The sequence below is a fragment of the Bombina bombina genome, chromosome 5 (assembly GCF_027579735.1).
Source record: "Bombina bombina isolate aBomBom1 chromosome 5, aBomBom1.pri, whole genome shotgun sequence".
Lineage (NCBI taxonomy): Eukaryota > Metazoa > Chordata > Amphibia > Anura > Bombinatoridae > Bombina > Bombina bombina.
The window spans coordinates 88,289,247-88,433,425 of NC_069503.1; the positions used below are offsets into that span (position 1 = coordinate 88,289,247).

Genomic DNA, 144,179 nt, shown 5'->3' on the forward strand with positions numbered 1-144,179 from the left:
TCACTAATTATGTAATGACTGATACCCACACAAACATAGCTGAATGTCACTAATTATGTACTGACTGATACCCCACAAACATAGCTGAATGTCACTAATTATGTACTGACTGATACCCACACAAACATAGCTGAATGTCACTAATTATGTACTGACTGATACCCACACAAACATAGCTGAATGTCACTAATTATGTACTGACTGATACCCACACAAACATAGCTGAATGTCACTAATTATGTACTGACTGATACCCACACAAACATAGCTGAATGTCACTAATTATGTACTGACTGATACCCACACAAACATAGCTGAATGTCACTAATTATGTAATGACTGATACCCACACAAACATAGCTGAATGTCACTAATTATGTACTGACTGATACCCACACAAACATAGCTGAATGTCACTAATTATGTACTGACTGATACCCACACAAACATAGCTGAATGTCACTAATTATGTACTGACTGATACCCACACAAACATAGCTGAATGTCACTAATTATGTACTGACTGATACCCACACAAACATAGCTGAATGTCACTAATTATGTACTGACTGATACCCACACAAACATAGCTGAATGTCACTAATTATGTACTGACTGATACCCACACAAACATAGCTGAATGTCACTAATTATGTACTGACTGATACCCACACAAACATAGCTGAATGTCACTAATTATGTACTGACTGATACCCCACAAACATAGCTGAATGTCACTAATTATGTACTGACTGATACCCACACAAACATAGCTGAATGTCACTAATTATGTACTGACTGATACCCACACAAACATAGCTGAATGTCACTAATTATGTACTGACTGATACCCACACAAACATAGCTGAATGTCACTAATTATGTAATGACTGATACCCACACAAACATAGCTGAATGTCACTAATTATGTACTGACTGATACCCACACAAACATAGCTGAATGTCACTAATTATGTACTGACTGATACCCACACAAACATAGCTGAATGTCACTAATTATGTACTGACTGATACCCACACAAACATAGCTGAATGTCACTAATTATGTACTGACTGATACCCACACAAACATAGCTGAATGTCACTAATTATGTACTGACTGATACCCACACAAACATAGCTGAATGTCACTAATTATGTACTGACTGATACCCACACAAACATAGCTGAATGTCACTAATTATGTACTGACTGATACCCACACAAACATAGCTGAATGTCACTAATTATGTACTGACTGATACCCACACAAACATAGCTGAATGTCACTAATTATGTACTGACTGATACCCACACAAACATAGCTGAATGTCACTAATTATGTACTGACTGATACCCACACAAACATAGCTGAATGTCACTAATTATGTACTGACTGATACCCACACAAACATAGCTGAATGTCACTAATTATGTACTGACTGATACCCACACAAACATAGCTGAATGTCACTAATTATGTACTGACTGATACCCACACAAACATAGCTGAATGTCACTAATTATGTACTGACTGATACCCACACAAACATAGCTGAATGTCACTAATTATGTACTGACTGATACCCCACAAACATAGCTGAATGTCACTAATTATGTACTGACTGATACCCACACAAACATAGCTGAATGTCACTAATTATGTACTGACTGATACCCACACAAACATAGCTGAATGTCACTAATTATGTACTGACTGATACCCCACACAAACATAGCTGAATGTCACTAATTATGTACTGACTGATACCCACACAAACATAGCTGAATGTCACTAATTATGTACTGACTGATACCCACACAAACATAGCTGAATGTCACTAATTATGTACTGACTGATACCCACACAAACATAACTGAATGTCACTAATTATGTACTGACTGATACCCACACAAACATAGCTGAATGTCACTAATTATGTACTGACTGATACCCACACAAACATAGCTGAATGTCACTAATTATGTACTGACTGATACCCACACAAACATAGCTGAATGTCACTAATTATGTACTGACTGATACCCACACAAACATAGCTGAATGTCACTAATTATGTACTGACTGATACCCACACAAACATAGCTGAATGTCACTAATTATGTACTGACTGATACCCACACAAACATAGCTGAATGTCACTAATTATGTACTGACTGATACCCACACAAACATAGCTGAATGTCACTAATTATGTACTGACTGATACCCACACAAACATAGCTGAATGTCACTAATTATGTACTGACTGATACCCACACAAACATAGCTGAATGTCACTAATTATGTACTGACTGATACCCACACAAACATAGCTGAATGTCACTAATTATGTACTGACTGATACCCACAAACATAGCTGAATGTCACTAATTATGTACTGACTGATACCCACACAAACATAGCTGAATGTCACTAATTATGTACTGACTGATACCCACACAAACATAGCTGAATGTCACTAATTATGTACTGACTGATACCCACACAAACATAGCTGAATGTCACTAATTATGTACTGACTGATACCCACACAAACATAGCTGAATGTCACTAATTATGTACTGACTGATACCCACACAAACATAGCTGAATGTCACTAATTATGTACTGACTGATACCCACACAAACATAGCTGAATGTCACTAATTATGTACTGACTGATACCCACACAAACATAGCTGAATGTCACTAATTATGTACTGACTGATACCCACACAAACATAGCTGAATGTCACTAATTATGTAATGACTGATACCCACACAAACATAGCTGAATGTCACTAATTATGTACTGACTGATACCCCACAAACATAGCTGAATGTCACTAATTATGTACTGACTGATACCCCACAAACATAGCTGAATGTCACTAATTATGTACTGACTGATACCCACACAAACATAGCTGAATGTCACTAATTATGTACTGACTGATACCCACACAAACATAGCTGAATGTCACTAATTATGTACTGACTGATACCCCCACAAACATAGCTGAATGTCACTAATTATGTACTGACTGATACCCACACAAACATAGCTGACTGTCACTAATTATGTAATGACTGATACCCACACAAACATAGCTGAATGTCACTAATTATGTACTGACTGATACCCACACAAACATAGCTGAATGTCACTAATTATGTACTGACTGATACCCACACAAACATAGCTGAATGTCACTAATTATGTACTGACTGATACCTCACACAAACATAGCTGAATGTCACTAATTATGTACTGACTGATACCCACACAAACATAGCTGAATGTCACTAATTATGTACTGACTGATACCACACAAACATAGCTGAATGTCACTAATTATGTACTGACTGATACCCACACAAACATAGCTGAATGTCACTAATTATGTAATGACTGATACCCACACAAACATAGCTGAATGTCACTAATTATGTAATGACTGATACCCCACACAAACATAGCTGAATGTCACTAATTATGTACTGACTGATACCCACACAAACATAGCTGAATGTCACTAATTATGTACTGACTGATACCCACACAAACATAGCTGAATGTCACTAATTATGTACTGACTGATACCCACACAAACATAGCTGAATGTCACTAATTATGTACTGACTGATACCCCCACAAACATAGCTGAATGTCACTAATTATGTACTGACTGATACCCACACAAACATAGCTGAATGTCACTAATTATGTACTGACTGATACCCACACAAACATAGCTGAATGTCACTAATTATGTACTGACTGATACCCACACAAACATAGCTGAATGTCACTAATTATGTACTGACTGATACCCACACAAACATAGCTGAATGTCACTAATTATGTACTGACTGATACCACACAAACATAGCTGAATGTCACTAATTATGTACTGACTGATACCACACAAACATAGCTGAATGTCACTAATTATGTACTGACTGATACCCACACAAACATAGCTGAATGTCACTAATTATGTACTGACTGATACCCACACAAACATAGCTGAATGTCACTAATTATGTACTGACTGATACCTCACACAAACATAGCTGAATGTCACTAATTATGTAATGACTGATACCCACACAAACATAGCTGAATGTCACTAATTATGTACTGACTGATACCCACACAAACATAGCTGAATGTCACTAATTATGTACTGACTGATACCCACACAAACATAGCTGAATGTCACTAATTATGTACTGACTGATACCCACACAAACATAGCTGAATGTCACTAATTATGTACTGACTGATACCCACACAAACATAGCTGAATGTCACTAATTATGTACTGACTGATACCCACACAAACATAGCTGAATGTCACTAATTATGTACTGACTGATACCCACACACACATAGCTGAATGTCACTAATTATGTACTGACTGATACCCCACAAACATAGCTGAATGTCACTAATTATGTACTGACTGATACCCACACAAACATAGCTGAATGTCACTAATTATGTACTGACTGATACCCCACAAACATAGCTGAATGTCACTAATTATGTACTGACTGATACCCCACAAACATAGCTGAATGTCACTAATTATGTACTGACTGATACCCACACAAACATAGCTGAATGTCACTAATTATGTACTGACTGATACCCACACAAACATAGCTGAATGTCACTAATTATGTACTGACTGATACCCACAAACATAGCTGAATGTCACTAATTATGTACTGACTGATACCCACACAAACATAGCTGAATGTCACTAATTATGTACTGACTGATACCCACACAAACATAGCTGAATGTCACTAATTATGTAATGACTGATACCCCACACAAACATAGCTGAATGTCACTAATTATGTACTGACTGATACCCACACAAACATAGCTGAATGTCACTAATTATGTAATGACTGATACCCACACAAACATAGCTGAATGTCACTAATTATGTACTGACTGATACCCACACAAACATAGCTGAATGTCACTAATTATGTACTGACTGATACCCCACAAACATAGCTGAATGTCACTAATTATGTACTGACTGATACCCACACAAACATAGCTGAATGTCACTAATAATGTACTGACTGATACCCACACAAACATAGCTGAATGTCACTAATTATGTACTGACTGATACCCACACAAACATAGCTGTATGTCACTAATTATGTACTGACTGATACCCACACAAACATAGCTGAATGTCACTAATTATGTACTGACTGATACCCACACAAACATAGCTGAATGTCACTAATTATGTACTGACTGATACCCACACAAACATAGCTGAATGTCACTAATTATGTACTGACTGATACCTCACAAACATAGCTGAATGTCACTAATTATGTACTGACTGATACCACACAAACATAGCTGAATGTCACTAATTATGTACTGACTGATACCCACAAACATAGCTGAATGTCACTAATTATGTAATGACTGATACCACACAAACATAGCTGAATGTCACTAATTATGTACTGACTGATACCCACACAAACATAGCTGAATGTCACTAATTATGTAATGACTGATACCCACACAAACATAGCTGAATGTCACTAATTATGTACTGACTGATACCCCACAAACATAGCTGAATGTCACTAATTATGTACTGACTGATACCCACACAAACATAGCTGAATGTCACTAATTATGTACTGACTGATACCCACACAAACATAGCTGAATGTCACTAATTATGTACTGACTGATACCCCCACAAACATAGCTGAATGTCACTAATTATGTACTGACTGATACCCCACACAAACATAGCTGAATGTCACTAATTATGTACTGACTGATACCCACACAAACATAGCTGAATGTCACTAATTATGTAATGACTGATACCCACACAAACATAGCTGAATGTCACTAATTATGTACTGACTGATACCCACACAAACATAGCTGAATGTCACTAATTATGTACTGACTGATACCCCACAAACATAGCTGAATGTCACTAATTATGTACTGACTGATACCCTACAAACATAGCTGAATGTCACTAATTATGTACTGACTGATACCCACACAAACATAGCTGAATGTCACTAATTATGTACTGACTGATACCCACACAAACATAGCTGAATGTCACTAATTATGTACTGACTGATACCCCCCACAAACATAGCTGAATGTCACTAATTATGTACTGACTGATACCCCCCACAAACATAGCTGAATGTCACTAATTATGTACTGACTGATACCACACAAACATAGCTGAATGTCACTAATTATGTACTGACTGATACCCACACAAACATAGCTGAATGTCACTAATTATGTACTGACTGATACCCACACAAACATAGCTGAATGTCACTAATTATGTACTGACTGATACCCCCCACAAACATAGCTGAATGTCACTAATTATGTACTGACTGATACCACACAAACATAGCTGAATGTCACTAATTATGTACTGACTGATACCCACACAAACATAGCTGAATGTCACTAATTATGTACTGACTGATACCCACACAAACATAGCTGAATGTCACTAATTATGTACTGACTGATACCCACACAAACATAGCTGAATGTCACTAATTATGTACTGACTGATACCCACACAAACATAGCTGAATGTCACTAATTATGTAATGACTGATACCCACACAAACATAGCTGAATGTCACTAATTATGTACTGACTGATACCCCACAAACATAGCTGAATGTCACTAATTATGTACTGACTGATACCCCACAAACATAGCTGAATGTCACTAATTATGTACTGACTGATACCCACACAAACATAGCTGAATGTCACTAATTATGTACTGACTGATACCCCACACAAACATAGCTGAATGTCACTAATTATGTACTGACTGATACCCACACAAACATAGCTGAATGTCACTAATTATGTACTGACTGATACCCACACAAACATAGCTGAATGTCACTAATTATGTACTGACTGATACCCACACAAACATAGCTGAATGTCACTAATTATGTACTGACTGATACCCACACAAACATAGCTGAATGTCACTAATTATGTAATGACTGATACCCACACAAACATAGCTGACTGTCACTAATTATGTAATGACTGATACCCACACAAACATAGCTGAATGTCACTAATTATGTACTGACTGATACCCACACAAACATAGCTGAATGTCACTAATTATGTACTGACTGATACCCACACAAACATAGCTGTATGTCACTAATTATGTACTGACTGATACCCACACAAACATAGCTGAATGTCACTAATTATGTAATGACTGATACCACACAAACATAGCTGAATGTCACTAATTATGTAATGACTGATACCCACACAAACATAGCTGAATGTCACTAATTATGTACTGACTGATACCCACACAAACATAGCTGAATGTCACTAATTATGTACTGACTGATACCCACAAACATAGCTGAATGTCATTAATTATGTACTGACTGATACCCACACAAACATAGCTGAATGTCACTAATTATGTACTGACTGATACCCACACAAACATAGCTGAATGTCACTAATTATGTACTGACTGATACCCCACAAACATAGCTGAATGTCACTAATTATGTACTGACTGATACCCACACAAACATAGCTGAATGTCACTAATTATGTACTGACTGATACCACACAAACATAGCTGAATGTCACTAATTATGTACTGACTGATACCCACACAAACATAGCTGAATGTCACTAATTATGTACTGACTGATACCCACACAAACATAGCTGAATGTCACTAATTATGTACTGACTGATACCCACACAAACATAGCTGAATGTCACTAATTATGTAATGACTGATACCCACACAAACATAGCTGTATGTCACTAATTATGTAATGACTGATACCCACACAAACATAGCTGAATGTCACTAATTATGTACTGACTGATACCCACACAAACATAGCTGAATGTCACTAATTATGTACTGACTGATACCCACACAAACATAGCTGAATGTCACTAATTATGTACTGACTGATACCCACACAAACATAGCTGAATGTCACTAATTATGTAATGACTGATACCCCACAAACATAGCTGAATGTCACTAATTATGTACTGACTGATACCCACACAAACATAGCTGAATGTCACTAATTATGTAATGACTGATACCCACAAACATAGCTGAATGTCACTAATTATGTACTGACTGATACCCACACAAACATAGCTGAATGTCACTAATTATGTACTGACTGATACCCCCACAAACATAGCTGAATGTCACTAATTATGTACTGACTGATACCCACACAAACATAGCTGACTGTCACTAATTATGTAATGACTGATACCCACACAAACATAGCTGAATGTCACTAATTATGTACTGACTGATACCCACACAAACATAGCTGAATGTCACTAATTATGTACTGACTGATACCTCACACAAACATAGCTGAATGTCACTAATTATGTACTGACTGATACCCACACAAACATAGCTGAATGTCACTAATTATGTAATGACTGATACCCACACAAACATAAACAAGACACCAAGTGCAGTTTTATTTATCTTAGTGCTTTCCCATTGCTCATCTGCAGTCCCAGATAGCAGCTTCTCTCCTAGAAAATAAAGAATAAAAGAAAATGTTGGGCCCCATGTGTAATATTTTACCACAACCAGTTCTTCCTGTTTCTAACACAAATCCTAGGCACAGATGAGGTTCCCATTATTCAGAGTTGAAAAAAAGACAATGTACAAATCCCTGGCTTTCTGTATAAAGCAGCCTCTAATCAGGATCCCAGCTTCTTGCTTCATGAAAACACAAATTCTTCTCACTCCTTTATCACATTAGTGTTTCTTCCATATCCATCATTAGCCCGGATAACAACTCCTGACCAAGCTCACAGCAGCAGAAGGAAAGCAAGAAATGTCCTCCTCCTATTGATTTGAGTCTGCCGCCCTTCTGCTTCCTACTGGCTCTCTGTACCATGTGATCACTGCAGTCACGTGACTGCTGTGATGTCAGAGTGTCCTTTAGAGGCCGGAATCTAGCTGCTACCGTAGCTCGGTGAGTGAGTCAGGCTGTGTGTATTGTGTGATAAAACGTTTAGTGACTTTCTATTCTGCTTAAAAAGTTTATAAATGTTGTTCTTTTAATGCATGTTATTCATCTGCTTGTGCTAGGTAATGGGATAATAAGTGCTGTTTAACTCTTTGTGTTAGTGAAGGTTTAATACACACTGTGCTGATCTCTGTGCTAGTGAAGGGTTAATACACATTGTGCAGCTCTCTGTGCTAGTGAAGGGTTAATACAGACTGTGCAGCTCTCTGTGCTAGTGAAGGGTTAATGCACACTGTGCAGCTCTCTGTGCTAGTCTAGGGTTAATAACATTGGTCAGATATCTAAACTAGTGAAGGGGGTTAATACATAGTAGCAGATTTTTGTGCTAGTGAAGGGTTAATGCACACTACTGCTCTTTGTGCTAGTGAAGGGGCTAATACAAGCTGCACAGCTCTGTGCTAGTTAAGGGGTTAATTCACACTGGGCTGCTCTCTGTGCCAGGGAAGTAGGTTAATAAACACTGTGCTGCTCTCTGTGCTAGTGAAGGGTTAATGCACACTGCTGCTCTTTGTGCTAGTGAAGGGTTAATACACACTGTGCTGCTATTTATGATGTTGAAGAGTTAATTCAAGCTGGGCTGCTCTCTGTGCTAGTGAAGGGTTAATACACACTGTGCAGCTCTCTGTGCTAGTGAAGGGTTAATACATACTGTGCAGCTCTCTGTGCTAGTGAAGGGTTAATACATACTGTGCAGCTCTATGTGCTAGTGAAGGGTTAATACACACTGTGCTGCTCTATGTGCTAGTGAAGGGTTAATACACACTGTGCTGCTCTCTGTGCTAGTGAAGGGTTAATACACACTGTGCTGCTCTCTGTGCTAGTGAAGGGTTAATACACACTGTGCTGCTCTCTGTGCTAGTGAAGGGTTAATACACACTGTGCAGCTCTCTGTGCTAGTGAAGGGTTAATACACACTGTGCTGCTCTCTGTGCTAGTGAAGGGGTTAATACATACTGTGCAGCTCTCTGCTAGTGAAGGGTTAATACACACTGTGCAGCTCTCTGTGCTAGTGAAGGGTTAATACACACTGCAGCTCTCTGTGTTAGTGAAGAGTTAATACACACTGTGCAGCTCTGTGCTAGTGAAGGGTTAATACACACTGTGCTGCTCCCTGTGCTAGTAAGGGGTTAATACACACTGTGTAGCTCTCTGTGTTAGTGAAGAGTTAATACACACTGTGCTGCTCCCTGTGCTAGTAAGGGGTTAATACACACTGCAGCGCTGTGCTAGTGAAGGGTTAATACACACTGTGCAGCGCTGTGCTAGTGAAGGGTTAATACTGTGCAGCGCTGTGCTAGTGAAGGGTTAATACACACTGTGCAGCGCTGTGCTAGTGAAGGGTTAATACACACTGTGCAGCGCTGTGCTAGTGAAGGGTTAATACACACTGTGCAGCGCTGTGCTAGTGAAGGGTTAATACACACTGTGCTGCTCTCTGTGCTAGTGAAGGGTTAATACACACTGTGCTGCTCTCTGTGCTAGTGAAGGGTTAATACACACTGTGCTGCTCCCTGTGCTAGTGAAGGGTTAATACACTGCTGCTCTCTGTGCTAGTGAAGGGGAAATACACACTGTGCTGCTCTCTGTGCTAGTGAAGGGTTAATACACTGTGCTGCTCTCTGTGCTAGTGAAGGGTTAATACACACTGTGCTGCTCTCTGTGCTAGTGAAGGGTCAATACACACTGTGCTGCTCTCTGTGCTAGTGAAGGGTCAATACACACTGTGCTGCTCTCTGTGCTAGTGAAGGGTCAATACACACTGTGCTGCTCCCTGTGCTAGTGAAGGGTTAATACACACTGTGCTGCTCCCTGTGCTAGTAAGGGTTAATACACACTGTGCTGCTCTCTGTTGTCAGTACAGGTGGCCCTCGTTTTACAACGGTTCAATTTACACTGTTTCAGAATAACAACCTTTTTTTCCAGTCATGTGACTGCTATTGAAAAGCATTGAGAAGCAGTGCATTTATTAAAATAGCCACTAGGTGGAGCTGTCCGCTTGTGTTGCAGCAAAGCCAAGCAAGCTGAAATTATTCAGTTTAACTAGACCTGAGCTATCGAGCAGATTTCAAAGTAACAAGATCTTCCTGTCTATAAATCAGTCCAGATTGGAATGCATAGAAAGAACTGTTTGCAGAAAAATGCAAGTGAAGTCTGTGTTGTGTGATTATTTTATTAGGTTTATAATGCTGTTTAGCATTTAAAGTCTTCATTTCAAAGCTTTAAAAATAATGCATTAGGTGTTACTTATGACAATTTTGAGAGGGGCCTGGAACCTATCTCCCTCACTTCCCATCTTTTATTTGAAATCTCTGCAGAAAAGTCTAGAAATACCCTGCCTGATCAATAAAAAATGGTTGTTTGTCTATACATTCTCATCTGTATTCTCTCTCTCTCTCTCTCTCTCTCTCTCTCTCTCTCTTTTACGATGGTTCAATTTGCGCCGTTTCATCAGAATAATGCCCTTTTTTACAGTCATGTAACTGCTATTGAAAAGTATTGAGAATCAGTGCATTTATTAAAATAGCCAGTAGGTGGAGCTGTCCGCTTGTGTTGCAGCAAAGATATGCAAGCTTAGCAGACTGAAATTAATCCATGTACACAGAACAGACCTGAGCTATCGAGCAACAAGATCTAGTAGCCACTTCCCTATTATCTTCCTGCCCAGCTTCTTGAGGGTGCCTAACTGCCTATTAATAAGTCCAGATTGAAATGCATAGAATAGCTGCAGACCCAATATTATCTAACATGCTAACAATGCAGAGAACTGTTTGCAGACAAATGCAAGTAAAAAAATGTTTTTGTTCATTAAACTTAGTTTGATGATACAATCTGTTGTGTGAATATTTTATTCTGTTTATAATGTTGTTTAGCATTTAAAGTCTTCATTTCAAAGCTTTAAAAATAATGTTTTAGGTGTTACTTATGTCAATTTTTAGAGGGGCCTGGAACCTAACTCCCTCACTTCCCATTGACTTACATTATAAACTGGGTTTCAATTTACAACGGTTTCTATTTACAACCATTCCTTCTGGAACCTAACCCCGGCGTAAACTGAGGGCTACCTGTATGTATGTATACATATATATATATATATATATATTATACAATATACAGTGAGTACACCCCTCACATTTTTGTAAATATTTTATTATTTCTTTTCATGTGACAACACTGAAGAAATGACACTTTGCTACAATGTAAAGAAGTGAGTGTACAGCCTGTATAACAGTGTACATTTGCTGTCCCCTCAAAATAACTCAACATACAGCCATTAATGTCTAAACCGTTGGCAACAAAAGTGAGTACACCCCTAAGTGAAAATATCCAAATTGGGCCCAAAGTGTCAATATTTTGTGTGTCAACCATTATTTTCCAGCACTGCCTTAACCCTCTTGGGCATGAAGTTCAACAGAGCTTCACAGGTTGCCACTGGAGTCCTCTTCCGCTCCATGATGACATCAAGGAGCTGGTGGATATTACAGACCTTGCGCTCCCCCACCTTCCATTTCAGGAAATGCCCTAAAGATGCTCAATAGGGTTTAGGTCTGGAGACATGCTTGGCCAGTCCATCACCTTTACCCTCAGCTTCTTTAGCAAGGTAGTGGTCTTCTTGGAGGTGTGTTTGGGGTCGTTATCATGTTGGAAAACTGCCCTCCGGCCCAGTCTCAGAAGGGAGGTGATCATGCTCTGCTTCAGTATGTCACAGTACATGTTGTCATTCATGGTGCCCTCAATGAACTGTAGCTCCCAGTGCCGGCAGCACTCATGCAGACCCAGACCATGACACTCCCACCACCATGCTTGACTTAGGCAAGACACACTTGTCTTTATACTCCTCACCTGGTTGCCGCCACACACGCTTGACACCATCTGAAACAAATAAGTTTATCTTGGTCTGATCGGACCACAGGACATGGTTCCAGTAATCCATGTTCTCAGTCTGCTTGTCTTCAGCAAACTGTTTGTGGGCTTTCTTGTGCATCATCTTTAGAAGAGGCTTCCTTCTGGGACGACAGCCATGCAGACCAATTTTATTCAGTGTGCGGCGTATGGTCTGAGCACTGACAGACCAATGTTGGCAGCACTCATACATCTATTTCCCAAAGACAACATCAGGATATCACACTGAGCATGTACACTCAACTTCTTTGGTCGACCATGGCAAGGCCTGTTCTGAGTGGAACCTGTCCTGTGAAACCGCTGTATGGTCTTGCCCACCGTGCTGCAGCTCAGTTTCAGGGTCTTGGCAATCTTCTTATAGCCTAGGCCATCTTTATGTAGAGCAACAATTCTTTTTTTCAGATCCTCAGAGAGTTCTTTGCCATGAGGTGCCATGTTGAACTTCTAGTGACCAATATGAGAGAGTGTGAGAGTGATAACACCAAATTTAACACACCTGCTCCCCATTCACACCTGAGACCTTGTAACACTAACTAGTCACATGACACCAGGGAAGGGAAAATGTTTATCTGTATGTGTGTTTATATGTGTGTGTGTGACCCCATTCACACCTGAGACCTTGTAACACTAACTAGTCACATGACACCAGGGAAGGGAAAATGTTTATATTTGTGTGTGTGTGTGACCCCATTCACACCTGAGACCTTGTAACACTAACTAGTCACATGACACCAGGGAAGGGAAAATGTTTATATTTGTGTGTGTGTGACCCCATTCACACCTGAGACCTTGTAACACTAACTAGTCACATGACACCAGGGAAGGGAAAATGTTTATATTTGTGTGTGTGTGACCCCATTCACACCTGAGACCTTGTAACACTAACTAGTCACATGACACCAGGGAAGGGAAAATGTTTATATTTGTGTGTGTGTGTGACCCCATTCACACCTGAGACCTTGTAACACTAACTAGTCACATGACACCAGGGAAGGGAAAATGTTTATATTTGTGTGTGTGTGACCCCATTCACACCTGAGACCTTGTAACACTAACTAGTCACATGACACCAGGGAAGGGAAAATGTTTATATTTGTATGTGTGTGACCCCATTCACATCTGATACCTTGTAACACTAACTAGTCACATGACACCAGGGAAGGGAAAATGTTTATATTTGTGTGTGTGTGTGACCCCATTCACATCTGATACCTTGTAACACTAACTAGTCACATGACACCAGGGAAGGGAAAATGTTTATATTTGTGTGTGTGTGACCCCATTTACACCTGAGACCTTGTAACACTAACTAGTCACATGACACCAGGGAAGGGAAAATGTTTATATTTGTGTGTGTGTGACCCCATTCACACCTGAGACCTTGTAACACTAACTAGTCACATGACACCAGGGAAGGGAAAATGTTTATATTTGTGTGTGTGTGTGACCCCATTCACACCTGAGACCTTGTAACACTAACTAGTCACATGACACCAGGGAAGGGAAAATGTTTATATTTGTGTGTGTGTGACCCCATTCACACCTGAGACCTTGTAACACTAACTAGTCACATGACACCAGGGAAGGGAAAATGTTTATATTTGTATGTGTGTGACCCCATTCACATCTGATACCTTGTAACACTAACTAGTCACATGACACCAGGGAAGGGAAAATGTTTATATTTGTGTGTGTGTGTGACCCCATTCACATCTGATACCTTGTAACACTAACTAGTCACATGACACCAGGGAAGGGAAAATGTTTATATTTGTGTGTGTGTGACCCCATTTACACCTGAGACCTTGTAACACTAACTAGTCACATGACACCAGGGAAGGGAAAATGGCTAATTGGGCCCAATTTGGACATTTCCACTTAGGGGTGTACTCACTTTTGTTGCCAACGGTTTAGACATTAATGGTTGTGTGTTGAGTTATTTTGAGGGGACAGCAAATTTACACTGTTATACAGGCTGTACACTCACTACTTTACATTGTAGCAAAGTGTCATTTCTTCAGTGTTGTCACATGAAAAAGATATAATAAAATATTTACAAAAATGTGAGAGGTGTACTCACTCTTGTGAGATACTGTGTATGTGTATATATATATATATATATATATATATATATATATATATATATATATATATATATATATATATACATACAGTATATGTATATACAAAAACACATAAATATTCATATACATATATTTTTTTACAACAATGCAGAAATTACCCCCTGCACTGCGCTAGGTTCTTTGCTGTGTCTCATGGCATCAGAACAAGGCTCCCATTGGAGCCTATGGAATCTCGCTCTCGTGAGCGCAAGGCTTCCAGGCAATGTGAAAGGGAGGTTGCGTTCGCATTGCACCTAATTTGTCATTTGCGTATGCTGGTATTACTCATAAAAGCGCAAATTTGCGCTCCATTCATTATCTAAGCCAAAGTTGGATGCCTGGGATTCTACTTCATTAGTTTAGTGGAATTGGGATGGCTCTGCTGAGGAGGGTTGAGCTGTCATTGTAAAGGGAGCAGTGTAATTGTAATGTAACTTGTGTGTGTGATTGTGTATATGTGTTTATATTTGTGTGTGTTTGTTTATATTTGTGTGTGTGACTGTGCGTGTGTGTTTATATTTGTGCGTGTGTGATTGTGTATGTGTGTTTATCTTTGTGTGTGTGTGACTGTGTATGTGTGTTTATCTTTATGTGTGTGTGACTGTGTATGTGTGTTTATCTTTATGTGTGTGTGACTGTGTATGTGTGTGTGACTGTGTATGTGTGTTTATCTTTATGTGTGTGTGACTGTGTATGTGTGTTTATCTTTATGTGTGTGTGACTGTGTATGTGTGTTTATCTTTATGTGTGTGTGACTGTGTATGTGTGTTTATCTTTATGTGTGTGTGACTGTGTATGTGTGTTTATCTTTATGTGTGTGTGACTGTGTATGTGTGTTTATCTTTATGTGTGTGTGACTGTGTATGTGTGTTTATCTTTATGTGTGTGTGACTGTGTATGTGTGTTTATCTTTATGTGTGTGTGACTGTGTATGTGTGTTTATCTTTATGTGTGTGTGACTGTGTATGTGTGTTTATCTTTATGTGTGTGTGACTGTGTATGTGTGTTTATCTTTATGTGTGTGTGACTGTGTATGTGTGTTTATCTTTATGTGTGTGTGACTGTGTATGTGTGTTTATCTTTATGTGAGTGTGACTGTGTATGAGTGTTTATATTTGTGTGTGTGTTACTGTGTATGTGTGTTTATATTTGTGTGTGTGTGTGACTGTGTATGAGTGTTTATATGTGTGTGTGACTGTATGAGTGTTTATATGTGTGTGTGACTGTATGAGTGTTTATATGTGTGTGTGACTGTATGAGTGTTTATATGTGTGTGTGTGTGACTGTGTATGTGTGTTTATATTTGTGTGTGTGTGACTGTGTATGTGTGTTTATATTTGTGTGTGTGTGACTGTGTATGTGTGTTTATATGTGTGTGTGTGTGACTGTGTATGAGTGTTTATATGTGTGTGTGTGTGACTGTATGAGTGTTTATGTGTGTGTGTGTGTGTGTGTGACTGTGTATGTGTGTTTATATTTGTGTGTGTGACTGTGTATGAGTGTTTATATTTGTGTGTGTGACTGTGTATGAGTGTTTATATTTGTGTGTGTGTGTGACTGTGTATGAGTGTTTATATTTGTGTGTGAGTGTGACTGTGTATGTGTGTTTATATTTGTGTGTGACTGTGTATGTGTGTTTATATTTGTGTGTGTGTGTGACTGTGTATGAGTGTTTATATTTGTGTGTGTGTGACTGTGTATGTGTGTTTATATTTGTGTGTGTGACTGTGTATGTGTGTTTATATTTGTGTGTGTGACTGTGTATGTGTGTTTATATTTGTGTGTGAGTGTGACTGTGTATGTGTGTTTATATTTGTGTGTGTGTGACTATGTATGTGTTTATATTTGTGCGTGTGTGACTGTGTATGTGTGTTTATATTTGTGTAAGCATGTGTGTATATGTACATGTGTTTTTGTACATATGTGTATCTTTGTATATGTGTATGTGTGTATATATTACGTGTGTTTATATTGTAATCCAGCACCCACTCCTGGTGCCTGATTTAAAGGAAATAGCACGGTCCTCTTCTAGGGTATAAATGACACAGCCTTGATAAATTTAAACAGTCAGTTTTATTTTCACAATCCAAGTGCAGATAACAGCAATCTGTGTTTATAGCAATTTAACACACTTAATACTACAAACAAAAGCCTAGCTCAGTTTGAGCTCTTACTAACATAAGTTCACATCACTTACTGAATCAGGGTATGTTAAACTATATACAGGGTATATAAACTATATCTTTATGTGTGTGTGACTGTGTATGTGTGTTTATCTTTATGTGTGTGTGACTGTGTATGTGTGTTTATCTTTATGTGTGTGTGACTGTGTATGTGTGTTTATCTTTATGTGTGTGTGACTGTGTATGTGTGTTTATCTTTATGTGTGTGTGACTGTGTATGTGTGTTTATCTTTATGTGTGTGTGACTGTGTATGTGTGTTTATCTTTATGTGTGTGTGACTGTGTATGTGTGTTTATATTTGTGTGTGTGTTACTGTGTATGTGTGTTTATATTTGTGTGTGTGTGTGACTGTGTATGAGTGTTTATATGTGTGTGTGACTGTATGAGTGTTTATATGTGTGTGTGTGTGTGTGACTGTGTATGTGTGTTTATATTTGTGTGTGTGACTGTGTATGAGTGTTTATATGTGTGTGTGTGTGACTGTGTATGAGTGTTTATATGTGTGTGTGTGTGTGACTGTATGAGTGTTTATATGTGTGTGTGTGTGTGTGACTGTGTATGTGTGTTTATATTTGTGTGTGTGTGACTGTGTATGTGTGTTTATATTTGTGTGTGTGACTGTGTATGAGTGTTTATATTTGTGTGTGTGACTGTGTATGAGTGTTTATATTTGTGTGTGAGTGTGACTGTGTATGTGTGTTTATATTTGTGTGTGAGTGTGACTGTGTATGTGTGTTTATATTTGTGTGTGTGTGTGACTGTGTATGAGTGTTTATATTTGTGTGTGTGTGACTGTGTATGTGTGTTGATGAAGACTTCTCCCGGCTGGATGAGGATGGATGTCCGGTCTTCACAAACTGTAAGTGGATCTTCGGGGGTTAGTGTTAGTGGGGCAATGTCCCGCAAAAGGCCCTTTTAAGGGCTATTGGCAGTTTAGTGTAGGCTAGGGTTTTTTTTTTTATTTTGGGGGGTCTTTCATTTTGATAGGGCTATTAGATTAGGTGTAATTCTTTTTTATTTTTGAAACTGTGGTTTTTTATTTTTTTGTAACTTAGTTTTTTTTTGTTTGTAATTTAGTAATTTTTAATTGTAGATTTAAATAATTTGTGTATGGGTAGGTTTTTAAATATGTAAAATAGTTAATTTAATTGTTAGTTTAATGTAATTTTAGTTAGGGTAGGTTAATTAATAGTTTTAATATAGTTTAATGTAATTTTAGTATAATAGTTAGGGTAGGTTAATTAATAGTTTAATATAGTTTATTTTAATTCTAAAGGTAAGTTTTAAATTATTTTAAGATAGGGATGAGGTAGTTTTAATGTAAAGTTAGTGGGTTGTTAGGTTTAGGGGTTAATAGCTTAATTTAGTTTATGGCGATGTGGGGACTGGCGATTTAGGGGTTAATAGTTTTGGTAAGTGGTAGTGATGTGGGAGGCCAGGGGTTTAGGGGTTAATACTTTTATTACAGTTGCGGTGGGCTCCGGGAGCGGCAGGATAGGGGGTTAATAACTTTATTTAGTTGCGGTAGGCTCCGGGAGCAGCAGGATAGGGGTTAATACATTTATTTTTATATTTTATTTTTTTATTTTTAAATACAGACTTTATTTGAAAAAGTAAAGAATGATTTACAATATAGTTGGGAGACGCAGCTCCTTTATGAAACAACAAAGTCAGTACAATTTTTCCAAAAACATAGAATATATAAAAATACCCTTTTTTGTCTATTTACATATAATATGAAGTATCTATGAGGGTAAGAAGAAAAAGAGAAGGAAAAGAGTTTATGAGAGGAGAGTAGAGGAGGAAAGAGAGTATAGGGGTTTGCTCCAATGCCTAATTCAGTTCATGACGCATCCAGCCGTCAGGATCAAAGCTATATCTAAATACTATAGTGATGGATTAGCTAGGTTATGGGTTGTCTCGCTTAATATAAGATTCCCAAGTGGGGTCAATACATTTATTAAGTTGCGGCGAGAAAGGGGTTAATATATTTTATTTTGGTGGCGGCGATGTTGGGATGGCAGATTAGGGGTGTTAGGACTCGGGGTATATGTTAGGGTGTTAGGTGTAAACTTTACTGGTTTTCTACCATAAAAATCAATGGGATATCTGACAGCATCGAACATAAGCTTTCGCTGCTTTCAGACTCTCATTGATTCCTATGAAATTCGCGGCCTCCAGGGTGACAGATTGAAAACCAGGTACGCTGGGCCGGAATAGTGGCGAGCGTACCTATTAGAAATTTGATAACTAGCAAAAGTTGTCATATAGTGCCGAATTTGTATTCGGAACATCTGTATTGACGTAAGCATCGATCTGTGTCGGACTGAGACCGTCGGATCGTATATTACGTCACAAAATTCAACTTTTGCCGGTCTGTAGGCTTTGATAACTAGGTTGAATCAGGCTCGCCACAATTACGCTGCGGAATTCTGGCATATTTTTGTTTGACGACTTGATAAATATCCCCCAGTAGTTTAATTCCTAGCCACATTTTATACAACACATTTCCCTGGGGTTTAAAAACTGAATACACATTTCAAAATAGTGGGAGAAATATACACCTGATCACTCACAATTCCCTGTTCTCTGTCACATATTCTCCCCCCCCCCAGCTCAGACCTATTGGGGTGAGCGGCCTAAGACCACAAACAATGAACTCGAGAAAGACCATATGCGTTCCCTTGTTCTTTACCAGCCCTATGCTCTATAGTATAATTAAAATGTTGCAGACTAAGGAACCACCTGGTCACTCTGGCATTGTTCTCCTTATTTTGCCTCATCCATGTTAACAGAGCATGGTCAGTAATTAGTTTAAATTTCCTCCCAAGCAGGTAATATCTTAAAGTTTCTAAAGCCCATTTGATGGCTAAACATTCTTTCTCTACTACAGAGTACCGTTGTTCATGGGAATTCATTTTTCTACTTAACCCCTTAATGACCGAGGACGTGCAGGGTACGTCCTCAAAAAAAGGCAGTTAACGCCTGAGGACGTACCCTGCACGTCCTCGGTGTGGAAAGCAGCTGGAAGCGATCCTGCTCGCTTCCAGCTGCTTTCCGGTTATTGCAGTGATGCCTCGATATGGAGGCATCCTGCAATAACCTTACATGGCCATCCGATGCAGAGAGAGACACTCTGTGGCCCTCTCTGCACCGGACATCGATGGCCGGTATCGTTGGTGGGTGGGAGCTGGGTGGGAGCCGACTTGGGAGGCGGGTGGGCGGCCATCGGTGTGCCCTGTGACATCAAGGGGGGCGGGATCGGAGGCGGGACCGTTAGGGGGCGTGCGCGGGCGCGTGCACGGAGGTTGGCGGGCGGGCGCGTGCACGGGGTGGGAGCGAGTGAGAACCGCTACACTATGGAAAATATTTTTAGGAAAAAATGCCCAAATTTTGTTTGTGCAAAAGCACAAAAGAGATCGTGGAGGGGTGGGGGGTTGGTTTTGTGTGGGGGGAAGCTACACTACAGAAAATTTTAATAAAAAAACAAAAAAAAAAACATGTTTTCTTCTAAACTGGGTACTGGCAGACAGCTGCCAGTACCCAAGATGGCGCAGATTAAGTTAGAGTGGGAGGGTTATAGAGCTGTTTGGGGGGGATAGTACACAGCAGCATATGTAAATATGCTTTTTAAAAAAAAAAAAAAAAAAAAAAAATATAGCTTTTATTTTAGTACTGGCAGACTTTCTGCCAGTACTTAAGATGGCGGGGACAATTGTGGGGGAGGGAAGAGAGCTGTTTGGGAGGGATCAGGGGGTCTGATGTTTCAGGTGGGTGGCTGAGCTCTACACTAAATGTGATATTAACCCTGCAAGCTCCCTACAAGCTACCTAATTAACCCCTTCACTGCTAGCCGTAATACACGTGTGATGCGCAGCGGCATTTAGCGGCCTTCTAAATACCAAAAAGCAACGCCAAAGCCATATATGTCTGCTATTTCTGAACAAAGGGGATCCCAGAGAAGCATTTACAACCATTTGTGCCGTAACTGCACAAGCTGTTTGTAAATGATTTCAGTGAGAAACCTAAAATTGTGAAAAATTTAACGTTTTTTTTTTATTTGATCGCATTTGGCGGTGAAATGGTGGCATGAAATATACCAAAATGGGCCTAGATCAATACTTGGGGTTGTCTACTACACTACACTAAAGCTAAAATTACCCCAAAAAGCTCCCTACATGCTCCCTAATTAACCCCTTCACTGCTGGGCATAATACACGTGTGGTGCGCAGTGACATTTAGTGGCATTCTAATTACCAAAAAGCAACACCAAAGCCATATAAGTCTGCTATTTCTGAACAAAGGGGATCCCAGAGAAGAATTTACAACCATTTGTGCCATAATTGCACAAGCTGTTTGTAAATAATTTCAGTGAGAAACCTCAAGTTTGTGAAAAAGTGAACAATTTTTTTTATTTGATCGCATTTGGCGGTGAAATGGTGGCATGAAATATACCAAAATGGGCCTAGATCAATACTTTGGGTTGTCTACTAAAAAAAAAATATATACATGTCAATGGCTATTCAGGGATTCCTGAAAGATATCGGTGTTCTAATGTAACTAGTGCTAATTTTGAGAAAAAAATAAATGGTTTGGAAATAGCAAAGTGCTATTTGTATTTATGGCCCTATAACTTGCAAAAAAAGCAAAGAACATGTAAACATTGGGTATTTCTAAACTCATGACAAAATTTAGAAACTATTTAGCATAGGTGTATTTTGGTGGTTGTAGATATGTAACAGATTTTGGAGGTCAAAGTTAGAAAAAGTGTATTTTTTTTCAATTTTTCCTCATATTTTATAATTTTTTTATAGTAAATTATAAAGATATGATGAAAATAATGGTATCTTTAGAAAGTCCATTTAATGGCGAGAAAAACGGTATATAATATGTGTGGGTACAGTAAATGAGTAAGAGGAAAATTACAGCTAAACACAAACACCGCAAAAATGTAAAAATAGCCTTGGTCCCAAACGGACAGAAAATGGAAAAGTGCTGTGGTCATTAAGGGGTTAAAGGGGCACTGAACCCAATTTTTTTCTATCGTGATTCAGATAGAGCATGCAATTTTAAGCAACTTTCTAATTTACTCCTATTATCAAATTCTTTTCATTCCTTTGATATCTTTATTTGAAATGCAAGAATGTAAGTTTAAATGCCGGCCCATTTTTGGTGAACACACTGTGGTGTTCTTGCTGATTGGTGGGTAAATTCACCTACCAATAAACAAGTGCTTTCCATGGTTCTGAACCAAAAAATAGCTTAGATGCCTTCTTTCTTTTGTAAGATGTATCGAGTCCACGGATTCATCCATTACTTGTGGGATATTCTCCTTCCCTACAGGAAGTGGCAAAGAGAGCACCCACAGCAGAGCTGTCTATATAGCTCCCCCCTTAGCTCCACCCCCCCCCAGTCATTCTCTTTGCCTACTCTAAGACACTAGGAAGGGCAGAGCGAGTGTGGTGACAAAAATGTTAGTTTTTTATTTCTCAAGCAAAAGTTTGTTATTTTAAATGGTACCGGTGTGTACTATTTACTCTCTGGCAGAAAATGGATGAAGATTTCTGCAAGGAGGATTATGATCTTAGCACTTTGTAACTAAGATCCACTGCTGTTCTCACAAGGGCTGAAGAGTACAGGAAAACGTCAGTTGGGGGAACGGTTTGCATGCTAAGCTGCATATGAGGTATGTTCAGTCTATATTTTTCTAGATAGACTGTGTTAATTCTAGAAAAGGCTTCCCCCATGAGGGAAGGGTAAGCTGTATTCAGACACTTGCAATAGGAATTTCAGCTTGCTTGAAGGACTCATTAGTTACTGGTGACACTGTTAGGAAAAAACGTTTTTGTTTGTTCAGTAAATGTTGCAATTATAACGTTTTTTTGAAGGGACTGAAGGGGTCATTGTGGCTTGTTTTAGGGTTTTTTAACCCACATGGTTAATTAAGAGACACTCAGGTGTTTTTTTACTAGGCCTCAAAACATCGAGTGAGGTGGGAGGGGCCTATTTTCGCGCCTTAGTTGCGCAGTTTCTTTTCCTTTGAGACATCCAACTGCTTCTCCAGTGGTTCCTGCTGTGTTTGAGGGCTGTAAATGAGTTTTTTTCCCCCACAAATCGTTCTGAAGGGCAGGTAGGCGCCACAGCAGAGCTGTGGCAAGGTGCTGTAAGTCTTTTTTTACCGGTTTTGACGTTTTCTCAATCTGGTTTTGCCATTAAGGTGTTAATTGTTTATTTGCATAGCTGTGCAAAGTCACTAAGGCTGTAAGATACTACTATAAAAATTTCGTTAAGTTTACTGCTTTTTTACACTGTTTTGCAGAACTTATGCAGCTTTTTTTCTCTTAAAGGCACAGTACCGTCTTATTTCTAAGTGTTATTTACTTTGATTTCATTGTTTTCCAAGCTTGCTTGTTACATTGCTAGCCTGTTTAACATGTCTGACACCAAGGAAAATCCTTGTTCAATATGTTTGGAAGCCATTGTGGAAACCCCTCTTAGAATGTGTCCCAATTGTACTGATATGTCTATAAATTATAAAGAACATATATTAGCACTTAAAAATAGAGCAATAGATGATTCTCAGTCTGAAGTAAATGAGGGTTTGCCATCTAGCTCTCCCCAAGTGTCACAACCAGTAACGCCCGCACAAGTGACGCCAAGTACCTCTAGTGCATCGAATTCATTTACTTTACAAGACATGGCCACAGTTATGAATACAACCCTCACAGAGGTTTTATCCAAACTGCCTGGTTTACAAGGAAAGCGGGACAGCTCTGGGTTAAGGAAAAATGCTGAGCTGTCTCACGCTTTAGTAGCCGTATCTGATATGCCCTCACAATACTCTGAAGGGGTGAGGGATTTGTTATCTGAGGGAGAAATTTCTGATTCAGGAAAGACGCTTCCTCAGACAGATTCTGATATGACGGCCTTTAAATTTAAGCTTGAACACCTCCGCTTATTGCTTAGGGAGGTATTAGCAACTCTAGATGATTGTGACCCTATAGTGGTCCCAGAGAAATTGTGTAAAATGGATTAATACTTAGAGGTTCCTGTTTACACTGATGTTTTTCCAGTCCCTAAGAGGATTGTGAATATTATTGCTAAGGAGTGGGATAGACCAGGTATTCCGTTCTCTCCCCCTCCTGTTTTTAAGAAAATGTTTCCCATATCTGACACCATGCGGGACTCGTGGCAGACAGTTCCTAAGGTGGAGGGAGCTATTTCTACTCTGTCTAAGCATACAACTATACCTATCGAAGACAGTTGTGCTTTCAAAGATCCTATGGATAAAAAATTAGAGGGTCTCCTGAAGAAAATTTTTGTTCATCAAGGATTTTCTCTCCAACCTATTGCATGCATTGTTCCTGTAACTACTGCAGCTACTTTCTGGTTTGAGGCTCTAGAAGAGGCTCTTCAGATGGAGACTCGATTAGAGGAGATTATGGACAGAATTAAGGCCCTTAAGTTGGCTAATTCTTTTATTACAGATGTCGCTTTTCAACTGGCTAAATTAGCGGCAAAGAATTCAGGTTTTGCCATTTTAGCACGCAGGGCGTTATGGCTTAAGTCCTGGTCTGCTGATGTGTCATCTAAATCTAGACTTTTGAACATCCCTTTCAAAGGAAGGACCCTATTCGGGCCTGAGCTGAAAGACATTATTTCAGACATCACTGGAGGGAAAGGTCATGCCCTTCCTCAGGATTGATCAAATAAGATGAGGACCAAACAAAATAATTTTCATTCCTTTCGGAACTTTAAGAGTGGTCCCGCTTCAGCTGCCTCTACTGCAAAGCAAGAGGGAAATTTTGCCCAATCCAAGTCAGTCTGGAGACCTAACCAGGCTTGGAACAAGGGTAAACAAGCCAAGAAGCCTGCAGCTGCCTCTAAGACAGCATGAAGGGGTAGCCCCCGATCCGGGACTGGATCTAGTGGGGGGCAGACTCTCTCTCTTCGCTCAGGCTTGGGCAAGAGATGTTCACGATCCCTGGGCTTTAGAAATTGTGTCCCAGGGATATCTTCTGGAATTCAAAGACTCCCTTCCAAGGGGGAGATTTCACATTTCTCGATTGTCTGCACACCAGACAAAGAGAGAGGCGTTCTTACGCTGTGTAGAAGACCTACATACCATGGGGGTGATCCGCCCTGTCCCAAAAGAGGAACAGGGGCTAGGGTTTTACTGAAACCTGTTTGTGGTTCCCAAGAAAGAGGGAACTTTCAGACCAATCTTGGATCTCAAAATTCTAAACAAATTCCTCAAAGTTCCATAATTCAAGATGGAGACTATTCAGACTATTCTACCTCTGATCCAGGAGGGTCAATATATGACTACTGTGGACTTAAAGGATGCATATCTACACATCCCTATTCACAGAGATCATCATCAATTTCTCAGATTCGCCTTTCTAAACAGGCATTACCAGTTTGTGGCCCTTCGGGTTGGCCACGGCTCCCAGAATTTTCAGAAAGGTGCTAGGGTCCCTTCTGGCGGTCCTACGACCACGGGGCATAGCAGTGGCGCCTTATCTGGACGACATCTTAATTCAGGCGTCGACTTTCCAGCTAGCCAAATCTCACACAGACATTGTGCTGTCTTTTCTGAGATCTCACGGGTGCAAGGTGAACTTAAAAAAGAGTTCTCTCTTCCCTCAAACAAGAGTTTCCTTCCTAGGAACTCTGATAGACTCGGTAGAAATAAAAATATTTCTGACGGAGGTCAGAAAATCAAAACTCTTAACCACTTGCCAAGCTCTTCATTCCATTCTTCGGCCATCAGTGGCTCAGTGTATGGAGGTAATCGGACTCATGGTAGCGGCAATGGACATAGTTCCTTTTGCCCGCCTACACCTCAGACCACTGCAACTAAGCATGCTCAAACAGTGGAATGGGGATTATGCAGATTTATCTCCTCAACTGCATCTGGACCAGGAGACCAAAGATTCTCTTCTCTGGTGGTTGTCTCAGGACCACCTGTCTCAGGGAATGTATTTCCGCAGGCCAGAGTGGATCATTATAACGACAGATGCCAGCCTGCTAGGCTGGGGTGCAGTCTGGAACTCCCTGAAAGCTCAGGGCTTATGGTCTCGGGAGGAATCTCTTCTTCCGATAAACATTCTAGAACTGAGAGCGATATTCAATGCGCTTCAGGCGTGGCCTCAGCTTGCTGCGGCCAAATTCATCAGGTTTCAGTCAGACAACATCATGACTGTAGCTTATATCAATCATCAAGGAGGAACAAGGAGTTCTCTAGCGATGATGGAGGTAACCAAAATAATCCGATGGGCAGAGGATCACTCTTGCCATCTCTCAGCAATCCACATCCCAGGAGTAGAGAACTGGGAGGCGGATTTCCTAAGTCGTCAGACTTTTCATCCGGGGGAGTGGGAACTCTATCCGGAGGTATTTGCCCAGCTGATTCAGCTATGGGGCACACCAGAATTGGATCTGATGGCGTCCCGTCAGAATGCCAAACTTCCTTGTTACGGGTCCAGGTCTCGGGATCCCAAGGCGGTACTGATAGATGCTCTAGCAGTGCCTTGGTCCTTCAATCTGGCTCATGTATTTCCACCATTTCCTCTCCTCCCACGTCTGGTTGCCAGAATCAAGCAGGAGAGAGCTTCTGTGATTCTGATAGCACCTGCGTGGCCACGCAGGACTTGGTATGCAGACCTAGTGGACATGTCCTCGGTTCCACCGTGGACTCTGCCAATAAGGCGGGACCTTCTAATCCAAGGTCCGTTCACGCATCCAAATCTAATTTCTCTGCGTCTGACTGCTTGGAGATTGAACGCCTGATTTTATCAAAGCGTGGTTTCTCTGAGTCAGTCATTGATACCCTGATTCAGGCTAGAAAGCCTGTCACCAGGAAGATCTATCATAAGATTTGGCGCAAATATCTTTATTGGTGTGAATCCAAAGGTTACTCGTGGAGTAAGATTAGGATTCCTAGAATATTGTCTTTTCTCCAAAAAGGTTTGGAGAAGGGATTATTAGCTAGTTCCCTAAAGGGACAAATATCTGCTTTGTCTATTTTACTAAACAAACGCCTGGCTGATGTCCCAGACGTTCAAGCATTTAGTTAGGCTTTGGTCAGAATCAAGCCTGTATTTAAACCTGTTGCTCCGCCATGGAGCTTAAACTTAGTTCTTTAAGTTCTTCAAGGGGTTCCTTTTGAACCTATGCATTCCATAGATATTAAGCTTCTATCTTGGAAAATTTTTATTTTTAGTAGCTATCTCTTCGGCTCGAAGAGTTTCTGAGCTATCTGCTTTACAATGTGATTCCCCTTACCTTGTTTTTCATGCAGATAAGGTGGTTTTGCGTATCAAACCTGGGTTTCTTCCTAAGGTTGTTTCTAATAAGAATATCAATCAAGAGATTGTTGTTCCTTCTCTGTGTCCTAATCCTTCATCAAAGAAGTCTGTTGCACAATCTTGATGTGGTTCGTGCTTTAAAGTTCTACTTACAAGCAACTAAAGATTTCCGTCAGACATCTTCATTGTTTGTTGTTTATTCTGGTAAACGGAGAGGTCAAAGGGCTACAGCTATCTCTCTTTCCTTTTGGCTGAAAAGCATCATCCGTTTGGCCTATGAGACTGCTGGACAGCAGCCTCCTGAAAGAATTACTGCTCATTCTACTAGAGCTGTGGCTTCCACATGGGCTTTTAAAAATGACACTTTTGTAAGGCGGCGACTTGGTCTTCGCTTCATACTTTTTCCAAATTTTCCAAATTCGATACTTTTGTTCTTCGGAGGCTATTTTTGGGAGAAAGGTTTTACAAGCAGTGGTGCCTTCTGTTTAAGGTCCCTGTCTTGTCCCTCCCTTCATCCGTGTCCTAAAGCTTTGGTATTGGTATCCCACAAGTAATGGATGAATCCGTGGACTCGATACATCTTACAAGAGAAAACATAATTTATGCTTACCTGATAAATTTATTTCTCTTTTGATGTATCGAGTCCAAGGCCCGTTCTGTTTTTTTAAGACAGGCATATATATTTTTATTTTTAAAACTTTCAGTCACCACTGCACCCTATAGTTTCTCCTTTTTCTTCCTAGCCTTCAGTCGAATGACTGGGGGGGTGGAGCTAAGGGGGGGAGCCATATAGACAGCTCTGTTGTGGGTGCTCTCTTTGCCACTTCCTGTAGGGAAGGAGAATATCCCACAAGTAATGGATGAATCTGTGGACTCGATATATTATGTTTTTTCAAATAAAGAAAGCAAGAGAACGAAGAAAAATTGATAAGAATAAATTAGAAAGTTGTTTAAAATTGCATGCTCTATCTGAATCACAAAATAAAAAAATTGTGTTCAGTGTCCCTTTAAGTACATAACTGGGTACTCTTCTCCCCCATACACTTGAGAAAGTACTGCTCCCAAGCCTACATCAGATGCATCTGTCTGTACCACAAATTCTTTAGAGAAATCTGGAGCCATCAATACTGGGTCAGTGCACAATGCCTCTTTCAAAGCACAAAATGCATGCTCTGCTTCAGGGTTCCACTTCACCATTACAGAACTTTTAGCTTTAGTGAGTTCAAAGGGTTAGCAAGAGTAGCAAAATTTGGGATGAACCTGTGATAATACCAAGTTATTCCCAGAAATGCCCTTGTTTCTTGGTCACCGGACGTGGCCAACCTGAAATAGCCTCAACTTTACCCTGTTGTGGTTTAAGGAGCCCCCTACCGATTGTATAACCCAAATATTTTGCCTCTTCTAATCATAGAGAGCGATTTTCAGGATTGGTAGTTAACCCTGCAGCCCATAGGGCATCCACAACAGCCTGAACTCGGGGAAGATGTGTTTCCCAGACCGCACTGTGAATTACCACATCATCCAGATAAGCAGCTGCATATGCTCTATGAGTATTTTATCCATCATACGCTGAAAGGTGGCTGGAGCACCATGCAAACCAAATGGCAACACTTTATATTGAAATAGGCCCTCAGGTGTAGAAAAGGCTGTTTTCTCTTTTGTTCTGTCTGTCAGTGGGACCTGCCAGTAACCTTTAGTCAGATCTAAAGTGCTTAGATACCTAGATCTACCTAACCTCTCTATTAGCTCGTCCACTCGAGGCATAGGGTAAGCGTCAAATTTGGAAAGATCATTCAGTTTGCGAAAATCATTACAAAACCTTATTTCTTCTGTTAAGTGTGATCAGTCCACGGGTCATCATTACTTGTGGGATATTATCTGCTCCCCTACAGGAAGTGCAAGAGGATTCACCCAGCAGAGCTGCTATATAGCTCCTCCCCTCTACGTCACCTCCAGTCATTCTCTTGCACCCAGCAACTAGATAGGTCGTGTGAGAGGACTATGGTGATTATACTTAGTTTTATATCTTCAATCAAAAGTTTGTTATTTTAAAATAACACCGGAGTGTGTTATTACCTCTCTGGCAGAGTTTGAGGAAGAATCTACCAGAGTTTTGCTATGATTTTAGCCGGAGTAGTTAAGATCATATTGCTGTTTCTCGGCCATCTGAGGAGTGAGGTAAACTTCAGATCAGGGGACAGCGGGCAGATGAATCTGCATAGAGGTATGTAGCAGTTTTTATTTTCTGACAATGGAATTGATGAGAAAATCCTGCCATACCGATATAATGTCATGTATGTATACTTTACACTTCAGTATTCTGGGAGAATGGTAATTCACTAGAATTACACTGTAAGAAAGACATAAAGCTGTTTAATAACTAGAGATTATGTTTAATGTTTTTGCTGGAATGTAAAATCATTTTCATTTACTGAGGTACTGAGTGAATAAATGTTTGGGCACTATTTTTCCACTTGGCAGTTGCTTAAATCTGTTTTTTCTGTCAGTTTCTGTTCTCCCTCACTGCTGTGTGTGTGGGGGAGGGGCGCTTTTACTATGCATCAAATATTTTCTCTCAGCAGAGCTGTGAGAATTATAGTTTGACTGAGATAAAAACGTTTATTCTGTAATTTGTTTCCTGCTTTCAGAAATTGTTATCTTTGCTAATGGAATTAAACCTTTGCTAAAGTTGTGTTGTTTAATTGCTGAGGGGAACAATCCTTTGCTAAAACTGTATATTCTGACAAAGATTGATGCTATAACTTAATTATTTTAACTGTTATAATTTTTTTCTGTGCTTCTTAAAGGCACAGTTCGTTTTCATATTATTTGTAAATTACTTTGAAAAGTATTTTCAAGTTGCTGTTTATTTGCTAGTGTGTTAAACATGTCTGATTCAGAGGAATATCTCTGTGCTATATGTGTTAATGCCAAAGTGGAGCCCAATAGAAATTTATGTACTAAATGTATTGATGCTACTTTAAAAAACAGTCAATCTGTACAAATTGAACATATTTCACCAAACAACGAGGGGAGAGTTATGCCGACTAACTCGCCTCACGTGTCAGTACCTGCATCTCCCGCTCAGGAGGTGCGTGATATTGTAGCGCCGAGTACATCTGGGCGGCCATTACAAATCACATTACAAGATATGGCTACTGTTATGACTGAAGTTTTGGCTAAACTACCAGAACTAAGAGGTAAACGTGATCACTCTGGGGTGAGAACAGAGTGCGCTGATAATGCAAGGGCCATGTCTGATACTGCGTCACAGTTTGCAGAACGTGAAGACGGAGAGCTTCATTCTGTGGGTGACGGTTCTGATCCAAATAAACTGGACTCAGACATTTCAAATTTTAAATTTAAGCTTGAGAACCTCCGTGTGTTACTAGGGGAGGTATTAGCGGCTCTGAATGATTGTAACACAGTTGCAATCCCAGAGAAAATGTGTAGGTTGGATAAATATTTTGCAGTACCGACGAGTACTGACGTTTTTCCTATACCTAAGAGACTTACTGACATTGTTACTAAGGAGTGGGATAGACCCGGTGTGCCTTTCTCACCCCCTCCTATATTCAGAAAGATGTTTCCAATAGACGCCGCCACACGGGACTTATGGCAAATGGTCCCTAAGGTGGAGGGAGCAGTTTCTACTTTAGCTAAGCGTACCACTATCCCAGTGGAGGATAGCTGTGCTTTTTCAGATTCAATGGATAAAAAATTAGAGGGTTACCTTAAGAAAATGTTTGTTCAACAAGGGTTTATATTGCAACCTCTTGCATGTATTGCGCCTGTCACGGCTGCAGCAGCATTTTGGTTTGAGTCTCTGGAAGAGACACTTCAATCATCCACACTAGATGACATCACACACAAACTTAAATTCCTTAAGTTAGCTAATTCATTTATTTCAGATGCCGTAGTACATTTAACTAAACTTGCGGCTAAAAATTCAGGATTCGCCATTCAGGCACGCAGAGCTCTGTGGCTGAAATCCTGGTCAGCTGATGTTACGTCTAAATCTAAATTGCTTAATATTCCTTTCAAAGGGCAGACCTTATTCGGGCCCGGCTTGAAAGAGATTATTGCTGACATTACAGGAGGTAAAGGTCATGCCCTGCCTCAGGACAAGGCCAAAGCCAAGGCTAGACAGTCCAATTTTCGTTCCTTTCGTAATTTCAAAGCAGGAGCAGCATCAACTTCCTCTGCACCAAAACAGGAAGGAGCTGTTGCTCGCTACAGACAAGGCTGGAAACCTAACCAGTCCTGGAACAGGGGCAAACAGGCCAGAAAACCTGCTGCTGCCCCTAAGACAGCATGAATTGAGGGCCCCCGATCCGGGACCGGATCTAGTGGGGGGTAGACTTTCCCTCTTCGCCCAGGCTTGGGCAAGAGATGTTCAGGATCCCTGGGCGTTAGAGATCATATCTCAGGGATACCTTCTGGACTTCAAATCCTCTCCCCCAAGAGGGAGATTTCATCTGTCAAGGTTGTCAACAAACCTAACAAAGAAGGAAGCGTTTCTACGCCGCGTACAAGATCTTTTATTAATGGGAGTGATCCATCCAGTTCCGCGGTTGGAACTAGGACAAGGGTTTTACTCAAATCTGTTTGTAGTTCCCAAAAAAGAGGGAACCTTCAGGCCAATCTTGGATTTAAAGATCCTAAACAAATTCCTAAGAGTTCCATCGTTCAAGATGGAAACTATTCGAACATTTTTGCCCATGATCCAAGAGGGTCAGTACATGACCACAGTGGATTTAAAGGATGCTTACCTTCACATACCGATTCACAAAAGCCATTACCGGTATCTAAGGTTTGCCTTTTTAGACAGGCATTACCAGTTTGTAGCTCTTCCATTCGGACTGGCTACGGCTCCAAGAATCTTCACAAAGGTTCTGGGCACTCTTCTGGCGGTACTAAGACCGCGAGGAATTTCAGTAGCTCCGTACTTAGACGACATACTGATACAAGCTTCAAGCCTTCAAACTGCCAAATCTCATACAGAGATAGTACTGGCATTTCTAAGGTCGCATGGATGGAAAGTGAACGAAAAGAAAAGTTCTCTCTTTCCACTCACAAGAGTTCCCTTCCTGGGGACTCTGATAGATTCTGTAGAAATGAAGATTTACCTAACAGAGGACAGGTTAACAAAACTTCAAAGTGCATGCCGTGTCCTTCATTCTATTCAACACCCGTCAGTAGCTCAATGCATGGAGGTAATAGGACTAATGGTAGCAGCAATGGACATAGTTCCTTTTGCACGCCTACATCTCAGACCACTGCAACTGTGCATGCTAAGTCAGTGGAATGGGGATTACTCAGATTTGTCCCCCACTCTAAATCTGAATCAAGAGACCAGAAATTCTCTTCTATGGTGGCTTTATCGGCCACATCTGGCCAGGGGAATGCCATTCAGCAGGCCAGACTGGTCAATTGTAACAACAGACGCCAGCCTACTAGGTTGGGGCGCTGTCTGGAATTCTCTGAAGGCTCAGGGACTATGGAATCAGGAGGAGAGTCTTCTTCCAATAAACATTCTGGAATTGAGAGCAGTCCTCAATGCTCTTCTGGCTTGACCCCAGTTAACAACTCGGGGGTTCATCAGGTTCCGGTCGGACAACATCACGACTGTAGCTTATATCAACCATCAGGGAGGGACAAGAAGCTCCCTAGCAATGATGGAAGTATCGAAGATAATTCGCTGGGCAGAGTCTCACTCTTGCCACCTGTCTGCAATCCACATCCCGGGAGTGGAGAACTGGGAGGCGGATTTCTTAAGTCGTCAGACTTTTCATCCGGGGGAGTGGGAACTTCATCCAGAGGTCTTTGCCCAAATACTTCGACGTTGGGGCAAACCAGAGATAGATCTCATGGCGTCTCGACAGAACGCCAAGCTTCCGCGCTACGGGTCCAGATCCAGGGATCCGGGAGCGGTCCTGATAGATGCCTTGACAGCACCATGGACCTTCAGGATGGCTTATGTGTTTCCACCTTTCCCGATGCTTCCTCGATTGATTGCCAGAATCAAACAGGAGAAAGCATCAGTGATTCTAATAGCGCCTGCATGGCCACGCAGGACTTGGTATACAGATCTGGTGGACATGTCATTCTGTCCACCTTGGTCGTTACCTCTGAAACAGGACCTTCTGATTCAGGGTCCTTTCAAACATCAAAATCTAACTTCTCTGAAGCTGACTGCTTGGAAATTGAACGCTTGATCTTATCAAAGCGTGGTTTTTCTGAGTCAGTTATTGATACCTTAATACAGGCTAGGAAGCCTGTTACCAGAAAGATTTACCATAAAATATGGCGTAAATACCTATATTGGTGCGAATCCAAAGGTTACTCTTGGAGTAAGGTTAGGATTCCTAGGATATTGTCTTTTCTACAAGAAGGTTTAGAAAAGGGGTTATCCGCTAGTTCCTTAAAGGGACAGATCTCAGCTCTGTCCATTCTGTTACACAAGCGTCTGTCAGAAGTTCCAGACGTTCAGGCTTTTTGTCAGGCTTTGGCCAGGATTAAACCTGTGTTTAAAGCTGTGGCTCCACCATGGAGTTTAAACCTTGTTCCGTTTGAACCCCTTCATTCCATTGTTATAAAGTTGTTATCTTGGAAAGTTCTATTTTTAATGGCTATTTCCTCGGCTCGAAGAGTCTCTGAGTTATCAGCCTTACATTGTGATTCTCCTTATTTGATTTTTCACTCGGATAAGGTAGTTCTGCGTACTAAACCTGGGTTCTTACCTAAGGTAGTCACTAACAGGAATATCAATCAGGAGATTGTTGTTCCATCCTTGTGCCCAAATCCTTCTTCGAGGAAGGAACGTCTTTTGCACAATCTGGATGTAGTTCGTGCCCTTAAATTTTATTTACAGGCAACTAAAGATTTTCGACAAACGTCTTCCCTGTTTGTCGTTTACTCTGGTCAGAGGAGAGGTCAAAAAGCTTCTGCTACCTCTCTCTCTTTTTGGCTTCGTAGCATAATTCGTTTAGCTTATGAGACTGCTGGACAGCAGCCTCCTGAAAGAATTACAGCTCATTCCACTAGAGCTGTGGCTTCCACTTGGGCCTTTAAGAATGAGGCCTCTGTTGAACAGATTTGCAAGGCTGCAACTTGGTCTTCGCTTCATACTTTTTCCAAATTTTACAAATTTGACACTTTTGCTTCCTCGGAGGCAATTTTTGGGAGAAAGGTTCTTCAGGCAGTGGTTCCTTCTGTATAAAGAGCCTGCCTATCCCTCCCGTCATCCGTGTACTTTTGCTTTGGTATTGGTATCCCACAAGTAATGATGACCCGTGGACTGATCACACTTAACAGAAGAAAACATAATTTATGCTTACCTGATAAATTCCTTTCTTCTGTAGTGTGATCAGTCCACGGCCCGCCCTGTTTTTTAAGGCAGGTAAATATTTTTTAAATTATACTCCAGTCACCACTACACCCTTGGCTTCTCCTTTCTCGTTGGTCCTTGGTCGAATGACTGGAGGTGACGTAGAGGGGAGGAGCTATATAGCAGCTCTGCTGGGTGAATCCTCTTGCACTTCCTGTAGGGGAGCAGATAATATCCCACAAGTAATGATGACCCGTGGACTGATCACACTACAGAAGAAAGGAATTTATCAGGTAAGCATAAATTATGTTTTCACCATTCGGCTTAGGCAACAAAACAATTGGGTTGCTCCACTCACTTTGTGAAACCTCTATTACTCCCAACTTAAGCATCTTTTTCACCTCCGCACTAACTGCCTCTCTCCTGGCCTCAGGTATTCGGTATGGCTTCAAGTTAATTATTTTTCCAGGTTCTCTAATTATATCATGCATGATTACATGCAATGGGGAAATAACATCTCTGTTTCTAGGCACAAATTCTTTCACTTCCTGCTTCTGATGGGGAGCTAGCGTCTCTGCTATGTTTACCTCAGGATTTTTCTCAACTGTAGCATGAGTAAATTTATTTTTTATTATTGTCAAAACCTCTGTCTACCCACGGTTTAAGTAGATTTATGTGATAGATCTGTTCTGGTTTTCTTCTACCAGGTTGACTCACTTTATAATTAACATTATTGACCTGTTCAATAATCTCATATGAACCTTGCCAACTTGCCAGGAATTTACCTTCAACTGTAGGTACCAGAACTAGAACTCTGTCTCCAGGTTGGAAAACCCTTAGCCTTGCATTTTTATTATAACTGGCTTCCTGAGCTCTTTGTGCTTTCTGCATATTTTCCCTTACTATTGGCATTATAACTTCCATTCTTTCTTGCATTTGTGCTACATGCTCCATAACACTATGGTGAGGTGTAGATTCCTGCTCCCTTGTTTCTTTCGCAATGTCAAGTATTCCCATGAGATGCCTACGTATAACAATTCAAAAGGTGAAAAACATGTGGAAGCTTGGGGCACTTCCCTAATGGAAAACATAAGGTACGGTAACAAACAATCCCAGTTCTTTCGATCCTTCTCTACCACTTTACGCAACATGCTTTTTAGAGTTTTATTAAACCTCTCAACTAACCCATCAGTTTGGGGGTGATACACAGATGTTTTTAATTGTTTAATTTTGAGAAGTTTACATAACTCTTTCATAACTCTTCCCTGATCCGTAAGGATCTCCTTTGGTATGCCCACCCTGCTGAGCATCATCATTAACTCCTTAGCAATATTCTTAGAGGAGGTAGTCCGCAAAGGAATTGCCTCAGGATAGCGGGTAGCATAGTCAACCACAATTAAAATATGCTCATGCCCCTAGCAGACTTTAGTAAAGGCCCTACCAAATCCATTGCTATTCGCTCAAAAGGAACCTCTATAACAGGAAGAGGTATTAGTGGATTGCGGTAACCTTTAAATGGAGCCTTCAATTGACATTCTGGGTAGGATTTACAAAATCTCTCTATTGAAATAAAAATACCAGGCCAATAAAATTGTGCAAGAACTCTTTCTCTGTTCTTTTCAATACCAAGGTGCCCCCCTAGCACATGACTATGGGCTAATTTCAAAACGGTATTTCTATAAGACTTGGGAACCAATAATTGCTCCACCTCTTCAACCCCTTTCTTTTCTGCTCTATAAAGCTGGTTATTTTTCACCTTAAAATAGGGAAAACATAATTGTTTTTCAGGATCTATGACAGTGCCTTCAATTACTTTAACATTCTCCCTCGCCACTATCAGAGTCGGGTCCTCCCATTGGGCAGCTTGGAAATTACAAGAATTAATACTTAGATCCTCAAGTTATATGTCTTCTCCAGAAGCATTTCTCTGAGGGGGTTCTGCCTCATTGCCTAGACACACCAGAGGTGCCTCCTGTGCAGTGTCTGGTTCCCAATCAATATTGCAGAATGGAAAAATGGTTTCCATACCCTCCACCTCCTGTATTTACCCAGGACTAATCCCATGACCTATTGAAGGTTAATCCCACACTTGACAAAAGTGAGGAACGTCTCTCCCCAATACTATATCATAGGGCAACACAGGTACTGCCCCTACACGGCACTTAACTGTACCAATACTGTGATAATTTCAACCTCAGCTGTAGGGTATGAGTGTGTGTCCCCATGTATACAGACAATATCAAGCATTTGATCTCTATCTAACCTTTCTGGCTGAAGCAAAATACTTTTTACCAAAGTAACTTCACTCCCTGAATCCAGGAGCGCTTGTACACTCTCTTACCTTCCAGATTCACAGATCTTAAATGACTAGAACACACAGCACTGGAAACAAAAGACATTTTGGTGCAGGTTAACATTGTACTATGTCTGTCCCTTGCACCCATATTACATTGCATAGGCTCCTCCCCCTGTGCACAGTTACGTGCAATATGCCCTAACTCTTGACATTAAAAACACCTTATATGTTCATCAGTTTGGCCTCTTGGCCATAATGGTTCACTAGGGAGCAATTTCCCACCATAGTCATTTTGTTACTGGTTATGAATAGACCTCTGTGCTTCTGTTTTTCCACTTGTTTTTTTATAAGGCAGCTTTGATTTAGGTTGAGGATCATTGCTGTGAAATTCCTTAGCAGTCAAATATCTCTCAACCAGGCTCATCATTTCTTCTGGGTCTTTAGGATCCCCTTGACTGACCCACTGTCGAAGTCCAGCTGGAAGATTCCTGAGAAATCTGTCCATTACAATCATTTCTATAACTTTTGTGGCTGCATTAATGTCCAGCTGTAGCCATTTCTGAGCAAATCTCAGCAGTTCATACATTTGGGCTCTTGTAGGTTTTTCCATCTCAAACACCCAATTGTTAATTATTTGGGCGTGAATTGCAGGTGTTACTCCCAAGCGTGTAAGAATTTCAGTTTTTAGTTTCTGATAATCTTGAGCTTGGCTGTGAGACAAATCCTCATATGCTTTCTGGGCTTCTCCACTAAGACATGGTGCGAGTAGCCCTGCCCACTGTTCAGGTGGCCACTTTTCTCCGGCAGGAATCCTCTCAAAAGTTGTAAGGTAAGCCTCAATATCATCCGTCACTGACAACTTATGGAGAAAGTAATTTGCTCGGATATAGCGCCCCCTATCCACAGTGGGGGTAGCTACAGAAGGCTGTAGGACTTGCTGCAATACATTAACCAATGTAGCTCTATCCTCTCGCCGGGCATCCATCGTGCTGCTAACTTGTGTAGCGATTTGTCTCCTGCTGTACAGCAGTTGCTTGCACCAAAGCTTTCACCAGCTCCTCCATTTTGTAAAATTTCTCCTCTTAGAAGCAACAGGTAACACCAAGGCAGGTATATGTCTCAAATACACAGTGTCACTTTTATTTCCAACAGTTAAAAGCAAAAGTTTCCTTAGTGCAGCTTGCAGAAAACTTTTTATACCCACAGACCATATTTGTGCTATGCCCACATTTGCCACCATATTGTAATCCAGCACCCACTCCTGGTGCCTGATTTAAAGGAAATAGCACGGTCCTCTTCTAGGGTATAAATGACACAGCCTTGATAAATTTAAACAGTCAGTTTTATTTTCACAATCCAAGTGCAGATAACAGCAATCTGTGTTTATAGCAGTTTAACACACTTAATACTACAACAAAAGCCTAGCTCAGTTTGAACTCTTACTAACATAAGTTCACATCACTTATTGAATCAGGGTATATTAAACTAAACAAAACATGCTGATTTTAGCAAACTCACTTTTATCAGCTTTTCTCAGTTCAATTGCAATGTGTGTCTCTCTTCAAGTCAGAAACACTGGTGGCTCTCTCTCTCTCTCCACCTAGCAGTTGGATAATAAATTACCCTCCTTTAATTAAACACAGGTGAGTAAAGATCCCTTCCTGATTGCTTACTCTCAGCTTTAGAAAACTGAGGAATGGAACACTTGCCCACCCTCTCTCCAGTGTTCCACTCCAGTGACCCAAAAACACAGTAGCTTAATTCCTAGCCACATTTTATACAATACATTTCCCTGGGGTTTAAAAACTGAATACACATTTCAACATAGTAGGAGAAATATACACCTGATCACTCACAATTCCCTGTTCTCTGTCACAATATATATATATATATATATATATATATATATATATATATATATATATATATATATATATATATATATATATATATATATATATACAGGTAGCCCTCAGTTTACGCCGGGGTTAGGTTCCAGAAGGAATGGTTGTAAATCGAAACCGTTGTAAATTGAAACCCAGTTTATAATGTAAGTCAATGGGAAGTGAGGGAGATAGGTTCCAGGCCCCTCTCAAAATTGTCATAATAACACCTAATACATTAGTTTTAAAGCTTTGAAATGAAGACTTTAAATGCTAAACAGCATTATAAACCTAATAAAATAATCACACAACACAGAATATATAATTAAACTAAGTTAAATTAACAAAAACATTTGCTAATCCGCATTATAAACCTAATAAAATAATGCACAACACAGACTTCACTTGCATTTTTCTGCAAACAGTTCTTTCTATGCATTCCAATCTGGACTGATTTATAGACAGGAAGATCTGGTTCCTTTGAAATCTGCTCAATAGCTCAGGTCTGGTTAAACTGATTAATTTCAGCTTGTTTGGCTTTGCTGCAACACAAGCGGACAGCTCCACCTACTGGCTATTTTAATAATTGCACTGCTTCTCAATGCTTTTCAATAGCAGTCACATGACTGGAAAAAAAGGTTGTTATTCTGAAACGGTGTAAATTGAACCGTTGTAAAACGAGGGCCACCTGTATATATATATATATATAAAATCAGTGGAGGCTCCTCCATTGGGGCAGGGTGGGCAGTGCCCCTCCAATTAAAAAAAAAACTTTATAAAAAAAATAAAATATATATATAGGTATATATATATAAAATTATATTGCAAAGTTGGTGGCATAGTTGGGTAATAACAATTTTTTTTGGGGGGGTGGTAAAAAAAAACTCCCCATTTTAATATAATAAAAAAATAAGAGGCTAATAGCATTAATAACTAAAGATGGGGCGATTTTGCAATGTGCCCTGTTTTATAGCACTTTTACACATGTGCAGTGTGTCCCCTTGATATGTAAATTAGTTAATCCGTTTTATTTCTATACGGACGTTTAAGCATAGACGTCCATTTAAAAAAAAAAAAGGAATCATAAACTCTTATTGGCTGATACTGCGTGTGGGGCGGGTTTACACCAGAGGACATCACTTATGTTTAAAAGGCAAAGAGAAGCGCACAATTGTGAAATGAGGAAGAATAGACTGCAGATTCCTGCTATCACTTAGTAACCTGCAGTGCACAGAATCGGCAGGTTCTTGACACCTCCTCCATGTGGGCAAAGACAGCAAAGGGCAGATCGGTAAGTACTGGACTCCTTATTGTAACTCCTGTAATGATGACAGGCAGAGAGTTCACTGTAGATCTGCAGAGATGCGACCGAGTCTCTCTTTGTTATCCTCAAATGGGGATTTTATTTATATAATTCTTGCAATGATGCTGCACTGCCTGGTGGTCTAGAGGAGAGAGCGCTAACTAGCACTAGTTATATTTGGAGCGGGAGTAAGGAAGGCATGTCAGGCTACTTTTGCACAGGTGCCTCAGTTGATAACAATTAGTGAGGCATGGACGCGGTCTGAGACTTCAATGCACAGTGCAATGGCAGCCACAGCTGGGTGTATTTGGAATTCAAGTTCCTGTTCTTTGATGTATAAGCTTAATCTATGTGCTGGGCTGGCGCTGCTAAATGCTGCATAGTCTCAATGTAAAAAAAGCATTACATTACATAACGCAAATCATAAGAGCCTTGAGCCCCTCTTGATTGGCATATTTCTGTGTTTAGCAAGGTCCCTGTGGTACATTACTGCGTTATTAGAGCTGACTTTATTGCAGGGTTAAAACAGTTGTTTGTAAACATATATGTATATGTCATACTAAAAACACTCCCTCTCCTTCCTCTCTTACAAGCTGCGCACACCATTTCCTTTTAATCTGTGTCCAATATAATTAAAGATAAATACAAATACATTCTACTGTGGGTAACTTTAAAGCTAACACAGCTGTTTTGCTAGTGGGGAGGGATCTTTATATTAAGGAGAGTGTTTCAAGCAGATGTGAGGGGGTACCTGTCATTATTTGTATTTTTATCTTTGCCTGTAGGTGCTTCGACATTGTCGATATGATGTGTGCTGTTTTTTAGCTCTTTTGTCTATTTTAATAAAGAGCGACATTGGTGAAGGAGGAGCCAGTCTGGACATTTCTTTTTTTAATTTGACTAGTCCATAGGGCTCACCAACAGCAGTTGTTGAATACTCGGAGAACGCTAACCTGGACTTTGAACCGGAAGTACAAGTGCAACACTCTCGGAGCAGCGGCGGTGAAGAAGGGAGCGGCACAACTGACAGGAGCTGCATCTCGTGTAAGTCTGCTTTTAATATTCTTATATTCTAAATGAGAGTGTTGTATTCAATTTACACATACATAGGATGTGATTGTATGACAGCGTACACAGCTTGGGGTTGTGTCTGAGTGACTTGGAACCTGTTGTCGAGTGCTGGTGCTTTAGTTGTCGGTTGGAAGTTAATCTCTTGGTGTTTCAAGCACTGACTGGTTGAAATGCAAGCTTATCTATGTGAGAGCATGACTGCAGCCTTTATGAACTCAGGGCTGTGTTTTGTAGCTAAGCTTTTTTGCATTTGCCCTCTCTCCTGAGTCCTGTCGGCTTGTCAGCTCAGCTGCCTGTGCAGTGTGCGCAGTGTATCCTTAGCAAGCAGCCGTCATGAAGAAAAGAACAGGGAGAGATATTAGGTGTTTAGTTCAGTTGCTCTCTGCTTCAGTGTAGGATATCCAATTGATTTATTACAGGTATTGCTGCCCCATGCTGCTTTAGCACTTCTGTGAGGAGAGGTCACGGAGCATTCTGCAGTCTTCATAAGTAAACAGAATAAGTTATAAATTACTCTCTCAATCCCCATGGCATTAACCATTATAGTCAAGACCGCTCTAGGTAGCTCCTACACCATCCTTCTTGTGCTTCCTAGAGAACTGCATAATTTCTGTGTCTTTTAATACATAATATAATAGAGGCATAGTGAAGATTTCTTTCATGTAATTGGCAAGAGTCCATGAGCTAGTGACGTAGGGGATATACAATCCTACCGGGGGGCCAAGTTTCCTAAAACTCAAAATGCCTATAAATACACCCCTCACCACACCCACAATTCAGTTTTACAAACTTTGCCTCCCTATGGAGGTGGTGAAGTACGTTTGTGCTTGATTTTTTTCTGTGACATGCAAGGACGTGCACTCATAGGAGGCAGGGGAGGCAGTGCCTACCCTGCCATATGTGGCCAAAGCTTAATTAAATTTTAATTAAAACAAAAAAAAAGTTAAAACATTTTTTATTTCCCCCCCATGTAATGCTATGGAGAGGCAAGTACAGGAATACTTCTCTCCATTGCAGTACATGGGTCAAAGGGAAAGCTGTGCTGCAGCGCCACCTGTGTTCTGTTAATATATTAGCAGCAAAAATTGGGACCAATAGGAGGCACCCCTCTTGATGCCTCCTAGCAAGTGAAGGAGATATAGATTAATCAGAAGGAGGATGCAGTGAGCACGGTCATGTGACACAACTGAAAGCTGAGGTAACCTAAGAACAGATGACACCAAGCAGAAGAGTAAAGTAGTATTCTACATCTCTTGTGATTCACAAATTGTGTTCAGATACAGCTTATTAACAGGGGGGACAGTAAGTGAGCATAACCCAAGCAGAAGAGTAAAGTAGTATTCTACATCTCTTGTGATTCACAAATTGTGTTCAGATGCAGCTCATTAACAGGGGGGGGCAGTAAGTGAGCATAACCCAAGCAGAAGAGTAAAGTAGTATTCTACATCTCTTGTGATTCACAAATTGTGTTCAGATACAGCTCATTAACAGGGGGACAGTAAGTAAGCATAACCCAATACTGACAGGAAGTCAAAGGGTCAATTCAAATTTAAATCCATAATTTAAAACCCAGAGTTTGAAGTTAAGTGTGCAGTGTCCACATTATTTAAATTAAAGTTTTTGACATTGAATATTGCTAAGCCTCCCTATTTCATGGTTATTTGAGTTAATTAGTTACAAACTCCATATATGTTATGTCTGTTCAGTCAGAGGATGCAGTATCTATTTGTATTTTTCTCTGTGTCTCCATTTATTTAAAGACTGCTGTTAACTTGTAATTCACAAATCAATTGAAAGCTGTTGCATTGTGTTTTTAATATGTGCTGCTTTTATACAAGTTTATATTAATAAAAAGGAGATAATGAGTCATTTAAAAAATATATGTAATTATTGCAGTTAAATGTTTTTAGAAATAATGCCACTGTAAAGTAACTGGTTAAACACATAGTCAAAGGGAGACATTTAAAATTAAACTTTCATGATTGAGGTAGAGCATGCTATTTTAATAGACTTTTCTAGTTATTTATATTTTGAGAATTAGCATCAACTGTTACTGGCCCCATGTCAGCAAATCAAATTAGTTTTTGAAAGGAACATGAAAGTCATAATTACATTTCCATCATTCATACTTCATTCGTTTGGTATACTTTGGTGTCCTTTGTTGAAGAGCATACCTAAGTGGCATGTGCACGTGCATTTCTTGAACACCATATTGCAGCAACTTGTATGGTAAATTATTTCTATTTTTACAATACAGTAGTGAGTAGAGAAGAGATTGTGTATCATTCTAATTGCTTAGTAACTGGCACTGTGCCACAGAATTGTGTGAGTGTGTGTGGGTGTCAGTGAGCAGAGTATGTGTGCTTTATTCTCCAGGTAATCAATACATTTCCGATGAGCTGGTGCTTTAGTGCAGTGTTTCTCAACAATGGTCCTCAAGTACCCCCAACAGGCCAGGTTTTCATTATAGCTAATTCAGTGCACAGGTGAAGTAATCAGCTGATCAGTAACTCAGTGGTTACTAACTTGCTCTCACCCATCACCTGATTATGTCACCTGTGCACTGGTTCAGCTATCGTTTAAACCTGCCCTGTTGGGGGTACTTACGGCCCTCTGTACATGTGTTTCTCCGGCGTATCATATCTAGTGCCTCACCAGCCTCTGACCTCACTGCACGTCACGTGCTTCTCAGCATTTTGAAGCCCGATTCATCTCAGTGTACAGAGAATGTCAGAGGGATGTGAAGGGAGTATCACCTATTGAATGCATTGGTTTTCCTCACGGGAGATCTATTTCATAGGTTCTCTGTTATCGGTCGTAGAGATTCATCTCCTACCTCCCTTTTCAGATCGACGATATACTCTCATATACCATTACCTCTACTGATAACTGTTTCAGTACTGGTTTGGCTATCTGCTATATGTGGATGGGTGTCTTTCGGTAAGCATGTTTTCATTACTTAAAGGGACACTGAACCCAATTTTTTTCTTTCTTGATTCAGATAGAGCATGCAATTTTAACCCTTGGAGTGCTAAGCACTTTCCCACCTGGGTGCTAAGATTTTTTTAATGTTTTTTATTTTTTTGAACAATTATTTTTTTTACTTTTTTTTTATTTTTTTCAGACCCCCAATACTTACACTGTTGGGCGATTACCTTTCCAATGGTGGGTCTTGGGGGTCTGTAGCTGCTTAGATGCCTGAGATACAGGCTGCTAAGCAGCATGCCCCCTGCTCCTATACTTAACATTGTTAAGTATAAATAAAGTTGCGCGGTGACGTCATCACGTTATTGCGCGTGATGTCACCATGCAAAACGGGAAGCCCCGCAGATGCCTGTCACTCTACAGGCACGATCACCGGGGTAGGAGCGGGCGGGAGCCCCCAGATCTCCCTCAAGGTGGGAGAGTGCTAGTGACAGCTCTGAGCCGTCATTAGCACCAGAGTGGAAAACTCTGTGATGGCTCAGAGCCGTCATTAGCACTCAAAGGGTTAAACAACTTTCTAATTTACTCCTAGCATCAAATTTTCTTCGTTCTCTTGCTATCTTTTTTTGAGAAAGAAGGCATCTAAGTTTTTTTTTTTGGGTTCAGAAGTCTGGACAGCACTTTTTTTATTGGTGGATGAATGTATGCACCAATCATCAAGGACAACCAAATATGGGCCGGCATCTAAACTTACATTCTTGCATTTCAAATACAGATACCAAGAGAATGAAGAAAATTTGATAATAGGAGAAGATTAGAAAGTTGCTTAAAATGTCATGCTCTATCTGAATCACGAAAGAAAAAATTTGGGTACAGTGTCCCTTTAAGACTCTCTCAGCTATGGTTTGGCACTTTATGCATTAATGTAAAGTTCTAAATATATGTATTGTACTTATATTTGCCATGAGTCAGGTTTATGTATATTTCCTTTTGCAGACTATCACTTTCAAAATGGGGAAATCATATTTAGGAAGTTATTTTTTCTTACCTGTAATATAGTCTTTTCTTCAAAATTGACTGTTTTCATTAATTTTGCGGGCAAAATTAGGCTTGCGAGGCCGCAAAATGCTAATATTTATTGTGTTATTCTTGGTGCGAGAATTTTTTTGGCGCAAAGGTACGTTCGGTGACGCAAATTCGCCATTTCCGGCATCTTAGTTGACGCCAGGTTCCTTGCACAAGGTTGCGTCTGCCATGACGCGAGTTGCGACATTTCTGGATGTTGTTAGCGCCAAAAAAATTTCATTTTCCGTTGCGCGTCATACTTGGCTATGCTGTTTGCATTTTTTTCCCATTCCTGAAACTGCCATATTGTCAGGGTTTTTTCCTGCTTTGTTTGCCATGTGCTGCTGGCAGCCATTTTACTCACCTCTCTTGCTGACTCTGGTGCATACTGTGTGATGCTGCTCATTTACTGCACTTCTTTTTATGGCCAGACTGGTGTATATCATCCGTGTGAGACAGGATGCAGTCTCAGAATTGTGATGTCATCACTTATTATTTAAAGGGCCTCTGTTCAGTATGCTTTGCCCTTGCGTTGTCTCAGACCTGTTTGTGAGAGCTCCTGTGTATTACCTGGCTGTCTGACGTCCCTCCTGGTTCCTGATCCCTTGCTTGTTCCTGACTCTGCTGTTCTCCTTGTTCCTGATTCCGGCTCTTCTGACTACTCGTTTTGGCTCCCGACTCGGCTCGTCTGACTACCAGCTCTTGTTTTGATTCCTGGCTTGTTATTTGACTTGTGGACTTTTTATTAGTTTTTGCTATTAATAAAGGTGTTATTATTTTTGCACTTCTCGTCTCAGTCTGATTCCTGGCACCCTGACATTACGCAAGGGCCATGAATCCTGATGGTGCTAATAATCCACCTTCACCTGCCATAATTTCCAGGATGAATGAGCAGGATCACCGCTTGGATCAATTTGCACTAGCCCTGCAAACCCTGCTGACTCGCACTGCAAATTTGGACCAAAGAGTTCCACAAGTTATGGCTGCTCCTGTATCCGCTGCTGCACCTAGTCCTACCAGGAGCATGTCCGGTTCTGCACCTCTACCTCAGCGATGTTGAGGCGATCCTAATCAGTGCAGAGGGTTTTTGAACCAGGTGGGCATTTACTTTGAGATGTTACCTCAGGCGTTTCCCTCTGACAGAGCTAAGGTGGGATTTCTCATCTCATTACTCTCTGACACAGCTCTTGCCTGGGCTAATCTCTTGTGGGAGACTAATAAACCTGTGATTTCAAGTTACCCTGAATTTGTGGCCTCCTTTCGAAGGGTATTTGATGTTCCGGCTTGCTCCTCCTCTGCTGCTAAACGACTCATGTCCATTCAGCAAGGTACAAGATTTGTTGCTCAGTATGCCATTGAGTTCCGTACGCTTGCCGCCGAGGTAGGTTGGAACAATGAAGCCCTTGTTGCTGCCTTCTTTCATGGGCTCTCTGATGCAGTTAAAGACAAAGTTGCTGCCAGAGATTTACCAGAAGATCTCGAGGCATTGGTGTCTTTTTTGATACTAATTGACATCAGACTAAGTGAGAGGCCCTCTTTCAAGGAGCACTTGTGGAAGCCTCCTGTTCCATTGTCTCCTACGTGTTCGTTCCCACCCATGCCTCCCTCTCCTCCCATGCTTCCTGGTCCAGAGTCACCAGGTACTGCTGAGCCGATGCAGTACCTGGGCCTTTAGGAGGAGGGAGGGGCTCTGCCTCTATTGTGGTTTACAGGGCCACCTTTTGAAGTCTTGTCCTACACGGCCAGGAAACGCTCACACCTATGGTCCTGTCGGGGGCAGACCTTGAGTGGTTTATCCTCGTCCCCGGAACCGCTAAAGGAGTAACCTTTGGTCACGGTTGTCCTTTCCTGGGTGGACTCCTCCATAGTCACCAAGGCTCTTGTTGACTCCGGTGCTGCGGGCTATTTCATTGACAGTGCTTTTGTATCAAAGCACTCCATTCCTGTTTTGCCTCGGTCCGTTCCGCTTGCTATTGAGGCCATTGATGGCAGGCCCCTTCAGGCCCGCACTCGTTACTCACGAAACTGCTCCGTTATCCATGGCTGTTGGGGCTCTCCATTTTGAAACCCTCCAGTTCCAGGTGATAAACTCTCTGCATTTTCCGGTTGTTCAGGGTTATCCCTGGCTCCAAAAGCACAATCGCAGTCTCGACTGGCGCAGGTCCGAAATTTTGTCGTGGTCTCCGCAATGTATTTCCTCTTGTCTTCGGAAACCAGTTAAAGTCTTGTGCACTTCTTCGGTATCTCAATTGCCAGTGGAGTACTGAGAGTTCCTAGACGTTTTTGACAAGGTGCGTGCCGGTAAGTTGCCTCCTCACCGGTCTTACGATTGTGCCATATACCTGCAAACCGGAGCCATTCCTCCTCGGGGCCTGGTTTACCCTCTGTCTGTTGCGGAGAATTGTGCTATGGAGGAGTATGTCGCTGAGGCTCTGTCGCGAGGGATCATCCGCAAATCCTGCTCTCCTGCAGGGGCTGGCTTCTTCTTTGTGAAGAAAAAGGCTGGCGAGTTAAGACCATGCATCGATTATAGAGGTCTTAATCGTCTTACCATTAAGAATGCTTACCCTATTCCGCTCATTACGGAACTCATTGACCGCCTCAAGGGAGCTATGGTCTCTACTAAACTTGATTTGAGAGGAGCGTACAATCTAGTTAGGATCAAGGAGGGCCACAAATGGAAAATAGCATTTAACACCAGGAGCGGGCATTATGAGTATCTTGTAATGCCCTTTGGCCTATGTAATGCTCCTGCTGTTTTACAGGAATTTATTAATGATGTCCTACGAGATATGTTGCAACAGTGTGTTGTGGTGTACTTAGACGACATCCTCATACACTCACCCACACTTGAGGCTCATCGTTCTGATGTTACACGGGTTCTTCAGAGACTATGTGAGAACAGCCTGTTTTGTAAACTCGAGAAATGTGAGTTCCATCAGACTCAAGTAACCTTCCTAGGTTATGTTATCTCCGTTGCAGGGTTCTCCATGGATCCTGACAAGTTATCTGCAGTTCTGCAGTTGCCTCGCCCAGTTGGTCTTCGGTCTATTCAACGTATTTTGGGGTTCGCCAATTACTATAGAAAGTTTATTAAAAACTTTTCTTCCTTGGTCAAACCCATCACAGACATGACCCGTAAAGAGAATGATCCACTCCATTGGTCACCTACTGCCATTAAGGCCTTTGATAGTCTTAAGACTGCCTTTGCTGCCGCTCCAGTTCTGGCTCATCCTAACCCTGTCCTGCCTTTCGTTCTTGAGGTCGATTCGTCTGAGATGGGAGTAGGTGCCCTCTTGTCTCAACGTCCTACGCCTGACGGTCCCTTGCATCCGTGTGGTTTCTTCTCTATGAAATTGTCTCCAGCGGAGTGCAATTATGAAATTGGCGACAGGGAATTACTGGCCATAATTTTGGCACTCAAGAAATGGAGGCATCTTCTCGAGGGTTCTAGCGTGCCAGTGCTCATTCTTACTGACCACAAGAATTTAACTTATGTATCTGAAGCAAAATGTTTGTCGCCCCGACAGGCCAGATGGGCGCTATTTTTGTCTCGGTTTAATTATGTCTCCTACCTGCCTGGTAGTAAGAATGTTAGGGCTGATGCCCTCTCTCGACAATTTTCGCCTCTGTCCAAGGAGGAGTCTGTTTCTATTCCAGTTATACCTCCTGACCATATTTTGGATACCATACGTACTAATTTGACTTCTCTCTTGGGGAGGAGATCCTGGCTGCACAAACCAATGCACCTCCTGAGAAACCTAGTGGTAAGTGTTTTGTTCCTGAGAATCTTCGAACTAAACTTTTGCACACTTACCACTATCCTAAAGCCGCAGGTCATCCAGGCAAGAACCAAATGATTTGTTCTGTCACTCGACAATTCTGGTGGCCAGGTCTTCGTTCTGATGTTGCTGCGTATGTTGCCTCCTGCTCAGTTTGTGCACAGAATAAGACTCCTCAACGTCTTCCTGTGGGTCTACTTCAACCTATTGCTAATGGTGAGCGTCCTTGGATACATCTTTCCATGGCCTTCATTGTCGAGCTCCCTGTTTCCAGTGGCAATACTGTTATCCTTATGGTGGTTGACCGTTTTAGTAAAATGTCACATTGCATTCCCTTGAAGAAGTTACATACCACTCAGGAGCTTGCTTCAATTTTTGCCCGGGAGGTCTTCCATTTACATGGGTTACCCAAGGAGATAGTGTCAGACCTGGGTAGCCAGTTTGTCTCCAGATTTTGGCATTCCTTTTGTGCTCAAATGGGGATCCAGCTTTCCTTCTCCTTGGCATATCACCCTCAATCCAATGGGGCTGCGGAACGGTTTCAGATCACCACAATAATTGGTCTGAACTGTTACCTTGGGCAGAGTTTGCTCGTAATAGTGCTATTAATGCTTCCTCCAAGTTATCCCCGTTCATGGCGAATTATGGGTTTCAACCATCCTTGTTGTCCGATTCATTCATGTCTCAGGGTATTCCGGCTTTGGAGGAGCATCTCCGGCAACTCCGTTCCACGTGGGTGCAGATTCAGGATTGCCTTCATCGTTCTATGCAGCGCCAAAAATTCCAGGCTGATCGTAGGCGTCTGCCCGCGCCTTCCTATCAGGTTGGTGAGAGAGTTTGGCTGTCCTCCCGCAACTTGAATCTTCGTGTGCCTTCCATTAAACTGTCTCCCCGTTATGTTGGTCCTTTTTGTATTTTCCGAAAATATCAAAGCGCCAGCTATCCGGCAGGGTTCAAAATGTGAGACCAATTTCTTCACAACTTTGTAAAATGAAGTATTTTATTCAAATTATTGAACAGTTTATGAACAATTCTTCAAGCATAGTTTGTTGGACTGTTTATAAACAATCTTGAAACAGTTTGAAACAATCTTGTGGACACAGCTAGTGTTCCTAGAATAGATATTAAACAAATTTGTATATATATAGTCGATGGATCCACAAAATGTAGTTTGGATATAAAACCCAAATAGTAAAACAAACGGTCCTATAACAGTTTCACCTGCTAGAGATATCACACAATAGGAACCAGACCGGTATTAGTAACTCTAATCCGGTTATTTAAAAACACTCAATAGGACAGTAAAACAATACAGTTAATTAAAAACAATGCAGTTATTTAAAATCAATGCAGTTAATAAAACACTCGGTTAAACAGTAAGACCAGCAATCCTATAACAATTTCACCTGCTGTAGTTATCACACAGTTTAAACAGTTTAAACAGTTTACCAGACTGGTTGTTGGTAACTCTAAATAATGTATTTGGAAGCGCTCCGGATATACAATAACACAAATTAACCTATAGCAGTGTTACCTGCTATAGTATCCCGCAGAAATGCGGTTATTATAAAAGTTGCTTTTATGAAAACTGGTTAGGTTCCTACTAAAGTCCCCACATAACTAGACCATGACGTGGATGTCTTCTAGAATACTAAGCTGGTTATAATGGGGTTTAGCCCTAACCCGTGCTGATTCCTTGTGTGCTGTGGGTTGACAGAATTAGACCGATCCACTGTACCTCTCACGGGGTTCAATGACCGTCCTCCGCTAGCGGGATGGGATGGACTTGGTGCTAAATTTAATTCCTTTTTGTATTTTCCGACGGGTCAATCCTGTGGCCTACGCTCTTGACCTTCCTCCTGCAATGCGCATCTCCAATGTTTTTCATGTCTCCCTCTTGAAACCATTGGTTTGTAATCGGTTTACCACTGTGTTGCCTCGTCCCGTCCTATCTTTGTTGACAACCATGAGGAGTATGAGGTCAGCAGCATTATTGACTCTCGTATGTCCAGGGGCCGCGTACAGAATTTGGTTCACTGGAGGGGCTACGGTCTGGAGGAGCGTTCATGGGTTCCCTCCTCTGATGTTCATGCTCCTGCCCTCTTCCGGCCTTCCATGCCCGTTTCCCCAATAAGCCTTTTGTCCTCCCGCGGGGGAGGGGTTGTTGAGGGGAGGTTACTGTCAGGGTTTTTTCCTTCTTTGTTTGCGATGTGCTGCTGGCAGCCATTTTACTCACCTCTCTTTCTGACTCTGGTGCATACTGTGTGATGCTGCTCATTTCCTGCACTTCCTTTTATGGCCAGACTGGTGTGCATCATCCATGTGAGACAGGATGCAGTCTCAGAATTGTGATGTCATCACTTATTATTTAAAGGGCCTCTGTTCAGTATGCTTTGCCCTTGCGTTGTCTCAGACCTGTCTGTGAGAGCTCCTGTGTATTACCTGGCTGTCTGACGTCCCTCCTGGTTCCTGATCCCGGGCTTGTTCCTGACTCTGCTGTTCTCCTTGTTCCTGATTCCGGCTCTTCTGACTACTCGCTTTGGCTCCTGACTCGGCTTGTCTGACTACCAGCTCTGGTTTTGATTCCTGGCTTGTTATTTGACTTGTGGACTTTTTATTATTTTTTGCTATTAATAAAGGTGTTATTATTTTTGATCTTCTCGTCTCAGTCTGATTCCTGGCACCATGACACATATAAGGATATTGATAATTTTGCTTTATATGTTGTTTTTTTCTCTTACATTTGCAAGATGTCTAATCCTGTCTCAGAAACCACTGTTGGATTCCTGCTGCCTGATAACAGTTCTACCAAAGATAAGTGTATCTGTTGTAAATTAGCGGAGATTATATCTCCAGCGGTAGTATGTAACAGTTGTCATGATAAGCTTTTACATGCAGAGAATGTATCCATCAGTGCTAGTACAATGCCTGTTGTTCCTTCAACATCTAATGTACATGATATCCCTGTGAATATAAAAGATTTTATTGCTGATGCGATTCAGAAGGCTTTGTCTGCTATTCCGCCTTCTAATAAACGTAAAAGGTCTTTTAAAACTTCTCATAAAGTTGATGGAATTTCAAATGGCCGACAACATACTGATTTAGCCTCCTCTGATGAGGATCTATCTGATACAGAAGATCCTACCTCAGATATTGACACTGACAAATCTACTTATCTCTTTAAGATGGAGTATATGTGTTCCTTGTTAAAAGAGGTGTTGATTACTTTGGTGGGCATTTACTTTGAGATGTTACCTCAGGCGTTTCCCTCTGACAGAGCTCTTGCCTGGGCTAATCTCTTGTGGGAGACTAATAAACCTGTGATTTCAAATTACCCTGAATTTGTGGCCTTCTTTCGAAGGGTATTTGATGTTCCGGCTTGCTCCTCCTCTGCTGCTAAACGACTCATGTCCATTCAGCAAGGTACAAGATCTGTTGCTCAGTATGCCATTGAGTTCCGTAGGCTTGCTGCAGAGGTAGGTTGGAACAATGAAGCCCTTGTTGCCGCCTTCTTTCATGGGCTCTCTGATGCGATTAAAGACGAAGTTGCTGCCAGAGATTTACCAGAAGATCTCGAGGCATTGGTGTCTTTTTTGATCCTAATTGACATCAGACTAAGTGATAGGCCCTTGCATTGTCTCAGACCTGTTTGTGAGAGCTCTTGTGTATTACCTGGCTGTCTGACGTCCCTCCTGGTTCCTGATCCCTGGCTTGTTCCTGACTCTGCTGTTCTCCTTGTTCCTGATTCCGGCTCTTCTGACTGCTCCTGACTTGGCTCATCTGACTGCCAGCTCTGGTTTTGATTCCTGGCTTGTTACTTGACTTGTGGACTTTTTATTATTTTTTGCTATTAATAAAGGTGTGATTATTTTTGCACTTCTCGTCTCAGCCTGATTCCTGGCACCCTGACACATATAAGGAAATTGATAATTTTGCTTTATATATTGTTTTTTCTCTTACATTTGCAAGATGTCTCAATCTAATCCTGTCTCAGAAACCACTGTTGGATTCCTGCTGCTTGATAACAGTTCTACCAAAGATAAGTGTATCTGTTGTAAATTAGCGGAGATTATATCTCCAGCGGTAGTATGTAACAGTTGTCATGATAAGCTTTTACATGCAGAGAATGTATCCATCAGTGCTAGTACAATGCCTGTTGTTCCTTCAACATCTAATGTACATGATATCCCTGTGAATATAAAAGATTTTATTGCTGATGCGATTCAGAAGGCTTTGTCTGCTATTCCGCCTTCTAATAAACGTAAAAGGTCTTTTAAAACTTCTCATAAAGTTGATGGAATTTCAAATGACCGACAACATACTGATTTAGCCTCCTCTGATGAGGATCTATCTGATGCAGAAGATCCTACCTCAGATATTGACACTGACAAATCTACTTATCTCTTTAAGATGGAGTATATGTGTTCCTTGTTAAAAGAGGTGTTGATTACTTTGGATATTGAGGAAACTAGTCCTCTTAATAGTAAAACTAGTAAACGTTTAAATTCTGTTTATAAACCTCCTGTGGTTACTCCAGAGGTTTTCAGTTCCTGATGCTATTTCTGATTTGATTTCAAAGGAATTGAATAGGCCTGGTACTTCTTTTATTCCTTCTGCTAGGTTTAAAAAGTTGTATCCTTTGCCAGCAATTAGTTTGGAGTTTTGGGAAGAAATTACCCAAAGTTGATGGGGCTATCTCTACTCTTGCCAAACGTACTACTATCCCTATGGAATCTAGTACTTCCTTTAAGGACCCTTTAGATAGGAAACTTGAATCCTATCTAAGGAAAGCTTATTTATATTCTGGCTATCTTCTCAGGCCTGCCATTTCTATGGCTGATGTTGCAGCTGCATCTACTTTTTGGTTGGAAAGTTTAGCGCAACAGGAAACAGATCCTGATTTGTCTAGCATGGTTCGCTTGCTTTAACATGCTAATCATTTTATCTGTGATGCTATTTTTGATATAATCAAAATTGATGTTAAATCTATGTATTTAGCTATTTTAGATAGAAGAGCTTTGTGGCTCAAATATTGGAATGCTGACATGGTATCTAAGTCTAGATTACTATATCTTTCTTTCCAAGGTAACAATTTATTTGGTTTTCAGTTGGATTTAATTATTTCAACTGTTACTGGGGGAAGGGAGTTTTTTTACCTCAAGATAAAAGATCTAAGGGTAAATCTAAAGCTTCTAATCATTTTCATTCTTTTTGACAGAATAAGGAACAGAAATCCAAACCTTCCCCTAAAGAATCTGCTTCCAATTGGAAACCCTCTTCAAGCTGGAATAATTCCAAGCCTTTTAAGAAACCAAAGCCAGCCCCCAAGTCTGCATGAAGTTGCGGCCTCATTCTAACTCAACTGGTGGGGGGCAGATTAAAATTTTTCCAAAACATTTGGGCAGTTTCTGTCCAAAATCAATGGATTCAGAGCATTGTCTCAAAGGGTATCGAATAGGATTTAGAGTAAGACCTCCTGTGAGAAGATTTTTTCTCTCACGCGTTCCAGCAAATATAGTGAAGGCTCAGGCTTTTCTGAAGTGTGTTTGAGATCTAGAGCTTTCAGGGGTAATTATACCAGTTCCGTTTCAGGAACAGGGTCTGGGGTTTTATTCAAATCTATTCATTGTCCCAAAGAAAGAAAATTCATTCAAGCCAGTTCTGGATCTGAAAATTTTGAAGCGTTTTGTAAGAGTGCCATTTGTTCAGCAAGGTCATTATATGTCCACGATAGACTTACAGGATGCATATCTTCATATTCCGATTCATCCAGACCACTATTGGTTTCTGAGATTCTCTTTTGTAGACAAGCATTACTAATTTGTTGCTCTTCCATTTGGCTTAGCGACAGCTCCAAGAATTTTTTCAAAAGTTCTCGTGCCCTACTCTCTGTAATCAGAGAACAGGGTATTACGGTGTTTCCTTATTTGGACGATATCTTGGTACTAGCTCAGTCTTTACATTTTGCCGAATCTCACACGAATCAACTAGTGTTGTTTCTTCAAAGACATGGTTGGAGGATCAATTTACCAAACATTTCCTTGATTCCTCAGACAAGGGTCACCTTTTTAGGCTCCCAGATAGATTCAGTGTCCATGACTCTGTCTCTAACAGGAAAGAGACTAATGAAATTGGTTTCAGCCTGTCAGAACCTTCAGTCTCAATCATTCCCTTCAGTGGCTATGTGTATGGAGGTTTTAGGTCTCATGACTGCAGCATCGGACACGATCCCCTTTGCTCGTTTTCATATGAGACCTCTCCAGCTTTGTATGCTGAATCAATGGTGCAGGGATTATACACAGATATCAAAATTAATATCCTTAAATCCCAATGTTCAACTTTCTCCGACTTGGAGGTTAAATCACCACCGTATAATTCAGGTTGGGGAGCTGTCTGGGGATCTCTGACAGCACAAGGGGTTCGGAAATCTTAAGAGGCGAGGTTACCAAATCAATATTTTATCTATTTTCAGGGCTCTTCAGGTTTAGCCTCTGTTGAAGAGAGAACCATTCATTTGTTTTCAGACAGACAATATCACAACTGTGGCATATGTCAATCATCAGGGTGGGACTCTCAGTCCCCTAGCTATGAAAGAAGTATCTTGGATACTTTCTTGGGTGGAATCCAGCTCTTGTCTCATTTCTGTGGTACATATCCCAGGTGTAGACAATTGGGAAGCGGATTATCTCCGCCGTCAGACTTTACATCCGATGGAGAGGTCTCTCCATCCAGATGTGTTTTTTCAGATTGTTCAGATGTGGGGTCTTCCAGAAGTAGATCTGATGGCTTCCTATCTAAACAAGAAGCTTCCCAGGTACCTGTCCAGGTCCAGGGATCCTCAGGCAGAGTCGGTGGATGCATTAGCAGTTCCTTGGTTTTACCAACCTGCTTGTATCTTTCCGCCTCTAGTTCTTCTTCCAAGAGTGATCTCCAAGATCATCATGGAACATTTGTTTGTGTTTCTGGTAGCACCAGCATGGCCTCACAGGTTCTGGTATGCAGAGCTTGTCCGGATGTCCAGTTGTCAACCTTGGCCACTTCCTTTAAGACCAGACCTTCTGTCTCAAGGACCTTTTTTCCATCAGGATCTCAAATCATTGAATTTGAAGGTATGGAAATTGAACACTTATTGCTTAGTCATAGAGGTTTCTCTGACTCAGTGATTGATACTATGTTACAGGCTCATAAATCTGTTTCTAGGAAGAGTTATTATCGAGTTTGGAAGACTTATATTTCTTGGTGTTTTCCTCATAAATTCTCCTGGCATTCTTTTGTTTCTTTCTTTGCTGTGGTGCACTTTGCCTCCTCCTGCTGGCCAGGAGTGATATTCCCAACAGTAATTGATGATCCCGTGGACTCACCATGTCAAGAAATAAATAAATTTATAAGGTAAGCATAAATTGATTTTATTTCTAATGAGGTTATTTTATAATACATTTCTTATTCTATTAGCTGCACCTGTTTATCATCAGAACGTTTATCCCACTGATCTGTGACTGATTCTTGTTGTTAATAAAGACCTTAGTAAATGTATTCTGCACCTTCAGCTGCTGCTGTTTGTCACATGATCATAGACTTAAAAGGAAATTTAAAAGTGCAGTTACACTCATAATAACACTATCTAATAAAAAATATTTTAAAAAATTGCAATAAAAGTTATAAGTGCTGAAAGATATGAGATGTCAGTTGTTAAAAAAAAGTGCTTTTACATAGGGATCCATAGGAACACATGTATAAAAAACATAATTTATGTAAGAACTTACCTGATAAATTAATTTCTTTCATATTGGCAAGAGTCCATGAGCTAGTGACATATGGGATATACAATCCTACCAGGAGGGGCAAAGATTCCCAAACCTCAAAATGCCTATAAATACACTCCTCACCACACCCACAATTCAGTTTAACGAATAGCCAAGTAGTGGGGTGATAAAGAAAGGAGTAAAATGCATCAACAAAGAAATTTGGAAATAATTGTGCTTTATACAAAAAATCATAACCACCATAAAAAGGGTGGGCCTCATGGACTCTTGCCAATATGAAAGAAATTAATTTATCAGGTAAGTTCTTACATAAATTATGTTTTCTTTCTTGTAATTGGCAAGAGTCCATGAGCTAGTGACGTATGGGATAGCAATACCCAAGATGTGGAACTCCACGCAAGAGTCACTAGAGAGGGAGGGATAAAATAAAAACAGCCATTTTTCGCTGAAAAAAATTAATCCACAACCCAAAATATAAATTTATTCTCATAAATGAAAGGAAAAAACTTAAAACATAAGCAGAAGAATCAAACTGAAACAGATGCCTGAAGAACTTTTCTACCAAAAACTGCTTCTGAAGAAGCGAATACATCAAAACGGTAGAATTTAGTAAATGTATGCAAAGAAGACCAAGTTGCTGCTTTGCAAATCTGATCAACTGAAGCTTCATTCTTAAAAGCCCACAAAGTGGAGACTGATCTAGTAGAATGAACTATAATTCTCTGAGGCGGGGCCTGACCCAACTCAAAATAAGCTTGAAGAATTAAAAGCTTTAACCACAATGCCAAGGAAACAGCAGAAGCCTTCTGATCTTTCCTATAACCAGTAAAGATAACAAATAAACTAGAAGTCTTCCTGAAATCTTTAGTAGCTTCAAAATAATATTTCAGAGCTCTTACCACATCCAAAGAATGTAAGAATCTCTCCAAAGAATTCTTAGGCTTAGGACACAAGGAAGGGACAACAATGTCTCTATTAATGTTGTTAAAATTCACAACCTTAGGTAAGAATTTAAATGAAGTCTGCAAAACTGCCTTATCCTGATGGAAAATCAGAAAAGGAGATTCACAAGAAAGAGCAGATAATTCATAAACTCTTCTAGCAAAAGAGATGGCCAAAAGGAACAACACTTTCCAAGAAAGTAGTTTAATGTCCGAAGAATGCATAGGCTCAAACGGAGGAGCCTGTAAAGCCTTCAAAACCAAATTAAGACTCCAAGGAGGAGAGATTGATTTAATGACAGGCTTGATATGAACCAAAACCTGAACAAAACAGTGAATATCAGGAAGTTTAGCAATCTTTCTGTGAAATAAAACAGAAAGAGCAGAGATTTGTTCCTTCAAGGAACTTGCAGACAAACCCTTTTACAAACCATCCTGATGAAACTGTAATATTCTAGGAATTCTAAAAGAATGCCTAGAGAATTTATGAGAAAAACACCATGAAATATAATTCTTCCAAACTCGATAATAAATCTTCCTAGAAACAGATTTACGAGCCTGTAACATAGTATAAATCACTGAGTCAGAGAAACCTCTATGACTAAGCACTAGGCGTTCAATTTCCATACCTTCAAATTTAATGATTTGAGATCCTGATGGAAAAATGGACCTTGAGACAGAAGGTCCGGCCTTAATGGAAGTGGCCAAGGTTGGCAACTGGACATCGGAACAAGATCCGCATAACAAAACCTGTGAGGCCATGCTGGAGCCACCAGCAACACAAACGATTGCTTCATGATGATTTTGGAGATCACTCTTGGAAGAAGAACTAGAGGCGGGAAAATATAAGCAGGTTGGTAACACCAAGGAAGTGTCAGCGCATCCACTGCTTCCGCCTGAGGATCCCTGGACCTGGACAGGTACCTGGGAAGTTTCTTGTTTAGATGAGAAGCCATCAGATCTATTTCTGGAAGACCCCACATTTTAACAATCTGTGAAAACACATCTGGATGGAGAGACCACTCCCCCGGATGTAAAGTCTGACGGCTGAGATAATCCGCTTCCCAATTGTCTATACCTGGGATATGAACCGCATAACTTAGACAAGTACTGGATTCCACCCAAGCAAGTATCCTGGATACTTCTTTCATAGCTTGGGGACTGTGAGTCCCACCCTGATGATTGACATATGCCACAGTTGTGATATTGTCTGTCTGAAAACAAATGAATGGTTCTCTTTTCAACAGAGGCCAAATCTGAAGAGCCCTGAAAATCGCACAGAGTTCCAAAATATTGATTGGTAATCTAGCCTCTTGAGATTTCCAAACCCCTTGTCCTGTCAGAGATCCCCAAACAGCACCCCAACCTGAATGACTCGCATCTGTTGTGATCACAGTCCAGGTTGGACGAACAAAAGAGGCCCCTATAACTATACGATGGTGATCTAACCACCAAGTCAGATATAGTCAAACATTGGGATTTAAGGATATTAATTGTGATATCCTTGTATAATCCCTGCACCATTGGTTCAGCATACAAAGCTGGAGAGGTCTCATATGAAAACGAGCAAAGGGGATCGCGTCTGATGCTGCAATCATGAGACCTAAAACTTCCATGCACATAGCTACTGAAGGGAATGACTGAGACTGAAGGTTCCGACAAGCTGAAACCAATTTTAATCGTCTCTTGTCTGTTAGAGACAGAGTCATGGACACTGAATCTATCTGGAAACCTAAAAAGGTGATCCTTGTCTGAGGAATTAAAGAACTTTTTAGTAAATTGATCCTCCAACCATGTTTTTGAAGAAACAACACTAGTTGATTCAGGTGAGATTCTGCAGAATGTAAAGACTGAGCTAGTACCAAGATATCGTCCAAATAAGGAAACACCGCAATACCCCGTTCTCTGATTACAGAGAGTAGGGCACCGAGAACCTTTGAAAAGATTCTTGGAGCTGTCGCTAGGCCAAAAGGAAGAGCGACAAATTGGTAATGCTTGTCTAGAAAAGAGAATCTCAGAAACTGATAATGATCTGGATGAATCGGAATATGAAGATATGCATCCTGTAAGTCTATTGTGAACAGATAATGCCGTTGCTGAACAAAAGGCAGAATAGTCATTATTGTCACCATTTTGAAAGTTGGTACTCTTACATAACAATTCAACATTTTCAGATCCAGAATTGGTCTGAATTAATTTTCTTTCTTTGGGACAATGAATAGATTTGAATAAAACCCCAGACCCCGTTCCTTAAACGGAACTGGCATGATTACCCCTGAAACCTCCAGGTCTAAAACACACTTCAGGAAAGCCTGAGCCTGAGGTCTTACTCTGAATCCTATTCAATACCCCTGAGACACAATACTCAGAATCCATTGATTTTGGACAGAATTTGTCCAAATATCCTTGAAAAATCTTAATCTGCTCCCTACCAGGTGAGCTGGAATGAGGGCCGCACCTTCATGCAGACTTGGGGGCTGGCTTTGGTTTCTTAAATGGCTTGTATTAATTCCAATTTGAAGAAGGTTTCCAATTGGAAACAGATTCCTTGGGGGAAGGATTAGGTTTCTGTTCCTTAATTTGTCGAAAGAAACGAAAATGGTTAGAAGCTTTAGATTTACCCTTAGGTCTTTTATCCTTAGGCAAAAACTCCCTTCCCCCCAGTGACAGTTGAAATAATCAAATCCAACTGAGAACCAAATAATGTATTACCTTGGAAAGAAAGAGATAGCAATCTAGACTTAGAAGTCATGTCAGCATTCCAAGATTGAAGCCACAAAGCTCTCCTAGCTAAAATAGCTAAAGACATAGATTTAACATCAATTTTTATGATATCAAAAATGGCATCACAAATGAAATGATTAGCATGTGGAAGCAAGCGAACAATGCTAGACAAACAGAATCCATTTCTTATTGCGCTAAATTTTCCAACCAAAAAGTTGATGCAACTGCAACATCAGCCAAAGAAATTGCAGGCCTGAGAAGATGACCAGAATATAAATAGGCTTTCCTTAGCTAAGATTCAAGTTTCCTATCTAAAGGATCTTTAAAGGATGTACTATCTTCCATAGGAATAGTAGTACGTTTAGCAAGAGTAGAAATAGCCCCATCAACTTTGGGAATTTTTTCCCAAAACTCCAATGTAACTGCTGGCAAAGGATACAATTTTTTAAAACTTGAAGAAGGAATAAAAGAAGTACCAGGCCTATTCCATTCCTAAGAAATCATATCAGAAATAGCACCAGGAACTGGAAAAACCTCTGGAGTAACCACAGGAGGTTTATAAACAGAACATAAATGATTACTAGCTTTAATTTCAAGAGGACTAATTTGCTCAATATCCAATGTAATCAACACTTCTTTTAACAAAGAACGAATATACTCCATTTTAAATAAATAAGTAGATTTGTCAGTGTCACCATCTGAGGAAGGATCTTCTGAATCAGATAGATCTTCATCAGAGGAGGATAAATTATTAGGTTGTCGGTCATTTGAAATTTCATCAACTTTATTAGAAGTTTTAAAAGACCTCTTACGTTTATTAGAAGGCGGCATAGCAGACCTAGGGGCCTAGTTATCAAGCCGTCAACCTCAAATACGCTGGAATTCCGCAGCGTATTTGTGGCGAGGCTGATTCGCCTTAGTTATCAAAGACCGGCAAAAGTAGTTCAATCCGATTGGCTGATCCAATCAGCCAATCAGATTGAGCTCGCATTCTATTGGCTGATCGAAACAGCCAATAGAATGCAAGCTCGATCTGATTGGCTGATTGGATCAGCCAATCGGATTGAACTTGAATCTGATTGGCTGATTCAATCAGCCAATCAGATTTTTCCTACCTTAATTCCGATTGGCTGATAGAATCCTATCAGCCAATCGGAATTGAAGGGACGCCATCTTGGATGACGTCCCTTAAAGGAGCCTTCATTCGTCGGTAGTCCGTCGGTAAAGAAGGATGTTCCGCGTCGGCGGGATGAAGATTCAAGACCCGGCTTGGAAGATACCATCGCCCGGATAGAAGACTTCTTCAGCGCCTCTTGGAAGATGACATCGCCCGGATGGAAGACTTTTTCAGCGCCGCTTGGAGGATCACTTCTGCCGGTCCGGGTCTCCTCTTCAGTTCCATCGGTGGCTCGGCTGAGTGAAGACGACTAAAGGTAGGATGATCTTCAGGGGATTAGTGTTAGGTTATTTTAAGGGGGGTTTGGGTTAGATTAGGGGTATGTGGGTGGTGGGTTTTAATGTTGGGGGGGGTTGTATTTTTCTTTTACAGGCAAAAGAGCTGAATTCTTTGGGGCATGCCCCACAAATGGCCCTTTTAAGGGCTCGTAAGGTAAAAGAGCTTTGAACTTTTTTAATTTAGAATAGGGTAGGGCATTTTTTTTATTTTGGGGGGGGTTGTTATTTTATTAGGGGGCTTAGATTAGGTGTAAGTAGCTTAAAATTGTTGTAATATTTTTAAAATGTTTGTAACCTATTTTTTTTATTTTTTGTAACTTAGCTTTTTTTATTTTTTGTACTTTAGTTAGTTTATGTAATTGTATTTAATTGTAGTTATTTGTAGGTAATTTATTTAATTTATTTAATGATAGTGTAGTGTTAGGTTTAATTGTAACTTAGGTTAGGATTTATTTTACAGGTAATTTTGTATTTATTTTAGCTAGGTAGTTATTAAATAGTTAATAACTATTTAATAACTATTCTAACTAGCTAAAATAAATACAAAGTTACCTGTAAAATAAAAATAAATCCTAAGATAGCTACAATATAATTATTATTTATATTGTAGCTATATTAGGGTTTATTTTAAAGGTAAGTATTTAGTTTTAAATAGAAATAATTTATTAAAGTATAGTGTAGTGTTAGGTGTAATTGTAACTTAGGTTAGTTTTTATTTTACAGGTTAATTTCTCTTTATTTTAGCTAGGTAAGCTATTAAATAGTTAATAACTATTTAATAGCTATTGTACCTAGTTAAAATAAATTGAAATTTGCCTGTAAAATAAAAATAAATCCTAAGATAGCTACAATATAATTATTATTTATATTGTAGCTATATTAGGGTTTATTTTAAAGGTAAGTATTTAGTTTTAAATAGGATTAATTTAGTTCATAATAGAAATATTATTTAGATTTATTTAATTAATATTTAAGTTAGGGGGGTGTTAGGGTTAGTGTTAGACTAAGGTTTAGGGGTTAATAAATTTATTACAGTGGCGGCGGTGTAGTGGGGGGCAGGATAGGGGTTAATAAATTTATTATAGGTGGCGACGGTGTAGGGGGGGCAGGATAGGGGTTAATAGGTATAATGTAGGTGGCAGCGGTGTCCGGGAGCGGCGGTTTAGGGGTTAATACATTTATCAGAGTTGCGGCAGGGTCTAGGAGCGGCGGTTTAGGGGTTAATACATTTATCAGAGTTGCGGCAGGGTCTCGGAGCGGCGGTTTAGGGGTTAATAACTTTATTTAGTTGCGGGGGGCTCCGGGGGCGCCAGTATAGGGGGTAGAACAGTGTAGTTTAGTGTGGGTGCTTAGTGACAGGCTAGCAAGAAAGCTGTAAAAAAGCCGAAGAGCAGCGAGATCGGATGAGTAATAACTCTCACAGTCCGCTGCTCATCGCCCCACGGCTTTTTGACAGCTTTATTTGATAACTTAGGCGAAATTTTTCAGGTCCGCGGCGGCGATGTGAGGCGAGCTTAGGCGGGCGTATTGGGCCGGCGAAGGCAGGAAAGTTGACACGTTGATAACTACCCCCCAAAGCCTTCTGAATAGAATCAGCAATAAAATCTTTTAAATTCACAGGTATATCTTGTACATTAGATGTTGAAGGAACAACAACAGGCAATGTACTATTACTGATGGACACATTCTCTGCATGTAAAAGCTTATCATGGCAGCTATTACAAATCATGGAATGGGAAAAAAACAGCATAGCCCTCTGATAGAGAAAAAGGCAAGCGGCATATAGAAATGGGGTTTTAAATAATGAAAATATTTGGCGCCAAGTATGACGCACAACACAAACAGAAATATTTTTTTGGGCGCTAACAACATCCGGAAATGACACACTCGCGTCATTGAAGACACAACCTTGTGAAAGGACTCAGCGTCGACTAAGACGCCGGAAATTATGAATTTGTGTCATCGAACGTAACTTCACACCAAAAAATCTTGCGCCAAAAATGACGCAATATACTTTGCGAGTCTAATATACCCTCGCGAGTCTAATTTTGCCCGCAAATTTTAAGAACAGTCAATTGAAAAAAGACTATACCCCAGGTAAGAAAATGTTTTTTCCTAAAAAATGCATTTCCCAGATATGAAACTGACAGTCTGCAAAAGGAAATATACATAAACCTGACTCATGGCAAATATAAGTACAATACATATATTTAGAACTGTATATAAATACATAAAGTGCCAAACCATAGCTGAGAGTGTCTTAAGTAATGAAAACATACTTGCCAAAAGACACCCATCCACATATAGCAGATAGCCAGTACTGAAACGGTTATCAGTAGAGGTAATGGTAAATTGAGAGTATATCATCGATCTGAAAAGGGAGGTAGGAGATGAATCTCTACGACCGATAACAGAGAACCTATGAAATAGATCTCCCGTGAGGAAAACCAATGCATTCAATAGGTGATACTCCCTTCACATCCCTCTGACATTCACTGTACTCTGAGAGGAATCGGGCTTCAAAATGCTGAGAAGCGCATATCAACCTAGAAATCTTAGCACAAACTTACTTCACCACCTCCATAGGAGGCAAAGTTTGTAAAACTGAATTGTGGGTGTGGTGAGGGGTGTATTTATAGGCATTTTGAGGTTTGGGAAACTTTGCCCCTCCTGGTAGGATTGTATATCCCATACATCACTAGCTCATGGACTCTTGCCAATTACATGAAAGAAATAGGTATTTATATAAATTTAAATGCATGTGTTTCTATACATATGTATTTATCTATGTATTTACAGACATATATACACATATAAATACAGACATACATATGTATAGAAATACATAAGAGCTAGGAAAGGGAGGGCACTCTCAGGATTTATATACATCAAAGTTAGTTTATTGTTTTTAACAACAACATTAGTAAGTCATAAAGATAGGTCGACGTTTCGGCTTACATAGAAGCCTTCATCAAGACAAATGAACAACTGATATCGGCGACTTGCAGCCGCACACAACACCACCGGCAGGATAGAACATACATATATTTCACTGCATCCTGTGCTGGTAGCTTTTTTTGTTTTATTTAAAACGAAGCTTCATTTAAATCTATAGGGGAATATGATCCTGTGTTTGTAACTTCATATAGTCTTTTTTTTCTATGTGAAGATGTGACTATGAGAGAGCTAACATTTTACTTGTTCATTGTACAGATTTTTATTTGGCTTTAAAATTTGAATATCTTGTTTTTTGTAAATCATAAAATAAACCTTTTTTATTGTTTTTTCTTCCAAATAAACACCCCATGACTGATATAGGGACGATATAACACTGTTATTCTAAACTATAAAAAATACCTTAGATTTTTTTAAAAAGCCATTTCTTTCTCATTTCAGTAGCATTTTTTTGGCTTGTTTGCACAACATTTTTTTTAATATGAATGTTTTGTGCAGCTCAGTTCATTGGTTAATAAAACACAATAGTTTTCTCATTTAAAAAAAAAGTTTACAATTAAACTCAAATCACACAATTTAAATAATGAAAAAGATTAAATAGTCATCTAAATAATCATTTATAATTGTTATTAAATGGAGGAATATAGATATTAAATATGACTAATAAAAATGGCATGAAATTATTAGCTGCACATCTTATAAATTAGCAGCCTTGGGTAAGTGAATAGGCTGTATTCAGACACATTAGGGACTCTACTGACTAATACTGAATACATTATTGTCATGTTTTCCTATCCCTGTGGATGAGATTTAGTTTATTCCATGATAGACTTTAAACATATTAAAAAATCAATTGTGAAACTGTTTCTTATAAATGTTTTGTTCATGTATTTAATTAGAGTTGGCTGTAATATTGTTTTCTAATTTAAAAAACATCTGTTCTTATTGACTGGAGTTGCTGTGAAAGGGGCTCAGACTGAGATAAAAACTATAAGAAAAAGGTTTGTGGGGAGTGAAAGAGTTAAATTATAAAATATAGCTGTGGTTAATTATAACAGAGATGCACTGTGGACACAAATAATTATTTAGATTAACTTAGTTACATGAAGCAAACAAGGGACATTAAGCTAAGCTGTACAGCGATAGCGCAGGGTAAAATACGCGCTTCAGAAGCGTTTATGTGAAACACGTGTTAGGGGTGTTTTGCACTTGGAGTTCCATCTCCTTTTTATGTTTGTGTGCGCCTGAACTATAATCACATGGGGAAGTTATGGATGGGGAAATCTAGATAATGTTAAACATAATATAGCTCCCGGATTGTAGGAGTTTAGCACATAGAGGAGTTTAGTTTGTATGGGGATTATGAATGAATGTCTTCACTCTATGGTTTATTCCCATCCATTTAATACGGTATAAAACCTGCACATAGGAATATTAGTCACAATTAGGTACTGTGTTAATCCGATAGAGATTACTAACATAGTAGGTAAATCACTATAACTATTCCTTTTTAAAAAAAAATATTTGATCAAGAGTGGTAGGTGTGTAGATATTACTTGTTACTTAAAGGGACAGTATACACTCATTTTCATATAACTGCATGTAATAGACACTACTATAAAGAATAAGATGCACAGATACTGATATAAAAACCCAGTATAAAACCATTTAAAAACTTACTTAGAAGCTCTCAGTTTAGCTCTATTGAGAAGGTAGCTGGAAAGCCCACTGCAAGTGGGAATTAAGACACTCCCCCTCCCCCTTCTTTTGCATATGAAAAGACCCTTTACACAAACAGGAGCAAGCTGGAGAAGGTAGCTGACGGTATTCTCATAAAACTTTGGGGCTTGGTTAGGAGTCTGAAAATCAGAGCAATGTTATTTAAAAATAAGCAAAACTATACATTTTCAAAAAAATAAAAACTTTATGGGCTATATAAATAGATCATCTACAAAACATTTATGCAAAGAAAAAAATAGTGTATAATGTCCCTTTAAGGGAGTAATAGAATCATTAATTAACTCTGTGAACAGATAAGTTTGCCTTATACTTTAGTGTATGTGTAGGGTGATATGATTGCACACCCTTACTTAAATACGTTACAGAAGACACCTATATTTAAATAGTTATCCCTGTCCCTTTGTCTTGTCATATTGCTTAGGATTATTCCAGTAGTTATATAATTACCACTAATTATTTACCTACACTATGACAAATATTTGTGTAATTGTTAATTAGGGCTATGGCCCATTGTGACTATATTAATAAGTAAACTTGTGAATCTAATTTCCTATGATGTGATTTTAACCTGCGCTAGCCGTGTACAGCTTAGCTTAATGCCAAATAAGATATTGTAAATTTTGGAATATAAACTAAACTGTACTTTATATGGTTTCCTTTTTCTTTCTATCTTAAAGGGACAGTATACACTCATTTTCATTTAACTGCATGTAATAGACACTACTATAAAGAATAAGATCCACAGATACTAATATAAAAATCCAGTATAAAACTGTTTAAAAACGTGCTTAGAAGCTCTGAGTTTATCTCTGTTGAAAAGGTAGCTGGAAAGCCCACTGCAATTGGCAAATAAGACACTCCACCCCTCCCCACCTTCTTTTGCATATGAAAAGACCCCTTACACAAACAGGAGCAAGCTGGAGTAGGTAGCTGACGGTATTCACATAAAACTTTGGGGCTTGGTTAGGAGTCTGAAAATCAGAGCAATGTTATTTAAAAATAAGCAAAACTATACATTTTTTTAAAAAAACAACTTTATGGGCTATATAAATAGATAATCTACAAAACATTTCTGCAAACAAAAAATGAGTGTATAATGTCCCTTTAATAAAATATATAGCACTTTGTGCATTTTTTCACAGTGGACATCCGTTGTTCCTGTTGAGATAAAATGTGTTTACATACAAATTTAATTTGACTTCAATGCAGATCTATGGTTTTTTTTGTTTAAAGGAACAGTCAACACCCAAAATACGCTTACTTTATTGTAATAGTTGCCACCCAATTAATCTATACATCGTTATTCACAGGAGTAGTCCACACGGAATAGCTACTTTTTTTTGTAAAAGTTTAGTGCCATTTTTAAAAAAACATGGATCTCAAACTCCTCCTACATCTATGTCACTTTGATCATGAGTTTCTCCGCAAATCTCCTGAGTGTCGGCCACGACGACTCCTGCTCGTTCACGGTCAATTATGCATGCGCAGTTTGTTCAAATCGTCGCTCTCAGCCTTTTTATGCACGGAACTAGGGAAAGGTTCCCAATGTATGACACAAAGAAAAGAGAATGCGCATGCGTTAAGCTAAAAAGCTCGGCCTCCTGACGTCATCAACTTTGCCAGACACGAGAGCATTTAAAAAAAACGCGAAAGAAGCTGTTTCTTCAAAACGGCAATAAAATTTTACAAAAAAAGTTGCGATTTTGTGTGGAGTACTCCTGTAAATAACGATGTATGGACTAATCTGTGGCAACTATTACAATAAAGTAAGTGTATTTTGGGTGTTGACTGTCACTTTAAAAAACGGAACTAACAATCTAAAAGTACTGAGTGTGGTAACATTTAGATGTAAAAACAATTGGATAACATTATATTGGATTTTGTCTGTTTTTAAGAAGTATAAATAGTTATACATTAAAAATATAAAGCTGACCCTTTTAATTTAAATATATGCAGCTTTGCAGACATTTAACAATTTATATGTAGTTTTTTTTTTTTTACTATTTTCTTATTTTAACAAAATGCTAAATGATGCAAGTTATAACAAACACACAAAACTGCAGGTCTGTTATTTTAGAAATTCTGGTAAAATCTTACATTTTAGGCTTTTGCAAAGTATGGATTTATGTTAAAAAATGACACAGCAATATGTTTTGTGTATGTGTATATAAGTATATATTTATATGTATAGAAATAAATGTTACATATCTGATGGGAGCTTCTTTTAAATACAAAAAGTAATACAGTGACTAATTACAACATCACACAGTTAGTTGTAGAGTACAGCAATATATATATAGATATAGATAGATAATGTATGCTAGAAATATTAGAAAAAGAAACATTAGATAATACAGTTAGTGAACAAACAATAAAAGGGTCAAATTATTAGTATTTAAATACTCACCATTGTATCTCATATGTATCTAATGAAATGTTAATATTATACATCTGTTTGCAATCTAAATTGTGTTAAAATAACGATCTCCATCAATAATAACATAATATAATGTTGTATCCTGAGATATTTTGGGACACAACTGAAAAATCTCTCACATTTAAATAAACCATTTGTTTCCTCCTTACTTATCCATATGATAATAACACCCTGAGAGGGTACAGGGACTCTGTATTCATGTGACACCAGAGGGGACAATAGACATCTATATGAGAACAAAAGTCTAGGTGTGACCCTCTCATTGTCTCACAACTGTCAAGTTGTACTCATGTGAGTCACACAGAGAAAGGCGACACTCCCACATTAGTATAAATATCTGTGTAACACTCAGTGATATCACAGGAGGAACCAGAGAGCAACAGATTTTTAAGTATCAGCCAATTAGAATCCTGTATTTCCCAATAGGTTTATAATTAACTGTAGATAAACCATTTTCATTTAATATTAGTGTGAATCTGCTATTTGCTCCAGTAATAAATATCACTCAGCTTATGGCCCTGTTGTATCAGTCTCATCACATATACTGATCTAATCATAAATATCTTGTGATCTGCATATTATTTTATTTCTAATGAGGTTATTTTATAATACATTTCTTATTTCTATTAGCTGCACCTGTTTATCATTAGAACGTTTATCCCACTGATCTGTGACTGATTCTTGTTGTTAGTAAAGACCTTAGTAAGTGTATTCTGCACCTTCAGCTGCTGCTGTTTATGTCACATGATCACAGACTTAAAGGGACAGTGTCCTGTAAATTTGGTTTTCACTTAAAATAACAAGAAACCCCAAATGTATTTCATTATTTAAATAGAACATATCTTTTTTTTTTTTAATATTTCTTTGTTTTTAACAATACAAAATTCAGAAAAATACCAATTTTCGTGACAGCATACAAAATTTACATAGAAAAATTCTCCAACATACTTATTATACTGATCTTTAGCCCTAGACCTAATATTTGCCTAAGGAGTTACCTCTAAAGAACATATCATTTTAAACAACTTTCCATTTTACTCCTATTATGATATTTGCTTCATTCTCTAGATATCCTTTATTGAAGCAACTGCAATGCACTACTGGGAACTAGCTGAGCACATAAGGTGAGCCAACGACAAGAGGCTTGTATGTGCCACTAATCAGCAGCTAGCGCACCATAGTGCATTATTAGCTTTGTCACAAAGGTCCCCAAGGGAATAAAGCAGATTTGATAATAGAATGAAATTGTAAAGTTGTTTAAATTTGAATAATAAAAGTGTAATTTTGACTTTGCTGTCCCTTTAATGTGTTTTTAATGACTTGTTTTACCAGTGTATAAAATAGTATAAAGTGTATGGGAAATTTCACCTTTAGCTTTAGTTTTTATGTAAAATAACTGTTTGCTGGTTGTAATTTATTTTCATTATTAATTTGTACACAGCCTTTTAAATGACCTGAGGCTCCGGCTCCTACTTAGCATATGCAGGAGTTCACATTATATAAAAATTTGAGTCTGTTATTGGCTGATAGCTGTCACATGGTACAGGTGCAAAACTACATTTATCAGAAAACAACCTATTGCTCTTTTTAAATTCATAGTAAGTTTTATTGCATTGTATTTTTATTATGCATCTGTGGTTTTGTAATTCTATATGTTATGGTCCTTTTAAAGGGACGGTCTACACCAGAATTTTTATTGTTTAAAAAGATAGCTAATCCCTTTATTACCCATTCCCCAGTTTTGCATGACAAACACAGTTATATTAATATATGTTTTACCTCTGTGATTACCTTGTATCTAAGCCTCTGCAGACTGCCCTCCTATCTGAGTGCGTTTGACAAACATGCATTTAAGCCAATCAATGCACACTCCTAAATACAAAATTAATATAGGGGGCGCCCTTGGTATCACAGTATTTCTATAGTGTCAGTATTAACAAAAAACTAATTAATGTATTATAAGAATTAGGATAGGTATAAGTATGTTTATCCTTAATGTCACAATATACTATATATCCAATGTTTTGTAGTAAACCACTTAGAGAATCAAATATATGTAAATGTGATAAATAAATGCAATATTAAATGGCACGGTTATAATTATGCTGAAATGACAGATATAGTAATCCTAAATGGTATAATCCACAGGATAAGTATATATATATATATATGAGATATACAATATGATATCTATAGATGATTGTATCCACAATGTAAGTATATAAATAAAAGTCTCTGGTGTGAGTGTTGATGGAGGCAGCAATCTATGATGATCCAGGAACAGCGGTCTAAAAGAACAAGAAAAAACAGATGCGCCACATGGCCCAATATTATTTGATCCAAGAAAATATTGTTTCTATGTAGCAATTACACTCACATGTGTTGAAGCACCTCAGTTGGAGCTGTTAGAGCAGTCTGGGATCTATAACAGTCACCCAGAAGACCGACCTCCTGAGATTATTATAGGGTCTTTTTGTAGTGGAGAAAATTATATTGTCTGACACGTGTCAGCCAATGAGAGGAGTAAATTGTAAGGTCTGGACTTTCCTGATTGCCTTGAAACTAAGTCTGCTGGGTGACTGAATTGACCCCAGCCTGCTCTATTAGCATCAATGGAGATGCTACAACAAATGTGAGTGCAAACCTTTATATCCGTCTGCATATAACTTTGGCTAAACAGTACTAGGCCATATTGGCACTTTGTGTCTTTTATATTTCTTCACTACAGACCCTATAATAATTTCAGGAGGTCGGTCTTCTGGGTGACTGTTATAGATCCCAGACTGCTCTAACAGTTCCAACTGAGGTGCTTCAACACATGTGAGTGTAATTGCTACATACAAACAATATTTTCTTGGATCAAACAATATTGGGCCATGTGGCGCATCTGTTTTTCCTTGTTCTTCTAGAACACTCCTAAATAACTCTACGGGAGTGAGCACAATGTGATCTATATGACACACATGAACTAGTACTGTCCAACTGTGAAAAACTTTCAAAATGCTCTGAATTAGAGGGCAGTTTTCAATGGTTTAGAAATCAGTTTGAGCCTTCCTAGGTTTAGCTTTTAAAAAAATACCACCAAGGGAACAAAGCAAATTTGATGATAAAAGTAAATTGGGAAGTTTTTTAAAATTGCATGCCCTACCTGAATCATGAAGGTTTAATTTTGAATAGACTGTCCCTTTAAATGTACTGAATTTGCCAAAATAACATATCTCATTATATTATCACTCTATGTAAACACAAATTCTTTCTTTTCTTAACTCTATCCAAAAAACTATTGAAATTAACATTTTAATGCCTATCTCTCCCACATCCACTTGCAGTGTGATTTAACACAACTCAGTATTGACTAAGAGAAGTTAAAGGACTGGGGGTGGAGCACATGACAAAATGTCTGACAGTGATAATTAGTAGGAAGTACAATACCAATACTGCAGTATACAATATAACATATTAAAACAAATATTTAAAATTTCTTTCAGGAGAAAATATTGTTTCATATAATTGATAGAAAACAAAGATTATAATATATTTGTAACATTGTGATATGGCCCCACTTAATTAGATTTTATTACAAGACCAGAGACTCATATTTTGCTTTCTTTCCTTTACTACTTAAATGCAGTCTTTAAAAGTATACATAAATTAATACAAATAACTGTCAATATTTGAAAAAGACAGTAAAAACAGAGTACAGACCAGTGACCAATAGAAATGGAGAACTGGTTAAACCAGAACAAAGTGACCAATCAGCTTGACAATATAACCTATAAACTGTCCAATATACAGCAGCAAATCCTCTTTCTTTTACTGCTTCAGGAAAGATAAGTATTGTGCTCATCATTATTAAACTCAATATTATTAAATTTATTTATTTTCATTGTTATTGTTATTTAATTGTTATCAGTTTTCTTAAACATCTTTTATTATGTATAGGTAGTTAGTCCGTTTTTTATTTAATATCTGTTTTTAATTCGTTGGTTAAATATTATACCTTGTATTCCCCTCTCTTATTTACATATTCCGATTTGCATCTAACCTCTTAATTACATTTTATGCCCCTCTAATCTTCGTTTTTTCCTCTGCCTTTACTCTCCGTTTTAGGCTGTTTTTCTTCCGACGTCCTTCTTGTGATTGTCAGCTTCGGTGCGCATGTGCAGTGACTCTCCATTTTTCACTGCGTAGTTCCGCCTCTGCTTTTCCCGCCCCTTTTCTCCTCATAACAGCTGGCTGCCATTTGACATAACAGTTACTTTGTTGCGCTCCGGACAAAAAAGTTATTTGATCCGGTTTCATTATTTAATATTTATTGGTCTGTGTCTCCATCTTCTGCCCAAGAAGTTTATTACACCTTAAAAGTTTTATATTAATTCATTTGTTTCTGTCATATTCTTTGGGGTCAATTCTATATATAAAAAAAAAATTATTTTGGTAAATTATTTAGTTAGTACTTTTTAAAATAAATGTATTAATAAACTGTAGTTTTATAATATATATTATTTTATTCCAATATGTCTCAGACTTCAGATTTAAACCCTTCACTTAATTCTGAAGGTGTTCAAAAAATGATTGACGTTTCCATGAATTCAATATTGAAGAAAATAACCCTTTTAATTAATAAATCCTCAAAAAAGGCTATAAAAAGAAAAAGACCTGTTTCTAGTGGTATTAAGGCAAGTAAAAAATTGGTTAAAAAATCTCGCCAACTTGTCTCTGGTTCTTGTGTTCCTTGCAGGAAAGGAAGAAAAACACCTGCTATTTCCTCTACTCCCAAGAGGTCACTAATGGGAGAGGCTTTGGCAAATAAAGACAATTTTGATGTTTGTTCTGATACTGAATATAACTCAGATTCCTCTTTGGATTTGGTTAAGTCTGAGGATTATTTATCTCATTCTTCCTCTGAAGATTCTTCGGCTTCTCCGAAGATTAAAAGATTTAAAAAATGTTTGAAAAAATCTAAACACCTTGATTCTGAAAAGGGAAAGTTTTTTGATTGTCTAGGTAACCCTAGGTTTAACGCAGATGATTTGCATCATCCAAGATCTGCAGAGTGGTGTCCTTCTGCAGACATTGCAGATTTTATTGATTACCAACTTCGCCAGCCTTTAAAAAGGGATTCCCGTAATAAAATGAGGGCTGAATGTCCCAGACCGATTCTCCCTAACAATGCAAGTTGTACCCCAGAGGTTGATCCAAAAATTTTAAAATTTAAAGGTTCCCCAGGATTTAAACTTAAAAAAGGGATGGATAGGACATGGAAAATATGTCAAGACAAAATGTTAGATACCATTGGCCCCTTATCAAAACTTTTTGATTTGTCTGAGCAAGCGGTTTATGACAATTCTTTATTAGATCCAGTCATTGTGAGAGAATGGCTTCAAAGAATGCTCAGTTTTTTAAGGAATGCTAATTCAGCAATGTACACAGAACGTAGACTTAACATTCTCAGAAGAATTGACCCCAGAGTGTGTGATTTTGCTATAAATGAAATTCATCCTGATGCAAATGGCCTTTTATTCAGAGACACTTTTATCAAAGAACTTAACAGTTAAGTTAATAATTTTTCCAATTTAAATAATGTAAGAAAGTCTATGAAAAAGATCTTTTATCAAGATCATTTTTCTGAGCAGGCTGGGAAAGGTAGAGGCCACTTTCCCGGCCGTGCTTCATACCCAAATCGGTCTCAATTCTCAAGTCAACAATGCCAACAACAAAGGCAATTTCAGAATCCAGTCTCCTCAGGTTTCTTCCATTTCAGAGGAAGATTTTGGAACCCAAGACTTCAACGTTCAAGACAAAGATCCCGTACCCCTCAAGGTAAATCTTTCTTTTCTTCCTTTTCATGTTTCTTCCCAAAACATAGTAGGAGGCAGAATATCTCTCTTTGCACACAATTGGAACCTGATCACTACAGATCAATGGGTTCTTCATACTGTTTCAGGTCTTTTTATAGATTTTATTTCTCCTCCTTTCCAAAATTCTCTTCCTCTTCCAATAAAATTTTCAGTTTCAGACAGAATTTTGGTTCAAAACGAAATTTCAAACCTTTTATCAAAACAAGCCATAGAACCAGCTTTAAATCCTCAAAATTGTTTTCTCAGCAATCTTTTTCTCGTAAAAAAGAAGAATGGTCAATTTCGACCATTTATAAATTTAAGATCCTTAAATTCTTTCGTTGTTTATCAACATTTCAAAATGGAAGGTATCCATCTTCTCAGGGATTGCCTTCTAGACAACAACTTTCTAGTCAGATTAGATCTGACAGACGCTTATCTTACAGTTCCAGTAGCTCAAGAACACAGGAAATTTTCTTGGGAAGACAAAATTTGGAGTTTCACTTGTATGCCCTTCGGTTTATCTTCAGCTCCTTGGATCTTCACCAAATTAATGAAACCTATCATTACTTGGCTTCGTCTACGAGGCGTTCGCCTCATCATTTATTTAGACGATATTTTGATAATGAATCAGAATTTTGTCATTCTAAATTCTCAACTCCATCTTACTATGTATATTTTGGAAAATTTAGGTTTCTTAGTCAACAAAGAGAAATCAGTTCTTTCTCCAACCAAATCTTTAACCTTTTTAGGTTTCCAAATAGACACATTGAACTCTACACTCAGTCTTCCCAGAGAGAAAATTCTGAATATCAAGAGAGAAATTTCAAAAACTCTTTCTTTATCTTTAGTTCCCATCAGGACTATAGCCAGGATAGTTGGGTTACTCTCATCCTCTATTCAGGCTATTTTCCCTGCTCCTCTTCATTACAGGGAACTTCAACATTTGAAAATCTTTCATCTTCAAAAAGGTCTCTCATATTCCCACTTAATTCCTCTTTCTTCAGAAGCCAAAGAGGAACTTTCATGGTGGCTCTCCCATATAGAAGCTTGGAATGAGAGAGCCATTTTTGGAAAATCCCTGGATCTAATTATAGAATCCGATGCCAGTCGTTCGGGTTGGGGAGCTCGTTGCGGCCCTTCAATCACGGGCGGAAAATGGTCTTCGGAAGAAAAACGTTTTCATATCAACTGCTTAGAACTTTTGGCAGGCTCTTTTGCAGTCAGAAGTTTTGTCAAAGATTCTTTTCCAGTGTCCATTTTTCTCAGAATGGACAATATTTCTGCAGTACGTTATTTGAATTGTCTCAGTGGTACAACATCAAGAGATTTATCAATTATTACGAAAGATTTCATTCATCTTTGTTTGGACAGAAATATTTCTGTCAGAGCAGAATATATTCCAGGTTTAACCAATGTTGCAGTGGATTGGGGTTCTCGGTATCTGACAGACTCCAGCGATTGGAAACTTCATCATCAAGTTTTTCATTCGCTTCAGTCTCTCAGAGGTCCCTTTTCGATGGATCTGTTCACTTCGAGACTGAATTTTCAGATTCACCCCTACTTCAGTTGGCGCCCAGATCCAGATGCTTTGGCGATCAATGCATTTCTTCACCCCTGGCCTCTTCAGACAGCTTATGCGTTTCCTCCATTTTCCATGATTCAGAGAACCATATCAGTAGTTCGTCGGGAACTCCTTTCAATTCTCCTAATCACTCCCCTTTGGCCATCTCAACCCTGGTACCCATCTCTTCTAGAACTGTCTGTCAACCATCCTGTTCTTCTTCCTTTTTTTCCCCCTACTCTTGTCAGATCCAGAAGGTCAGCCTCACGATCTTATCCTTCAAGGATCCCTTCGTCTCATAGCATGGTCAATTTCGGGCAATCCTCATCTCTCCAAGGTTTATCACAACAAGCTAAAGAACTCCTTCAGGATTCACTGGCCCCTGGGACCAAAAAATGCTATTTTTCCGCATGGACCAGATGGTCTAGCTGGTGCTTGGAAAGAGGTTTGGATCCCCTTTCAGTTGATGTAACTACTATTATTAATTTTCTCACGTCTCTTTTTGATTCAGGATTAGCCTACAGAACTATTAATGTTTCTAGATCTGCTATTTCTGCTAAACATTCTTTTATTAATAATTTTCCAGCGGGCCAACATCCATTAATTTGCAAATTAATGAAAGCTATTAAACTTAAAAGACCTCCTGCTCCTAAATATTCTTCCTTTTGGGATGTTGACCTTGTTTTTTTAAATCTTGGCCTTCTAACGCATCTTTATCTTTTAAACAACTCTCTGCTAAATTAGCTACCCTTTTATGTTTAATATCTTTTCGCAGAGTTTCAGATGTTAGAGCTTTAGATTTTAATTCTAAACGTTTCACTCCTGAAGGTGTTACTTTCTTTATTTCTAAAAGAACTAAATCCTTTTCAACTTCTATATTCTATCCTTATTTACCTTCTGAACCTTTTCTCTGTGTGGTTTTATGTTTAAAAGAATACTAACGTAGAACCTCTTCCTTTCATACTTCTTCTTCTAATCAACTTTTGTTATCTTTTGTTCCTCCTCATCATCCTGTTTCTTCTACCACTATTGCCAGGTGGGTTAAATGGGTTATGAGTGAAGCATGTATTGATTTGTCTTTTTCTGCTCACTCTGTTAGAGGATCAGCCGCTTCTAAAGCATTTTTGAAAGCTGCTACCCTACAACAAATTTTGGATGCCTCTGACTGGTCTTCAGATTCTATTTTTAAACAATTTTATTTTAAACCCATTGAACATGCCTCTATTAATTTATTTTGTTAGTTGCTTTAAACTAGCAAAATATGAGTCTCTGGTCTTGTAATAAAATTCAGATTATCCTAAATTATGAAGGTATAATCTAGATTTTATTAAAGACACAGAGACGAGTATTTTCCCTCCTCTATTTTATGTGTATATACTTTCTCCCTCCCTTACATGTATTATCATATCATTAATCTTTTTATTGTTCATTTGTTTTAGTTACCAATCCTTAACAAGGATATCATTTTAAGCGGTTTTGTCCCTTCTCATCTGAGTGAAAAGACATATCTTCAATCAAGTTCTCCCCAGTTTCTACAGGATTCCATTTGGTCATCAATCTCTACAAATAATCTGGATATTTCTTCATGGATGGTCTGCTTCTGCAAGATTCTCCTCTTCACTACCCTTTGTTGCCTTTTTGTTTGGAGTTATTTTTTCATAATGGACATGGTTTTTCCTTCAACAGATGCCAAGAAAGAGGATTTGCTGCTGTATATTGGACAGTTTATAGGTTATATTGTCAAGCTGATTGGTCACTTTGTTCTAGTTTAACCAGTTCTCCATTTCTATTGGTCACTGGTCTGTACTCTGTTTTTACTGTCTTTTTCAAATATTGACAGTTATTTGTATTAATTTATGTATACTTTTAAAGACTGCATTTAAGTAGTAAAGGAAAGAAAGCAAAATACTCGTCTCTGTGTCTTTAATGAAATCTAGATTATACCTTTATAATTTAGGATAATCCGAATTTTCTACCATTATGTTGTATAGATCTGGGAAGATTCATATTTAAAGGGCAACTGTAACACCCACAGAGCTAACTGTACTAAATGCTTGTGCTGAATCAATATCACATATGTAATAACATAAACAGCTGATCTGTATCACATGAATTGTTATGCGTGCCTTTATTTATACCATACGTACAGTTAATCAGAACCATTATTTATTATTATTTGTCTGAACCATTTAATATACTTTTTACAGACACGGCCAAAGCACTGAGAGATATCAGATATTAATGTAACTGGAGTGAATAAGGGAACCTTCTTCCTGAGCACAGGCATTGGAGCCTGTTATCAGCATGAACTCATATGTGTTAGGTGAGTAAAATAGATATTATGCTGACTTTAATTACTGTGAAAATAAAATAAATCACTCATTAAACAAATATAAACTATTATATTTATATCTGCATCTTTAAGAACATTTGTGTCAGTGACATTATAAAGAAGGTGCAACCCCCATTGGGCTGAGGAGGAGGGTAAAACATACTACTGCCCCTCTGTCATTTTAGACAGATCATGTCCAACAACTGCCTAACCTCACCCCCAGACCTGGTTCATTACTCAGAACACCTGCAACTCCACCTTCCCCTGCCCTGACCTCACTCATGGAACACTTATAAGTACACTTATGCCTACCTTGTTCCCATGTGTGGAACACCCACAACTCACCCAGTGTTCCCCACCCCAGAACCACCACTGATTTGTGTGTTTAATTTTACAGTGACTATTATTAATATTATTATTATTATTATTAAGCTAATAAAGTTTTTGGCTATTTATATAAATCAAACAACCACACCCTCTCAAAACATCTCACACTTATTATTCTGTGATGATTAAGACATCATGTTCTCACCCAACAGGTTGAGCATGAGCTGGGCAGAGCTGTATGTGCAGTTGCTTGTGCAATGTTAAATGAGGATGATGGATGCCACCTCTCTTGCCCAGAATACAGATCTACTTGTTCCCTGGCTGAGAACATTATCCACACACACCTTGTTTAATGCGGCCCTATAACTTGTTTTCATCAGTAATTTAGTTTACTATGAGGTAGTAATGTTTACATTCTATGTCATCCTTTTTTAATTTGTGATTTACAGGTAAATACATTAAAAAATACAAAACGGAAGACATTTTTGAGTATAAAAAATGTTTTTTTATTGAGATGGATTATATTACAAAGAATAAACATTCTTATTTTAATTTATTCCATTTCTTTTTATGTAGACAAACACTTGAATAGTTCATATCCATCCTTCACTACAGGAAGCATCAGAATGATACCGCAAACTCCAAAAGTCTTAGACACCAATGACTATTCACAAACATTGGGGATATCACATCAGATATTTAAAGGAGATAGTGAATTGGCAGGAACTGGGCAGCAATCATTATGTACAGAGAGTAATTTAGTCATCAAACAAGAGGACAACATTAATGCTTTATCTAGTGAAATGATTATCCCAGAGGATAAACCACACACATTTACCGAGTTTTCAAAACATATTAAAGAAGGGAAAAGTCTACAGTCTAGCCAAATGATTCATACAAAGGAGAAACCTTTCAAATCTTCAGACTGTGAGAAAAGCTTTAGATGGAAATCTAATCTACTAGAGCACTACAAAATTCATACAGGTGAGAAACCACACACATGTACTGAGTGCGGCAAATGTTTTACACAAATGAATCATCTGAAAAGTCATAAAAAGATTCACACAGGAGAAAAGCCTTTCACATGTGCAGAGTGCGGAAAAAGTTTAAAACAAAAGCGTAATCTGAAAATGCATGAAAGGATTCACACAGGGGAAAAGCCGTTCACATGTACAGAGTGTGGAAAAAGTTTTACACAAAAGAGTCATCTGAAAAATCATGAAAAGATTCACACAGGAGAAAAGCCTTTCACGTGTACAGAGTGTGGAAAAAGTTTTACACACATGGATCATCTGAAAACTCATAAAATGATTCACACAGGAGAAAAGCCTTTCACGTGTACAGAGTGTGAAAAAAGTTTTACAAATATGAGTAATCTGAAAATGCATGAAAGGATTCACACAGGGGAAAAGCCGTTCACTTGTACAGAGTGTGGAAAAAGTTTTACACGAATGGATTATCTGAAAACTCATGAAATTATTCACACCGGGGAAAAACCTTTCACATGTACAGAGTGCGGAAAAAGTTTTATTAAAATGAGAAGTCTGAAATATCATGAAATGTTTCACACAGGAGAAAAACCTTTCACATGTACAGAGTGTGGAAAAAGTTTTACACATATTAATTGTCTGAAAACTCATGAAAGGATTCACACAGGGGAAAAGTCTTTCACATGTAGAGAGTGTGGAAAAAGTTTTACAAATATGAGTAATCTGAAAATTCATCAAAGGATTCACACAGTGGTAAAGCCTTTCACTTGTACAGAGTGTGGAAAAAGTTTTACACGAATGGATTATCTGAAAAGTCATGAAATGATTCACACAGGGGAAAAGCCTTTCACATGTACAGAGTGTGGAAAAAGTTTTATACGAATGGATTATCTGAAAAGTCATGAAATGATTCACACAGGGGAAAAGCTGTTCACATGTACAGAGTGTGGAAAAAGTTTTACGCAAAAGAGTCATCTGAAAAATCATAAAAAGATTCACACAAGAGAAAAGCCTTTCACATGTACAGAGTGTGGAAAAAGTTTTATAAAAATGAGTCATCTGAAATATCATGAAAGGATTCACACTGGAGAAAAACCTTTCACATGTACAGAGTGTGGAAAAAGTTTTACAAAAAAGAGTAATCTGAAAACTCATGAAAGGATTCACACAGGAGAAAAGCCTTTCACATGTACAGAGTGCGGAAAAAGTTTTATTAAAATGAGTAGTCTGAAATATCATGAAATGTTTCACACAGGAGAAAAACCTTTCACATGTACAGAGTGTGGAAAAAGTTTTACACATATTAATTGTCTGAAAACTCATGAAAGGATTCACACAGGAGAAAAGCCTTTCACATGTACAGAGTGTGGAAAAAGCTTTACACATATGAGAAATCTGAAAATGCATGAAAGGATTCACACAGGAGAAAAGCCTTTCACATGTACAGAGTGTGGAAAAAGTTTTACAAAAAAGAGTCATCTGAAAATTCATGAAAGGATTCACAAGGGAAGAAACCTTTAACATGTTTAGAAAGTAGGGTTGCTACCTTTAGCACAGCCGATTCCCGACACTTTGCAAATGGACGTGGTTGAGGATGTGGTTAGGGGTGTGGCTCTACATGACCTAAAGGGACATTCCAGCCAAAATTGGAATCCACGTGTATGCATTTCAGTTTTGTGTAGAAGCATTTTTGTAATATATATGTATTAGAAAAAATGCTTCTAATAAGTTATATTTAAAAGTGTATTTAAGTATGCACCCTGCACCAGCATTTTAAATGCAGTACTTGCTCAGAGAGCCTAAGGTGCTTTTACCATCTGGTAATGACTCAATTTGTTCATTGCTGACATGATACAAGATCCACTGGCACTATGAGCAGCTGCAGTGTTTAAAATGCTGGTGCACTGAGAGTATCTAGCTATGTTACACATGCACGTGCAGAGAAAAATATCACTAAAATTGTGATAACTTTTGTTAGAAATATTTTTGCCTATACATGTTTATTGCAAATATGTTTCTATCCAAAGATGTAGGTAGATACAGACATTTTAAACAGATGGATAGAAAACAGATAGGCATAAAGAGATAGATAAATAGATACAGACTAGTAGATAGTTGCTTACATATAAACAGACCAACAGACCAATATAGACAGATAATAGACAGATATCAGAGAGACAGAGAGCAAGACAAATAGACAGAGATAAACAGACAGAAAGACAGAAAGATAAGCAAGAAGAGACATAAAAACATAATTTATGTAAGAACTTACCTGATAAATTCATTTCTTTCATATTAGCAAGAGTCCATGAGCTAGTGACGTATGGGATATACATTCCTACCAGGAGGAGCAAAGTTTCCCAAACCTCAAAATGCCTATAAATACACCCCTCACCACACCCACAAATCAGTTTAACGAATAGCCAAGAAGTGGGGTGATAAGAAAAAAGTGAGAAAGCATAAAAAATAAGGAATTGGAATAATTGTGCTTTATACAAAGAAATCATAACCACCACAAAAAGGGTGGGCCTCATGGACTCTTACTAATATGAAAGAAATGAATTTATCAGGTAAGTTCTTACATAAATTATGTTTTCTTTCATGTAATTAGCAAGAGTCCATGAGCTAGTGACGTATGGGATATAAATACCCAAGATGTGGAGCTTCCACGCAAGAGTCACTAGAGAGGGAGGGATAAAATAAAGACAGCCAATTCCGCTGAAAAAATAATCCACACCCCAAAATAAAGTTTTAATCTTTATAATGAAAAAAACTGAAATTATAAGCAGAAGAATCAAACTGAAACTGCTGCCTGAAGTACTTTTCTACCAAAAACTGCTTCAGAAGAAGAAAACACATCAAAATGGTAGAATTTAGTAAAAGTATGCAAAGAAGACCAAGTGGTTGCTTTGCAAATCTGATCAACCGAAGCTTCATTCCTAAACGCCCAGGAAGTAGAAACTGACATTGTAGAATGAGCTGTTATCCTTTGAGGCGGAGTTTTACCCGACTCGACATAAGCATGATGAATCAAAGATTTTAACCAAGATGCCAAAGAAATGGCAGAAGCCTTCTGACCTTTCCTAGAACCGGAAAAGATAACAAATAGACTAGAAGTCTTTCGGAAATCCTTAGTAGCTTCAACATAATATTTCAAAGCTCTAACTACATCCAAAGAATACAACGATCTTTCCTTAGAATTCTTAGGATTAGGACACAATGAAGGAACCACAATTTCTCTACTAATGTTGTTAGAGTTCACAACTTTAGGTAAAAATTTAAATGAAGTTCGCAACACCGCCTTATCCTGATGAAAAATCAGAAAAGGAGATTCACAAGAAAGAGCAGATAACTCTGAAACTCTTCTAGCAGAAGAGATGGCCAAAAGGAACAAGACTTTCCAAGAAAGTAATTTAATGTCCAGAGAATGCATAGGTTCAAACGGAGGAGCTTGTAAAGCCCTCAGAACCAAATTCAAACTCCAAGGAGGAGAGATAGACTTAATAACAGCTTTGATACGAACCAAAGCCTGAACAAAACAATGAATATCAGGAAGATTAGCAATCTTTCTGTGAAACAACACAGAAAGAGCAGAAATTTGTCCTTTCAAAGAGCTTGCAGACAAATAAAAAATTTGCGCCAAAAAAGTCTGCGCCAAAAATGACGCAATAAAATGAAGCATTTCTTCTGTTATGTGTGATCAGTCCACGGGTCATCATTACTTCTGGGATATTATCTGCTCCCCTACAGGAAGTGCAAGAGGATTCACCCAGCAGAGTTGCTATATAGCTCCTCCCCTCTACGTCACCTCCAGTCATTCTCTTGCACCCAAAGACTAGATAGGAGGTGTGAGAGGACTATGGTGATTATACTTAGTTTTTATAACTTCAATCAAAAGTTTGTTATTTTACAATAGCACCGGAGCGTGTTATTACTTCTCTGGCAGAGTTTGAAGAAGAATCTACCAGAGTTTTTTTCTTATGATTTTAACCGGAGTAGTTAAGATCATATTGCTGTTTCTCGGCCATCTGAGGGAGGTAAAAGCTTCAGATCAGGGGACAGCGGGCAGTTGAATCTGCATTGAGGTATGTAGCAGTTTTTATTTTCTGAATGGAATTGATGAGAAAATCCTGCTATACCGTTATAATGACATGTATGTATACTCTACACTTCAGTATTCTGGGGATGGTATTTCACCGGAATTACTCTGTAAAAGTACATTAAGCCTTTTAATAGGTATTTAATTCATGTTAAACGTTTTTGCTGGAATGTAGAATCGTTTGCATTTCTGAGGTACTGAGTGAATAAATATTTGGGCATTATTTTTCCACTTGGCAGTTTGCTTGTTTTGATTATGACAGTTTCGTTTCTCTCTCACTGCTGTGTGTGAGGGGGAGGGGCCGTTTTTGGCGCTCTTTGCTACGCATCAAAAAATTTCCAGTCAGTTACACTTATATTTTCTGCATGATCCGGTTCATCTCTAACAGAACTCAGGGGTCTTCAAACTTCTTTGAAGGGAAGTAGATTCTCTCAGCAGAGCTGTGAGATTTATATAGTGACTGTGTTTTAAAACGTTGCTCTGTGATTTTTATGTTTAAAATTTAATTAGTGTTGCTTTACTAATGGGAACAAACCTTTGCTAACAAGTTGTGTTGTTTTTAAAGAGTGATGCTATAACTGTTTTTCAGTTCATTATTTCAACTGTCATTTGATCGTTTAGTGCTTCTTTGAGGCACAGTACGTTTTTGTTAAATAAGATTGTAACCAAGTTGCATGTTTATTGCTAGTGTGTTAAACATGTCTGATTCAGAGGAAGATACCTGTGTCATTTGTTCCAATGCCAAGGTGGAGCCCAATAGAAATTTATGTACTAACTGTATTGATGCTACTTTAAATAAAAGCCAATCTGTACAAATTGAACAAATTTCACCAAACAGCGAGGGGAGAGTTATGCCGTCTAACTCGCCTCACGTGTCAGTACCTGCGTCTCCCGCCCGGGAGGTGCGTGATATTATGGCGCCTAGTACATCTGGGCAGCCATTACAGATAACATTACAAGATATGGCTACTGTTATGACTGAAGTTTTGGCTAAGTTACCAGAACTAAGAGGCAAGCGTGATCACTCTGGGGTGAGAACAGAGTGCGCTGATAATTCTAGGGCCATGTCTGATACTGCGTCACAGCTTGCAGAGCATGAGGACGGAGAGCTTCATTCTGTAGGTGACGGTTCTGATCCAAGCAGATTGGATTCAGATATTTCAAATTTTAAATTTAAATTGGAAAACCTCCGTGTATTACTAGGGGAGGTCTTAGCGGCTCTTAACGATTGTAACACTGTTGCAATACCAGAGAAAATGTGTAGGTTGGATAAATACTTTGCGGTACCGGCGAGTACTGACGTTTTTCCTATACCTAAGAGATTAACTGAAATTGTTACTAAGGAGTGGGATAGACCCGGTGTGCCGTTCTCACCCCCTCCAATATTTAGAAAGATGTTTCCAATAGACGCCACCACACGGGACTTATGGCAAACGGTCCCTAAGGTGGAGGGAGCAGTTTCTACTTTAGCTAAGCGCACCACTATCCCGGTGGAGGATAGCTGTGCTTTTTCAGATCCTATGGATAAAAAATTAGAGGGTTACCTTAAGAAAATGTTTGTTCAACAAGGTTTGATATTGCAACCCCTTGCATGCATCGCGCCGATTACGGCTGCGGCAGCATTTTGGATTGAGTCTCTGGAAGAGAACCTTAGTTCCGCTACGCTGGACGACATTACGGACAGGCTTAGAGTCCTTAAACTAGCTAATTCATTCGTTTCGGAGGCCGTGGTACATTTAACCAAACTTACGGCTAAGAATTCAGGATTCGCCATTCAGGCACGTAGGGCGCTGTGGCTAAAATCCTGGTCGGCTGATGTAACTTCTAAGTCCAAATTACTTAATATACCTTTCAAGGGGCAAACTTTATTTGGGCCCGGTTTGAAAGAAATTATCGCTGACATTACAGGAGGTAAGGGCCACGCTCTACCTCAAGACAAAGCCAAAGCTAAGGCTAGACAGTCTAATTTTCGTCCCTTTCGGAATTTCAAAGCAGGTGCAGCATCAACTTCCACTGCACCAAAACAGGAAGGAGCTGTTGCTCGTTACAGACAAGGCTGGAAACCTAACCAGTCCTGGAATAAGGGCAAGCAGGCCAGAAAACCTGCTGCTGCCCCTAAGACAGCATGAACCGAGGGCCCCCGATCCGGGACCGGATCTAGTGGGGGGCAGACTCTCTCTCTTCGCCCAGGCTTGGGCAAGAGATGTCCAGGATCCCTGGGCGCTAGAGATCATATCTCAGGGATACCTTCTAGACTTCAAATTATCTCCCCCACGAGGGAGATTTCATCTGTCAAGGTTGTCAACAAACCAAATAAAGAAAGACGCGTTTCTACGCTGTGTACAAGATCTATTATTAATGGGAGTGATCCATCCGGTTCCGCGGTCGGAACAAGGACAAGGGTTTTACTCAAACCTGTTTGTGGTTCCCAAAAAAAGAGGGAACTTTCAGGCCAATCTTGGATTTAAAGATCCTAAACAAATTCCTAAGAGTTCCATCGTTCAAAATGGAAACTATTCGGACAATCTTACCCATGATCCAAAGGGGTCAGTACATGACCACAGTGGATTTAAAGGATGCTTACCTTCACATACCGATTCACAAAGATCATTATCGGTATCTAAGGTTTGCCTTCTTAGACAGGCATTACCAGTTTGTAGCTCTTCCATTCGGATTGGCTACGGCTCCAAGAATCTTCACAAAGGTTCTGGGTGCCCTTCTGGCGGTTCTGAGACCGCGAGGAATTTCGGTAGCTCCGTACCTAGACGACATTCTGATACAAGCTTCAAGCTTTCAAACTGCCAAGTCTCATACAGAGTTAGTTCTGGCATTTCTAAGGTCGCATGGATGGAAAGTGAACGAAAAGAAGAGTTCTCTCTTGCCTCTCACAAGGGTTCCATTCTTGGGGACTCTTATAGATTCCGTAGAAATGAAGATTTATCTGACAGAAGACAGATTAACAAAGCTTCTAATGCATGCCGTGTCCTTCATTCCATTCAACTCCCGTCAGTAGCTCAATGCATGGAGGTGATCGGCTTAATGGTAGCAGCAATGGACATAGTTCCCTTTGCACGCCTACATCTCAGACCGCTGCAATTGTGCATGCTGAGTCAGTGGAATGGGGATTACTCAGATTTGTCCCCCACTCTGAATCTGGATCAAGAGACCAGAAACTCTCTTCTATGGTGGCTTTCTCGGCCACATCTGTCCAGGGGGATGCCTTTCAGCAGGCCGGACTGGACAATTGTAACAACAGACGCCAGCCTTCTAGGTTGGGGCGCTGTCTGGAATTCTCTGAAGGCTCAGGGACAATGGAGTCAGGAGGAAAGTCTCCTGCCAATAAACATTCTGGAATTGAGAGCAGTTCTCAATGCCCTTCTAGCTTGGCCCCAGTTAAAGACTCGGGGGTTCATCAGGTTTCAGTCGGACAACATCACGACTGTAGCTTACATCAACCATCAGGGAGGGACAAGAAGCTCCCTAGCAATGATAGAAGTATCAAAGATAATTCGCTGGGCAGAGTCTCACTCTTGCCACCTGTCAGCAATCCACATCCCGGGAGTGGAGAACTGGGAGGCGGATTTCTTGAGTCGCCAGACTCTTCATCCGGGGGAGTGGGAACTTCATCCGGAGGTCTTTGCCCAAATACTTCGACGTTGGGGCAAACCAGAGATAGATCTCATGGCGTCTCGCCAGAACGCCAAACTTCCTCGCTACGGATCCAGATCCAGGGATCCGGGAGCGGTTCTGATAGATGCTTTGACAGCACCTTGGAACTTCAGGATGGCTTATGTGTTTCCACCCTTCCCGCTGCTTCCTCGATTGATTGCCAAAATCAAACAGGAGAGAGCATCAGTGATTCTAATAGCGCCTGCATGGCCGCGCAGGACTTGGTATGCAGATCTAGTGGACATGTCATCCTGTCCGCCGTGGTCTCTACCTCTAAGACAGGACCTTCTGATTCAGGGTCCATTCAAACATCAAAGTCTAACTTCTCTGAAGCTGACTGCTTGGAAATTGAACGCTTGATTTTATCAAAACGTGGGTTTTCTGAGTCGGTTATTGATACCCTGATACAGGCTAGGAAGCCTGTTACCAGAAAGATTTACCATAAAATATGGCGTAAATACCTATACTGGTGTGAATCCAAAGATTACTCCTGGAGTAAGGTTAGGATTCCTAGGATATTGTCTTTTCTACAAGAAGGTTTAGAAAAGGGTTTATCGGCTAGCTCATTAAAGGGACAGATCTCAGCTCTGTCCATCTTGTTACACAGGCGTCTGTCAGAAAATTCAGACATCCAGGCCTTTTGTCAGGCTTTAGCTAGGATCAAGCCTGTGTTTAAAACTGTTGCTCCGCCATGGAGTTTAAACTTAGTTCTTAACGTTTTACAGGGTGTTCCGTTTGAACCCCTTCATTCCATTGATATAAGATTGTTATCTTGGAAAGTTCTATTTTTAATGGCTATTTCCTCGGCTCGAAGAGTCTCTGAGTTATCAGCCCTACATTGTGATTCTCCTTATCTGATCTTTCACTCAGACAAGGTAGTTCTGCGTACTAAACCTGGGTTCTTACCTAAGGTTGTCTCTAACAGGAATATCAATCAAGAGATTGTTGTTCCCTCCTTGTGTCCAAATCCTTCTTCAAAGAAGGAACGTCTTCTACACAATCTGGATGTAGTTCGTGCCCTCAAGTTCTACTTGCAGGCAACTAAAGATTTCGCCAAACTTCTTCCCTGTTTGTCGTTTATTCTGGACAGAGGAGAGGTCAAAAAGCTTCTGCTACCTCTCTCTCTTTTTGGCTTCGTAGCATAATACGTTTAGCCTATGAGACTGCTGGACAGCAGCCTCCTGAAAGAATTACAGCTCACTCCACTAGAGCTGTGGCTTCCACTTGGGCCTTTAAGAATGAGGCCTCTGTTGAACAGATTTGCAAGGCTGCAACTTGGTCTTCGCTTCATACTTTTTCCAAATTTTACAAATTTGACACTTTTGCTTCTTCGGAGGCTATTTTTGGGAGAAAGGTTCTTCAGGCAGTGGTTCCTTCTGTATAATGAGCCTGCCTATCCCTCCCGTCATCCGTGTACTTTTGCTTTGGTATTGGTATCCCAGAAGTAATGATGACCCGTGGACTGATCACACATAACAGAAGAAAACATAATTTATGCTTACCTGATAAATTCCTTTCTTCTGTTGTGTGATCAGTCCACGGCCCGCCCTGTTTTTTAAGGCAGGTACATATTTTTTAAATTATAATTCAGTCACCACTACACCCTTGGCTTCTCCTTTCTCGTTGGTCTTTGGTCGAATGACTGGAGGTGACGTAGAGGGGAGGAGCTATATAGCAACTCTGCTGGGTGAATCCTCTTGCACTTCCTGTAGGGGAGCAGATAATATCCCAGAAGTAATGATGACCCGTGGACTGATCACACAACAGAAGAAAGGAATTTATCAGGTAAGCATAAATTATGTTTTTCAGCCCCCGCGAGCCTAACAGCCCACAGGAAAAAAAGTCAAATTTTTAAGGTAAGAAAAAATTGATAATTCATATGCATTATCCCAAATAATGAAACTGACTGTCTGAAATAAGGAATATTGAACATCCTGAATCAAGGAAAATAAATGTTTAAACACATATATTTAGAACTTTATATAAAAGTGCCCAACCATAGCTTAGAGTGTCACAAAAAATAAGACTTACTTACCCCAGGACACTCATCTACATATAGTAGAAAGCCAAACCAGTACTGAAACGAGAATCAGTAGAGGTAATGGTATATAAGAGTATATCGTCGATCTGAAAAGGTAGGTAAGAGATGAATCTCTACGACCGATAACAGAGAACCTATGAAATAGACCCCGTAGAAGGAGATCATTGAACTCAAATAGGCAATACTCTCTTCACATCCCTCTGACATTCACTGCACACTGAGAGGAAAACCGGGCTCCAGCCTGCTGCGAAGCGCATATCAACGTAGAATCTAGCACAAACTTACTTCACCACCTCCAAGGGAGGCAAAGTTTGTAAAACTGATTTGTGGGTGTGGTGAGGGGTGTATTTATAGGCATTTTGAGGTTTGGGAAACTTTGCCCCTCCTGGTAGGAATGTATATCCCATACGTCACTAGATCATGGACTCTTGCTAATTACATGAAAGAAAGGAAGATTTAAACTGAACTTGATAACAAAACATTTATTATTAACAAAGAAATGCATTAAAAACATTATGTAAATTCTGAGACATTTTTATTTAGATTTTTTGCTGATACATATTTTATTGTTCAGAATAAAGTATATAAGTAATGCAGATTCTAGTAAACTAATATCTACTGTGTAACTTAGAGGACAATTTCTTCACTAGAGCTCCCTCGATGCTACACTGATATGTGTAATATAACACTAAGCAGCCACTGACCTCTCTGCCACATCAGTTTATTGAGGCTCCGTGTGTGACAGATAACTGCTGTTCCAAGGTACCTGCACATGGGTGAGTTTGGTCAGCTCAGAGTACCCTAAATTCCTGACCTCATAGTTGCCTTAGCTCCCTGTAGACTTCCTGCTTGATTTATGTGTAATGCCCACCTTCCTCCTGCATCTGCTGTTATCGGCTCCACACACAAAGTTTGAACAGATTTCTGATGATCTGTGTGCAGCCTACACTTTCCGGGTGGCAACCCTGTCTGAAACCCGGACACATGACTCAAAATGATTTGAAACCCGGACTGTGCGGGTGAAACCCGGGCAAGTGGCAACCCTATTTGAAAGTGGGAAAAGGGGTTTTATTCAAATCAGGTATCACAAAACACCAAATGTCACAGATACCAGACAGCCAAGGCTTCCCCCACCCACCCTCCCTACTGCCTGCCTGACTCCTTGTCACACCAGATTTGGCCCTTTCATGGCTAGGGGCATCATGCTGTCTCTTGCTATCTACTGTTTTGACATGCTGTGCCAGGCCGCAAGAGTTGAACCCCTACCCCCAACCACCTCACCCCCTCCTGTTCCTCAGCGGATTTGTGCTCCAGAGAGCAACCGCAATTTCCCAGACCTTTTGTTTAATTTATTTGGTGATGAGTACTTTGTCAGAGAAGAGCTGGTCTCTGATCAAAAAACCCTCCTGGGATGGCCGGGCTCCTAGAACTCCCGGTCGGCTGCCGTGACAACGGACACCCGCCTAACCCCTTTCAGGCTTGCCAGGCTCCTGGAACTCCCGGTCGGCCACAGAACAGCAGGACACCGGCTGTCTTTACCCCTGGTTGCTCCAGCAGCCCTTTGCCCCAGAGCGCCCCTCTTATGGGGATTGGTAGCCCCTAGGGTGGACAAGATGTGGGGGAATTAAAGGAGGGAAGCTCCTTTGGGAGCTAGGGGGTTTTGGACACCACTACCCTATAACTTCTACGGACTGTATTTCCGGTCCCCATTAACAAATCACGCTGCTTTTTAGACGGTGGCATCTGGGGACCGAGAGCTTTAAAATGACACCATGGAAGTGCTACCGCTCCACCGGGATCAGCCCAAAACCGCCACCCCTCGTTACTGGGATTCTGTAGGACTGTGGCTGCTATGGAGGCACCAGCCTGTCTGGAGGAGCGGAAAAATGGTGGGATTGCCCAGTGTTTTATTAACATGAGATTTGTGTATAAAAGGAGTGTGTGTTTTCCAATAAAATCAATTCTTGTTCCATCTGAATGCTAGTATGTCTAGTTATTTGGGTGGGCTCCTGCTAAATCACTTCTTCTCCGCTACATAGCAGCCACTTGTTTGGGAAAGGAAGGACCCTCTGGCAGAGCTACGTAGTCGGGGTAGCCGGAGTCTGTCATAGGGTGGGACCCTGTATGCTGGTACTGTCGGGCATCAGGGATGGCTACAGGCTGTGGTCACTTGCCAGTATATAGCTGCAGTCATCTGGGAGGAAGCAGGACCCGTTTGGCGGAGCTACCTAGCCGGGGTACTTGCAGGGTATCTGTTACATTGGCTGGCAGTGGTGGGATCTGCTTCTTTCACACAGTTTCTGCTGATCCTAAGGAAAGTACAGGAGGCGCTGGCCCAGCTGGACGGTCTTAGTTCATATTGGGACCTGCTGGCACAGAGGGACCTTGTCCGCCGGCAACTCTGGAGGGAGACTCTTCAACCAAAGCAGGGCTATCAAGTAACAAAGAAAGAGAAAGGAAACAGCGTAGCTCCAGGTGCAGCACTAACAGCAACTTTCTCCAAATCACAGACACAAAGAACAGTGTGCTTTGAAAACACAGATGTAACTTTGAGTGTCAAGGTGCCATCCAGGAAACAGGGCCGAGCAAGCCCACATCAAGAGAGGCTATACAAAGAAGTAGGCAGCACTCCAGGAATCCAATAAAATAAACTATTTATTCCAACATAGTAAAAATATACATACAAACTCACCGACGGGAGGTAAGGGGCGTCTCCTTAAGCGTTTTGTGCCGTGCAGCACTTAATCATAGGATAACAGGTAAGTTACAACACCTATATACCCAGTATAGCCAATCGGACACCTGAACAGGTAACTAATTACAATGCTGGGCCAGATAAATAAAGGGACAAGACACAGCAAATTAAAAACAAATTGAAAGTTGTGAAAAAGCCCCCCTAAATACCGGGATATGACTGAAACCTGTCAGGCTTTTCCTTTAACAACAAACTATGTTTTTAAATAAATTTCACTTACACATAATATTTAAATGTGGTAACTTTAATAAACAATAGGCAATTACAATAAGAGTAAGAGAAGCGTCTGATATACAAGGCTCTATTCGTCTAACCTGTCTACACTATAAACTAGGGTTGCACCGATACCATTTTTTTAAGACCGAGTACAAGTACCGATACTTGTTTTCAAATACTCGCCGATAGCAATTACCGATACTTTTTTTTTTATAATGTCATGTGATAGTTAACCAAGCACAATACAGACTAATTATTTAAGATTCCTTCTTTATAATTATGAAGGACTGTAACTTAAAAGACATTATGAAATAATAAAACAGTTTTATGTGTCATAAAGTTCACAGAACATGTTTATAAATAAAAATATTACAATAAAAAATATTAATAATAACAACAAATAACAAATATAAAATCACAACCAACCAAAAGTGCAAAACAGTAAAAAATAGAAAAATAGTAAAAATAGAACAGTGCACTGTTTAATCATGGGTAACAACACTATGGGCTAAATTACATTTGATTGGTAAGTTTTACCAATGCTATGCTAAAGTCTATGGAGTTGGAAATGTGAACAAAGCATTGATAAAGCTTACCAATCAAATGTTATCTAAATCTAGTCCTATAATTGCAGGATGAGTGTTCATTGGAATTAACTTAATTTTTGCCATGCTATAATTTGCAATTATATAAGATAATCTATGAATGTTCCTCAGACTACAATGTTTGTACATCATTGTGCAAGATGAGAACTAGCAGTAAAAGAGGCAATTTAGCAATTAGAATAATTTTTCAAAAGTTAGTGGCAAGTTCTTTTTAAGGAACAGAACAGAAGCCTCTCTGCATGTTCAGCTATAAGTCTGTTTTTGCTATCAGTAAGGAGGTTTGACTATAAGTTGAACAGTCTTTCACTTTCCACACTACTGCATGGGGCAGAAAGATATTTTTGGACCATTTTAGCCAGAGCTGGAAATCTTCCACACTACTGCATCGGGCAGAAAGATATTTTTGGACCATTTTAGCCAGAGCTGGAAATCTCAGTTTATTAACTGCCCAGTACTTCAGGGGTTTGTCTGAACGAGGTACAGTGATCTCTCATACAATAAAACAAATAATAGCAATTTGTATTGGCAGAACAGTAGTAAACATTTTTTAGTTTAGTCTCCACTTCAGCTTAAAATGAAATGGGAACATGCAGTTTGAAAAAACGCCACAAGATAGCATATGGGTAGGAAGTAGAGGTATCGGTATAAGTATCGGTGCATTTGCACGAGTACAAGTAACAAGTACTCATGCAAATACTTGGTATCGGTACCGATACCGATACTAGTATCGGTATCGGTGCAACCCTACTATAAACTAATGCCTGTGGGTGGGTGCATGCGATGATTGCTGAAGTCTGTCTATTACCTGTTGGTGTTATGTGTCCTTCCTACCTGTCTGTTCTTTCCACAGCATATTTAAAGCCATATAGCCCCACCTTGAAGAATGCTTAAATGTCCAGTTGATAAGTGCTTAAATGTCCAGTTGATAAGTCCCAGCAAAAGTAGCCAGCTACCTGTAGGTGTCACCGTTGTCCAAGAAATGACATTTGACAGGACTCCAGGGCATAAGCTGTTAACCTCCTTTGATGTTGGACAACACACTTGATAGGACTCCAGGGTGTACACTGTTTGATGTTAGACAATGCTGTTTATGATCCTTTGAAGTTCCAGGAATGATATGCAGTTACCCACCCAAGGACTCCATAAGCCTTTATCTCTGTGGTGATTGTGATAAGGACATCATTTGAAATTCTGTTCAGAGATACAATCCATTGTATTCCAGTCTAGTACATATTTGCAATGAGATACCACTCTTGAGAAACAGGTTTCATCCTTTGAAACTCTGTTCAGAGATATCCATCTCTAGTTAGTTTAATTTGTCCCTAGAAACTGGTTTAGATACTGTCTAAATTCAAAGAAATTGTAATCCAAATTATACTTCTTACATCCCCTCTTTGTGTCTGAATGACACACGAGTATTTGTTGTGCTAGAACAGTAACATTTCCTTTTCAGACCTGTGGTTTTATCAGTGTGGGTTATGGATATGCTGGCTGAACAGATGAGTTATGATTTCAAATACCTTAAGTGTATATATCTAACTTCTCTAATCATGTGTCTAGCCTTTGATGTCATACGCTTAAGTTTTGTACAAAGAACAATTTGTATTACAAAACATACAATAGAACAAATAAAGATAATAAACATAGGATGAATCAAATAATATGCAAAATTATTTACAGTGGAAGATTGTCCAAATATGCGATGCCAAATATTTGTGTTAGAAACTGATTCGATGTGGGGAATAAATTGCTCAATTTGACCTTGAAAATGTTGAATAACTAGTTTGCTTGTCAGAGTCTTTCATCTGTTTGAGGAGCACAATGTCTGATTCAATTATTTTACCCCAGTTTAGAAGAACAGATGCATTCCTTATGTTTAGAGGTACTAAAGAAATATTTATACTAGGGCTATAACCAACTGAGTATTGGGAAATAAATGGAACCTTAAACACCATTCCTGAGATATTCAGTAAATGCAAGTTATCCCCACAATAAAGTCCCCTTGGCAAATCCTGATTCCCCTGATACCCATTGTAAGACAACCATTTAATTTGACTGAGCTCATTTAAGAGTATAAAACACACCACACCATGTCCCATATAAGACAGAATGTTATTAGAAGAGACTGTTTCAACAACCACTTGACATTGAGATTTGTTATGCCAGAATGATGTATATACTTCTATGTACTGACCAGGTGTACACACATAGGTTTTAGTAATGGGGTATTGGCCACAGAGAGACAGGTCCATCTGTGTCCATTCCTAAAGATAAGAGTGTCATATTTCAGTTTGCAAAACATAGCTTGAGTGTCAGAAACTGGAATTCCTAAGGAAACCAGTCTCTGAAGCTCAGTTCTGACCCCTGCCACAGGAATTAGAGATGATGCAGTACACATATTATTATAACATCCATGCCAGTCATTTACCCATAGTTTCATATTGTTCAAAGCAAAATTAGTAAGATCATGTTTAACATTAATAAACATTAAAGGCACATGACTATCAGACAATGTTTGCATCATAATTTTGAAATTGGCTGATAGTTCTGCCTGTGTACACGCCAAACCAAATGAAATGTCTGATGTATTGATTTCACTGTTGATTAGATCATTTACAACCCCTAGCAGATGTGAGTCTATGTTTACTATGGTTTGAGTGTGTCTTTCACTGATCTCAAGCAATAGATTATTTATCTGAGATTGTACCTTTAGACCCTCTGCTGTATCAAATCCCAAGGTTTGGATTTTACTATAAATTTCTTGTAAATCTACAGAGTTAAGCAGCCCTATTCCTGTTCCTACACCTCCCAGAATTCTATCAATGGTGTCCCTTTTCTTCCTATTCTGTTGCATACCCCATTGATCATACAGTTTTAAGCCAGTTTTTAAATAAAAACAAAAGTTACAGACTAGTTGCCACCATTCGGTATAAACTTGGATTGCAGAGTTCACAATAAAGTAAGCATAGTCCGATTCACACTGAAATCCCAGTTGGAAGTTGGTTTGCTAGTAACACAGGTAGTAGGCACAACTATTATAATAATTATATGAGAGTTGTACTAGAGAGCGCAGGATGTAACACCAAACTCCTAAAATTAACTATGAGTCCCCAACTAGGTAAAAAAAGTGAACACAAAATTTAGAAAAAGTAGATAGGAGCGCTAGAAGCTAAAGGTGATAAAGAGAAACCACGTTTAGATTAATTAAAAATAAATGGAAAGGTTGTATAAATGAACAGAAATTTATTTACAATAGTGAAATATAAAAACGGACGTCTCCGTAAATAAAAACAAAAGTTACAGACTAGTTGCCACCATTCGGTATAAACTTGGATTGCAGAGTTCACAATAAAGTAAGCATAGTCCGATTCACACTGAAATCTCAGTTGGAAGTTGGTTTGCTAGTAAAACAGGGGCTTACCCAGACAAGTGCACATTCAATCTTCTCCGTGACTAGACGTACGGCCGTAGTGACGTCACTATTGAGGGCGCTGTCCCAAACACACCTTCTGATTGGTGTGGATGCGAAGTTAGTAAGTTGCAATATTACTTGGCTTTCTTTGAAGTAGTATAGCAATCATCAAGGAAAAGAAGTTCCTGCACTTAGTGCCAAATAGCACGCAGGATGCCAAACGTAAGGCTGAGGAAAGTAGAATAGAATAATCAACGCGTTTCTCCCTCTGCAGGGCTTTTTCAAGATCTTGAAAAAGCCCTGCAGAGGGAGAAACGCGTTGATGTGCTGCAACTAACAAAGATAAGAGAGAAGACAAGCTTACACATATAAGCTGGATCATCTATTCTTCACATGAAAAGTGTGCAATATTGCTAACACTGTTAGCCACTCTTAACTTTGCCACTAGACCTGTAACGGGTCACTATTGGACATTATTCTATTCTACTTTCCTCAGCCTTACGTTTGGCATCCTGCGTGCTATTTGGCACTAAGTGCAGGAACTTCTTTTCCTCGATGATTGCTATACTACTACAAAGAAAGCCAAGTAATATTGCAACTTACTAACTTCGCATCCACACCAATCAGAAGGTTTGTTTGGGACAGCGCCCTCAATAGTGATGTCACTACGGCCGTACCTCTAGTCACGGAGAAGATTGAATGTGCACTTGTCTGGGTAAGCCCCTGTTTTACTAGCAAACCAACTTCCAACTGAGATTTCAGTGTGGAATCGGACTATGCTTACTTTATTGTGAACTCTGCAATCCAAGTTTATACCGAATGGTGGCAACTAGTCTGTAACTTTTGTTTTTATTTACGGAGACTTCCGTTTTTATATTTCACTATTGTAAATAAATTTCTGTTCATTTATACAACCTTTCCATTTATTTTTAATTAATCTAAACGTGGTTTCTCTTTATCACCTTTAGCTTCTAGCGCTCCTATCTACTTTTTCTAAATTTTGTGTTCACTTTTTTTACCTAGTTGGGGACTCATAGGTAATTTTAGGAGTTTGGTGTTACATCCTGCGCTCTCTAGTACAACTCTCATATAATTATTATAATAGTTGTGCCTACTCCCTGTGCAAAAATGTGCCTTACTTTAGATGGATGTGTATCTAACCTGTCAATAATTGCTTCTACCTGCAACGTTATTTTCCTTATTTGACCATTACACTCAAAGTAATTATAAGGTATTCCTCGAACTAAAAGCTTTTTGGTGTTAATGCTCTCTACCTGAGACAGGTTCAAAGGTAAATCAAAGAATTGTGTGGATTTTACCCAGTTTACACAACATTCACTATCTGTTACTGCAACATATCCTTGTACATTATATCCACTCCTGTCCCAACAGCTCTGATATGCTGAATACAAATAATAATCTTCAGATGCAGGTTTTAGAGATTGTAAACAATGGAATAGCCCCACAGCTATTACCATGAAGAGAACTGTATTCATTATGAAAGACTTCTTTTAGTTGACTCCTTAGTAGATTGCTGTCAGTATCTATAAAATAAGGAGGAAGGAAGAGAGAGAGAAATAATTAATACAAAGTTATGCATTACTGTACATCACTTATTGGAACTAATTTACATTGGTCAATGTGTACCCATTTTTAAAGTTGTTTCCTTTTCTTTTTGCTTTTCTGCTTGCTTTCTACCTGTATTACAGTAGAACCAAGTTTTTTTGTTATTACATAGGGTCCTTCCCAGTGTGCACTCCATGGTGCTGTGGGGCCTAATCTTTTGACCATGACAAGCCTGCCTGGTCCAAATAGGTTTGAGGGGTCTGTCATTTCAGCACCCTCTTTACATGGTATTGCCATGTTGTGTGCTGCAAATATCAGATTTTCTTTCACACAATATATATTATTAAAACTAGCACATAACGGTTACACAATATATATTATTAACACTAGCACATAACAGTTACACAATATATATTAACACTAGCACATAACAGTTACACAATATATATTATTAACACTAGCACATAATGGTTACACAATATATCGGCTAGATTACGAGTTTTGCGTTATGAGTGAAAAAGCTTCATAACGCTGCATTTTCACTACCGCTGCTATTACGAGTCTTTTAGGTAGAGCTGTACCGCACACTTTTTTGGCCGTCATGCAACGTAACTACCGCAGCTTTCCATTAATTTCATTAATTAGATAATTCCTATTTAAAACAAAATACTTACCTATAAATTAAACCCTAAGCTAGCTACAATATAACTAATAGTTATATTGTATCTATCTTAGGTGTTATTTTTATTTCACAGGTAAGTTTGTATTTTTATTAACTAGGTAGACTAGTTAGTAAATAGTTATTAACTATTTACTTACTAGTTAAAATAAATACAAATTTACCTTTAAAATAAAACCTAACCTGTCTTACACTAACACCTAACATTACACAACAATTAAATAAATTACATTAAATACAATTAGCTAAATTACAAAAAAATAAACACTAAATTACACAAAATAAAAAAGAAATGATCAAATATTTAAACTAATTACACCTTGATAGCCCTATCAAAATAATAATAAAAAAAAAACTCTAGCCTAAACTAAACTGCCAATAGCCCTTAAAAGGGCCTTTTGCGCTGCATTGCCCCAAATAAATCAGCTCTTTTACCTGTAAAAAAAAAATACAAACAACCCCCCCAACAGTAAAACCCACCACCCACACAACCAACCCCCCAAATAAAATCCTATCTAAAAAACCTAAGCTCCCTATTGCCATGAAAAAGGCATTTGGATGGGCATTGCCCTTAAAAGGGCATTTAGCTCTTTTACATTGCCCAAAGTCCCTAATCTAAAAATAAAACCCACCCAATAAACCCTTAAAAAAACCTAACACTAACCCCTGAAGATCCACTTACAGTTTTTGAAGACCGGACATCCATCCTCATCAAGCTGGGAGAAGTCTTCATCCAAGCGGACAGAAGTCCTCAACGAAGCCGGAAGAAGTCTTCATCCAAGCAGGCAGAAGTCCTCAACGAAGACGGGAGAAGTCTTCATCCAAGCGGAAAGAAATGGTCCTCCAGGCGGGCAGAAGTCTTCTTCCAGATGTCATCTTCTATCTTCATCCTTCCGACGCGAAGCGGCTCCATCTTCAAGACATTCAAGCGGAGCATCCTCTTCTTTTGATGGCTACTGTAGAATGAAGTTTACTTTAAGGGGCGTCATCCAAGATGGTGTCCCTTGAATTCCGATTGGCTGACATAATTCTATCAGCCAATCGGAATTAAAGTTGAAAAAATCCTATTGGCTAATGCAATCAGCCAATAGGATGGAGCTTCAATCCTATTGGCTGATCCAATCAGCCAATAGGTTTGAGCTTGCATTCTATTGGCCCTTTTAAGGGCTATTGACAGTTTAGTTTAGGCTAGGGTTTTTTATTTTGGGGGGCTTTTTTATTTTGATAGGTGTAATTAGTTTAACTATTTGATCATTTATTTTGTGTAATTTAGTGTTTATTTTTTTGTAATTTAGTTAATTGTATTTAATGAATGTAATTTATTTAATTGTAGTGTAATGTTAGGTGTTAGTGTAAGACAGGTTAGGTTTTATTCTACAGGTAAGTTTGTATTTATTTTAACTAGGTAGTTATTAAATAGTTAATAACTATTTACTAACTAGTCTACCTAGTTAAAATAAATACAAACTTACCTGTAAAATAAAAATAACACCTAAGATAGATACAATGTAACTATTAGTTATATTGTAGCTAGCTTAGGGTTTATTTTATAGGTATTTCGTTTTAAATAGGAATTATTTAAGTATTAATTGTAATTTTTATTTAGATTTATTTTAATTATGTTAGTTAGTAGGTGTTAGGGTTAGGTTTAGGGATTAATAACTTTAGTATAGTAACGGCGACGTTGGGGGCAGCAGATTAGGGGTTAATAAGTGTAGGTAGGTAGCGACGACATTGGGGCAGCAGATTGGGGTTAATAAGTATAATGTAGGTGGCGGAGATGTCGGGGGCGGCAGATTAGGGGTTAATAAGTGTAATGTAGGTAGCAGCAATGTCGGGGGCGGCAGATTAGGGGTTAATAAGTGTAATGTAGGTGGCGGCGATGTCAGGGGCGGCAGATTGGGGGTGTTTAGACTCAGTGTTTATGTTAGGGTGTTAGGTTTAAACATAACTTTTTCTTTCCCCATAGGAACCAATGGGGCTTCATTACAGAGCTTTACGCTCCATTATTGCAGGTGTTAGGCTTTTTTTTAGCCGGCTCTCCCCATTGATTTCTATGTGGAAATCGTGCACGAGCACGTAAAAGCAGCTCACCGCAGCGCTGGTATTTGGGTGCGGTATGGAGCTCAAAGCTGCAATATTGCCTGCTAACGCCAGGTTTTTCAAAACCTGTAATACCAGCGCTGTTAAAGGTGAGCGGTGGAAATAACTTGCAAGTTAGCAGCGAGGCAGCCATAACGCAAAACTCATAATCTGTCTAGATATTATTAACACTAGCACATAACAGCTACACAATATATATTATTAACACCAGCACATAACAGCTGCACAATATATATTATTAACACTAGCAGGGCCGGCCTTAAGGCAAGACCCGCGAGGCGGCTGCCTAGTACCCCGCATTCAGGGGGCCTGCTGCACCGTTTTTTTTTGTGCCATTTTTTTGGCACCATTTTAAGCCTGGGACAAAGTGAGGAGCGGCCAAATGGAGGCCCAGGTGATGGGCACTTACGAATCTGAATGACGGGCACTTACGAATCTGAAGGGTTGTCATATTTCCCCCATCTAGTGTCTGATATCATGGAAAGAGGTATAACGTTTTGTGTTTTAACAATTTAAAATTGTTCATTCTTACATGGAAAGCTGTTACTGACAGAGTAAGGAACCATTTTTTTCCTGTTATATCCCTGGCGCAAATGCCAAAGACTAGGAAAGTATGATGGCTTCTGCTATTTTCTTCTTTTTATTTTAAACTGTTTGTGCTTGTGTAATTCTATGTGTTAATATATTTTTATTATTAATGCATTGTGCTAATTGTTTGCATAATAAACCTTCATTTATTAAGCTTTGACCTTTGTCTAAAATTTAAACCACGTTACTGAAAGATCCTGGTAGTATTAGTACTGAGATTTTAGGTTATTATTTTGTTAAATTGTAATCTGGAATTTAATTTGTAATTTTCTGGGTTTTCCTTAAGATTTCCCTTATATAATCTTAAGTGGTGGCAGCTAGATATAGTCTTAGCTTATTGTGGGTGGCATAAAAAGGGAGTTTTGGACATTTCTTCTAAATCTAGCACAGACTACAGATTGTTGTTAACCCTTGCACCCACTGTAATAAGTCACAGATTTGCCTAGAGTGGCTAGACAGTGAAACATTAGTGACAGTAGAAGGGGTCTGATAACCCTTTCTGTGCCAAACAAGTGATTGGCGCAGGGTTAGTTAACTTTGGTCGTCACATGGACATTAGATGTAAAACAACTATGATAGTACAAATTGCCCTAAGGCCGGCCCTGTTAGGAATAAAAGGGTTAAATATGTGTGGCACTGTTACTCCTAGTGTACACCTCAAATACACACAGTAAAACAATAAGCCACAAACTTCTCCTGTTTAAAATATATTTCTATTTTCCAGCATTACTACTTCTGTATCGTGTATCATATGTAATAGTATGTATGTAAAAACAAATGGATTCCTCTCTGTAAACAATCTGTAGTTTTAACAGTTAAACTCTTTGCTCATTAGTAGACCTGTGCCTCAGACCAACTAGAATAAGAGCATGAAATAATAGTAACAGCTTCATTACATAAAGTAAAATGAGTGGAGTGAGCTACTTCTACTCTAACTAAGTCTATACCCTAAATAAATGCATGTGTAACATTATCCAGTGTACAGTCCAACCGTGCAGTGTGTGTGGTGATTATATGAATGTATTTTCACTGACTTGTTACACCTGATAGTATATAGTAGATAAGATAATATCAGATCTCATTATGTTATCACTTTGTGTACACACACTTGCTTCCTTATCTTATATTTGTCTTGAAAAATAGAGCTAAATACATAGAGAGGACAATGGAAAATCAGCAGGATATCCCTATTTCCTAATAAGTAATACAATTGCCTAAAAAAGCAACGGTCTTTTAAAATGTTTAATATATTGTTTTGCTTTTCAGGGAAATTAATTACTTAGGAACTAGAACTTGAGTTTTTCTGTTTATATAACAAAGGTCATAATATAAAGTATGAAGGCAGCATGGGAATGGATTTTTTTTTGCCTAGTCTCACTGTAGGTGTCTTTAAATGAGCTACCTATTTTATTATGTTTATTGTTTTAGCCTAAAAAATGTTCCTACAGTGACTCAGTATGTATCACATGAGTCATTAGATTTGCTGTTATGTTGAGTACACACATTTATTTTTTACTATAACCACCATAATAAATTTGTGTCCTCAATAACCATGCAAAAAAATAAGCAGCAAGCCTGGGTCAGTGTCTAAATGCAGAAAACAATATTGTCTAAATATCACCTAATCTACTATAGACAGTGCAGCCTGTATAAAATAAATAGCTTATTTTTCACCCTGCTTATGTTGATGACACAAATTTATGTTGGTGGTCATGTTTTCAATAGCTTGCTTGGTCAGTGTTGTTATGAATATTAACTTTATCTATAAAAGTATATTATGTGATAGGAGAAATGCGTGTAATTTTAATGACACACTTTCTTATAACTTATTAAAGATAATAAACAAAACCTGAATCCTTTTGGTTGCTATCAGTCTATTAATTATACCGACACCAGATGAATAACAAAAATTAGCTTTATTAAAAGATTTAGATTGGAAAAATAATTAGCATTTAATAGTAACTTAAGCAATCAAAATATAACAGATAAATAAACTACAGTTCTATAATAATCAACTAAAGCGATAACCTAATAACTCTAACAAGCAAGGAAAACTGAATAATGCAGAGATTAAACTATAAAGATAATTAAATCATATTTTCAAAATAACACAAAAATTGGCATGATGATAGGAACTAAATATTTGGTTATAAACCCTCTAAGGTAATTGCAGAGAATCAGGTAAATTAATAATTATGACAAGTGAGAATAAATACCATGATATCACAAAAATGAAGTAAATGTGAAATAAATGTGATAAAATAATAAACAAAGGATGAAGACTAACAAAGTGTACTATAATATAAACTAAATACTCATAAAAAGTTCTTTATAAGGATATGTGTGTGATTTTCGGAATCTTCAATCTTCTATTTTCTTTTGATCCTCATATAAAAAGAGAGAAAGAGATGCCACATAGCGTGATTCTGTGATTATTCAGAATGCAGAATGCGTGTTTACAAATGCTTACTCACATGAGATGGAGCTATAGCCTAGCTCAGGTTTATGCGCACACCCGATATTATACTGTTGGGTAAACAGTTGCTTGAACCGGATTTTAGTAAAAAAGATTTATTAAAATACAAGTGTAAAAAGCGTCACAAGGGCTGCAAGGAACACCAAATATACATAGGGTTGGCAATACAATTAAGTAGTTGCTCGCATTGAGCTTATACACAGTACTAGAAACCTAGGTAAGGAGTGCAGAAACTTAACCACACAACCTTTCCATTCAGAGTCCAGCATATGTTGCTCTCCTTACTGGTGTGCAGATTCTTGGAAAGACGCCAAGGGTAAGAAACAATGTATCCAACGTACGTTTCGCAAAGGAGCTTTTTCAAGGAATGGTGTGCGCATGTCTGAAAGTCTTATTTAAGTGTTTCTGATTTATTAAACCGGATATCCGGTATTGAGTCCTCCATTTTGAAAGTGGGCATATTTCTGGTTATCCCTTCTTATACTGCCGATAATTGTACACAGGAATCATAGGTACTATTTCTATATATATGAGTTAAGGGCAATAATGGTTTACATCAATTAACATTTATAAACGTCCTAATTATATTTTATTAAGACAATATTCGCTAGCAGGTCTAATACATAGCGTATCGTTATATGACATTTGAGGATTATTGTGTGGCACATCGGCTTAAATCACATTATTCATCACTTGTACTTTCATATTACTTATCCATAACAAGAATATACATGTTTAAACTAAACATCACAAGGAATTAACCTTTAAGAAATATCTACACAGTATATATATAGATTAAATTTCCCACAACTAGTACTATTTGGTAACCTTCTCAGGCTATATAAAGCAGCATGTCCTCTTCAATCAGACACAGAGTTTTATCAGGATATCGATAATTTTTATATTATCTGATTTCACTATAAAGATATAAAATACTGAGGGAATTTTATAATAATGGGGGCTGAGTTATATTTTTATAAGAAGTGATGTAACTCAAAATCCTTGTTAAGGCCGTTCGGTATGAAACTATCCATAATATGGATCCATTTCATCTCAAGCCGACCCAATTGATTTTGTACATCACCTCCTCTCCAGCTATATTCTACCTTCCTAATACCAAGGAAGTCAAGGTCTTCTATTCTCCTATTGTGTATTCTATCGAAATGTGCTGATAATGAGTGTTTTTGGAGGCCTTTTTCTATGTTGTAAATATGCTCATTTAGTCTGATTTTCAGAAGCCTAGAGGTACGACCAATGTAAATTAAATTGCACGAGCATCTTAATAGATATATTACGTTCTTACTGTTACATGTGATGAACTGATTAATATCATAAGTCTTATTGCCATCAGCAGAGTGGAATATGTTACAAGCTCTTGGTCCCTTTTTCATTTTTTTGCAAGCATTACAAAACTGACACCTTCTGAAGCCTGCTTGTGGAGAGGATAACCAGTTAGTATTAGGGTTTATTCTTTCCACTTTTGTTATATTATGTGAAAGTTGTAATTTTAAATTAGGTACCTTTTTAAAGATTATGTTTGGTTTATCCTCTATAATTTCCGACATACTTGGGTCTCTAAAGAGAATACCCCAATGTTTCTGTATAATGTCTCTGACTTCTTTACTCTGAGTACTATGTTGTAGAATAAGTCTACTTGCTGTTTTTGTGTTGTTTAATGCCGATATCCCTTTATCTCTTTGTTTGTAATGTAATAATTCTTTCCTATCTAGTTTTGCAACTTCCTCTATTTTTTCCTCTAGGAAGGCTTTAGGATAGTTTTTTTCTTTAAATCTATCTTTTAATACTTTCGCTTGAGTCTGAAACACAGTTTCGTCTTTACAGTTGCGTCTCAGACGAACAAATTGCCCCTTTGGTATATTCTTTAACCAATGTTTCTGGTGACAGCTGTCAAGACTGATATAATTGTTCACATCAATACTTTTAAAAAATTTTTTTGTTTTCAGTGTATTGTCCTCTATGTAGATTTCCAAGTCGAGAAATTCTACCTTAGTATTACTATGGGTCCATGTTAATACTATGTTGAACTCATTGTTTGCCAGATATTTTTTAAATTCGTCCAACTGACATTCTGTTCCTGACCAGATCAGGAACAGGTCGTCTATGTAACGACGATAGGACACCAGATATTGCGCCCAGGGGGAATTATGGATGTAGATGTTTTCCCAATTAGCCATATATAAATTGGCGTAGCTGGGCGCAAATCTGGTGCCCATCGCCGTTCCACTAATCTGAAGATAATAGTCATTGTTAAACCAGAAAAAATTGGTCTCAAGAATAATCCTAATCCCCTCCAGAATGAAATGTAATTGTTTAGGGTCAAGGGTAGTGTCTTCTTCTAAGATGTTTTGTACTGATCTAATACCTAACTCTTTATCTATAATGGTGTAGAGAGATGTTACATCTCCAGTTACTAATAGCCAATCTTTATTCCATTTGATATGTTCAAGATCATTTAATATACTAATCGTATCTTTTAAGTATGATTTTGTATTTTTGACATATGTTTGTAAAAACGTATCTATATAGGCTGATAAGTTGCTAGTATGTGAATTGATCCCAGACACGATCGGTCTCCCCGGGGTTTTTTTTTTATCTTTATGGATCTTGGGAAGTATATAGAAATTTGCAGTTTTAGGGAATTTATTATATATATATTGATATTCTTTCTTATTTAGAATGCTTTCTTTTAGCCCTTCATTTAAGTATTTTTCAATTCTTTTCTTGAAGGTAAATGTAGGATTAGAATCTAATTTTTTGTATGTGTTTGTATCGTTCAACTGTCTAAGACATTCCTCATTATATTTTTTTCTGTCCATAATGACTGTGCCCCCGCCCTTGTCGGCCGGCTTCACCACTATCTCATTGTTATTTTGTAATTCTTTTAATGCTACTTGTTCTTCCTTGGTTAAATTAGATGTATAGTTTGTTTTTAAATGTTTGATGTCCCTGTGTACTAATTCCAAGAAAGTTTCCATTGGGGCTGATTTGTATTGAGTGGGGTTGAACATAGATATGTTTTTAACTTCTGCATGTCTATATTTATTAGTTTCAGGGATTCTCTCTGTTATAAATGGACTGTTCAAAAAATACTTTTTAATACATATGTTCCTTATAAATTTTTGTATTCCTATGTAAGTATCGAATTTATTAATCCTGTAGCTCGGGGCAAAGTTTAGTCCCCTATTCAGGACTGAAGTCTGTGCTTCTGTTAATGTTATTGTAGATAAATTAAAAATCCCTTTACCTGTTATCTCCTTATTTATATTTTCTGTAGTAGACTTTGGTTTACTGAATTTATTATTTGTCAGTGTTCTACCCTGTCCATATTTCTTCTCCTTTTGTTGAATAGGTCTGAATCTGTTCGATTGTACTTTCTTTTCCCTGCCTCTAAAAAAACCTCCTCATCTTCTTCTGAGTTATATCTATTAAGGGTGTCAAATCTGTTGTGTGTAGGGATGTCTTCCTGATAGTATACCCTCTGTTTTTTGAAGGGATTTCTGGGTTGTTGCCAGTCATAATCATCCTTCTTATATTGTTCTGTATGATAAAAATTCCCTTTATGTTGTATGTGGTTACCACCACCTGATTCATACTGGTAATCATTACCCTTATTACCCTGTCTTGGATCTCTCTCATTATTGTATGAGTAGTAATTTTCTCTCTCCCTGTTTGCCAAAGTGTTCTGATGATATCTATTCCTATTACTATTATTGTACATCGCTCTATTGTTGTGTCTTGGTCTGTTTTCATTATGTCGGCTGTCTATGTTAATTCCATTATTATCGTTAAAATTAATAGCTCGGGAGTTTCTGGTTTTAAAATTCCTTTCTTTCCTCTCTTTGTAATCATCATGATCTCTAAAGTATTTTTTTCTCTTGGTGTTTTTTATCTCTTTCTTCAGAGAGTCTAAGTTTTCAGCTATTTTCTGTGACAAATCTTCATAATTTTTATTGCTCATATGAGGAATAATTTTTTGTTCTAGCATATTAATTTCTTCATTTACTGCGTCCAAAAGTTTCTTTCTTTCATTGATGATTAAGTTCATCAATTTCTTAGTACATTCTTCAAGAATGTGATTCCATTTAGTTATAAACATCAGATTGTCTTGTCCAAAGGTTGGATTTTTAAAAATCCTTAAGCCTCTAGGTGTAATTTGTTCTTTTAAATATTTTTCTAGAGTAACTATTTCTAGGTGGTATTTGATTTCTTTAGACATCTGTTTTTCTACTTCCCTTAATAGATTTTCTAAGCTCTCATTAGTGGTGTCAGAGTTATCAAAGAAATCATCAGCACCTGATGTGGTTGTGCGTCTATTAAGAAATAGAGACATCTCTGGTCCTTATTTTATCTTAGATGCGAAATAAGTCTAGATCTAAAAAATTAGCAAATATGATTATTTGCTAATATTAATAGAACTTTATCCTAACAAAGTGCTTCTTAAATTTCAAACTTATCTAATCGTATTAGTATTTATTTCAGAGTTGGTGTATAAAAGACAACTTCAATTGTGTTAGTCTTCCTATCTATTCATATAGCTACGGGTGATAAATGTTATAAAAACAAATAATAAAATTTATAAATTAGTGACTAGACGTGTTTTTAGTTTGTATATGAGTTCATATGAACTAAGTATGCTAGAAAAACCCTTATGCATATAATTAAGTGCTAAGATACAACCTGTGATTAGGTGCTATGAAAATATATCAACCAACTATTTATACAGTTTCTAACAGTAAAAGTTTTGTGCACCGTGTGGACGGTATCATATGGTGAAAACAAATACCTACTACAAAACAATCACGGAATCCTCTACCGAGAAAGTGCTAAATTATTAATGATTCATAAAGTGCTACGGAAATTTGATATGTCTTAAAAATCTATCTATACAATTTTTTGCAAAAAGTTCTGTGCACTGGCAAGGAAACGGTATCAAATACAAAAAGTGAGAATAAATACCATGATATCACAAAAATGAAGTAAATGTGAAATAAATGTGATAAAATAATAAACAAAGGATGAAGACTAACAAAGTGTACTATAATATAAACTAAATACTCATAAAAAGTTCTTTATAAGGATATGTGTGTGATTTTCGGAATCTTCAATCTTCTATTTTCTTTTGATCCTCATATAAAAAGAGAGAAAGAGATGCCACATAGCGTGATTCTGTGATTATTCAGAATGCAGAATGCGTGTTTACAAATGCTTACTCACATGAGATGGAGCTATAGCCTAGCTCAGGTTTATGCGCACACCCGATATTATACTGTTGGGTAAACAGTTGCTTGAACCGGATTTTAGTAAAAAAGATTTATTAAAATACAAGTGTAAAAAGCGTCACAAGGGCTGCAAGGAACACCAAATATACATAGGGTTGGCAATACAATTAAGTAGTTGCTCGCATTGAGCTTATACACAGTACTAGAAACCTAGGTAAGGAGTGCAGAAACTTAACCACACAACCTTTCCATTCAGAGTCCAGCATATGTTGCTCTCCTTACTGGTGTGCAGATTCTTGGAAAGACGCCAAGGGTAAGAAACAATGTATCCGACGTACGTTTCGCAAAGGAGCTTTTTCAAGGAATGGTGTGCGCATGTCTGAAAGTCTTATTTAAGTGTTTCTGATTTATTAAACCGGATATCCGGTATTGAGTCCTCCATTTTGAAAGTGGGCATATTTCTGGTTATCCCTTCTTATACTGCCGATAATTGTACACAGGAATCATAGGTACTATTTCTATATATATGAGTTAAGGGCAATAATGGTTTACATCAATTAACATTTATAAACGTCCTAATTATATTTTATTAAGACAATATTCGCTAGCAGGTCTAATACATAGCGTATCGTTATATGACATTTGAGGATTATTGTGTGGCACATCGGCTTAAATCACATTATTCATCACTTGTACTTTCATATTACTTATCCATAACAAGAATATACATGTTTAAACTAAACATCACAAGGAATTAACCTTTAAGAAATATCTACACAGTATATATATAGATTAAATTTCCCACAACTAGTACTATTTGGTAACCTTCTCAGGCTATATAAAGCAGCATGTCCTCTTCAATCAGACACAGAGTTTTATCAGGATATCGATAATTTTTATATTATCTGATTTCACTATAAAGATATAAAATACTGAGGGAATTTTATAATAATGGGGGCTGAGTTATATTTTTATAAGAAGTGATGTAACTCAAAATCCTTGTTAAGGCCGTTCGGTATGAAACTATCCATAATATGGATCCATTTCATCTCAAGCCGACCCAATTGATTTTGTACATCACCTCCTCTCCAGCTATATTCTACCTTCCTAATACCAAGGAAGTCAAGGTCTTCTATTCTCCTATTGTGTATTCTATCGAAATGTGCTGATAATGAGTGTTTTTGGAGGCCTTTTTCTATGTTGTAAATATGCTCATTTAGTCTGATTTTCAGAAGCCTAGAGGTACGACCAATGTAAATTAAATTGCACGAGCATCTTAATAGATATATTACGTTCTTACTGTTATATGTGATGAACTGATTAATATCATAAGTCTTATTGCCATCAGCAGAGTGGAATATGTTACAAGCTCTTGGTCCCTTTTTCATTTTTTTGCAAGCATTACAAAACTGACACCTTCTGAAGCCTGCTTGTGGAGAGGATAACCAGTTAGTATTAGGGTTTATTCTTTCCACTTTTGTTATATTATGTGAAAGTTGTAATTTTAAATTAGGTACCTTTTTAAAGATTATGTTTGGTTTATCCTCTATAATTTCCGACATACTTGGGTCTCTAAAGAGAATACCCCAATGTTTCTGTATAATGTCTCTGACTTCTTTACTCTGAGTACTATGTTGTAGAATAAGTCTACTTGCTGTTTTTGTGTTGTTTAATGCCGATATCCCTTTATCTCTTTGTTTGTAATGTAATAATTCTTTCCTATCTTCCTATTTATAGCTCGAAAAGAAAGCATTCTAAATAAGAAAGAATATCAATATATATATAATAAATTCCCTAAAACTGCAAATTTCTATATACTTCCCAAGATCCATAAAGATAAAAAAAAAACCCCGGGGAGACCGATCGTGTCTGGGATCAATTCACATACTAGCAACTTATCAGCCTATATAGATACGTTTTTACAAACATATGTCAAAAATACAAAATCATACTTAAAAGATACGATTAGTATATTAAATGATCTTGAACATATCAAATGGAATAAAGATTGGCTATTAGTAACTGGAGATGTAACATCTCTCTACACCATTATAGATAAAGAGTTAGGTATTAGATCAGTACAAAACATCTTAGAAGAAGACACTACCCTTGACCCTAAACAATTACATTTCATTCTGGAGGGGATTAGGATTATTCTTGAGACCAATTTTTTCTGGTTTAACAATGACTATTATCTTCAGATTAGTGGAACGGCGATGGGCACCAGATTTGCGCCCAGCTACGCCAATTTATATATGGCTAATTGGGAAAACATCTACATCCATAATTCCCCCTGGGCGCAATATCTGGTGTCCTATCGTCGTTACATAGACGACCTGTTCCTGATCTGGTCAGGAACAGAATGTCAGTTGGACGAATTTAAAAAATATCTGGCAAACAATGAGTTCAACATAGTATTAACATGGACCCATAGTAATACTAAGGTAGAATTTCTCGACTTGGAAATCTACATAGAGGACAATACACTGAAAACAAAAATTTTTTTTAAAAGTATCGATGTGAACAATTATATCAGTCTTGACAGCTGTCACCAGAAACATTGGTTAAAGAATATACCAAAGGGGCAATTTGTTCGTCTGAGACGCAACTGTAAAGACGAAACTGTGTTTCAGACTCAAGCGAAAGTATTAAAAGATAGATTTAAAGAAAAAAACTATCCTAAAGCCTTCCTAGAGGAAAAAATAGAGGAAGTTGCAAAACTAGATAGGAAAGAATTATTACATTACAAACAAAGAGATAAAGGGATATCGGCATTAAACAACACAAAAACAGCAAGTAGACTTATTCTACAACATAGTACTCAGAGTAAAGAAGTCAGAGACATTATACAGAAACATTGGGGTATTCTCTTTAGAGACCCAAGTATGTCGGAAATTATAGAGGATAAACCAAACATAATCTTTAAAAAGGTACCTAATTTAAAATTACAACTTTCACATAATATAACAAAAGTGGAAAGAATAAACCCTAATACTAACTGGTTATCCTCTCCACAAGCAGGCTTCAGAAGGTGTCAGTTTTGTAATGCTTGCAAAAAAATGAAAAAGGGACCAAGAGCTTGTAACATATTCCACTCTGCTGATGGCAATAAGACTTATGATATTAATCAGTTCATCACATGTAACAGTAAGAACGTAATATATCTATTAAGATGCTCGTGCAATTTAATTTACATTGGTCGTACCTCTAGGCTTCTGAAAATCAGACTAAATGAGCATATTTACAACATAGAAAAAGGCCTCCAAAAACACTCATTATCAGCACATTTCGATAGAATACACAATAGGAGAATAGAAGACCTTGACTTCCTTGGTATTAGGAAGGTAGAATATAGCTGGAGAGGAGGTGATGTACAAAATCAATTGGGTCGGCTTGAGATGAAATGGATCCATATTATGGATAGTTTCATACCGAACGGCCTTAACAAGGATTTTGAGTTACATCACTTCTTATAAAAATATAACTCAGCCCCCATTATTATAAAATTCCCTCAGTATTTTATATCTTTATAGTGAAATCAGATAATATAAAAATTATCGATATCCTGATAAAACTCTGTGTCTGATTGAAGAGGACATGCTGCTTTATATAGCCTGAGAAGGTTACCAAATAGTACTAGTTGTGGGAAATTTAATCTATATATATACTGTGTAGATATTTCTTAAAGGTTAATTCCTTGTGATGTTTAGTTTAAACATGTATATTCTTGTTATGGATAAGTAATATGAAAGTACAAGTGATGAATAATGTGATTTAAGCCGATGTGCCACACAATAATCCTCAAATGTCATATAACGATACGCTATGTATTAGACCTGCTAGCGAATATTGTCTTAATAAAATATAATTAGGACGTTTATAAATGTTAATTGATGTAAACCATTATTGCCCTTAACTCATATATATAGAAATAGTACCTATGATTCCTGTGTACAATTATCGGCAGTATAAGAAGGGATAACCAGAAATATGCCCACTTTCAAAATGGAGGACTCAATACCGGATATCCGGTTTAATAAATCAGAAACACTTAAATAAGACTTTCAGACATGCGCACACCATTCCTTGAAAAAGCTCCTTTGCGAAACGTACGTCGGATACATTGTTTCTTACCCTTGGCGTCTTTCCAAGAATCTGCACACCAGTAAGGAGAGCAACATATGCTGGACTCTGAATGGAAAGGTTGTGTGGTTAAGTTTCTGCACTCCTTACCTAGGTTTCTAGTACTGTGTATAAGCTCAATGCGAGCAACTACTTAATTGTATTGCCAACCCTATGTATATTTGGTGTTCCTTGCAGCCCTTGTGACGCTTTTTACACTTGTATTTTAATAAATCTTTTTTACTAAAATCCGGTTCAAGCAACTGTTTACCCAACAGTATAATATCGGGTGTGCGCATAAACCTGAGCTAGGCTATAGCTCCATCTCATGTGAGTAAGCATTTGTAAACACGCATTCTGCATTCTGAATAATCACAGAATCACGCTATGTGGCATCTCTTTCTCTCTTTTTATATGAGGATCAAAAGAAAATAGAAGATTGAAGATTCCGAAAATCACACACATATCCTTATAAAGAACTTTTTATGAGTATTTAGTTTATATTATAGTACACTTTGTTAGTCTTCATCCTTTGTTTATTATTTTATCACATTTATTTCTCATAATAATTATGACAAACCGTCAGATAATAATTTATCTCAATTCCTGATTCACCCGGTGTTATTGTCGACAAATAAGACCAGGTGGTAGGAATTTTTAAAAGAAAAACACAAAGCTATAAAACAATTAATTAGTTTACCTGATTAAATACACAAACATATTTTACATAAATGTAAGGTGTAAATCTTAATGATATTAATGTTTAAGGTTACTTAATTTCATACATCGTAAATAAATTCCCCCTTTGCTAACAGGAATCAAGCTGTCAGGTCGTTGGTCTGTCCAAGTAGGCTAAACTAGCCTCAGCAGTTATAATCCAATAATCTCGGACCTCTGTAGTTGATTAAGCAAATTACCAGCTCCATATCTGATGTGACCAGTTCCAAAATACAGGAAAAATAACCCCCTCCCATTGGGATAAACCCTATATATTACCATTGTCTCTTCTAGGAGGAGTCATTAATTATAATATTTTAATAGTTAATTAACATAAAATTGATAGGATGAAATAATATTGTTTTAGCAGTAGATGGCCCCCGCATATAGGGTAAAAATTCAAGAAAAATACTTATTTTATTTATGTTTACCCCAATATTCCTACTACAGTCAAGGTTATAAATTGCACTTATTTACAGAAATAAGCGACTAGCTGGGACCTAAGCAAGTAAACTACTTTGAATAATGGGAAACATATTGATATAAAACTTCTCAGTCAGCAAGACTGAGGAAAACAAAATTCAAGAGATGAGCCCTGGTTAGGCTTAAATAAAAAAATAAAAAAAATATGGAGTCTGTTGTGTCATGCAAAATTCATGACATATTCCCCCTCATCTAGACTATCTTACCCCGACTAGGATGGATGAGATCAGTCTAGATCACTGTCTTATATGGGCGATCGTTATGGTCAACCATCCGAAGACTAAGAGGAGGAGGATATTTTTCCCTCTTGAAATTCTTAATCATAGAATCGTTAACCCACAATTCCAAATTACAATGAATATATCAAAAATGGAAGTACCCACGTTATGTACAACTTTCAATTGATAAATATCTTTAAATGACATATGTGGCACCTTCATTAGAAAACAAAGTTCCATGTTTTTGGGTTCAATGAAGAGTGGCAAAGCAGAACCAGCATCAAAAGCAATGTTTATTTGCATTTCATCAACATCCTTTCCATAAGCTCTTAAGAGCATTGTTCTTATAATGTCCTTGTTGACAAAATATAATGGAATACGTCCCTCAACAAGACTCTCAATTCCACTTTGGATCTCTCGCAACCAGTTTCCTGTAAAATACACCACTGGGTCCAAAAAACTTAACAGTTCATTCTGAATTAGTTCATGCTTATATTGAACCTTTATAGCTCGAATAGAAAGCCCTGAATGCAAATTAATGGTCACAACAGTATCATTAACAATCTCCATCATGGTTGCCATCTGTTTATGAAAAATTGACATTTCATGCTTCAAATTTACTGATGGAAATGGAATTAGAGACAGCCACGACAGTAACAGCTGAAAAACCAATAACGGATGTTGCAACTAGTCCAGCGATAACTCCAGGTGAACATTTGGTACATGATTGTACATTGTAAGATCCACCAGGAAAAGACTTCTGCAACTGCCCCAACTATTTCTTTAGTAGCAGACTGGATCCTTTTACCATGTTCTTGATACCAAAATTTTATTTCTGATGATTCAACTTTGGAAACATCAAAATATTTTCCAATAGCAACTTTAGGATCCAGACTGGTAATCAGAAAACCAGGTGATTCCTCAAGCATGATCCCAGAAGATGGTCCAGGTTCTATCACAGGCTGTACATGAATCTCAACCGAGACACCCTGGCACAGGAACAGGATGGTCCAGATGACTGCCAACTTCCTGGATCTCATAAATCCAAACCCAACTGGAAGGTGATATTTATCTGTAATAGGGGAAAAACACATACTAAGTACAAGATATACATTTTTATCATAAAGATTATTCTTCTGAATATGGATAATTCTCCCCCTCTAGTTTAAACTTTGACCTAGGGTGACAAGCACGCAATTGGTTAATGTGTACCCACTTTTCTATTGACTTTCCACTTGTAGGAATCAAAATCTTATATGCCACTTGTGAAAGCTTATCAATAATGACATACAACCCTTTCCATGATGGGAGAAACTTCTCTCTAACTTGATTTCTAAGAAAATTGTAAAGATAAACTTGATCATTCACCTCATATTCTTTCTTTGTGGTTTTCATGTCATAATATGTTTTAGCACATATTGCTGCTTTCGCAAGATTTTTCTGAGCAAAGGCAAATGCTTGTTGCTAATGTTTTCTTAAACTCTCAACATATTGATAAGTTGTTGTTGCATTGATCAGACTCTGATCCTGAGTATGATACAACAAATGTTGTGGCAGTACCATCCTTCTAACTGTCATTAGTTCAAAAGGAGACATTTTTGTTGCAGTACTAGGAGTAGATCTAATAGCCATTAATACCAAAGGCAACTTAATATCCCAATCTTTCCCTGATTCCTTCACAATCTTTTTCAGAATATTTACAACTGACTGATTATACCATTCAACTCCACCACTCGAGGCAGCACTGTAGGAAATATGTAATTTCCTTTTCACACCCAGGATAGACCACATTCTTCTCATCACTTCACTTGTGAAATGAGTACCTCTATCAGACTCAATTCTCTGAGGAAGTCCAAACCTAGAGAAAACATGATTGATTAATAAAGCAGCAGCTGTTTCAGACCTACAATTAGGGGATGGAAGACACTCCACCCATTTGGTAAACATACATATAACAGTTAAATAGTAACAAGGGTAAACCACCCAATAGGGGGCGCTACAGCCTAAAAAGTATGCAATACCATATGTACATATATATATATATGTGTGTATGTGTGTAATCTCAGCACAGTGAAGATCTGGCAGAGCCAATATTGGATCAGTATTCACACATATATATATATATATATATATACACATAGGAGTGTACACACAACCGTAAAATTAATGTCTAATGCAGGTCACCATATGCAGGGTATTAGGTGGCACAACAGTATCAATACACAAATACCAGAGTCCAAAATAGAAGATGGAGTCAGACTCCAACAATGGTCAAATATATTCCAAGGTGTATCAGTTCTGTACAATTCCAGGCCGCACTCAATCTTCACCCTCCAAAGGTCAGACAATCTAGAAAAACCAAGGAAAGAGGCGCCGTATGTGTGAATCTGCAACAACCAGTTCCAAAGGTAGAGCAAGTGCAGGGTACTCACAATATGGGAAGGCACTCAGATGTGCCTGTAGATGCAGGCTGGTTTTTGCAGCAAACCAGCTGGCTGTGCAGGGCACTTTAGAATCCAAGGATGGAGATCTGTGTGTCTCAGCAGGCTGTGAATTAGGAATCCAGCAGTGTAGCGCACAGGGGCTAGGTGCAAACAAAAGCACACAACTGTGTGAATCTGTAAGATTACAATGATTAATCTAACACCTGTGCAGGGTACTCACATTTGGTAGCGGCACTCAAATGTGCCAGTGGAGGCAGGCTGGTTTTCACAGCAAACCAGCTGACTGTAAAGGGTGTATAACAGGATACTCCACAGCAGACAGGAATAACAGGTAGCTCAGCAGACAGGAACAACAGGTAGCTCAGAGTATATAATAATCAGCAGCAATGAGGATATATAAATTTAAAAGATGTTTTAATAGTAATGATAAAAACAATCATAAAATATATATATCACTCATGCATCATAAGTAAAAAACATGCAACGCGTTTCTCGGTATACACCGTTTCATCAGGCATGTAATATGTTCTGAATACACATCTTAAATAAGCCTGAGCTACCTGTACAATGCCCCACCCAAAAAACAATAAAAATCAATAAACCAATCACAATGGCCCTTTGTTAAATTGCTCTTTAGTTGGAGCACCTGAACACTTCTCATAGGTTCCCCTTCTGTATGTCACAATTAGCATTAAATTGGTTAATAACATGCCCCAGTGGGAAAGATAAATATAATAGATAAATTAAAAATATATATACACCCCCCAATGGGAAAGATTTTAAAAGCATCTAAAGTCTTATTATGGATACACAGTTAACTAACTGCACATATCTAGATAAATATACCAATATTCAAACTATTACTAACAAACCATCTTTAAGACTATATTTAGACTTATACTTCAATAAGATCCTAAGGTCCTCATTTTCAGTGCAATCTTTCTCCTGGATTGGATACACTATAGGATTCTCCTTAAAAAGGTAAAATTTACCCACAACAGGATCCTCTTTTTGACTGGTAATCAAATCCTCGTTAGGTGCATCCTGACTCCATTGCACTGCAGATAGTTCTTGATCCTTCTTCATTTGCTGATGGGTTACCACTGCAATTTGACATACACCAAGAAGGTGTTCAATGTCAAACAATTCCCCCTCTAGGGCACCTTGTTTAGCCATTGTATCAGCTAAATCATTTCCTTCTTTGTCAATACCAATCATCTTTGAATGACCCTTTGTCTTCTTCCAAAAGACAATCAAGTCATTAGAGATAACAATATCATCAATTGCAAGTATCATCTTTCCATGTTTAACTGGCTTGTTACGGGCTCTCATCATCTGATTACGCTTCCACACAGGAAGGTATTCAACAAAACTGTTACGGACATAATCTGAATCTGTAATGATGACAAATTCTTTAAATCCCTGATTTACTGCCATCTGAATGGCCTTATACACAGCGCTCAATTCAGCCATTTGGCTACTTTTTGGGCCCAAACACTAACCAACAGGTTGTATGTGATAATCACTACCCCACACAATACCTGCTCCAGCTACAAGTTTCTTTTCACCATTTTCAGTGGCATGAAAAGCACAACCATCAACATATACCTTAGGTAGTGGTTGACAATACATTTCCTCATAAACCTTATGTTGTGTTGTCCTGTTGAGAGCAATCATGAAGTTCAGCTAGTCCTTGTGCAACATAATTTTTCTTATTCTGTGCATAATGAACCTCCAAAGGCCAACCCTGCAAAGACAAGGTCCAGGATGTAATGCAAATGTTAGATAGATTTCCTGCCTTTATTTTATTACTCTGTAAATACTGTAAAGATTGATGAGCAGTTTCCACAATAATTTTTTCTCCTTGGATATAACTCCGAAAATATTGTAAGGCCCAAACTCTTGCAAACAATGCTTTTTCACAATCATTAAATTTGATCTCCACTGGAGATAAGGCCTTGCTTGCATATGCAATGATCTTATTCTGTATCATATTGCTGATAAAGAACTGCACTTAAGGTAAGATCTGTATATCCTGTCTCCAAGTAAAATGGATCTCCCTTTATTGGATAGGCTAAACAAGAGGCTTAAGTAAGCCTTAGCTTTAACTCTTGAACTGCCTGGTCTTGTTCAATTAATTAAGTACATGCCTGACTTCTTCCAAGTGTTCATCAAAAGTAGAACTTTTGATTAATACATCATCCACATAGCATAATGTCCCCCTATCAGCAGCATCAGACATAGCCTTGTGCATAAAAATACCAAACTCCTGTCCTGAATTAATATATCCAAAATACATCCTGAAAAAGGTAAACTGTTCTCCACCAAATGAAAATGCAAGTTTAGGTTGTAAAGATTTTAGAACCTTTGTATCTGTGCAAGACATTGATCTATGCATGGGACTGGCCATCCTGACATAGGCACACGCTTATTAAGCTGTCTCAAGTCAGCACACAACCGCCATTGCCCATTTGGTTTCAATACTCCCAGAATAGGAGTATTAAAGGGACTATGTATTGGTTTAATAATACCTCTTGAATCCAAGTTCTTAATAATATCTGCTAAAGATTCATAGGAGGCCAATGGCAGACGATATTGTCTCACATATACTGGAGGTGCTTTAGGATCAGTTGGAATCCTAAGAATATGTAGATCTGTTGAACCACAGTCATAGGAATCTTTGGCCAATATCTCCTGAAATTCCATTAAGATTTCTCTTAATTGTTGGCATTCCCTTTCGTTAGAACACCCATCTGCCAAAGAAATCTGTTCCTCCACCATTTCATTAAATCCAGGAAAAATGTCAGGTTTACCTATCTCATCTGTCTCTTCAAGCTGTACAGATAGGTCCTTTGCAATCATATTTACCCTCTTCTTCTCTTCATTTGCATACCCTTCTGATTCATCATCAGAGAGTTTTTAATCAATGATAATCTCAGATTCCGTAATCTTACATATGCCTTCCTTTTCATTGAAAGGGTATACAGATTGCACTGTGAACAATCCATCAGGTTGGGAATGGAAACATTGCTCCGCTATCTGCTCTTCTGTTAAATATCCCTCAGGGATAAGACCTATAACAGAATTAGTGGGATCAGAGGTGAAATACTCAGAATCTATTGCAAACCCCACTATAGTACTCCTCTCCAAGCATATACTATGGGACATTACATTATTTACCAAAATGGTAAATGGCATCTGGTGAATATTGACCAATGGCATATGAGTAACAGTTATGCCCAATTGTTGGATCTTCTGACATATATGTACTTTTTAACAATAGCATATGTTCACATTTTCAAAGTGAAGTGAGGCACTAATTTTTAAGAATTATACAAGAATTGAACAAGGATTGGGCAAGGGGCAAGACACAAGGCAAGTACTCTTGTAATACTGTGGGGTTTTTTTTGGATCTCATTGTATCCTTTTGCAAGTGCTGCTGTAACACTGTCTTATGTGTTTACTTGGTTCCCACTTTCATAATAATGCTCAATATCTTCATATTCCTTTTTGCAACCTCTTGTCTCTTTAACAAACTACATTACTCAATTACTCCTTCTCCCTCTCCACCTGCACTGTTCATTAGCCCATCTCTCTTATACTCACCTTACTTTTGTACTCATGAACTTTACTTATTCCTAAACACTCTCTCTCCCCCCTGCCCTTCAGCGAAAAAACAGTCTCATTACTGCAAATCTGCTTCTCATCTCATGTCACTCTCCCTCTTGCTCATACTAGCTGCTGGCGACATCTCCCCTAATCCTGGTCCCTCACAACCTCCTAGCCTTTCACATCCTTGTGTGCCTTTCAATAGACTTCAGAAACTAAACTCTGGTAACCTTAATTGCATTCCTCTTACATCTAAAACCACCTCCCCCTTCACTTGTGCACTCTGGAACTCTCGCTCTGTTTGCAACAAGCTCACTTCTATCCATGATCTCTTTATCTCCCACTCTCTTAACCTTCTGGCTCTTACAGAAACCTGGATCTCTGCTTCAGACACAGCATCCACTGCTGCACTGTCACATGGGGGTCTCCTTTTCAGCCACAATCCTAGGTCTGCCAATAGACAAGGAGGTGTTGTCGGTATTTTACTTTCCTCTCGCTGGACCTTCCAACAAATACAGCCCTTCTCTTCACTCACATTTTCTTCATTTCAAGCACACCTGATTCGCTTATTCTCTCCCCACTCTATACATGTTGCAGTCATATATCGCCCCCCTGGCTCCCCAACTCAATTTTTGGATCACTTTGCTGCCTGGCTTCCTTATTTCCTTTCCTCAGACACCCCTGCCCTCAATCTTGGTGACTTTAACATCCCTCTTGACAATCCCACTGCCTCCGCTGCAAAACAACTTCTTCAACTGACTTCCTCTTTCGGCCTGTCCCAATGGACTGACTCTCCCACTCACAAAGATGGTCATTCCCTTGATCTGATTTTCACCTATCGATGCACTCTTTAAAATTTAACAAACTCCCCTTTTCCTCTCTCTGACCATCATCTCCTAACTTGCAACATCACTACCCTACCTACAACTCCCCATCCCTCTACCACTCACACCAAACTTCACAGAAGCACTAAGTCATTAGATCTGCATCAGCTCGCTATCTCTCTCAAACCTCTCCTCTCATTCATCACCTCCTTTTCCTGCCCTGACCAATCTGCCAGTATAATTCCACCCTTACATCGGTCATTGACACTCTGGCCCCTCCAACCTTAGCTCAGAAACCACACTCTCATCCTCAGCCCTGGCATACTCCTCTGACACGATACCTACGCAGATGCTCCCGTACTGCTGAGCGACACTGGAGGAAATCTCGGAGTTCAGCTGACTTTCTTCACTACAAATTCATCCTGAACTCCTATTATTCTGCCCTTAATCTTTATAAGCATCAATATTTCTCTAATCTCATCTCTACTCTTTCCTCTAACCCTAAACGTCTGTTCTCCACATTTAACACTCTTCTCCGCCCACCCCCACCTCTTAACACAACCTCTCTCTCAGCTCAAGATTTTGACAGCCACTTCAACAACAAAATCGACTCCATCAGAAGTGAAATCAGCTCTCAACATACTTCCAATCTCCCACCCCCTCAAAAGCTCACAATCACCCAAAACCCAAATATCCAAAAATACAGCTCTTTTGCCCCTGTTAACGAGGATGAAGTTTCTTCCCTTATACTGTCCTCCCACCTCACTACCTGTTTCCTCGACCCCATCCCCTCACAGCTACTCCCCTCCCTCTCTTCTACCCTCACCCCCCATACTCACCCACATTTTCAACCTCTCCCTCAGCACTGGTATATTTCCCTCATCTCTAAAACATGCACTGGTCACACCTATACTTAAAAAACCTTCCCTCGATCCAACCTCCCCATCCAACTACCGCCCTATTTCCCTACTCCCTCTTGCCTCAAAGCTCCTCAAAAAGCTAGTTTACGCACGTCCATCCCATTTCCTTACACTAAACTCTCTTCTTGACCCACTGCAATCTGGATTTTGTTCCCATCACTCTACAGAGACAGCAGTTGTCAAGGTTACCAATGACCTACTTAGAGCAAAATCCAAAGGCCACTTTTCTCTGCTTATCCTCCTTGACCTGTCTGCAGCCTTTGACACTGTTGACCACCCTCTTCTGCTCCAAACCCTCCAATCCTTCAGCATCTGTGACACAGCTCTCTCCTGGTTCTCTTCCTATCTGACTAACCGTACATTTAGTGTAGCCTTCTCCGGAGCATCCTCTGCCCCGTTACCACTTTCTGTTGGGGTATCTCAAGGCTCTGTCCTTGGTCCCCTTCTCTTTTCAATCTATACGTCATCACTAGGTTCCTTAATAAAGTCTCATGGGTTTCAATACCATTTGTATGCCGATGACACCCAAATCTACCTCTCTGCACCAGACCTACCTCCTTCCTTACTAACCCGTGTAACTAACTGTCTTTCTCACATCTCATCTTGAATGTCCTCTCACTACCTTAAGCTAAATCTCTCCAAAACTGAACTCCTTATTTTTTCACCTTCTTCCAATGTCTCCACCCCCAAAATTTCTATAACTGTTGATAATTCCATCATTACCCCTACCCCACATGCCGGATGTCTTGGGGTCACACTTGACTCAGATCTTTCCTTCATTCCTCACATTTAGTCCTTGGCTAAAGCCTGCCGCTTACCTTAAAAACATCGCTAAAATTAGACATTTCCTTACACAAGATACAACCAAGATTTTAATCCACTCTCTCATCCTTTCCCACCTCGACTACTGCAACTCCATCCTCTCTGGTCTACCTAGCTGCTGCATAGCACCTTTACAATCCATTATGAATGCCTCTGCCAGGCTCATCTTCCTTACTCATCGCTCTTCATCTGCTGCACCTCTCTGCCAATCCCTTCACTGGCTTCCTCTTGCCTCTAGGATTAAACATAAAATCCTCACTCTGACATATAAAGCTCTCAACTGTACTGCTCCCCCCTACATCTCAGAACTTCTCTAGATACTTTCCCTCCCGTCCCCTTCGATCAGCTCAGGATCTCCCCCTCTCCTCCTCTCTTGTTACTTCCTCACATTCCCGTTTACAGGACTTCTCCAGACTGGCCCACTCTTGTGGAATTCCCTGCCTCGCTCCATAAGACTCTCCCCTAGTTTTAACAGCTTCAAGCACTCCCAAAAAACTCTACTATTCAGGATGCATACAACCAACACTAACCTTTCCTAACTCCATTGCTTTCCCCTTGAACCCCTTAGAGTGTAAGCCTATGGGCCCAGCTGTTTACAGATCGCTTCATAAGAGCCGACTACAACAGTGAAACTCTCGGCAGGGCCCTCTACCCACTTGACCCCTACAAAAGCTATCCTGTATAGCGACTATGTTTACAGCGCTGCGGAATCTGTTGGCACTCTACAAATACCTGATAATAATAATAATAATATATTTATCAGAGCATCAGAGCCTTGAATTTCTTGCCCCATTTTAACCTCTAGAGAAAGGGGAAATTGATTTCCACCCCCTGGAATAGTTACATTATTTTGAACTTGTACAATCATTGCATACGGCAATTGTTGAGCAGATCTCAAAACTTTTAGGTCATCCATATAGTTTAGAGCAGAGCTTTCCAAACTTTTCATGTTGGTGACACACTTTTTTGAACTACATAATTTTGTGACACAGTAATTCAGTAGTACTAGTAAACAGGAGGTTAAACTAACTTGTTTTAAGAGATAAGGACACATACTTAAATTATATAATAACAAAATGTATTTACAATATGTATGTGCAAGAATTTAAAAAAAGTTTAATTACACCAATAACTACTTACTATTTTAATGGGATGTATGAGGTTGATGGGATGAACACAGTTTCTGAATATTTAGTGGAATATTAGATAAAGACACTCGCATTTCATCATCAAGCATTTTTAAGCTTCCACTTCCTATCCATATATCAAGAGCAGGAGCAGTAATGCACTGCTGGGAGCTAGCTGCAAAAAAACACTGACTTCTGACTTCAACTCAGCATTTAAGCTGCCGCCCTCAGAGCTCTGCAAGTCCAACTGACTTCTGCCCGCACACATGCAGTCACAAGCCGATTGAGGAGACTACATGTGCAGTCAGGAGCAAATGTGCCGCCAATGGGAATAGTTTCAGTTACCACTGAACTGCGCCAATAGGTTAAGATGATCTGTGACCCACTAGGTATCATTCACTTGTCAACCATGTGATATGCATAGCAGGCAGGCAGAAAGTCGGAAACCAAAAAATATATATTTTTTAAATTAAAAGAAATTATTGCTGAAGCAGGGACACACCTACACACTGTCGCCGACACACTAACGTGTCACGACACACAGTTTGGAAAGCACTGGTTTAGAGGGTTACTCTTTAATCTTGACCATAAAATATGATTGGTAAAATCAATTTGAACAGCAAAGCGATGTAATAAATCATTTCCAATATATATTTGATATTTTGGCTCATCCAAAACCAAAAATACATGTCTGGCAGTCTTATTTCCAAGAGAGACAGACAACAAGCATTTAGCTACAACAGCTACGTCTGTAACATCATCAATATCATGCACCCACTGATCATAAGGTGGAAGATTCCTAATTATCATTGGATTCTCTAATTGTCTTAATAAGCAGCTACTAATGTAACTATGCTCTCTATTAAGGGCAAGTTTTGCATGTTTGATCCTTCCAATATCATTAATTTGAAGAGGAATAAGCAATTCATGATCTATTTATTTTAAATCAGTTAAAAACTGAGTATGGGGGGGCGGAGCCAGCAGCCGGTCTGAGCAGACGCATATCTTTGGAGCTCCTCATCAAATTTATGTTTTGCCTTGTTTAAAACCCACATTTTGTGGTTTATCACTTATCTACAAGGAATATTACTGACTTGCAGGTATGGAGATGCTAGATCGTTGGGAACAGAGAACCCAGGCACTAATAACCCAGCACTTTATTGATCTAGCAGAGAGTCTCCAACGGCTACTCACATTAGCGACGCAGCACAAGCCTAGTAACCGGACCTACCAACAGAGAGGGGCATCTGAGACACTCGGCCACCTAACTAACACATCATGCCCAGCTCTGTTTAAAACACCACTGATTCCCCCATGTGGAGACTGCGAGCGGCAGACTACTGGACATTCACTTACGGACAGAGCGAGGTGTGCAACAAAGTCAAAATGGCGCCTTAGCCCTTCAGCACTACACTTAGCTGGTAAGGCCCCACGCACGCAGCAGAGGAAGGATCGAGTGAGTACTAACCAGCCGCGGTATATGAAACCGCAGCCAGCTGTGTCTCGACTCACTGTAAAGAAAAGCAAGTCAGGAGGAAAGTGGCAACGGACTTCAGGCCCTGATTTGAACAGGTCACTCCACAGGTATAGTCGGAACTTAGCCGGAGTTCCCAGCCTCAGATCTCACACAGACAAAGTGCAGCTGAATGGGGACATCGAGTCCGAGAAATGCAGCGCAAGGTCCGGTTTTGAAACGGTAAATTACTGGCCTCATCTTAACAGTTTGGGAACACAGCCCACCGTTGCCACAGGGAACAGGTCTCTCTACTCAGTCCCGGTTCAACGGATGTCACAGTGGGACCCAGGCGGTTCTGTCCTTAATACTAGTTTCCAGCAGTCTTAGTGATCCACACATAGTCTGCTACATGCTTACCTTGCTGCCCGTCTGCATATAATTTAAACAAATGAGGAATAGACTTTTTTCCCATATGGAGGACTTAGTTTCATAGCCCACTGAAAAACGTGTGACAAGTGAATGTGAGACATTTTGTTCTATCTTAAAAATGCAAAATGGGACTGTCACCAGCTAGCCCCATAAATTGACTCTACAAGTTTACTTAATAATTTTCTTTCTAGGTTTGTTTTACAATAATGTGTTCTTCCTCACTGATATTTATACGTGTGTTATTATTGTGTATGGTGTGTTTTGTTTTCTTTCCCTTCTCATGGACTTCTACATTGAATGTAATAGCCCAATCTAGGATCACTCCTGGACTTAAATGAATGTAAAATGTTGAAATACATTGTCTGTCTTTTACTCTATTTGAAGTGCTCAACAATACCCCTAAGGTGCTTTAATCTAATAATATAAAGTGTCTTCAGCTTAGCAGAATCCCTCATACTATATAAAAATGTACTGCTTTCTTCGAGAGATATTGTAGGCAGTTTACACCACGACTTTCCTATCCGTTAAGCTGATGTATCTTGTTATACTTAAATTTGTTTACTTTGTGTTTATTTACTGAGACCAAAACGGTTCTTGGCTATACATTCTGGTTTTAACCTTAAGCTGTATTGTTAGTTTTGTCATATAGACCTAGGAGCTAGTTTCTGTACTATGGGTGTTCTCGCTTCTAAATTTACATAATTTCCGTTAGGATGTCACATGCACGTTTTTACAACTAAGCTATAGCAGGGTCTAGCTTATCATGTTCTCCTCTGGCAATAGATGTGTGTTATTGGTATGACCTTCCTGTCCCTGGGTGGTGGGCCCACATTCAGGTGACATAGTATTTCTGTACAGTGGGGAAACATTTAACTGTTTAATTAATTACCCTGACATTTATCTGCTCATATTTTATCCTCAACTTGTATAGCCTAGCTAATACCCTATTCCTTAATGTCCATTGAAGTCTTATAATTTTGGTGGACGTCACTTTTATCCTAGTAGCCCCGTTCACCTACTAGTCAGTATCTTAGCCAACATATGCCCAGATCTTAATGTAAAGTACACTGCACCATCCTCACCTTACGTTACAAGCTGAAGTCTGTGCGGTTGGTTTTTTCACATTCCCTCAATTAGTTAAATATGATATCACAAGACGAATTCAGATCTTTAGGTTGAAAGGCACTTGGAGAGCACTCATACTCTATTTTGTCATCTTAATTCTGACCCCTCACACATATACCACATATAATGTTTAATAAAATATCAGTCATCATAGACTCCATGACAGAGAAGGAAATAGACAGAGACACAGAGCACTAGCCGCAATTCAGATATAAACAGTCCAAACCTATTTGGTGAGCCAATCTGCGAGATTGCTCACTGCTTTAACCCTTTACATAGAGCAATTATTGTTTGCTACTGTTCACTGGCATGTTTATTAAAGCTGGGACTACACTAATATGATTACTATTCTTTTACACTTAAACAATGCTTTCCATGTATCCTTTAGCAGACCGTGTTATAGTTATAAGTGCCCTAAGGTCTATACTAGCTTTCGCTTAGAATTCAGTGTTAAAGTGCAATTTTATTTTTCTAAGCTGGTTAAACATTTTTTGTCATTAGCTGCAATTTTAGTTATGGAGATGTGTAAGTTATATATGCTTTCTCACAAGCCACTTGTAAGCTTATTTGTGTGTTTTAAGTATTATCTCCCCACAGGATTTAAGTATTATGACTGGTCCTACTTGCTAATGTCAGACAGAAAAGAAATCCTTATCCCTGATTTTGCTCATTTAAATTTAACTCCTCCTCTTCCATTACATTTCTTAACATGTTTTGTTGCATGGTTCTAAGTATAGTTATTTTACTATTAGCATGTATAATGTATCACATTTCTTTATATGGTACTCGCAACGCTTATTATTGCGTGTTTAAACTCTTCCTGTTCATATTTTATATAACATAGATAGTCCTAAGGTGCATTTTATCCTGTTTCAATGCTCCTCTACGGTGAGATAATTTTGGAAAATATGTAAAACACCACCTCCTCCCCCCCCCCTCTCCCCCCCACAATAAAGTATCCCCTTCTCTAGGGGAACTAACAAGGCAGTTTGTCTCGTCTATACCGCATCTGAATCACAGCTCTAAATTGCTCCCTAAGTATCTAACCCTTCATAGCATAATAGGCATGTGTTCATATGCCCGTCTAGATCAGCAGGACTGATCACTAATATGTGACATCTACGCATGCTATTTTAACACAGCTGTCAGTTAATTTTATGGAGGGGTTCCAATGTTTCATTATAAATCCATCTATTAGTAAGGGAGCTTGACATTATATTATCCTAGAAAACAAAACAAAAAAAAAAATGAGGTTTTTCATTTGGGGTCCATGAGTGGCCCTCTCCAATACTGTATAATATGAGAATGTAATTGTCTTTCAATTATTTGGTTCTCCTATTTGTCATATGTCTGCAGCTCACTTTGTAATACTCCCCTGTTTTCTCTTTTTATTGTATATTGGCAATTACCAAATGTTTATTTTGACAAAAACTTCAATAAAAATTATTTAAAAAAAAAAAAAAAAAAAACTGAGTATGATTCTTTAAATCAGATGACTTACCATTCTTCTGAAGAAAATAAATAGTTAGTACATCACCGTCCACCAAAGTACCTGCAATCTCTTTTGGATTAACTTGAATTACATTGTCACACATATATAACTGCATGCCAACATCCTTATTTTTTAGGATTGTCATCTCAGATACTTGAATGTTTCTAAAATGAATTTCAACAGAATCCTGTCTATGTTCAATTATATGACAACACTTTGAGTTAGTATAATATTTAACCCATTGATAATTGATTGGTGTATTCACCTGTGACCATACAACACCATTTATGCAATCAATTATAGGATTAAGACGTCTAAGCAAATCATTCCCAATAAGAAATTGTTATTCAGCTGCTTTAACCACAACAACTGGATGTTGCAGGGACATTTTCCCAATTTTGATTTTAAGCCATACATAACCTATAACTTCAATAGGTTTTCCATCAAAATTTTGCAAAATAGCAGTGTAGGTTTTTAATTTTAACTGCTCTGGATCTATTTGAAGCAAAAAAGGAAGGAAAACCAATGGCACTACTATATTATTAAAAGGACTTCTGCCAATATCTTCAATACCCTAGTCAAATAACATTGGGTTCATAGGATGGTGCTGTGTATACAGGGAGTGCAGAATTATTAGGCAAGTTGTATTTTTGAGGATTCATTTTATTATTGAATAACAACCATGTTCTCAATGAACCCAAAAAACTCATTAATATCAAAGCTGAATAGTTTTGGAAGTAGATTTTAGTTTGTTTTTAGTTATAGCTATTTTAGGGAGATATCTGTGTGTGCAGGTGACTATTACTGTGCATAATTATTAGGCAACTTAACAAAAAACAAATATATACCCATTTCAATTATTTATTTTTACCAGTGAAACCAATATAACATCTCAACATTCACAAATATACATTTCTGACATTCAAAAACAAAACAAAAACAAATCAGTGACCAATATAGCCACCTTTCTTTGCAAGGACACTCAAAAGCCTGCCATCCATGGATTCTGTCAGTGTTTTGATCTGTTCACCATCAACATTGCGTGCAGCAGCAACCACAGCCTCCCAGACACTGTTCAGAGAGGTGTACTGTTTTCCCTCCTTGTAAATCTCACATTTGATGATGGACCACAGGTTCTCTATGGGGTTCAGATCAGGTGAACAAGGAGGCCATGTCATTAGATTTTCTTCTTTTATACCCTATCTTGCCAGCCACGCTGTGGAGTACTTGGACGCGTGTGATGGAGCATTGTCCTGCATGAAAATCATGTTTTTCTTGAAGGATGCAGACTTCTTCCTGTACCACTGCTTGAAGAAGGTGTCTTCCAGAAACTGGCAGTAGGACTGGGAGTTGAGCTTGACTCCATCCTCAACCCGAAAAGGCCCCACAAGCTCATCTTTGATGATACCAGCCCAAACCAGTACTCCACCTCCACCTTGCTGGCGTCTGAGTCGGACTGGAGCTCTCTGCCCTTTACCAATCCAGCCACGGGCCCATCCATCTGGCCCATCAAGACTCACTCTCATTTCATCAGTCCATAAAACCTTAGAAAAATCAGTCTTGAGATATTTCTTGGCCCAGTCTTGACGTTTCAGCTTGTGTGTCTTGTTCAGTGGTGGTCGTCTTTCAGCCTTTCTTACCTTGGCCATGTCTCTGAGTATTGCACACCTTGTGCTTTTGGGCACTCCAGTGATGTTGCAGCTCTGAAATATGGCCAAACTGGTGGCAAGTGGCATCTTGGCAGCTGCACGCTTGACTTTTCTCAGTTCATGGGCAGTTATTTTGCGCCTTGGTTTTTCCACACGCTTCTTGCGACCCTGTTGACTATTTTGAATGAAACGCTTGATTGTTTGATGATCACGCTTCAGAAGCTTTGCAATTTTAAGAGTGCTGCATCCCTCTGCAAGATATCTCACTATTTTTGACTTTTCTGAGCCTGTCAAGTCCTTCTTTTGACCCATTTTGCCAAAGGAAAGGAAGTTGCCTAATAATTATGCACACCTGATATAGGGTGTTGATGTCATTAGACCACACCCCTTCTCATTACAGAGATGCACATCACCTAATATGCTTAATTGGTAGTAGGCTTTTGAGCCTATACAGCTTGGAGTAAGACAACATGCATAAAGAGGATGATGTGGTCAAAATACTCATTTGCCTAATAATTCTGCACTCCCTGTATGGACAACTAGTGAAGAAAAAATAGAGGAAAAAATTATTTTCTCTAAAAGTATATACTGTTAGCACTCCAGAGTCCGCCTATAATAACTTATATACAACAGACAGTTCATTAATAATTATAGGTGGTCTCCCTGAGGGACTGAAGGTACCAAAGTCAGTTAAAATATAACTTTTAACTAAATATGACTAAAAACAAAATACTATAATAAAAACACAAACTGAAGCAAGGGCAGCGTGACAATATATAGTAGTGTTATCTATTTGACACACAAATCCTAGTGTGAAAGAATGCTCCTGAATTAACAGCTATAAATAACCTATCTTAGATATTAGATAAATATTGAGTAACTCAATATCTGCTTGGGCACAGGAAACCAATGTTACTGGTAATTATCAATGCTGTAATAGCAATATTCAAATTATAGAAAGAATAAATAGTTTGCAACAATGGCAACACTGTTAAAGAATAAACTAGGAACTACTGCTAGTTGGTAATATTAATAAATGACAGCAGATGATAAATCTCCCAGTGTTAGCTGAAAGAATTGTGAAACACCTTGAAGAAGAAATATTCTGGCACAATTTTTTCAGATAACAATGGGAGTGGTTGTTAATCACATCAAATCCTGGAGTTTGCCTTGGGGTATCATTAATTAGTCAATTTACTTGACTAGTACTAGGCTGGCAGGCTGAAAAAGGGTTATTTTCTGATTTTTACGTTTGGCTGGGACAGCATTGACATCAACTGGCTCATCTGCAAGCTAAACTCCTTAACCTGTTTTTCCAGCCTACCATAGTCTTCAGTCTTTTGAGGAGCTTTCTTAGAAGTTCCCTCCTTTGGACTGGAAGGGGCAGGTTGTGTTACAGCTATTGCTGTAGGATTAGGATTAGTATTTGCAGATCGTCTGCTAGAAAACCTATTATTATAATAGCTTCTGTTAAACCAGTATCTTTTCCCTCGACCAAAATAATCAGTATTAGCATTTACAGGACACCGTGGTGTATTTTACAGGAAACTGGTTACGAGAGATCCAAAGTGGAATTGAGAGTCTTGTTGAGGGACGTATTCCATTATATTTTGTCAACAAGGACATTATAAGAACAATGCTCTTAAGAGCTTATGGAAAGGATGTTGATGAAATGCAAATAAACATTGCTTCTGATACTGGTTCTGCTTTGCCACTCTAAATTGAACCCAAAAACATGGATCTTTGTTTTCTAATGAAGGTGCCACATATGTCATTTAAAGATATTTATCAATTGAAAGTTGTACATAACGTGGGTACTTGAAAAAATAATATACGTGTCCATTTTTGATATATTCATTGTAAATTGGAATTGTGGGTTAACGATTCTATGGTTAAGAATTTCAAGAGGGGAAAATATCCTCCTCCTCTTAGTCTTCGGATGGTTGACCATAACGATCGCCCATATAAGACAGTGATCTAGACTGATCTCATCCATCCTAGTCGGGGTAAGATAGTGTAGATGAGGGGGAATATGTCATGAATGTTTCTTGACACAACAGACTCCATGTTGTTTTTTTGTTTTTTGTTTTAACAAAAAAGTATCACCTGAACTGCAGCCTTTACAAAGTGTCTGACTAGTTTATTTTTCTCCCAGCAAATCTGTTTGCAAGGCTTTTGCTGTGACTGAGATCTGTCTATGATGTTTGATGATGCACTTGTGTTTTTAGTCTTTGATACGGGGGGTCAGTATCTCTTTATGGGACAGTATACTGTAAAAATTGTGTTTCCCTCTAACGTTTTTATACTTTGCATTTCTTATAAAGTCACTGAAATGTATGAGAAATAGTATTTTCAATTTTAATAGTGTATATTAAATAGCTGAATTTGGGGTTTGAATACAAACCTATTAGAAAATGTTTGAGGGGGAGGTATAATCAAATCTCTTTATTTTAATACTTTGAGGGAACATCATCTTTCCTTATTTTATATCTATCTGTAAACAAACAAAAAAAAAGTTGGAGATAACAAATGAAAATTAACATTTTATTATCTTATCTCCCGTATACCCCACTTTTTGGCCTAATTTTTTGCTTACTATGTTTTTTTTTTTAAATTAACTTTTTATTGAGGATATAGGAGATGAAATACATATTACAAACATTGCAATTTCAAGTGTACCATTCAGCAAGGTTTACAAAAAAAAATAAAAAAAAATGTACAGATAGATTTCACAATTAGCAGTATATCATTGGTGAGGGCGGTAGATTCCATTGCATCATACTTCAGTAATTAGTAAAAGATTGCCTCTCTCTTGCATACAAATTTCTGTGCTCTTTAGTGGTTAAGCTTCATTGGTAACTATAATATACCTCATCCTCATTTAATTTTATAAACTATAACAAACTAAGGCCTAGATTTGGAGTTTGGCGTTAGCCGTGAAAACCAGCGTTAGAGGCTCCTAACGCTGGTTTTAGGCTACCGCCGGTATTTGGAGTCGTGTAGGTAAGGGTCTAACGCTCACTTTTCAGCCGCGACTTTTCCATACCGCAGATCCCCCTACGCCATTTGCGTATCCTATCTTTTCAATGGGATCTTCCTAACTCCGGTATTTACAGTCGTTTCTGAAGTGAGCGTTAGAGCTCTAACGACAAAACTCCAGCCGCAGGAAAAAAGCAGGAGTTAAGAGCTTTATGAACCGGCGTTAGCCCATAAAGCTCTTAACTACTGTACCCTAAAGTACACTAACACCCATAAACCACCTATGTACCCCTAAACCGAGGTCCCCCCACATCGCCGCAACTCGATTAAATTTTTTTAACCCCTAATCTGCCGACCGCCACCTACGTTATCCTTATGTACCCCTAATCTGCTGCCCCTAACACCGCCGACCCCTATATTATATTTATTAACCCCTAACCTGCCCCCCTCAGCGTCGCCGCCAGCTACTTACAATAATTAACCCCTAATCTGCCGACCGCAAAGCGCCGCCACCTACGTTATCCTTATGTACCCCTAATCTGCTGCCCCTAACACCGCCGACCCCTATATTATATTTATTAACCCCTAATCTGCCCCCCTCAACGTCGCCGACACCTGCCTACACTTATTAACCCCTAATCTGCCGAGCAGACCTGAGCGCTACTATAATAAAGTTATTAACCCCTAATCCGCCTCACTAACCCTATCATAAATAGTATTAACCCCTAATCTGCCCTCCCTAACATCGCCGACACCTAACTTCAAACATTAACCCCTAATCTGACGACCGGAGCTCACCGCTACTATAATAAATGGATTAACCCCTAAAGCTAAGTCTAACCCTAACACTAACACCCCCCTAACTTAAATATAATTTACATCTAACGAAATTAATTAACTCTTATTAAATCAATTATTCCTATTTAAAGATAAATACTTACCTGTAAAATAAATCCTAATATAGCTACAATATAAATTATAATTACATTGTAGCTATTTTAGGATTAATATTTATTTTACAGGCAACTTTGTAATTATTTTAACTAGGTACAATAGCTATTAAATAGTTAAGAACTATTTAATAGTTACCTAGTTAAAATAATAACAAAATTACCTGTAAAATAAGTCCTAACCTAAGTTATAATTAAACCTAACACTACCCTATCAATAAATTAATTAAATAAAATACCTACAATTACCTACAATAAAACCTAACACTACACTATCAATAAATAAATTAAATACAATTCCTACAAATAACTACAATTACATAAACTAACTAAAGTACAAAAAATAAAAAAGAACTAAGTTACAAAAAATAAAAAAATATTTACAAACATAAGAAAAATATTACAACAATTTTAAACTAATTACACCTACTCTAAGCCCCCTAATAAAATAACAAAGACCCCCAAAATAAAAAAATGCCCTACCCTATTCTAAATTAATAAATTTAAAAGCTCTTTTACCTTACCAGCCCTGAACAGGGCCCTTTGCGGGGCATGCCCCAAGAAAATCAGCTCTTTTGCCTGTAAAAAAAAACATACAATACCCCCCCCAACATTACAACCCACCACCCACATACCCCTAATCTAACCCAAACCCCCCTTAAATAAACCTAACACTAAGCCCCTGAAGATCTTCCTACCTTGTCTTCACCTCACCGGGTATCACCGATCGGTCCTGGCTCCGATATCTTCATCCAACCCAAGCGGGGGCTAGACATCCACTGAAGAAGTCCAGAAGAGGGTCCAAAGTCTTCCTCCTATCCGGCAAGAAGAGGACATCCGGACCGGCAAACATCTTCATCCAAGTGGCATCTTCGATCTTCTTCCACCGGTGCGGAGCGGGTCCATGTTGAAGCAGCCGACGCGGATCCATCCTCTTCTTCCGGCGTCTCCCGACGAATGACGGTTCCTTTAAGGGACGTCATCCAAGATGGCGTCCCTCGAATTCCGATTGGCTGATAGGATTCTATTAGCCAATCGGAATTAAGGTAGGAATATTCTGATTGGCTGATGGAATCAGCCAATCAGAATCAAGTTCAATCCAATCCAATCAGCCAATCAGATTGAGCTCGCATTCTATTGGCTGATCGGAACAGCCAATAGAATGCGAGCTCAATCTGATTGGCTGATTGGATCAGCCAATCGGATTGAACTTGATTCTGATTGGCTGATTCCATCAGCCAATCAGAATATTCCTACCTTAATTCCGATTGGCTGAAGATATCCTGCACTTAGCATCCTCTTCTTTCGCTGTCTACTGAAGAATGAAGTTTCCTTTAAATGATGTAATCTAAGATGGCGTCCCTTGATTTCCGATTGGCTGATAGAATTCCCTTATGGCTCATAACACTGCTTTTTCACTACCGCTGCTATTACGAGTCTTGTAGGTATAGCTGTACCGCACACTTTTTTGGCCGTAACGCAACGTAACTACCGCACCTTTCAAAAAGTCCTTATCAGCCAATCGGAATTCGAGGGACGCCATCTTGGATGACGTCCCTTAAAGGAACCGTCATTCGTCGGGAGACGCTGGAAGAAGAGGATGGATCCGCGTTGGCTGCTTCAACATGGACCCGCTCCGCACCGGTGGAAGAAGATCGAAGATGCCGCTTGGATGAAGATGTTTGCCGGTCCGGATGTCCTCTTCTTGCCGGATAGGAGGAAGACTTTGGACCCTCTTCTGGACTTCTTCAGTGGATGTCTAGCCCCCGCTTGGGTTGGATGAAGATATCGGAGCCAGGACCGATCGGTGATACCCGGTGAGGTGAAGACAAGGTAGGAAGATCTTCAGGGGCTTAGTGTTAGGTTTATTTAAGGGGGGGTTTGTTATTTTATTAGGGGGCTTAGAGTAGGTGTAATTAGTTTAAAATTGTTGTAATATTTTTCTTATGTTTGTAAAAAAAAATTTATTTTTTGTAACTTAGTTCTTTTTTATTTTTTGTACTTTAGTTAGTTTATGTAATTGTAGTTATTTGTAGAAATTGTATTTAATTTATTTATTGATAGTGTAGTGTTAGGTTTTATTGTAGGTAATTGTAGGTATTTTATTTAATTAATTTATTGATAGGGTAGTGTTAGGTTTAATTATAACTTAGGTTAGGACTTATTTTACAGGTAATTTTGTTATTATTTTAACTAGGTAACTATTAAATAGTTCTTAACTATTTAATAGCTATTGTACCTAGTTAAAATAATTACAAAGTTGCCTGTAAAATAAATATTAATCCTAAAATAGCTACAATGTAATTATAATTTATATTCTAGCTATATTAGGATTTATTTTACAGGTAAGTATTTAGCTTTAAATAGGAATAATTTATTTAATAAGAGTTAATTAATTTTGTTAGATGTAAATTATATTTAAGTTAGGGGGGTGTTAGTGTTAGGGTTAGACTTAGCTTTAGGGGTTAATCCATTTATTATAGTAGCGATGAGCTCCGGTCGTCAGATTAGGGGTTAATAATTGAAGTTAGGTGTCGGCGATGTTAGGGAGGGCAGATTAGGGGTTAATACTATTTATGATAGGGTTAGTGAGGCGGATTAGGGGTTAATAACTTTATTATAGTAGCGCTCAGGTCCGCTCGGCAGATTAGGGGTTAATAAGTGTAGGCAGGTGTCGGCGACGTTGAGGGGGGCAGATTAGGGGTTAATAAATATAATATAGGGGTCGGCGGTGTTAGGGGCAGCAGATTAGGGGTACATAAGGATAACGTAGGTGGCGGCGCTTTGCGGTCGGCAGATTAGGGGTTAATTATTGTAAGTAGCTGGCGGCGACGTTGTGGGGGGCAGGTTAGGGGTTAATAAATATAATATAGGGGTCGGCGGTGTTAGGGGCAGCAGATTAGGGGTACATAGGGATAACGTAGGTTGCGGCGGTTTACGGAGCGGCAGATTAGGGGTTAATAATAATATGCAGGGGTCAGCGATAGCGGGGGCGGAAGATTAGGGGTTAATAAGTGTAAGGTTAGGGGTGTTTAGACTCAGGGTACATGTTAGGGTGTTAGGTGCAGACGTAGGAAGTGTTTCCCCATAGGAAACAATGGGGCTGAGTTAGGAGCTGAACGCTGCTTTTTTGCAGGTGTTAGTTTTTTTTTCAGCTCAAACAGCCCCATTGTTTCCTATGGGAGAATCGTGCACGAGCACGTTTTTGAGGCTGGTCGCGTCCGTAAGCAACTCTGGTATCGAGAGTTGCATTTGCGGTAAAAATGCTCTACGCTCCTTTTTTGGAGCCTAACGCAGCATTTTTTGGGACTCTCGATACCAGAGTTAATTTTATGGTGCGGCCAGAAAAAAGCCTGCGTAGCGTTAACAGCCCATCTACCGCCAAACTCCAAATCTAGGCCATAATCTTTTAGTATAAATCTGCTGTTAACAATAGTATGTCCTCTAATTACACCGTTGTGGTCACACCTCTCTGGCCTTAATGATGGAGAGAAAAAAAAAAAAAAAGGAGAAGGAAAGCACCTTGGTATGTCTCTAATCCATCCCTCCCCCTCCACCGCCTAGTTGTTGGTATAGAAACCCCCATTCACCCCTCAGGGAGGCCGTTAGCATGAGTTCAGTATGGGCAAAGGGTGTCAAGATCCGCCTCTGATGTTCAATACTCAGTGTAGCTATATAAACACGCCATTTATTTAAAAAGTGCTTTAGGCGCTTGTTAGTGTCCATCTTAGTATCTAGTTGTTCTATGAGAAGCTGCCTAAAGAGACTACGTCTAAACGTCACAAAGGAGGGTGCTGTTTTTTCAGTTCAAACCTTCAGTATAACTTTTCTTGCGACTAGTATTACCGTCGTTAGTAAGGGGCTCATTTTGGGACTCTGCTCTCCCCAATTCAAAAAGCATACTTGCTCTATTCCAATTTCAACCCTGGTCGCCAAAGTATTGGTAATCCAGTAAGCAATGCGTCCCCAAAACTGTCCAATCCGAGGACACAGAAGAAAATAGTGAAGAAAGTCAGGGTCAGTCAGTCTGCATTTACTACACTCATTCACTACCGTAGGATTCCATTTAGATGTCCTTCGGGGAGTTAGGTAATCTCTGTGTAGCATTCTGACCTGGGACTCTCTGAATGTCATAGATAGGGTCGCCCTTCTCACATTCTCTAAGCTTTGTAGAATTGTTTCCGGCAAGCCTTCCCTACTCAAGTCAATGCTCCACCTATTCACCAGTGTCTCCAAATTTTTTGACTCAATCTTACCAAGTAGTGTTTTGTATAGTCCTGAAAGTGTGAATTTACCTAACTTAAACGATACCATAGAAGGGTTAAGTGCATGTGGTTCCCAAAAATGTGGGTCTGTTTTGATCAATTGCTCTATATAGTGTCTCATTTGTAGGTAAGCATAAAAATGCCTCCTCGGTAGTTCATACTGGTGTTGTAAGTCAGTAAATGTTTTGATGCTCTAGTGTGATCTAGAGCATCTCCCACCAAGCGTAAGCCCGCACCTTCCCACACAATGAAGGGGGAAGTGTCGACTCCCTGGGGGAAGTCACTGTTGTACCTTAATGGTATCATCCTGGAGGACACATAAATACGTCCCAGATGATGGAGCGTCAACCGCCACGCCTTCAGTATGTCTCTATATAGAAAATTTCCTCGGACCTCTGCAGGAACATCACCAAAGTGAGCAAAGGGCAGGAAAGCTAGACTACAGTCCCCCAGCGCAGAACCCTCCAGTTCACTCGTGCAGAAGTGCTCCGTGCTAAGCTGCCAATCCAGTACCAAGCGACTCAATGCCGCCCAATTATATAGCCGCAGGTTGGGCAAACCCAATCCTCCCTGAGAGGGGGGCGCATATAATTTAGTAAGGGCTATCCGCGACCTGCCCCCCCTCCATAAGAAGCCTATGATAGCTCGCGTGTATGAAGCCATGTCCTTCTTTGATATTAATAGGGGTAGCATCAATAATGGATACAAGATTAACGGTAGAATCACCATCTTTATCAGGCTGACTCGCCCCGAGAGAGACACAGGGAGCTTCCTCCAGCCCTCCAAAGTCTGCTCGACCTCTCTACTCACCCGCGTGATATTAGCTTTGTATAGAGTGTCCACATCCGAGGATAGTCGAATCCCTAAATAAGTCAAGGTGGGAGCAGCCTCCCTGAACGGAAATGTACTAGGTTTAGTACGGTGTCTACGGGGCCACAAGATCTCCGACTTAGTTTCGTTTACCTTGTAGCCCGAAAAGGACCCAAAGGCCTCAATAGTCGCCAAGATTTTGGGAATATATGCAAATAGAAGCATATCGTCCGCGTACAGTGCCAGGTGTAACCTGACGCTCCCTACAACGATACCCGGGTATATTTTACGCAGCTTAATTGCTAAGGGCTCCAAGGCCAGGTTAAAGAGAAGGGGGGAGAGGGGACATCCCTGACGAGTCCCCCTCTATAGGGTGATACATGGTGAGAACAGGCCATTGGCCATAACATGAATCCAGGGAGCAGTGTATATGTTGCTGATATAGGCTAGGAAGGCACCCTCGAAACCAAAACGCCTCATGGCGTCAAATAAATGGCTCCAGACCACCCTGTCGAAGGCCTTCTCCGCATCCAAGGATAGCAGGAAGGCCTCCGACTCATTCTGTGCTCCCGCGGCTTTGGACTCACTTGAAAAGTGTGCCATAGCATGTAATACCCGTCTCACATTTGTCACTGAGGTTCTGTTACACATGAACCCAGTCTGATCAGGGTGAATGATGTCGGTCAATATTATTTTTAGTCTGTTGGACAGGATTTTCATGAGTATCTTGTAGTCCGAATTGAGAAGAGATATCGGACGATATGACTCGGGCAATTCGGGGGACTTTCCCTGGCTTCGGAATCAGAGACACATGTGCCATAGTGAAAGTCTTAGGAGGGAGGACCAGATCTTTATAATATATATTGTATAATTTGGTGAGGGTGGGAGTAACCTGTGCCTTCAACAATTTGTAGAATTCAATCGGCAGCCCATCAGGGCCTGCCGCCTTACCATTAGACATGGAGGAGATCGTCCTCATAACCTCCTCTGGGGTGATGGAGGCGTTCAAAACCGCCAATTGTTCCGCACTGATCTGTGGTAGATCAAGGTTCTCCCAGAATGCAGAGATTGTCTCCTCAGGGGGCAACCCCTGAGTGGCATACAGGGTGGAGTAATACTCCGCCAAGGCCTTCACAATAGATTCCGGGGTCTTGTGGGTGATATTATGATATTTAAGGGCAGCAATCGGCTTGCGTGTCTCGCGGTGTTTTGTCAGCGAGGCGAGCAATTTGCCCGATCTATCCCCCCCTCTATAGTACCTAGCACTGGATTTAAGAATTTGCGTGACCGCCTGGTGGTGGAGAAAGACATCCAGCTCTCCCTTACTAGTAAGATATTTATCCCGTGACAAGGGGTTCGGGTCACCACAGTACTCTTGGTAAGACTCTGTCAGGGTCTCTTGTAGTTTCTGCAGCTTAGCTTGCATTTTCCTTTGTAGCGTGGCTACATAGGATATGATATCTCCAATGAGCACTGCTTTAACAGTGTTCCAGACAAGTCCCTGGAGTACTCGAATGTACTTGATTATCAGTGTAATAATCATTCCATGCATGAGTCAAATGTTTTACAAAGGCATCTGAAGTATACAGGTAGCCAGGAAATTTTAGCGTGTTTCTATTAGAGATAAAGGGACCCACAGAAATCTCCAATTCAACAGGGGCGTGATCCGAGACCACTACATTGTGAATCTTGGTCTTGGTTACACTCGGGATGAGGTTGGGAGATATCAGAAAAAGGTCTATGCGCGAGAGTGTTGGTGTTGCCCTGGATATGCACGTGTAATCTCTGCTTTCAGAGTTCTGCAGTCTCCAAATATCAACCAGATGCAGAGAGTCAGAGAGTCTAGTGAACACCTTTTTTTCAAAGGTTCCCTTGCTCTTTGGCCTAGGCCCCGTCCTAGAGCGCTCTGTATCCTGCATCCTATCACACATGGGATTAGGAGCCAGGTTAAAATCCCCCCCCAGTATTATGTCTATCCCCATGTACGGTGTCAATGTTTGAATGAGTGTGGTCCAAAAAGCTGTGGATTTACAGTTTGGAGCATATATATTACAGATTATCATCACTTTTTGGTTGATCCTGACCTTCACAATTAGGTATCTCCCCTCACTATCTTTGTGTGTTGCTAGTACCTCAGCCTTCACCCGTTTCCCAATCAGGATCGCAATCCCTCTGCTTGAGCTAGTAAGCGAGACATACTCTACCGATCCCACCCAGTCTCTCCTAAGTTTTTCATGTTCTACCTGCGAGAGATGGGTCTCCTGTAGTAGTGCTATGTCGGCCCCTAAACGTCTTAAATGTGTCAGTATCATGCTCCTCTTAGTTGGGGAGTTAATCCCCCCTACATTCCATGAAAACAGTCTAACCGCCATTTATGTGTTGATAGTGAATCCCAGCCGCCACCCTCTGCAACAAGGTGAGCGTAAGAGAGAAGGAGAGAGGGGAAGGACAAAAAAAAACAAACACCTACCATCACAGTTCAGAGAGTGATCCCCACGGTCTGAAGATGTATCAATTTGGATTGGTGTGACCTTTGCCAGAGAGAGGAAATATTTGTCAACAGTTATACATGAACTAGTACATTGCATCAATAACAAACATGTAGTTAAAATTAAGCACTCACTAGGTTGGGGAATATCTTCCACATTTAAATTGTCATGAAAATCTGAGCTAAATACCTTTAACTGGTTCGCACCTTCGTGCCAAACCTTTGCCTCAAACCTGTGAGGGTTACACTTTGATAGAGTTATAAATATATATAATAAACACTTCAACAACTTGAACAGTTTCATTGCTAGTCCCTGATATGGCAATAATTGGGGAGGTTTGTCTTCATCATTTCTGGCTGGATTATCTAAACTAACGTTCACCAGCTGCTGTGTACCGGAGCACAGAGTTTTTGTCCCAATATTGCAAGAGTTCAGCAAATGTAGTGCACTTATAACACTTAGAAACCAACCTATAGAAAACAGGATATCAACATAAAAAACTGTAACATTATTATCAACTGCCACACTATCTCCTTGCTTGCACAAAAGAATCATCCCAACTTATCATTAAAGGTTTCTGTTATCTATGTTACTTAATAGTAATAGACCTGCGACATGCAGTATTCAGTGTTCCTCATCCTGGGTCTGAGCGTGAAGATCTGGGCGAACCTGCTGCTGACCTATCTTGCTCCCTACCCAGAAATTCAGTGACCTCCCGTGGAGTGTCAAAAAACTTGGGACCTGAGGGGGTCAGGAGTTTTAGTTTAGCGGGGTACAAGAGGTATACCTTCCTGCCTTCCCCATTGAGCCTAGAGCATAGAGGAGAAAACTCTTTACGCTTCCTCATGAGTTCAGAGGAGTAATCCTGAAAAATGAGTATCCTCGAGTCTTCGTACATAGTTGGGGAGGTCTTTCTATAGGCACGTAAGATCTCAACTTTGAGCTGAAAATGTAAAAGTTTGACCATAACTTGTCTGGGTTGTGTATTGCCTCTCTCCTGCTGCCTATCCGGGCCCACCCTATGTGCCCTCTCTACACTGCCCCTGAACACCATGGGAGTAAGTTTAAGTAATAGAGGCACGGTGTTTTCTACAAAGTGGATGAGGTCTTTAGGTTTTACGCTCTCAGGTATCCCTAGTATACGCAAGTTATTGCGACGGGACCTATTTTCCAAGTCCTCTAGTCGCTGGTGTAGGATTACATTTTGTTTCATTAAGACATCTATCTGGGTGACATGTGTGACTGATGTGTCCTCAAGCCCTGATACTCTGTTTTCCATCTCAGTAAACCTAACAGAAAACTGTTTCATCTCCCCTGTTAAGTGATCAAGACCTTTTTGCAAACAATCCATTTTAGGGAGAAAGATGGAGGAGATCTGCTGCACCACCACATGTGTGTCCATGGATATCG

At 39.0% G+C, this 144,179-nt stretch overlaps 1 protein-coding gene across 1 annotated transcript; it reads left to right on the plus strand.

The window, feature by feature from the left end:
• The first annotated feature begins 9,049 nt into the window (after window positions 1-9,049).
• LOC128659941 (oocyte zinc finger protein XlCOF6-like) lies at window positions 9,050-84,107 on the plus strand. The gene is made up of 4 exons (XM_053713531.1): window positions 9,050-9,097; window positions 41,266-41,524; window positions 78,950-79,065; window positions 79,978-84,107. The coding sequence occupies exons 3-4, from the start codon at window positions 79,047-79,049 to the stop codon at window positions 81,909-81,911; spliced, it is 1,953 nt and encodes a 650-aa protein (XP_053569506.1). The 5' UTR covers window positions 9,050-9,097; window positions 41,266-41,524; window positions 78,950-79,046; the 3' UTR covers window positions 81,912-84,107.
• The last annotated feature ends 60,072 nt before the right edge of the window (window positions 84,108-144,179 follow it).